Genomic DNA, 144,179 nt, shown 5'->3' with positions numbered 1-144,179 from the left:
CAAGAGGCCTTTCGCTAAGACAGTTCTTGTGGAATTGGCAAAGTGATATTTGGAAGCCCATAGAGGGCTATGGTGAAAAAGGAAATATCCTCAGATGAAATCTGGAAAGAAACTTTCTGAGAAACTGCTTAGTGTTCTGTTAATTCATTTCACAGAGTTACATCTGTATTTAGTGGATCTCTTTGCTAGCCTTATATCTGTGGAATCTGAGAACAGATATTTCGGATCCCTTTGAAGACTATAGGGCCAAAGGAAATATCCTCCGATAACAAAGAGAAAGAAGCTTTCTGAGAAACTTCTATGTGTTCTGTAAAATCATCTCACAGAGTTACAGCTTTCCCCTCAAGAAGCCTTTCGCCAAGACAGTTCTTGTGGAATTGGCAAAGTGATATTTGGAAGCCCTTAGAGGGCTATGGTGAAAAAAGGAATACCCTCAGATGAAATCTGGAAAGAAGCTTTCTGAGAAACTGCTTAGTGTTCTGTTAATTCATCTCAGAGAAGTACATCTATATTTTGTGGATCTCTTTGCTAGCCTTATTTCTGTGGAATCTGAGAACAGATATTTCGGATCCCTACGAAGACTACAGGGGCAAAGGATATATCCTCCGATAACAAAGAGAAAGAAGGTTTCTGAGAAACTTCTTTGTGTTCTGTGAAATCATCTCACAGAGTTACAGCTTTCCCCTTAAGAAGCCTTTCGCTAAGACAGTTCTTGTGGAATTGGCAAAGTGATATTTGGAAGCCCATAGAGGGCTATGGTGAAAAAGGAAATACCCTCAGATGAAATCTGGAAAGAACCATTCTGAGAAACTGCTTAGTGTTCTGTTTATTCATCTCACAGAGGTCCATCTGTATTTCGTGGATCTCTTTGCTAGACTTATTTCTGTGGAATCTGAGAACAGATATTTCGGATCCCTTTGAAGACTATAGGGCCAAAGGAAATATCCTAAGATAAAAAAGAGAAAGAAGCTTTCTGAGAAACTTCTTTGTGTTCTATGAAATCATCTCACAGAGTTACAGCTTTCCCCTCAAGAAGCCTTTCGCTAAGACAGTTCTTGTGGAATTGGCAAAGTGATATCTGGAAGCCCATTGAGGGCTATGGTGAAAAAGGAAATATCCTCAGATGAAATCTGGAAAGAAGCTTTCTGAGAAACTCCTGAGTGTTCTGTTAGTTCATCGCACACAGTTTCATCTGTATTTCGTGGATCTCTTTGCTAGACTTATTTCTGTGGAATCTGAGAACAGATATTTCGGATCCCTTTGAAGACTATAGGGCCAAAGGAAATATCCTCCGATAACAAAGAGAAAGAAGCTTTCTGAGAAACTTCTTTGTGTTCTGTCAAATCATCTCACAGAGTTACAGCTTTCCCCTCAAGAAGCCTTTCGCTAAGACAGTTCTTGTGGAATTGGCAAAGTGATATTTGGAAGCCCATAGAGGGCTACGATGAAAAAGGAAATATCCTTAGATGAAATCTGGAAAGAAGCTTTCTGAGAAACTGCTTAGTGATCTGTTACTTCATCTCACAGAATTACATCTATATTTCGTGGATCTATTTGCTAGCCTTATTTCTGTGGAATCTGAGAACAGATATTTCGGATCCCGTTGAAGACTATAGGGCCAAAGGAAATATCCTCCGATAACAAAGAGAAAGAAGCTTTCTGAGAAACTTCTTTGTGTTCTGTGAAATCATCTCACAGAATTACAGCTTTCCCCTCAAGAAGCCTTTCGCTAAGACAGTTCTTCTGGAATTGGCAAAGTGATATTTGGAAGCCCATAGAGGGCTATGGTGAAAAAGGAAATATCCTCAGATGAAATCTGGAAAGAAGCTTTCTGAGAAACTCCTGAGTGTTCTGTTAGTTCATCTCACACAGTTTCATCTGTATTTCGTGGATCTCTTTGCTAGCCTTATTTCTGTGGAATCTGAGAACAGATATTTCCGATCCCTTTGAAGACTATAGGGCCAAAGGAAATATCCTCCGATAAAAAAGATTAAGAAGCTTTCTGAGAAACTACTTTGTGTTCTGTGAAATCATCTCACAGAGTTACAGATTTCCCCTCAGGAAGCCTTTCGCTAAAACAGTTCTTGTGAAATTGGCAAAGTGATATTTGGAAGACCATAGAGGGCTATGGTGAAAAAGGTAATATCCTCAGATGAAATCTGGAAAGAAGCTTTCTGAGAAACTGCTTAGAGTTCTGTTAATTCATCTCACAAAGTTACATCTGTATTTCGTGGATCTCTTTGCTAGCATTTTTTCAGTGGATTCTGAGAGCAGATATTTCGGATCCCTTTGAAGACTATAGGGCCAAAGGAAATATCCTCCGATAACAAAGAGAGAGAAGCTTTCTGAGAAACTTCTTTGTGTTCTGTGAAATTATCTCACAGAGTTACAGCTTTCCCCTCAAGAAGCCTTTCGCTAAGACAGTTCTTGTGGAATTGGGAAAGTGACATTTGGAAGCCCATAGAGGGCTATGGTGAAAAAGGAAATATCCTCAGATGAAATCTGGAAAGAAGGTTTCTGAGAAACTGCTTAGCGTTCTGTTAATTCATCTCACAGAGGTCCATCTGTATTTCGTGGATCTCTTTGCTAGACTTATATCTGTGGAATCTGAGAACAGATATTTCGGATCCCTTTGAAGACTATAGGGCCAAAGGAAATATCCTAAGATAAAAAAGAGAAAGAAGCTTTCTGAGAAACTTCTTTGTGTTCTATGAAATCATCTCACACAGTTACAGCTTTCCCCTCAAGAAGCCTTTCGCTAAGACAGTTCTTGTGGAATTGGCAAAGTGATATTTGGAAGCCCATAGAGGGCTGTGGTGAAAAAGGAAATACCCTCAGATGAAATCTGGAAAGAACCTTTCTGAGAAACTGCTTAGTGTTCTGTTAATTCATCTCACAGAGTTACATCTGTATTTCGTGGATCTCTTTGCTAGACTTATTTCTGTGGAATCTGAGAACAGATATTTCGGATCCCTTTGAAGACTAGAGGGCCAAAGGAAATACCCTAAGATAAAAAAGAGAAAGAAGCTTTCTGAGAAACTTCTTTGTGTTCTATGAAATCATCTCACACAGTTACAGCTTTCCCCTCAAGAAGCCTTTCGCTAAGACAGTTCTTGTGGAATTGGCAAAGTGATATTTGGAAGCCCTTAGAGGGCTATGGTGAAAAAGGAAATATCCTCAGATGAAATCTGGAAAGAAGCTTTCTGAGAAACTCCTGAGTGTTCTGTTAGTTCATCTCACACAGTTTCATCTGTATTTCGTGGATCTCTTTGCTAGCCTTATTTCTGTGGAATCTGAGAACAGATATTTCCGATCCCTTTGAAGACTATAGGGCCAAAGGAAATATCCTCCGATAAAAAAGATTAAGAAGCTTTCTGAGAAACTACTTTGTGTTCTGTGAAATCATCTCACAGAGTTACAGATTTCCCCTCAGGAAGCCTTTCGCTAAGACAGTTCTTGTGGAATTGGCAAAGTGATATTTGGAAGCCCATAGAGGGCTATGGTGAAAAAGGAAATATCCTCAGATGAAATCTGGAAAGAAGCTTTCTGAGAAACTGCTTAGTGTTCTGTTAATTCATCTCACAAAGTTACATCTGTATTTCGTGGATCTCTTTGCTAGCCTTATTTCAGTGGATTCTGAGAGCAGATATTTCGGATCCCTTTGAAGACTATAGGGCCAAAGGAAATATCCTCCGATAACAAAGAGAGAGAAGCTTTCTGAGAAACTTCTTTGTGTTCTGTGAAATTATCTCACAAAGTTACAGCTTTCTCCTCAAGAAGCCTTTCGCTAAGACAGTTCTTGTGGAATTGGCAAAGTGATATCTGTAAGCCCATAGAGGGCTATGGTGAAAAAGGAAATATCCTCAGATGAAATCTGGAAAGAAGCTTTCTGAGAAACTCCTGAGTGTTCTGTTAGTTCATCGCACACAGTTTCATCTGTATTTCGTGGATCTCTTTGCTAGCCTTATTTCTGTGGAATCTGAGAACAGATATTTCGGATCCCTTTGAAGACTATAGGGCCAAAGGAAATATCCTCTGATAACAAAGAGAAAGAAGCTTTTTGAGAAACTTCTTTGTGTTCTCTGAAATCATCTCACAGAGTTACAGCTTTCCCCTCAAGAAGCCTTTCGCTAAGACAGTTCTTGTGGAATTGGCAAAGTGATATTTGGAAGCCCATAGAGGGCTACGATGAAAAAGGAAATATCCTCAGATGAAATCTGGAAAGAAGCTTTCTGAGAAACTGCTTAGTGTTCTGTTAATTCATCTCACAGAATTACATCTATATTTCGTGGATCTCTTTGCTAGCCTTATTTCTGTGGAATCTGAGAACAGATATTTCGGATCCCTTTGAAGACTATAGGGCCAAAGGAAATATCCTCCGATAACAAAGAGAAAGAAGCTTTCTGAGAAACTTCTTTGTGTTCTGTGAAATCATCTCACAGAGTTACAGCTTTCCCCTCAAGAAGCCTTTCGCTAAGACAGTTCTTCTGCAATTGGCAAAGTGATATTTGGAAGCCCATAGAGGGCTATGGTGAAAAAGGAAATATCCTCAGATGAAATCTGGAAAGAAGCTTTCTGAGAAACTCCTGAGTGTTCTGTTAGTTCATCTCACACAGTTTCATCTGTATTTCGTGGATCTCTTTGGTAGCCTTATTTCTGTGGAATCTGAGAACAGATATTTCCGATCCCTTTGAAGACTATAGGGCCAAAGGAAATATCCTCCGATAAAAAAGATTCAGAAGCTTTCTGAGAAACTACTTTGTGTTCTGTGAAATCATCTCACAGAGTTACAGATTTCCCCTCAGGAAGCCTTTCGCTAAGACAGTTCTTGTGGAATTGGCAAAGTGATATTTGGAAGCCCATAGAGGGCTATGGTGAAAAAGGAAATATCCTCAGATGAAATCTGGAAAGAAGCTTTCTGAGAAACTGCTTAGTGTTCTGTTAATTCATCTCACAAAGTTACATCTGTATTTCGTGGAACTCTTTGCTACCCTTATTTCAGTGGATTCTGAGAGCAGATATTTCGGATCCCTTTGAAGACTATAGGGCCAAAGGAAATATCCTCCGATAACAAAGAGAGAGAAGATTTCTGAGAAACTTCTTTGTGTTCTGTGATATTATCTCACAGAGTTACAGCTTTCCCCTCAAGAAGCCTTTCGCTAAGACAGTTCTTGTGGAATTGGGAAAGTGACATTTGGAAGCCCATAGAGGGCTATGGTGAAAAAGGAAATATCCTCAGATGAAATCTGGAAAGAAGCTTTCTGATTAACTGCTTAGCGTTCTGTTAATTCATCTCACAGAGGTCCATCTGTATTTCGTGGATCTCTTTGCTAGACTTATTTCTGTGAAATCTGAGAACAGATATTTCGGATCCCTTTGAAGACTATAGGGCCAAAGGAAATATCCTAAGATAAAAAAGAGAAAGAAGCTTTCTGAGAAACTTCTTTGTGTTCTATGAAATCATCTCACACAGTTACAGCTTTCCCCTCAAGAAGCCTTTCGCTAAGACAGTTCTTGTGGAATTGGCAAAGTGATATTTGGAAGCCCATAGAGGGCTATGGTGAAAAAGGAAATATCCTCAGATGAAATATGGAAAGAAGCTTTCTGAGAAACTGCTTAGTGTTCTGTTAATTCATCTCACAGAGTTACATCTGTATTTCGTGGATCTCTTTGCTAGCCTTATTTCTGTGGAATCTGAGAACAGATATTTCGGATCCCTTTGAAGACTATAGGGCCAAAGGAAATATCCTCCGATAACAAAGAGATAAAAGCTTTCTGAGAAACTTCTTTGTGTTCTGTGAAATCATCTCACAGAATTACAGCTTTCCCCTCAAGAAGCCTTTCGCTAAGACAGTTCTTGTGGAATAGGCAAAGTGATATCTGGAAGCCCATTGAGGGCTATGGTGAAAAAGGAAATATCCTCAGATGAAATCTGGAAAGAAGCTTTCTGAGAAACTCCTGAGTGTTCTGTTAGTTCATCGCACACAGTTTCATCTGTATTTCGTGGATCTCTTTGCTAGCCTTATTTCTATGGAATCTGAGAACAGATATTTCGGATCCCTTTGAAGACTATAGGGTCAAAGGAAATATCCTCCGATAACAAAGAGAAAGAAGCTTTCTGAGAAACTTCTTTGTGTTCTCTGAAATCATCTCACAGAGTTACAGCTTTCACCTCAAGAAGCCTTTCGCTAAGACAGTTCTTGTGGAATTGGAAAAGTGATATTTGGAAGCCCATAGCGGGCTACGATGAAAAAGGAAATATCCTCAGATGAAATCTGGAAAGAAGCTTTCTGAGAAACTGCTTAGTGTTCTGTTAATTCATCTCACAGAATTACATCTCTATTTCGTGGATCTCTTTGCTAGCCTTATTTCTCGGGAATCTGAGAACAGATATTTCGGATCCCTATGAAGACTATAGGGGCAAAGGAAATATCCTAAGATAAAAAAGAGAAAGAAGCTTTCTGAGAAAATTCTTGGTGTTCTGTGAAATCATCTCACAGAGTTACAGCTTTCCCCTCAAGAAGCCTTTCGCTAAGACAGTTCTTGTGGAATTGGGAAAGTGATATTTGGAAGCCCTTAGAGGGCTATGATGAAAAAGGAAATATCCTCAGATGAAATCTGGAAAGAAGCTTTCTGAGAAACTGCTTAGTGTTCTGTTAATTCATCTCACAGTGTTACATCTGTATTTCGTGGATCTCTTTGCTAGGCTTATTTCTGTGGAATCTGAGAACAGATATTTCGGATCCCTTTGAAGAAAATAGGGCCAAAGGAAATATCCTCCGATAACAAAGAGAAATAAGCTTTCTGAGAAACTTCTTTGTGTTCTGTGAAATCATCTCACAGAGTTACAGCTTTCCCCTCAAGAAGCCTTATGCTAAGACAGTTCTTGTGGAATTGGAAAAGTGATATTTGGAAGCCCATAGAGGGCTACGGTGAAAAAGGAAATACCCTCAGATGAAATCTGGAAAGAAGCTTTCTGAGAAACTGCTTAGTGTTCTGTTAATTCATCTCACAAAGTTACATCTGTATTTCGTGGATCTCTTTGCTAGCCTTATTTCAGTGGATTCTGAGAGCAGATATTTCGGAACCCTTTGAAGACTATAGGGCCAAAGGAAATATCCTCCGATAACAAAGAGAGAGAAGCTTTCTGAGAAACTTCTTTGTGTTCTGTGAAATTATCTCACAGAGTTACAGCTTTCCCCTCAAGAAGCCTTTCGCTAAGACAGTTCTTGTGGAATTGGGAAAGTGATATTTGGAAGCCCATAGAGGGCTATGGTGAAAAAGGAAATATCCTCAGATGAAATCTGGAAAGAAGCTTTCTGAGAAACTGCTTAGTGTTCTGTTATTTCATCTCACAGAGGTCCATCTGTATTTCGTGGATCTCTTTGCTAGACTAATTTCTGTGGAATCTGAGAACAGATGTTTCGGATCCCTTTGAGGACTATAGGGCCAAAGGAAATATCCTAAGATAAAAAAGAGAAAATAGCTTTCTGAGAAACTTCTCTGTGTTCTATGAAATCATCTCACACAGTTACAGCTTTCCCCTCAAGAAGCCTTTCGCTAAGACAGTTCTTGTGGAATTGGCAAAGTGATATTTGGAAACCCTTAGAGGGCTATGGTGAAAAAGGAATTATCCTCAGATGAAATCTGGAAAGAAGCTTTCTGAGAAACTGCTTAGTGTTCTGTTAATCTATCTCACAGAGTTACATCTGTATTTCGTGGATCTCTTTGCTAGCCTTATTTCTGTGGAATCTGAGAACAGATATTTCCGATCCCTTTGAAGACTATAGGGCCAAAGGAAATATCCTCCGATAAGAAAGAGAAAAAAGCTTTCTGAGAAACATCTTTGTGTTCTGTGAAATCATCTCACAGAGTTACAGCTTTCCCCTCAAGAAGCCTTTTGCTAAGACAGTTCTTGTGGAATTGGCAAAGTGATATGTGGAAGCCCATTGAGGGCTATGGTGAAAAAGGAAATATCCTCAGATGAAATCTGGAAAGAAGCTTTCTGAGAAACTCCTGAGTGTTCTGTTAGTTCATCTCATACAGTTTCATCTGTATTTCGTGGATCTCTTTGCTAGCCTTATTTCTGTGGAATCTGAGAACAGATATTTCGGATCCCTATGAAGACTATAGGGGCAAAGGAAATATCCTCCGATAACAAAGAGAAAGAAGCTTTCTGAGAAACTTCTTTGTGTTCTGTGAAATCATCTCACAGAGTTACAGGTTTCCCCTCAAGAGGCCTTTCGCTAAGACAGTTCTTGTGGAATTGGCAAAGTGATATTTGGAAGCCCATAGAGGGCTATGGTGAAAAAGGAAATATCCTCAGATGAAATCTGGAAAGAAACTTTCTGAGAAACTGCTTGGTGTTCTGTTAATTCATTTCACAGGGTTACATCTGTATTTAGTGGATCTCTTTGCTAGCCTTATATCTGTGGAATCTGAGAACAGATATTTCGGATCCCTTTGAAGACTATAGGGCCAAAGGAAATATCCTCTGATAACAAAGAGAAAGAAGCTTTCTGAGAAACTTCTATGTGTTCTGTAAAATCATCTCACAGAGTTACAGCTTTCCCCTCAAGAAGCCTTTCGCCAAGACAGTTCTTGTGGAATTGGCAAAGTGATATTTGGAAGCCCTTAGAGGGCTATGGTGAAAAAAGGAATACCCTCAGATGAAATCTGGAAAGAAGCTTTCTGAGAAACTGCTTAGTGTTCTGTTAATTCATCTCAGAGAAGTACATCTATATTTTGTGGATCTCTTTGCTAGCCTTATTTCTGTGGAATCTGAGAACAGATATTTCGGATCCCTACGAAGACTATAGGGGCAAAGGAAATATCCTCCGATAACAAAGAGAAAGAAGCTTTCTGAGAAACTTCTTTGATTTCTGTGAAATCATCTCACAGAGTTACAGCTTTCCCCTCAAGAAGCCTTTCGCTAAGATAGTTCTTGTGGAATTGGCAAAGTGATATTTGGAAGCCCATAGAGTGCTATGGTGAAAAAAGAAATATCTTCAGATGAAATCTGGAAAGAAGCTTTCTGAGAAACTGCTTAGTGTTCTGTTAATTCTTCTCACAGAGTTACATCTCTATTTCGTGGATCTCTTTGCTAGGCTTATTTCTGTGGAATCTGAGAACAGATATTTCGGATCACTTTGAAGACTATAGGGCCAAAGGAAATATCCTCCGATAACAAAGAGAAAGAAGGTTTCTGAGAAACTTCTTTGTGTTCTGTGAAATCATCTCACAGAGTTACAGCTTTCCCCTCAAGAAGCCTTTCGCTATGACAGTTCTTGTGGAATTGGCAAAGTGATATTTGGAAGCCCATAGAGGGCTATGGTGAAAAAGGAAATACCCTCAGATGAAATTTGGAAAGAACCTTTCTGAGAAACTGCTTAGTGTTCTGTTAATTCATCTCACAGAGTTACATCTGTATTTCGTGGATCTCTATGCTAGACTTATTTCTGTGGAATCTGAGAACAGATATTTCGGATCCCTTTGAAGACTATAGGGCCAAAGGAAATATCCTAAGATAAAAAAGAGAAAGAAGCTTTCTGAGAAACTTCTTTGTGTTCTATGAAATCATCTCACACAGTTACAGCTTTCCCCTCAAGAAGCCTTTCGCTAAGACAGTTCTTGTGGAATTGGCAAAGTGATATTTGGAAGCCCATAGAGGGCTATGGTGAAAAAGGAAATATCCTCAGATGAAATATGGAAAGAAGCTTTCTGAGAAACTTCGTAGTGTTCTGTTTATTCATCTCACAGAATTACAACTATATTTTGTGGATCTCTTTGCTAACCTTATTTCTGTGGAATCTGAGAAGTGATATTTCGGATCCCTATGAAGACTATAGGGCCAAAGGAAATATCCTCCGATAACAAAGAGAAAGAAGCTTTCTGAGAAACTTCTTTGTGTTCTGTGAAATCATCTCACAGAGTTACAGCTTTCCCTTCAAGAAGCCTTTCGCTAAGACAGTTCTTGTGGAATTGGCAAAGTGATATCTGGAAGCCCATTGAGGGCTATGGTGAAAAAGGAAATATCCTCAGATGAAATCTGGAAAGAAGATTTCTGAGAAACTCCTTAGTGTTCTGTTAGTTCATCGCACACAGTTTCATCTATATTTCGTGGATCTCTTTGCTAGCCTTATTTCTGTGGAATCTGAGAACAGATATTTCCGATCCCTTTGAAGACTATAGGGACAAAGGAAATATCCTCCGATAACAAATAGAAAGAAGCTTTCTGAGAAACTTCTTTGTGTTCTGTGAAAACATCTCACAGAGTTACAGCTTTCTCCTCAAGAAGCCTTTCGCTAAGACAGATCTTGTGGAATTGGCAAAGTGATAATTGGAAGCCCATAGAGGGCTATGGTGAAAAAGGAAATACCCTCAGATAAAATCTGGAAAGAACCTTTCTGAGAAACTGCTTAGTGTTCTGTTAATTCATCTCACAGAGTTACATCTGTATTTCGTGGATCTCTTTGCTAGACTTATTTCTGTGGAATCTGAGAACAGATATTGCGGATCCCTTTGAAGACTAAAGGGCCAAAGGAAGTACCCTAAGATAAAAAAGAGAAAGAAGCTTTCTGAGAAACTTCTTTGTGTTCTATGAAATCATCTCCCACAGTTACAGCTTTCCCCTCAAGAAGCCTTTCGCTAAGACAGTTCTTGTGGAATTGGCAAAGTGATATTTGGAAGCCCTTAGAGGGCTATGGTGAAAAAGGAAATATCCTCAGATGAAATCTGGAAAGAAGCTTTCTGAGAAACTGCTGAGTGTTCTGTTAGTTCATCTCACACAGTTTCATCTGTGTTTCGTGGATCTCTTTGCTAGACTTATTTCTGTGGAATCTGAGAACAGATATTTCCGATCCCTTTGAAGACTATAGGGCCAAAGGAAATATCCTCCGATAACAAAGAGAGAGAAGCTTTCTGAGAAACTTCTTTGTGTTCTGTGAAATTATCTCACAGAGTTACAGCTTTCCCCTCAAGAAGCCTTTCGCTAAGACAGTTCTTGTGGAATTGGGAAAGTGATATTTGGAAGCCCATAGAGGGCTATGGTGAAAAAGGAAATATCCTCAGATGAAATCTGGAAAGAAGCTTTCTGAGAAACTGCTTAGTGTTCTGTTAATTCATCTCACAGAGGTCCATCTGTATTTCGTGGATCTCTTTGCTAGACTTATCTCTGTGGAATCTGAGAACAGATATTTCGGATCCCTTTGAAGACTATAGGGAAAAAGGAAATATCCTAAGATAAAAAAGAGAAGGAAGCTTTCTGAGAAACTTCTTTGTGTTCTATGAAATCATGTCACACAGTTACAGCTTTCCCCTCAAGAAGCCTTTCGCTAAGACAGTTCTTGTGGAATTGGCAAAGTGATATTTGGAAGCCCATAGAGGGCTATGGTGAAAAAGGAAATATCCTCAGATGAAATCTGGAAAGAAGCTTTCTGAGAAACTGCTTAGTGTTCTGTTAATTCATCTCACAGAGTTACATCTGTATTTCGTGGATCCCTTTGCTAGCCTTATTTCTGTGGAATCTGAGAACAGATATTTCGGATCCCTTTGAAGACTATAGGGCCAAAGGAAATATCCTCCGATAACAAAGAGATCAAAGCTTTCTGAGAAACTTCTTTGTGTTCTGTGAAATCATCTCACAGAGTTACAGCTTTCTCCTCAAGAAGCCTTTCGCTAAGACAGTTCTTGTGGAATTGGCAAAGTGATATCTGGAAGCCCATTGAGGGCTATGGTGAAAAAGGAAATATCCTCAGATGAAATCTGGAAAGAAGCTTTCTGAGAAACTCCTGAGTGTTCTGTTAGTTCATCGCACACAGTTTCATCTGTATTTCGTGGATCTCTTTGCTAGCCTTATTTCTGTGGAATCTGATAACAGATATTTCGGATCCCTTTGAAGACTATAGGGCCAAAGGAAATATCCTCCGATAACAAAGAGAAAGAAGCTTTCTGAGAAACTTCTTTGTGTTCTGTCAAATCATCTCACAGAGTTACAGCTTTCCCCTCAAGAAGCCTTTCGCTAAGACAGTTCTTGTGGAATTGGCAAAGTGATATTTGGAAGCCCATAGAGGGCTACGATGAAAAAGGAAATATCCTCAGATGAAATCTGGAAAGAAGCTTTCTGAGAAACTGCTTAGTGTTCTGTTAATTCATCTCACAGAATTACATCTATATTTCGTGGATCTCTTTGCTAGCCTTATTTATGTGGAATCTGAGAACAGATATTTCGGATCCCTTTGAAGACTATAGGACCAAAGGAAATATCCTCCGATAACAAAGAGAAAGAAGCTTTCTGAGAAACTTCTTTGTGTTCTGTGAAATCATCTCACAGAGTTACAGCTTTCCCCTCAAGAAGCCTTTCGCTAAGACAGTTCTTCTGGAATTGGCAAAGTGATATTTGGAAGCCCATAGAGGGCTATGGTGAAAAAGGAAATATCCTCAGATGAAATCTGGAAAGAAGCTTTCTGAGAAACTCCTGAGTCTTCTGTTAGTTCACCTCACACAGTTTCATCTGTATTTCGTGTATCTCTTTGCTAGCCTTATTTCTGTGGAATCTGAGAACAGATATTTCCGATCCCTTTGAAGACTATAGGGCCAAAGGAAATATCCTCCGATAAAAAAGATTAAGAAGCTTTCTGAGAAACTACTTTGTGTTCTGTGAAATCATCTCACAGAGTTACAGATTTCCCCTCAGGAAGCCTTTCGCTAAGACAGTTCTTGTGAAATTGGCAAAGTGATATTTGGAAGCCCATGGAGGGCTATGGTGAAAAAGGAAATATCTTCAGATGAAATCTGGATAGAAGCTTTCTGAGAAACTGCTTAGTGTTCTGTTAATTCATCTCACAGAATTACATCTGTATTTTGTGGATCTCTTTGCTAGCCTTATTTCTATGGAATCTGAGAATAGATATTTCGTACCCAAAGAAGACTATAGGGGCAAAGGAAACATGCTCCGATAACAAAGAAGAGAAGGATTCTGAGAAACTTCTTTGTGTTCTGTGAAATCATCTCACAGAGTTACAGCTTTCCCCTCAAGAAGCCTTTCGCTAAGACAGTTCTTGTGGAATTGGCAGAGTGATATTTGGAAGCCCATAGAGGGCTATGGTGAAAGATGGATATCCTCAGATGAAATCTGGAAAGAAGCTTTCTGAGAAACTGCTTAGTGTTCTGTTAATTAATCTCACAGAGGTCCATCTGTATTTCGTGGATCTCTTTGCTAGCCTTATTTCTGTGGAATCTGAGAACAGATATTTCGGATCCCTTTGAAGTCTATAGGGCCAAAGGAAATATCCTCCGATAACAAAGAGAAAGAAGCTTTCTGAGAAACTTCTTTGTGTTCTGTGAAATCATCTCACAGAGTTACAGCTTTCCCCTCAAGAAGCCTTTCGCTAAGACAGTTCTTGTGGAATTGGCAAAGTTATATATGGAAGCCCATAGAGGTCTATGGTGAAAAAGGAAATATCCTCAGTTGAAATCTGGAAAGAAGCTTTCTGAGAAACTGCTTAGTGTTCTGTTAATTCATCTCACAGAATTACATGTATATTTTGTGTATCTCTTTGCTAGCCTTATTTCTGTGGAATCTGAGAACAGATATTTCGGATACCTATGAAGACTATAGGGTCAAAGGAAATATCCTCCGATAACAAAGAGAAAGAAGCTTTCCGAGAAACTTCTTTGTGTTCTGTGAAATCATCTCACAGAGTTACAGCTTTCCCCTCAAGAAGCCTTTCGCTAAGACAGTTCTTGTGGAATTGGCAAAGTGATATTTGAAGCCCATAGAGGGCTATGGTGAAAAAGGAAATATCCTCAGATGAAATCTGGAAAGAAGCTTTCTGAGAAACTGCTTAGTGTTCTGTTAATTCATCTCACAGAGTTACATCTGTATTTCGTGGATCTCTTTGCTAGACTTATTTCTGTGGAATCTGAGAACAGATATTTCGGATCCCTTTGAAGACTATAGGGCCAAAGGAAATATCCTCCGATAACAAAGAGAAAGAAGCTTTCTGAGAAACTTCTTTGTGTTCTGTGAAATCATCTCACAGAGTTACAGCTTTCCCCTCAAGAAGCCTTTCGCTGAGACAGTTCTTGTGGAATTGGCAAAGTGATATTTGGAAGCCCATAGAGGGCTATGGTGAAAAAGAAAATATCCTCAGATGAAATCTGGAATGAAGCTTTCTGAGAAACTGCTTAGTGTTCTATTAATTCATCTCACAGAGTTACATCTGTATTTCGTGGATCTCTTTGCTAGCATTATTTCTGTGGAATCTGAGAACAGATATTTCGGATCCCTTTGAAGACTATAGGACCAAAGGAAATATCCTCCGATAACAAAGAGAGAGAAGCTTTCTGAGAAACTTCTTTGTGTTCTGTGAAATCATCTCACAGAGTTACAGCTTTCCCCTCAAGAAGCCTTTCGCTAAGACAGTTCTTGTGGAATTGGCAAAGTGATATTTGGAAGCCCATAGAGGGCTAGGGTGAAAAAGGAAATATCCTCAGATGAAATCTGGAAAGAAGCTTTCTGAGAAACTGCTTAGCGTTCTGTTAATTCATCTCACAGAGGTCCATCTGTATTTCGTCGATCTCTTTGCTAGACTTATATCTGTGGAATCTGAGAACAGATATTTCGGATCCCTTTGAAGACTATAGGGCCAAAGGAAATATCCTAAGATAAAAAAGAGAAAGAAGCTTTCTGAGAAACTTCTTTGTGTTCTATGAAATCATCTCACACAGTTACAGCTTTCCCCTCAAGAAGCCTTTCGCTAAGACAGTTCTTGTGGAATTGGCAAAGTGATATTTGGAAGCCCATAGAGGGCTATGGTGAAAAAGGAAATATCCTCAGATGAAATCTGGAAAGAAGCTTTCTGAGAATCTTCGTAGTGTTCTGTTTATTCATCTCACAGAATTACAACTATATTTTGTGGATCTCTTTGCTAGCCTTATTTCTGTGGAATCTGAGAAGAGATATTTCGGATCCCTATGAAGATTATAGGGGCAAAGGAAATATCCTCCGATAACAAAGAGAAAGAAGCTTTCTGAGAAACTTCTTTGTGTTCTGTGAAATCATCTCACAGAGTTACAGCTTTCCCCTTAAGAAGCCTTTCGCTAAGACAGTTCTTGTGGAATTGGCAAAGTGATAATTGGAAGCCCATAGAGGGCTATGGTGAAAAAGGAAATACCCTCAGATGAAATCTGGAAAGAACCTTTCTGAGAAACTGCTTAGTGTTCTGTTAATTCATCTCACAGAATTACATGTATATTTTGTGTATCTCTTTGCTAGCCTAATTTCTTTGGAATCTGAGAACAGATATTTCGGATACCTATGAAGACTATAGGGTCTAAGGAAATATCCTCCGACAACAAAGAGAAAGAAGCATTCCGAGAAACTTCTTTGTGTTCTGTGAAATCATCTCACAGAGTTACAGCTTTCCCCTCAAGAAGCCTTTCGCTAAGACAGTTCTTGTGGAATTGGCAAAGTGATATTTGGAAGCCCATAGAGGTCTATGGTGAAAAAGGAATATCCTCAGATGAAATCTGGAAGGAAGCTTTCTGAGAAACTCCTGATTGTATTGTTAGTTCATCTCACAGAGTTTCCTCTGTATTTCGTGGATCTCTTTGCTAGCCTTATTTCTGTGGAATCTGAGAACAGATATTTCGGATCGCTTTGAAGACTATAGGGCCAAAGGAAATATTCTCTGATAACAAAGAGATAGAAGCTTTCTGAGAAACTTCTTTGTGTTCTGTGAAATCATCTCACAGAGTTACAGCTTTCCCCTCAAGAAGCCTTTCGCTAAGACAGTTCTTGTGGAATTGGCAAAGTGATATTTGGAAGCCCATAGAGGGCTATGGTGAAAAAGGCAATATCCTCAGATGAAATCTGGAAAGAAGCTTTCTGAGAAACTGCTGAGTGTTCTGTTAATTCAACTCACAGAGTTACATCTGTATTTCCTGGATCTCTTTGCTAGCCTTATTTCTGTGTAATCTGAGAACAGATATTTCGGATCCCATTGAAGACTATAGGGCCAAAGGAAATATCCTCCGATAACAAAGAGAAAGAAGCTTTGTGAGAAACTTCTTTGTGTTTTGTGAAATCCTCTCAGAGTTATAGCTTTCCCCTCAAGAAGCCTTTCGCTAAGACAGTTCTTGTGGAATTGGCAAAGTGATATTCGGAAGCCCTTAGAGGGCTATGGTGAAAAAGGAAATATCCTCAGATGAAATCTGGAAAGAAGCTTTCTGAGAAACTGCTTAGTGTTCTGTTAATTCATCTCACAGAGTTACATCTGTATTTCGTGGATCTCTTTGCTAGCCTTATTTCTGTGTAATCTGAGAACAGATATTTCGGATCCCTTTGAAGACTATAGGGCCAAAGGAAATATCCTCTGATAACAATGAGAAAGAAGCTTTCTGAGAAACTTCTTTGTGTTCTGTGAAATCATCTCACAGAGTTACAGCTTTCCCCTCAAGAAGCCTTTCGCTAAGACAGGTTTGTGGAATAGGCAAAGTGATATTTGGAAGCCCATAGAGGGCTATGGTGAAAAAGGAAATATCCTCAGATGAAATCTGGAAAGAAGCTTTCTGAGAAACTGCTTAGTGTTCTGTTAATTCATCTCATAGAATTACATCTATATTTTGTTGATCTCGTGGCTAGCCTTATTTCTGTGGAATCTGAGAACAGGTATTTCGGATACCTATGAAGCCTATAGGGGCAAAGGAAATATCCTCCGATAACAAAGAGAAAGAAGCTTTCTGAGAAAATTTTTTGTGTTCTGTGAAATCATCTCACAGAGTTACAGCTTTCTACTTAAGAAGCATTTCGCTAAGACAGTTCTTGTGGAATTGGCAAAGTGATATTTGGAAGCCCTTAGAGGGCTATGGTGAAAAAGGAAATATCCTCAGATGAAATCTGGAAAGAAGCTTTCTGAGAAACTGCTTATTGTTCTGTTAATTCATCTCACAGAGTTACATCTGTATTTCGTGGATCTCTTTGCTAGACTTATTTCTTTGGAATCTGAGAACAGATATTTCGGATTCCTATGAAGAATATTGGGGCAAAGGAAATATCCTCCGATAACAAAGAGAAAGAAGCTTTCAGAGAAACTATTTTGTGTTCTGTGAAATCATCTCACAGAGTTACAGCTTTCCCCTCAAGAAGCCTTTCGCTAAGACAGTTCTTGTGGAATTGGCAAAGTGATATTTGGAAGCCCATAGAGGGCTATGGTGAAAAAGGAAATATCCTCAGATGGAATCTGGAAAGAAGCTTTCTGAAAAACTGCTGAGTGTTCTGTTAATTCATCTCACAGAGTTACATCTGTATTTCGTGGATCTCTTTGCTAGACTTATTTCTTTGGAATCTGAGAATAGATATTTCGGATTCCTATGAAGACTATAGGGCCAAAGGAAATATCCTCCGATAACAAAGAGAAAGAAGATTTCTGAGAAACTTCTTTGTGTTCTGTGAAATCATCTCACAGAGTTACACCTTTCCCCTCAAGAAGCCTTTCGCTAAGACAGTTCTTGTGGAATTGGCAAAGTGATATTTGGAAGCCCATAGAGGGCTATGGTGAAAAAGGAAATATCCTCACATGCAATCTGGAAAGAAGCTTTCTGAGAAACTGCTGAGTGTTCTGTTAATTCATCTCACAGAGTTACATCTGTATTTCGTGGATCTCTTTGCTAGCCTTATTTCTGTGGAATCTGAGAAGAGATATTTCGGATCCCATTGAAGACCATAGGGCCAAAGGAAATATCCTCCGATAACAAAGAGAAAGAAGCTTTCTTAGAAACTTCGTTGTGTTCTGTGAAATCATCTCACAGAGTTACAGCTTTCCCCTCATGAAGCCTTTCGCTAAGACAGTTCTTGTGGAATTGGCAATGTGATATTTGGAAGCCCATAGAGGGCTATGGTGAAAAAGGAAATATCCTCAGATGAAATCTGGAAAGAAGCTTTCTGAGAAACTGCTTAGTGTTCTGTTAATTCATCTCACAGAGTTACATCTGTATTTCGTGGAGCTCTTTGCTAAACTTATTTCTGTGGAATCTGAGAACAGATATTTCGGATCCCTTTGAAGACTATTGGGCCAAAGGAAATATCCTCCGATAACAAAGAGAAAGAAGCTTTCCTAGAAACTTCTTTGTGTTCTGTGAAATCATCTCACAGAGTTACAGCTTTCCCCTCAAGAAGCCTTTCGCTAAGACAGTTCTTGTGGAATTGGCAAAGTGATATTTGGAAGCCCATAGAGGGCTATGGTGAAAAAGGAAATATCCTCAGATGAAATCTGGAAAGAAGGTTTCTGAGAACCTGCTGAGTGTTCTGTTAATTCAACTCACAGAGTTACATCTGTATTTCGTGGATCTCTTTGCTAGCCTTATTTCTGTGTAATCTGAGAACAGATATTTCGGATCCCATTGAAGACTATAGGGCCAAAGGAAATATCCTCCGATAACAAAGAGAAAGAAGCTTTCTGAGAAACTTCTTTGTGTTTTGTGAAATCCTCTCAGAGTTACAGCTTTCCCCTCAAGAAGCCTTTCGCTAAGACAGTTCTTGTGGAATTGGCAAAGTGATATTCGGAAGCCCTTAGAGGGCTATGGTGAAAAAGGAAATATCCTCAGATGAAATCTGGAAAGAAGCTTTCTGAGAAACTGCTTAGTGTTCTGTTAATTCATCTCACAGAATTACATGTATATTTTGTGTATCTCTTTGCTAGCCTTATTTCTGTGGAATCTGAGAACAGATATTTCGGATACCTATGAAGACTATAGGGTCAAAGGAAATATCCTCCGATAACAAAGAGAAAGAAGCTTTCCGAGAAACTTCTTTGTGTTCTGTGAAATCATCTCACAGAGTTACAGCTTTCCCCTCAAGAAGCCTTTCGCTAAGACAGTTCTTGTGGAATTGGCAATGTGATATTTGGAAGCCCATAGAGGGCTATGGTGAAAAAGGAAATATCCTCAGATGAAATCTGGAAAGAAGCTTTCTGAGAAACTGCTTAGTGTTCTGTTAATTCATCTCACAGAGTTACATCTGTATTTCGTGGATCTCTTTGCTAGACTTATTTCTGTGGAATCTGAGAACAGATATTTCGGATCCCTTTGAAGACTATAGGGCCAAAGGAAATATCCTCCGATAACAAAGAGAAAGAAGCTTTCTGAGAAACTTCTTTGTGTTCTGTGAAATCATCTCACAGAGTTACAGCTTTCCCCTCAAGAAGCCTTTCGCTGAGACAGTTCTTGTGGAATTGGCAAAGTGATATTTGGAAGCCCATAGAGGGCTATGGTGAAAAAGGAAATATCCTCAGATGAAATCTGGAATGAAGCTTTCTGAGAAACTGCTTAGTGTTCTATTAATTCATCTCACAGAGTTACATCTGTATTTCGTGGATCTCTTTGCTAGCCTTATTTCTGTGGAATCTGAGAACAGATATTTCGGATCCCTTTGAAGACTAAAGGGCCAAAGGAAACATCCTCCGATAACAAAGAGAAAGAAGCTTTCTGAGAAACTTCTTTGTGTTCTGTGAAATCATCTCACAGAGTTACAGCTTTCCCCTCAAGAAGCCTTTCGCTAAGACAGTTCTTGTGGAATTGGAAAAGTGATATTTGGAAGCCCATAGAGGGCTATGGTGAAAAAGGAAATATCCTCCGATGAAATCTGGAAAGAAGCTTTCTGAGAATCTTCTTAGAGTTCTGTTAATTCATCTCACAGAGTTACATATGTATTTCGTGGATCTCTTTGCTAGACTTATTTCTGTGGAATCTGAGAACAGATAATTCGGATACCTTTGAAGACTATAGGGCCAAAGGAAATATCCTCCGATAACAAAGAGAAAGAAGCTTTCTGAGAAACTTCTTTGTGTTCTGTGAAATCATCTCACAGAGTTACAGCTTTCCCCTCAAGAAGCCTTTCGCTTAGACAGTTCTTGTGGAATTGGCAAAGTGATATTTGGAAGCCCATAGAGGGCTATGGTGAAAAAGGAAATATCCTCAGATGAAATCTGGAATGAAGCTTTCTGAGAAACTGCTTAGTGTTCTGTTAATTCATCTCACAGAGTTACTTCTGTATTTCGTGGATCTCTTTGCTAGCCTTATTTCTGTGGAATCTGAGAACAGATATTTCGGATCCCTTTGAAGACTAAAGTGCCAAAGGAAACATCCTCCGATAACAAAGAGAAAGAAGCTTTCTGAGGAACTTCTTTGTGTTCTGTGAAATCATCTCACAGAGTTACAGCTTTCCCCTCAAGAAGCCTTTCGCTAATACAGTTCTTGTGGAATTTTCAATGTGATATTTGCAAGCCCATAGAGGGCTATGGTGAAAAAGGAAATATCCTCAGATGAAATCTGGAAAGAAGCTTTCTGAGAAACTTCTTAGAGTTCTGTTAATTCATCTCACAGAGTTGCATCTGTATTCCGTGGATCTCTTTGCTAGCCTTATTTCTGTGGAATCTGAGAACAGATATTTCGGATCCCTTTGAAGACTATAGGGCCAAAGGAAATATTCTCTGATAACAAAGAGAAAGAAGCTTTCTGAGAAACTTCTTTGTGTTCTGTGAAATCATCTCACAGAGTTACAGCTTTCCCCTCAAGAAGCCTTTCGCTAAGACAGTTCTTTTGGAATTCGCAAAGTGATATTTGGAAGCCCATGGAGGGCTATGTTGAAAAACAAAATATCCTCAGATGAAATCTGGAAAGAAGCTTTCTGAGAAACTGCTTAGTGTTCTGTTAATTCATCTCACAGAATTACATCTATATTTTGTCGATCTCTTTGCTCGCCTTACTTCTGTGGAATCTGAGAACAGATATTTCGGATCCCTATGAAAACTATAGGGGCAACGATAATATCCTCCGATAACAAAGAGAAAGAAGCTTTCTGAGAAACTTCTTTGTGTTCTGTGAAATCATCTCACAGAGTTACAGCTTTCCCCTCAAGAAGCCTTTCGCTAAGACAGTTCTTGTGGAATTGGCAAAGTGATATTTGGAAGCCCATAGAGGGCTATGGTGAAAAAGGAAATATCCTCAGATGAAATCTGGAAAGAAGCTTTCTGAGAAACTGCTGAGTGTCTGTTAATTCATCTCAAAGTGGTCCATCTGTATGTCGTGTATCTCTTTGCTAGACTTATTTCTGTGGAATCTGAGAACAGATATTTCAGATCCCTTTGAAGACTATAGGGCCAAAGGAAATATCCTAAGATAACAAAGAGAAAGAAGCTTTCTGAGAAACTTCTTTGTGTTTTGTGAAATCATCTCACAGAGTTACAGCTTTCCCCTCAAGAAGCCTTTCGCTAGACTGTTCTTGTGGAATTGGCAAAGTGATATTTGGAAGCCCATAGAGGGCTATGGTGAAAAAGGAAATATCCTCAGTTGAAATCTGGAGAGAAGCTTTCTGAGAAACTGCTTAGTCTTCTGTTAATTCATCTCACAGAATTACATCTATATTTTGTGGATCTCTTTGCTAGCTTTATTTCTGTGGAATCTGAGAACAGATATTTCGGTTCCCTTTGAAGACTACAGGGCCAAAGGAGATATTTCCTTTTTCACCATAGCCCTCTATGGGCTTCCAAATATCACTTTGCCATTTCCACAAGAACTGTCTTAGCGAGAGGCTTCTTGAGGGGAAAGCTGTAACTCTGTTAGATGATTTCACAGAACACAAAGAAGTTTCTCAGAAAACTTCTTTCTCTTTGTTATCGGAGGATAATTCCTTTGGCCCTATAGTCTTCAATGGGATCCGAAATATCTGTTCTCAGATTCCACAGAAATAAGGCTAGCAAAGAGATCCACGAAATACAGATGTAACTCTGTGAGATGAATTAACAGAACACTCAGCAGTTTCTCAGAAAGCTTCTTTGCAGATTTCATCTGAGGATATTTCCTTTTTCACCATAGCCCTCTATGGGCTTCCAAATATCACTTTGCCAATTCCACAAGAACTGTCTTAGCGAAAGGCTTCTTGAGGGGAAAGCTGTAACTCTGTGAGATGATTTCACAGAACCGAAAGAAGTTTCTCAGAAAGCTTCTTTCTCTTTGTTATCGGAGGATATTTCCTTTGGCCCTATAGTCTTCAATGGGAACCGAAATATCTGTTCTCAGATTCCACAGAAAAAAGGCTAGCAAAGAGATCCACGAAATACAGATGTAACTCTGTGAGATGAATTAACAGAACACTCAGCAGTTTCTCAGAAAGCTTCTTTCCAGATTTCATCTGAGGATATTTCCTTTTTCACCATAGCCCTCTATGGGCTTCCAAATATCACTTTGCCAATTCCACAAGAACTGTCTTAGCGAAAGGCTTCTTGAGGGGAAAGCTGGAACTCTGTGAGATGATTTCACAGAACACAAAGAAGTTTCTCAGAAAGCTTCTTTCTCTTTGTTATCGGAGGATATTTCCTTTGGCCCTATAGTCTTCAATGGGATCCGAAATATCTGTTCTCAGATTCCACAGAAATAAGGCTAGCAAAGAGATCCACGAAATACAGATGTAACTCTGTGAGATGAATTAACAGAACACTCAGCAATTTCTCAGAAAGCTTCATTCCAGATTTCATCTGAGGATATTTCCTTTTTCACCATAGCCCTCTATGGGCTTCCAAATATCACTTTGCCAATTCCACAAGAACTGTCTCAGCGAAAGGCTTCTTGAGGGGAAAGCTGTAACTCTGTGAGATGATTTCACAGAACACAAAGAACTTTCTCAGAAAGCTTCTTTCTCTTTGTTATCGGAGGATATTTCCTTTGGCCCTATAGTCTTCAATAGGATCCGAAATATCTGTTCTATGATTCCACAGAAATAAGTCTAGCAAAGAGATCCACAAAATACAGATGTAACTCTGTGAGATGAATTAGCAGAACACTAAGCAGTTTCTCAGAAGGCTTCTTTCCAGATTTCATCTGAACATATTTCCTTTTTCACCATAGCCCTCTAAGGGCTTCCAAATATCACTTTGCAAAATCCACAAGAACTGTCTCAGCGAAAGGCTTCTTGAGGAGAAAGCTGTAACTCTGTGAGATGATTTCACAGAACACAAAGAAGTTTCTCAGAAAGCTTCTTTCTATTTGTTATCGGAGGATATTTCCTTTGGCCCTATAGTCTTCAATGGGATCCGAATTATCTGTTCTCAGATTCCACAGAAATAAGTCTAGGAAAGAGATTTACGAAATAGAGATGTAACTCTGTGAGATGAATTAACAGAACACTGAGCAGTTTCTCAGAAAGCTTCTTTCCAGATTTCATCTTAGGATATTTCCTTTTTCACCATAGCCGTCTACGAGCTTCCAAGTATCACTTTGCCAATTCCACAAGAACTGTCTTAGCGAAAGGCTTCTTGAGGGGAAAGCTGTAACTCTGAGAGATGATTTCACAGAACACAAAGAAGTTTCTCAGAAAGCTTCTTTCTCTTTGTTATCGGAGGATATTTCCTTTGGCCCTGTAGTCTTCAATGGGATCCGAAATATCTGTTCTCAGATTCCACAGAAATAAGGCTAGCAAAGAGACCCACGAAATACAGATGTAACTCTATGAGATGAATTAACAGAACACTCAGCAGTTTCTCAGAAAGCTTCTTTCCAGATTTCATCTGAGGATATTTCCTTTTTCACCATAGCCCTCTATGGGCTTCCAAATATCACTTTGCCAATTCCACAAGAACTGTCTTAGCGAAAGGCTTCTTGAGGGGAAAGCTGTAACTCTGTGAGATGATTTCACAGAACACAAAGAAGTTTCTCAGAAAGCTTCTTTCTCTTTGTTATCGGAGGTTATTTCCTTTGGCCCTATAGTCTTCAATGGGATCCGAAATATCTGTTCTCAGATTCCACAGAAATAAGGCTAGCAAAGAGATCCACAAAATACAGATGTAACTCTGTGAGTGGAAGTCACACATCACAGAGCAGTTTCTCAGAAAGCTTCTTTCCAGATTTCATCTGAGGATATTTCCTTTTTCACCATAGCCCTCTATGGGCTTCCAAATATCACTTTGCCAATTCCACAAGAACTGTCTTAGCGAAAGGCTTCTTGAGGGGAAAGCTGTAACTCTGTGAGATGATTTCACAGAACCGAAAGAAGTTTCTCAGAAAGCTTCTTTCTCTTTGTTATCGGAGGATATTTCCTTTGGCCCTATAGTCTTCAATGGGATCCGAAATATCTGTTCTCAGATTCCACAGAAAAAAGGCTAGCAAAGAGATCCACGAAATACAGATGTAACTCTGTGAGATGAATTAACAGAACAGTCAGCAGTTTCTCAGAAAGCTTCTTTCCAGATTTCATCTGAGGATATTTCCTTTTTCACCATAGCCCTCTATGGGCTTCCAAATATCACTTTGCCAATTCCACAAGAACTGTCTTAGCGAAAGGCTTCTTGAGGGGAAAGCTGGAACTCTGTGAGATGATTTCACAGAACACAAAGAAGTTTCTCAGAAAGCTTCTTTCTCTTTGTTATCGGAGGATATTTCCTTTGGCCCTATAGTCTTCAATGGGATCCGAAATATCTCTTCTCAGATTCCACAGAAATAAGGCTAGCAAAGAGATCCACGAAATACAGATGTAACTCTGTGAGATGAATTAACAGAACACTCAGCAATTTCTCAGAAAGCTTCATTCCAGATTTCATCTGAGGATATTTCCTTTTTCACCATAGCCCTCTATGGGCTTCCAAATATCACTTTGCCAATTCCACAAGAACTGTCTCAGCGAAAGGCTTCTTGAGGGGAAAGCTGTAACTCTGTGAGATGATTTCACAGAACACAAAGAACTTTCTCAGAAAGCTTCTTTCTCTTTGTTATCGGAGGATATTTCCTTTGGCCCTATAGTCTTCAATAGGATCCGAAATATCTGTTCTATGATTCCACAGAAATAAGTCTAGCAAAGAGATCCACAAAATACAGATGTAACTCTGTGAGATGAATTAGCAGAACACTAAGCAGTTTCTCAGAAGGCTTCTTTCCAGATTTCATCTGAACATATTTCCTTTTTCACCATAGCCCTCTAAGGGCTTCCAAATATCACTTTGCAAAATCCACAAGAACTGTCTCAGCGAAAGGCTTCTTGAGGAGAAAGCTGTAACTCTGTGAGATGATTTCACAGAACACAAAGAAGTTTCTCAGAAAGCTTCTTTCTATTTGTTATCGGAGGATATTTCCTTTGGCCCTATAGTCTTCAATGGGATCCGAATTATCTGTTCTCAGATTCCACAGAAATAAGTCTAGGAAAGAGATTTACGAAATAGAGATGTAACTCTGTGAGATGAATTAACAGAACACTGAGCAGTTTCTCAGAAAGCTTCTTTCCAGATTTCATCTTAGGATATTTCCTTTTTCACCATAGCCGTCTACGAGCTTCCAAGTATCACTTTGCCAATTCCACAAGAACTGTCTTAGCGAAAGGCTTCTTGAGGGGAAAGCTGTAACTCTGAGAGATGATTTCACAGAACACAAAGAAGTTTCTCAGAAAGCTTCTTTCTCTTTGTTATCGGAGGATATTTCCTTTGGCCCTGTAGTCTTCAATGGGATCCGAAATATCTGTTCTCAGATTCCACAGAAATAAGGCTAGCAAAGAGACCCACGAAATACAGATGTAACTCTATGAGATGAATTAACAGAACACTCAGCAGTTTCTCAGAAAGCTTCTTTCCAGATTTCATCTGAGGATATTTCCTTTTTCACCATAGCCCTCTATGGGCTTCCAAATATCACTTTGCCAATTCCACAAGAACTGTCTTAGCGAAAGGCTTCTTGAGGGGAAAGCTGTAACTCTGTGAGATGATTTCACAGAACACAAAGAAGTTTCTCAGAAAGCTTCTTTCTCTTTGTTATCGGAGGTTATTTCCTTTGGCCCTATAGTCTTCAATGGGATCCGAAATATCTGTTCTCAGATTCCACAGAAATAAGGCTAGCAAAGAGATCCACAAAATTCAGATGTAACTCTGTGAGTGGAAGTCACACATCACAGAGCAGTTTCTCAGAAAGCTTCTTTCCAGATTTCATCTGAGGATATTTCCTTTTTCACCATAGCCCTCTATGGGCTTCCAAATATCACTTTGCCAATTCCACAAGAACTGTCTTAGCGAAAGGCTTCTTGAGGGGAAAGCTGTAACTCTGTGAGATGATTTCACAGAACCCAAAGAAGTTTCTCAGAAAGCTTCTTTCTCTTTGTTATCGGAGGATATTTCCTTTGGCCCTATAGTCTTCAATGGGATCCGAAATATCTGTTCTCAGATTCCACAGAAAAAAGGCTAGCAAAGAGATCCACGAAATACAGATGTAACTCTGTGAGATGAATTAACAGAACACTCAGCAGTTTCTCAGAAAGCTTCTTTCCAGATTTCATCTGAGGATATTTCCTTTTTCACCATAGCCCTCTATGGGCTTCCAAATATCACTTTGCCAATTCCACAAGAACTGTCTTAGCGAAAGGCTTCTTGAGGGGAAAGCTGGAACTCTGTGAGATGATTTCACAGAACACAAAGAAGTTTCTCAGAAAGCTTCTTTCTCTTTGTTATCGGAGGATATTTCCTTTGGCCCTATAGTCTTCAATGGGATCCGAAATATCTGTTCTCAGATTCCACAGAAATAAGGCTAGCAAAGAGATCCACGAAATACAGATGTAACTCTGTGAGATGAATTAACAGAACACTCAGCAATTTCTCAGAAAGCTTCATTCCAGATTTCATCTGAGGATATTTCCTTTTTCACCATAGCCCTCTATGGGCTTCCAAATATCACTTTGCCAATTCCACAAGAACTGTCTCAGCGAAAGGCTTCTTGAGGGGAAAGCTGTAACTCTGTGAGATGATTTCACAGAACACAAAGAACTTTCTCAGAAAGCTTCTTTCTCTTTGTTATCGGAGGATATTTCCTTTGGCCCTATAGTCTTCAATAGGATCCGAAATATCTGTTCTATGATTCCACAGAAATAAGTCTAGCAAAGAGATCCACAAAATACAGATGTAACTCTGTGAGATGAATTAGCAGAACACTAAGCAGTTTCTCAGAAGGCTTCTTTCCAGATTTCATCTGAACATATTTCCTTTTTCACCATAGCCCTCTAAGGGCTTCCAAATATCACTTTGCAAAATCCACAAGAACTGTCTCAGCGAAAGGCTTCTTGAGGAGAAAGCTGTAACTCTGTGAGATGATTTCACAGAACACAAAGAAGTTTCTCAGAAAGCTTCTTTCTATTTGTTATCGGAGGATATTTCCTTTGGCCCTATAGTCTTCAATGGGATCCGAATTATCTGTTCTCAGATTCCACAGAAATAAGTCTAGGAAAGAGATTTACGAAATAGAGATGTAACTCTGTGAGATGAATTAACAGAACACTGAGCAGTTTCTCAGAAAGCTTCTTTCCAGATTTCATCTTAGGATATTTCCTTTTTCACCATAGCCGTCTACGAGCTTCCAAGTATCACTTTGCCAATTCCACAAGAACTGTCTTAGCGAAAGGCTTCTTGAGGGGAAAGCTGTAACTCTGAGAGATGATTTCACAGAACACAAAGAAGTTTCTCAGAAAGCTTCTTTCTCTTTGTTATCGGAGGATATTTCCTTTGGCCCTGTAGTCTTCAATGGGATCCGAAATATCTGTTCTCAGATTCCACAGAAATAAGGCTAGCAAAGAGACCCACGAAATACAGATGTAACTCTATGAGATGAATTAACAGAACACTCAGCAGATTCTCAGAAAGCTTCTTTCCAGATTTCATCTGAGGATATTTCCTTTTTCACCATAGCCCTCTATGGGCTTCCAAATATCACTTTGCCAATTCCACAAGAACTGTCTTAGCGAAAGGCTTCTTGAGGGGAAAGCTGTAACTCTGTGAGATGATTTCACAGAACACAAAGAAGTTTCTCAGAAAGCTTCTTTCTCTTTGTTATCGGAGGTTATTTCCTTTGGCCCTATAGTCTTCAATGGGATCCGAAATATCTGTTCTCAGATTCCACAGAAATAAGGCTAGCAAAGAGATCCACAAAATACAGATGTAACTCTGTGAGTGGAAGTCACACATCACAGAGCAGTTTCTCAGAAAGCTTCTTTCCAGATTTCATCTGAGGATATTTCCTTTTTCACCATAGCCCTCTATGGGCTTCCAAATATCACTTTGCCAATTCCACAAGAACTGTCTTAGCGAAAGGCTTCTTGAGGGGAAAGCTGTAACTCTGTGAGATGATTTCACAGAACCCAAAGAAGTTTCTCAGAAAGCTTCTTTCTCTTTGTTATCGGAGGATATTTCCTTTGGCCCTATAGTCTTCAATGGGATCCGAAATATCTGTTCTCAGATTCCACAGAAAAAAGGCTAGCAAAGAGATCCACGAAATACAGATGTAACTCTGTGAGATGAATTAACAGAACACTCAGCAGTTTCTCAGAAAGCTTCTTTCCAGATTTCATCTGAACATATTTCCTTTTTCACCATAGCCCTCTAAGGGCTTCCAAATATCACTTTGCCAAATCCACAAGAACTGTCTCAGTGAAAGGCTTCTTGAGGGGAAAGCTGTAACTCTGTGAGATGATTTCACAGAACACAAAGAAGTTTCTCAGAAAGCTTCTTTATCTTTGTTATCGGAGGATATTTCCTTTGGCCCTATAGTCTTCAATGGGATCCGAAATATCTGTTCTCAGATTCCACAGAAATAAGGCTAGCGAAGAGATCCACGAAATACAGATGTAACTCTGTGAGATGAATTAACAGAACACTCAGCAGTTTCTCAGAAAGCTTCTTTCCAGATTTCATCTGAGGATATTTCCTTTTTCACCATAGCCCTCTATGGGCTTCCAAATAACACTTTGCCAATTGCACAAGAACTGTCTTAGCGAAAGGCTTCTTGAGGGGAAAGCTGTAACTCTGTGAGATGATTTCACAGAACACAAAGAAGTTTCTCAGAAAGCTTCTTTCTCTTTGTTATCGGAGGATATTTCCTTTGGCCCTATAGTCTTCAATGGGATCCGAAATATCTGTTCTCAGATTCCACAGAAATAAGGCTAGCAAAGAGAACCACGAAATACGGATGTAACTCTGTGAGATGAATTAACAGAACACTAAGCAGTTTCTCAGAAAGCTTCTTTCCAGATTTCATCTTAGGATACTTCCTTTTTCACCATAGCCGTCTACGATCTTCCAAATATCACTTTGCCAATTCCACAAGAACTGTCTTAGCGAAAGGCTTCTTGAGGGGAAAGCTGTAACACTGTGAGATGATTTCACAGAACACAAAGAAGTTTCTCAGAAAGTTTCTTTCTCTTTGTTATCGGAGGATATTTCCTTTGGCCCTATAGTCTTCAATGGGATCCGAAATATCTGTTCTCAGATTCCACAGAAATAAGGCTAGCAAAGAGATCCACGAAATACAGATGTAACTCTGTGAGTGGAAGTCACACATCACAGAGCAGTTTCTCAGAAAGCTTCTTTCCAGATTTCATCTGAGGATATTTCCTTTTTCACCATAGCCCTCTAAGGGCTTCCAAATATCACTTTGCCAATTCCACAAGAACTGCCTTAGGGAAATGCTTCTTTAGGGGAAAGCTGTAACTCTGTGAGATGATTTCACAGAACACAAAGAAGTTTCTCAGAAAGCTTTTTTCTCTTTGTTATCGGAGGATATTTCCTTTGGCCCTATAGTCTTCAAAGGGATCCGAAATATCTGTTCTCAGATGCCACAGAAATAAGGCTAGCAAAGAGATCCACGAAATACAGATGTAACTCTGTGAGTGGAAGTCACACATCACAGAGCAGTTACTCAGAAAGCTTCTTTCCAGATTTCATCTGAGGATATTTCCTTTTTCACCATAGCCGTCTATGGGCTTCCAAATATCACTTTGCCAATTCCACAAGAACTGTCTTACCGAAAGGCTTCTTGAGGAGGAAGCTGTAACTCTGGGAGATGATGTCACAGAACACAAAGAAGTTTCTCAGAAAGCTTCTTTCTCTTTGTTATCGGAGGATATTTCCTTTGCCCCTATAGTCTTCATAGGGATCCGAAATACCTGTTCTCAGATTCCACCGAAATAAGGCTAGTAATGAGATCCACAAAGTATGGATGTAATTCTGTGAGATGAATTAACAGAACACTAAGCAGTTTCTCAGAAAGCTTCTTTCCAGATTTCATCTGAGGATATTTCCTTTTTCACCATAGCCCTCTAGGGGCTTCCAAATATCACTTTGCCAATTCCACAAGAACTGTCTTAGCGAAAGGCTTCTTGAGGGGAAAGCTGTAACTCTGTGAGATGATTTCACAGAACACAAAGAAGTTTCTCAAGAAGCTTCTTTCTCTTTGTTATCGGAGGTTATTTCTTTGTCCCTATAGTCTTTAGAGGGAACCGAAATATCTGTTCTCATATTCCAGAGAAATAAGGCTCACAAAGAGATCCACGAAATACAGATGTAACTCTGTGAGAAGAACTAACAGAACACTCAGCAGTTTCTCAGAAAGCTTCTTTCCAGATTTCATCTGAGGATATTTCCTTTTTCACCATAGCCCTCCCTGGGCTTCCAAATATCACTTTGCCAATGCCACAAGAACTGTCTCAGCGAAAGGCTTCTTGAGGGGAAAGCTGTAACTCTGTGAGATGATTTCACAGAACACAAAGAAGTTTCTCAGAAAGCTTCTTTCTCTTTCTTATCGGAGGATATTTCCTTTGGCCCTACAGTCTTCAATGAGATCCGAAATATCTGTTCTCAGATTCCACAGAAATAAGGCTAGCAAAGTGATCCACGAAATACAGATGTAACACTGTGAGATGAATTAACAGAACACTAAGCAGTTTCTCAGAAAGCTTCTTTCCAGATTTCATCTGAGGATATTTCCTTTTTCACCATAGCCCTCTAAGGGCTTCCAAATATAACTTTGCCAATTCCACAAGAACTGTCTTAGCGAAAGGCTTCTTGAGGGAAAAGCTGTAACTCTGTGAGATGATTTCACAGAACACAAAGAAGTCTCTCAGAAAGCTTCTTTCTCTTTGTTATCGGAGGATATTTCCTTTGGCCCTATAGTCTTCAATGGGATCCGAAATATCTGTTCTCAGATTCCACAGAAATAAGGCTAGCAAAGAGATCCACGAAATACAGATGTAACTCTGTGAGATGAATTACCAGAACACTAAGCAGTTTCTCAGTAAGCTTGTTTCCAGATTTCATCTGAGGATATTTCCTTTTTCACCAAAGTCCTCTAGGGGCTTCCAAATATCATTTTGCCAATTCCACAAGAACTGTCATAGCGAAAGGCTTCTTGAGGGGAAAGCTGTAACTCTGTGAGATGATTTTACAGAACACAAAGAAGTTTCTCAGAAAGCTTCTTTCTCTTTGTTATCGGAGGATATTTCCTTTTGCCCTATAGTCTTCAAAGGGATCCGAAATATCTGTTCTCAGATTCCACAGAAATAAGGCTAGCAAAGGGATCCACAAAATACAGATGTAACTCTGTGAGTGGAAGTCACACATCACAGAGCAGTTTCTCAGAAAGCTTCTTTCCAGATTTCATCTGAGGATATTTCCTTTTTCACCATAGCCCCCTATGGGCTTCCAAATATCACTTTGCCAATTCCACAAGAACTGTCTCAGCGAAAGGCTTCTTGAGGGGAAAGCTGTAACTCTGTGAGATGATTTCACAGAACACTAAGAAGTTTCTCCGAAAACTTCTTTCTCTTTGGTATCGGAGGATATTTCCTTTGGCCCTATAGTCTTCAGTGGGATCCGAAATATCTGTTCTCAGATTCCACAGAAATAAGGCTAGCAAAGAGATCCACGAAATACGGATGTAACTCTGTGAGATGAATTAACAGAACACTAAGCAGTTTCTCAGAAAGCTTCTTTCCAGATTTCATCTTAGGATATTTCCTTTTTCACCATAGCCCTCTATGGGCTTCCAAATATCACTATGCCAATTCCACAAGAACTGTCTCAGCGAAAGGCTTCTTGAGGGGAAAGCTGTAACTCTGTGAGATGATTTCACAGAACACAAAGAAGTTTCTCAGATAGCTTCTTTCTCTTTGTTATCGGAGAATATTTCCTTTGGCCCTATAGTCTTCAATGGGATCCTAAATATCTGTTCTCAGATTCCACAGAAATAAGGCTAGCAAAGAGATCCACGAGATACAGATGTAACTCTGGGAGACGAATTAACAGAACACTAAGCAGTTTCTCAGAAAGCTTCTTTCAAGATTTCATCTGAGGATATTTCCTTTTTCACCATAGCCCTCTATGGGCTTCCAAATATCACTTTGCCAATTCCACAAGAACTGTCTTAGCGAAAGGCTTCTTGAGGGGAAAGCTGTAACTCGGTGAGATGATTTCACAGAACACAAAGACGTTTCTCAGAAAGCTTCTTTCTCTTTGTTATCGGAGGATATTTCCTTTAGCCCTATAGTCTTCAATAGGATCCGAAATATCTGTTCTCAGATTCCACAGAAATAAGGCTAGCAAAGAGATCCACGAAATACAGATGTAACTCTGTGAGATGAATTAACAGAACACTAAGCAGTTTCTCAGAAAGCTTCTTTCCAGATTTCATCTGAGGATATTTCCTTTTTCACCATAGCCCTCTATGGGCTTCCAAATATCACTTTGCCAATTCCACAAGAACTGTCTTAGCGAAAGGCTTCTGGAGGGGAAAGCCGTAACTCTGTGAGATGATTTCACAGAACACAAAGAAGTTTCTCAGAAATCTTCTTTCTCTTTGTTATCGGAGGATATTTCCTTTGTCCCTATAGTCTTCAATTGGATCCGAATTATCTGTTCTCAGATCCAACAGAAATAAGGCTAGCAAAGAGATACACGAAATACGGATGTAACTCTGTGAGATGAATTAACAGAACACTAAGCAGTTTCTCAGAAAGCTTCTTTCCAGATTTCATCTGAGGATATCACCTTTTTCACGATAGCCCTCTATGGGCTTCCAAATATCACTTTGCCAATTCCACAAGAACTGTCTTAGCGAAAGGCTTCTTTAGGGGAAAGCTGTAACTCTGTGAGATGATTTCACAGAACACAAAGAAGTTTCTCAGAAAGCTTCTTTCTCTTTGTTATCGGAGGATATTTCCTTTGGCCCTATAGTCTTCAATGGGATCCGAAATATCTGTTCTCAGATTCCACAGAAATAAGGCTAGCAAAGAGATCCACGAAATACAGATGTAACTCTGGGAGACGAATTAACAGAACACTAAGCAGTTTCTCAGAAAGCTTCTTTCCAGGTTTCATCTGAGGATATTTCCTTTTTCACCATAGCCCTCTATGGGCTTCCAAATATCACTTTGCCAATTCCACAAGAACTGTCTTAGCGAAAGGCTTCTTGAGGGGAAAGCTGTAACTCTGTGAGATGATTTCACAGAACACAAAGAAGTTTCTCAGAAAGCTTCTTTCTCTTTGTTATCGGAGGATATTTCCTTTGGCCCTATAGTCTTTAAAGGGATCCGAAATATCTGTTCTCAGATTCCACAGAAATAAGGCTAGCAAAGAGATCCACGAAATACAGATGTAACTCTGTGAGATGAATTAACAGAACACTAAGCAGTTTCTCAGAAAGCTTCTTTCCAGATTTCATCTGAGGATATTTCCTTTTTCACCATAGCCCTCTATGGGCTTCCAAATATCACTTTGCCAATTCCACAAGAACTGTCTTAGCGAAAGGCTTCTTGAGGGGAAAGCTGTAACTCGGTGAGATGATTTCACAGAACACAAAGACGTTTCTCAGAAAGCTTCTTTCTCTTTGTTATCGGAGGATATTTCCTTTGGCCCTATAGTATTCAATAGGATCCGAAATATCTGTTCTCAGATTCCACAGAAATAAGGCTAGCAAAGAGATCCACGAAATACAGATATAACTCTGTGAGATGAATTAACAGAACACTAAGCAGTTTCTCAGAAAGCTTCTTTCCAGATTTCATCTGAGGATATTTCCTTTTTCACCATAGCTCTCTATGGGCTTCCAAATATCACTTTGCCAATTCCACAAGAACTGTCTTAGCGAAAGGCTTCTTGAGGGGAAAGCCGTAACTCTGTGAGATGATTTCACAGAACACAAAGAAGTTTCTCAGAAAGCTTCTTTCTCTTTGTTATCGGAGGATATTTCCTTTGGCCCTATAGTCTTCAATTGGATCCGAAATATCTGTTCTCAGATTCCACAGAAATAAGGCTAGCAAAGAGATCCACGAAATACAGATGTAACTCTGTGAGATGAATTAACAGAATACTAAGCAGTTTCTCAGAAAGCTTCTTTCCAGATTTCATCTAAGGATATTTCCTTTTTCACCATAGCCCTCTATGGGCTTCCAAATATCACTTTGCCAATTCCACAAGAACTGTCTTAGCGAAAGGCTTCTTGAGGGGAAAGCTGTAACTCGGTGAGATGATTTCACAGAACACAAAGACGTTTCTCAGAAAGCTTCTTTCTCTTTGTTATCGGAGGATATTTCCTTTGGCCCTATAGTCTTCAATAGGATCCGAAATATCTGCTCTTAGATTCCACAGAAATAAGGCTAGCAAAGAGATCCACGAAATACAGATGTAACTCTGTGAGATGAATTAACAGAACACTAAGCAGTTTCTCAGAAAGCTTCTTTCCAGATTTCATCTGAGGATATTTCCTTTTTCACCATAGCCCTCTATGGGCTTCCAAATATCACTTTGCCAATTCCACAAGAACTGTCTTAGCGAAAGGCTTCTTGAGGGGAAAGCCGTAACTCTGTGAGATGATTTCACAGAACACAAAGAAGTTTCTCAGAAAGCTTCTTTCTCTTTGTTATCGGAGGATATTTCCTTTGGCCCTATAGTCTTCAATTGGATCCGAAATATCTGTTCTCAGATTCCACAGAAATAAGGCTAGCAAAGAGATACACGAAATACGGATGTAACTCTGTGAGATGAATTAACAGAACACTAAGCAGTTTCTCAGAAAGCTTCTTTCCAGATTTCATCTGAGGATATCTCCTTTTTCACCATAGCCCTCTATGGGCTTCCAAATATCACTTTGCCAATTCCACAAGAACTGTCTTAGCGAAAGGCTTCTTGAGGGGAAAGCTGTAACTCTGTGAGATGATTTCACAGAACACAAAGAAGTTTCTCAGAAAGCTTCTTTCTCTTTGTTATCGGAGGATATTTCCTTTGCCCCTATAGCCTTCATAGGGATCCGAAATACCTGTTCTCAGATTCCACAGAAATAAGGCTAGCAATGAGATCAACAAAATATAGATGTAATTCGGTGAGATGAATTAACAGAACACTAAGCAGTTTCTCAGAAAGCTTCTTTCCAGATTTCACCTGAGGATATTTCCTTTTTCACAATAGCCCTCTAGGGGCTTCAAAATATCACTTTGCCAATTCCACAAGAACTGTCTTAGCGAAAGGCTTCTTGAGAGGAAAGCTGTAACTCTGTGAGATCATTTCACAGAACACAAAGTAGGTTCTCAAGAAGCTTCTTTCTCTTTGTTATCGGAGGTTATTTCCTTTGGCCCTATAGTCTTTAGAGGGAACCGAAATATCTGTTCTCATATTCCAGAGAAATAAGGCTAACAAAGAGATCCACGAAACACAGATGTAACTCTGTGAGAAGAACTAACAGAACACTCAGCAGTTTCTCAGAAAGCTTCTTTCCAGATTTCATCTGAGGATATTTCCTTTTTCACCATAGCCCTCGATGGGCTTCCAAATATCACTTTGCCTATTCCACAAGAACTGTCTTAGCGAAAGGCTTCTTGAGGGGAAAGCTGTAACTCTGTGAGATGATTTCACAGAACACAAAGAACTTTCTCAGAAAGCTTCTTTCTCTTTGTTATCGGAGGATATTTCCTTTGGACCTATGGTCTTCAATGGGATCCGAAATATCTGTTCTCAGATTCCACAGAAATAAGGCTAGCAAAGAGATCCACGAAATACGGATGTAACTCTGTGAGATGAATTAACAGAACACTAAGCAGTTTCTCAGAAAGCTTCTTTCCAGATTTCATCTGAGGATATTTCCTTTTTCACCATAGCCCTCTATGGGCTTCCAAATATCACTTTGCCAATTCCACAAGAACTGTCTTAGCGAAAGTCTTCTTGAGGGGAAAGCTGTAACTCTGTGAGATGATTTCACAGAACACAAAGAAGTTTCTCAGAAAGCTTCTTTCTCTTTGTTATCGGAGGATAATTCCTTTGGCCCTATAGTCTTCAATGGGATCCGAAATATCTGTTCTCAGATTCCACAGAAATAAGGCTAGCGAAGAGATCCACGAAATACAGATGTAACTCTGTGAGATGAATTAACAGAACACTAAGCAGTTTCTCAGAAAGCTTCTTTCCAGATTTCATCTGAGGATATTTCCTTTTTCACCATAGCCCTCTATGGGCTTCCAAATATCACTTTGCCAATTCCACAAGAACTGTCTTAGCGAAAGGCTTCTTGAGGGGAAAGCTGTAACTCGGTGAGATGATTTCACAGAACACAAAGACGTTTCTCAGAAAGTTTCTTTCTCTTTGTTATCGGAGGATATTTCCTTTGGCCCTATAGTCTTCAATAGGATCCGAAATATCTGCTCTTAGATTCCACAGAAATAAGGCTAGCAAAGAGATCCACGAAATACAGATGTAACTCTGTGAGATGAATTAACAGAACACTAAGCAGTTTCTCAGAAAGCTTCTTTCCAGATTTCATCTGAGGATATTTCCTTTTTCACCATAGCCCTCTATGGGCTTCCAAATATCACTTTGCCAATTCCACAAGAACTGTCTTAGCGAAAGGCTTCTGGAGGGGAAAGCCGTAACTCTGTGAGATGATTTCACAGAACACAAAGAAGTTTCTCAGAAAGCTTCTTTCTCTTTGTTATCGGAGGATATTTCCTTTGGCCCTATAGTCTTCAATTGGATCCGAAATATCTGTTCTCAGATTCCACAGAAATAAGGCTAGCAAAGAGATACACGAAATACGGATGTAACTCTGTGAGATGAATTAACAGAACACTAAGCAGTTTCTCAGAAAGCTTCTTTCCAGATTTCATCTGAGGATATCTCCTTTTTCACCATAGCCCTCTATGGGCTTCCAAATATCACTTTGCCAATTCCACAAGAACTGTCTTAGCGAAAGGCTTCTTGAGGGGAAAGCTGTAACTCTGTGAGATGATTTCACAGAACACAAAGAAGTTTCTCAGAAACCTTCTTTCTCTTTGTTATCGGAGGATATTTCCTTTGCCCCTATAGTCTTCATAGGGATCCGAAATACCTGTTCTCAGATTCCACAGAAATAAGGCTAGCAATGAGATCAACAAAATATAGATGTAATTCTGTGAGATGAATTAACAGAACACTAAGCAGTTTCTCAGAAAGCTTCTTTCCAGATTTCACCTGAGGATATTTCCTTTTTCACCATAGCCCTCTAGGGGCTTCCAAATATCACTTTGCCAATTCCACAAGAACTGTCTTAGCGAAAGGCTTCTTGAGAGGAAAGCTGTAACTCTGTGAGATGATTTCACAGAACACAAAGAAGATTCTCAAGAAGCTTCTTTCTCTTTGTTATCGGAGGTTATTTCCTTTGGCCCTATAGTCTTTAGAGGGAACCGAAATATCTGTTCTCATGTTCCAGAGAAATAAGGCTAACAAAGAGATCCACGAAATACAGATGTAACTCTGTGAGAAGAACTAACAGAACACTCAGCAGTTTCTCAGAAAGCTTCTTTCCAGATTTCATCTGAGGATATTTCCTTTTTCACCGTAGCCCTCTATGGGCTTCCAAATATCACTTTGCCTATTCCACAAGAACTGTCTTAGCGAAAGGCTTCTTGAGGGGAAAGCTGTAACTCTGTGAGATGATTTCACAGAACACAAAGAACTTTCTCAGAAAGCTTCTTTCTCTTTGTTATCAGAGGATATTTCCTTTGGACCTATGGTCTTCAATGGGATCCGAAATATCTGTTCTCAGATTCCACAGAAATAAGGCTAGCAAAGAGATCCACGAAATACGGATGTAACTCTGTGAGATGAATTAACAGAACACTAAGCAGTTTCTCAGAAAGCTTCTTTCCAGATTTCATCTGAGGATATCCCCTTTTTCACCATAGCCCTCTACGGGCTTCCAAATATCACTTTGCCAATTCCACAAGAACTGTCTTAGCGAAAGTCTTCTTGAGGGGAAAGCTGTAACTCTGTGAGATGATTTCACAGAACACAAAGAAGTTTCTCAGAAAGCTTCTTTCTCTTTGTTATCGGAGGATAATTCCTTTGGCCCTATAGTCTTCAATGGGATCCGAAATATCTGTTCTCAGATTCCACAGAAATAAGGCTAGCGAAGAGATCCACGAAATACAGATGTAACTCTGTGAGATGAATTAACAGAAGACTAAGCAGTTTCTCAGAAAGCTTCTTTCCAGATTTCATCTGAGGATATTTCCTTTTTCACCATAGCCGTCTATGGGCTTCCAAATATCGCTTTGCCAATGCCACAAGAACTGTCTTAGCGAAAGGCTTCTTGAGGAGAAAGCTGTAACTCAGTGAGATGATTTCACAGAACACAAAGAAGTCTCAGAAAGCTTCTTTCTCTTTGTTATCGGAGGATATTTCCTTTGCCCCTATAGTCTTCATAGGGATCCGAAATACCTGTTCTCAGATTCCACAGAAATAAGGCTAGCAATGAGATCAACAAAATATAGATGTAATTCTGTGAGATGAATTAACAGAACACTAAGCAGTTTCTCAGAAAGCTTCTTTCCAGATTTCACCTGAGGATATTTCCTTTTTCACCATAGCCCTCTAGGGGCCTCAAAATATCACTTTGCCAATTCCACAAGAACTGTCTTAGCGAAAGGCTTCTTGAGGGGAAAGCTGTAACTCTGTGAGATGATTTCACAGAACACAAAGAAGATTCTCAAGAAGCTTCTTTCTCTTTGTTATCGGAGGTTATTTCCTTTGGCCCTATAGTCTTTAGAGGGAACCGAAATATCTGTTCTCATATTCCAGAGAAATAAGGCTAACAAAGAGATCCACGAAATACAGATGTAACTCTGTGAGAAGAACTAACAGAACACTCAGCCGTTTCTCAGAAAGCTTCTTTCCAGATTTCATCTGAGGATATTTTCTTTTTCACCATAGCCCTCTATGGGCTTCCAAATATCACTTTGCCAATTCCGCAAGAACTGTCTTAGCGAAAGGCTTCTTGAGGGGAAAGCTGTAACTCGGTGAGATGATTTCACAGAACACAAAGACGTTTCTCAGAAAGCTTCTTTCTCTTTGTTATCGGAGGATATTTCCTTTGGCCCTATAGTCTTCAATAGGATCCGAAATATCTGCTCTTAGATTCCACAGAAATAAGGCTAGCAAAGAGATCCACGAAATACAGATGTAACTCTGTGAGATGAATTAACAGAACACTAAGCAGTTTCTCAGAAAGCTTCTTTCCAGATTTCATCTGAGGATATCCCCTTTTTCACCAGAGCCCTCTATGGGCTTCCAAATATCACTTTGCCAATTCCACAAGAACTGTCTTAGCGAAAGTCTTCTTGAGGGGAAAGCTGTAACTCTGTGAGATGATTTCACAGAACACAAAGAAGTTTCTCAGAAAGCTTCTTTCTCTTTGTTATCGGAGGATAATTCCTTTGGCCCTATAGTCTTCAATGGGATCCGAAATATCTGTTCTCAGATTCCACAGAAATAAGGCTAGCGAAGAGATCCACGAAATACAGATGTAACTCTGTGAGATGAATTAACAGAAGACTAAGCAGTTTCTCAGAAAGCTTCTTTCCAGATTTCATCTGAGGATATTTCCTTTTTCACCATAGCCGTCTATGGGCTTCCAAATATCGCTTTGCCAATGCCACAAGAACTGTCTTAGCGAAAGGCTTCTTGAGGAGAAAGCTGTAACTCAGTGAGATGATTTCACAGAACACAAAGAAGTCTCAGAAAGCTTCTTTCTCTTTGTTATCGGAGGATATTTCCTTTGCCCCTATAGTCTTCATAGGGATCCGAAATACCTGTTCTCAGATTCCACAGAAATAAGGCTAGCAATGAGATCAACAAAATATAGATGTAATTCTGTGAGATGAATTAACAGAACACTAAGCAGTTTCTCAGAAAGCTTCTTTCCAGATTTCACCTGAGGATATTTCCTTTTTCACCATAGCCCTCTAGGGGCTTCCAAATATCACTTTGCCAATTCCACAAGAACTGTCTTAGCGAAAGGCTTCTTGAGAGGAAAGCTGTAACTCGGTGAGATGATTTCACAGAACACAAAGAAGATTCTCAAGAAGCATCTTTCTCTTTGTTATCGGAGGTTATTTCCTTTGGCCCTATAGTCTTTAGAGGGAACCGAAATATCTGTTCTCATATCCCAGAGAAATAAGGCTAACAAAGAGATCCACGAAATACAGATGTAACTCTGTGAGAAGAACTAACAGAACACTCAGCAGTTTCTCAGAAAGCTTCTTTCCAGATTTCATCTGAGGATATTTCCTTTTTCACCATAGCCCTCTATGGGCTTCCAAATATCACTTTGCCTATTCCACAAGAACTGTCTTAGCGAAAGGCTCCTTGAGGGGAAAGCTGTAACTCTGTGAGATGATTTCACAGAACACAAAGAACTTTCTCAGAAAGCTTCTTTCTCTTTGTTATCAGAGGATATTTCCTTTGGACCTATGGTCTTCAATGGGATCCGAAATATCTGTTCTCAGATTCCACAGAAATAAGGCTAGCAAAGAGATCCACGAAATACGGATGTAACTCTGTGAGATGAATTAACAGAACACTAAGCAGTTTCTCAGAAAGCTTCTTTCCAGATTTCATCTGAGGATATCCCCTTTTTCACCATAGCCCTCTATGGGCTTCCAAATATCACTTTGCCAATTCCACAAGAACTGTCTTAGCGAAAGTCTTCTTGAGGGGAAAGCTGTAACTCTGTGAGATGATTTCACAGAACACAAAGAAGTTTCTCAGAAAGCTTCTTTCTCTTTGTTATCGGAGGATAATTCCTTTGGCCCTATAGTCTTCAATGGGATCCGAAATATCTGTTCTCAGATTCCACAGAAATAAGGCTAGCGAAGAGATCCACGAAATACAGATGTAACTCTGTGAGATGAATTAACAGAAGACTAAGCAGTTTCTCAGAAAGCTTCTTTCCAGATTTCATCTGAGGATATTTCCTTTTTCACCATAGCCGTCTATGGGCTTCCAAATATCGCTTTGCCAATGCCACAAGAACTGTCTTAGCGAAAGGCTTCTTGAGGGGAAAGCCGTAACTCTGTGAGATGATTTCACAGAACACAAAGAAGTTTCTCAGAAAGCTTCTTTCTCTTTGTTATCGGAGGATATTTCCTTTGGCCCTATAGTCTTCAATTGGATCCGAAATATCTGTTCTCAGATTCCACAGAAATAAGGCTAGCAAAGAGATCCACGAAATACGGATGTAACTCTGTGATGTGAATTAACAGAACACTAAGCAGTTCCTCAGAAAGCTTCTTTCCAGATTTCATCTGAGGATATCTCCTTTTTCACCATAGCCCTCTATGGGCTTCCAAATATCACTTTGCCAATTCCACAAGAACTGTCTTAGCGAAAGGCTTCTTGAGGGGAAAGCTGTATCTCTGTGAGATGATTTCACAGAACACAAAGAAGTTTCTCAGAAACCTTCTTTCTCTTTGTTATCGGAGGATATTTCCTTTGCCCCTATAGTCTTCATAGGGATCCGAAATACCTGTTCTCAGATTCCACAGAAATAAGGCTAGCAATGAGATCAACAAAATATAGATGTAATTCTGTGAGATGAATTAACAGAACACTAAGCAGTTTCTCAGAAAGCTTCTTTCCAGATTTCACCTGAGGATATTTCCTTTTTCACCATAGCCCTCTAGGGGCTTCCAAATATCACTTTGCCAATTCCACAAGAACTGTCTTAGCGAAAGGCTTCTTGAGAGGAAAGCTGTAACTCGGTGAGATGATTTCACAGAACACAAAGAAGATTCTCAAGAAGCTTCTTTCTCTTTGTTATCGGAGGTTATTTCCTTTGGCCCTATAGTCTTTAGAGGGAACCGAAATATCTGTTCTCATATTCCAGAGAAATAAGGCTAACAAAGAGATCCACGAAATACAGATGTAACTCTGTGAGAAGAACTAACAGAACACACAGCAGTTTCTCAGAAAGCTTCCTTCCAGATTTCATCTGAGGATATTTCCTTTTTCACCATAGCCCTCTATGGGCTTCCAAATATCACTTTGCCTATTCCACAAGAACTGTCTTAGCGAAAGGCTTCTTGAAGGGAAAGCTGTAACTCTGTGAGATGATTTCACAGAACACAAAGAACTTTCTCAGAAAGCTTCTTTCTCTTTGTTATCGGAGGATATTTCCTTTGGACCTATGGTCTTCAATGGGATCCGAAATATCTGTTCTCAGATTCCACAGAAATAAGGCTAGCAAAGAGATCCACGAAATACGGATGTAACTCTGTGAGATGAATTAACAGAACACTAAGCAGTTTCTCAGAAAGCTTCTTTCCAGATTTCATCTGAGGATATCCCCTTTTTCACCATAGCCCTCTATGGGCTTCCAAATATCACTTTGCCAATTCCACAAGAACTGTCTTAGCGAAAGTCTTCTTGAGGGGAAAGCTGTAACTCTGTGAGATGATTTCACAGAACACAAAGAAGTTTCTCAGAAAGCTTCTTTCTCTTTGTTATCGGAGGATAATTCCTTTGGCCCTATAGTCTTCAATGGGATCCGAAATATCTGTTCTCAGATTCCACAGAAATAAGGCTAGCGAAGAGATCCACGAAATACAGATGTAACTCTGTGAGATGAATTAACAGAAGACTAAGCAGTTTCTCAGAAAGCTTCTTTCCAGATTTCATCTGAGGATATTTCCTTTTTCACCATAGCCGTCTATGGGCTTCCAAATATCGCTTTGCCAATGCCACAAGAACTGTCTTAGCGAAAGGCTTCTTGAGGAGAAAGCTGTAACTCTGTGAGATGATTTCACAGAACATAAAGAAGTCTCAGAAAGCTTCTTTCTCTTTGTATCGGAGGATATTTCCTTTGCCCCTATAGTCTTCATAGGGATCCGAAATACCTGTTCTCAGATTCCACAGAAATAAGGCTAGCAATGAGATCAACAAAATATAGATGTAATTCTGTGAGATGAATTAACAGAACACTAAGCAGTTTCTCAGAAAGCTTCTTTCCAGATTTCACCTGAGGATATTTCCTTTTTCACCATAGCCCTCTTGGGGCTTCAAAATATCACTAAGCCAATTCCACAAGAACTGTCTTAGCGAAAGGCTTCTTGAGGGGAAAGCTGTAACTCTGTGAGATGATTTCACAGAACACAAAGAAGATTCTCAAGAAGCTTCTTTCTCTTTGTTATCGGAGGTTATTTCCTTTGGCCCTATAGTCTTTAGAGGGAACCGAAATATCTGTTCTCATATTCCAGAGAAATAAGGCTAACAAAGAGATCCACGAAATACAGATGTAACTCTGTGAGAAGAACTAACAGAACACTCAGCCGTTTCTCAGAAAGCTTCTTTCCAGATTTCATCTGAGGATATTTTCTTTTTCACCATAGCCCTCTATGGGCTTCCAAATATCACTTTGCCAATGCCACAAGAACTGTCTCAGCGAAAGGCTTCTTGAGGGGAAAGCTGTAACTCTGTGAGACGATTTCACAGAACACAAAGAAGTTTCTCAGAAAGCTTCTTTCTCTTTGTTATCGGAGGATATTTCCTTTGGCCCTATAGTCTTCAATGGGATCCGAAATATCTGTTCTCAGATTCCACAGAAATAAGGCTAGCAAAGAGATCCACGAAATACAGATGTAACTCTGTGAGATGAATTAACAGAACACTAAGCAGTTTCTCTGAAAGCTTCTTTCCAGATTTCATCTGAGGATATTTCCTTTTTCACCATAGCCCTCTATGGGCTTCCAAATATCACTTTGCCTATTCCACAAGAACTGTCTCAGCGAAAGGCTTCTTGAGGGGAAAGCTGTAACTCTGTGAGATGATTTCACAGAACACAAAGAAGTTTCTCAGAAAGCTTCTTTCTCTTTGTTATCGGAGGATATTTCCTTTGGCCCTATAGTCTTCAATTGGATCCGAAATATCTGTTCTCAGATTCCACAGAAATAAGGGTAGCAAACAGATCCACGAAATACAGATGTAACTCTGTGAGATGAATTAACAGAACACTAAGCAGTTTCTCTGAAAGCTTCTATCCAGATTTCATCTGAGGATATTTCCTTTTTCACCATAGCCCTCTATGGGCTTCCAAATATCACTTTGCCTATTCCACAAGAACTGTCTCAGCGAAAGGCTTCTTGAGGGGAAAGCTGTAACTCTGTGAGATGATTTCACAGAACACAAAGAAGTTTCTCAGAAAGCTTCTTTCTCTTTGTTATCGGAGGATAATTCCTTTGGCCCTATAGTCTTCAATGGGATCCGAAATATCTGTTCTCAGATTCCACAGAAATAAGGCTAGCGAAGAGATCCACGAAATACAGATGTAACTCTGTGAGATGAATTAACAGAAGACTAAGCAGTTTCTCAGAAAGCTTCTTTCCAGATTTCATTTGAGGATATCTCCTTTTTCACCATAGCCCTATATGGGCTTCCAAATATCACTTTGCCAATTCCACAAGAACTGTCTTAGCGAAAGGCTTCTTGAGGGGAAAGCTGTAACTCTGTGAGATGATTTCACAGAACACAAAGAAGTTTCTCAGAAACCTTCTTTCTCTTTGTTATCGGAGGATATTTCCTTTGCCCCTATAGTCTTCATAGGGATCCGAAATACCTGTTCTCAGATTCCACAGAAATAAGGCTAGCAATGAGATCAACAAAATATAGATGTAATTCTGTGAGATGAATTAACAGAACACTAAGCAGTTTCTCAGAAAGCTTCTTTCCAGATTTCACCTGAGGATATTTCCTTTTTCACCATAGCCCTCTAGGGGCTTCCAAATATCACTTTGCCAATTCCACAAGAACTGTCTTAGCGAAAGGCTTCTTGAGAGGAAAGCTGTAACTCGGTGAGATGATTTCACAGAACACAAAGAAGATTCTCAAGAAGCTTCTTTCTCTTTGTTATCGGAGGTTATTTCCTTTGGCCCTATAGTCTTTAGAGGGAACCGAAATATCTGTTCTCATATTCCAGAGAAATAAGGCTAACAAAGAGATCCACGAAATACAGATGTAACTCTGTGAGAAGAACTAACAGAACACACAGCAGTTTCTCAGAAAGCTTCCTTCCAGATTTCATCTGAGGATATTTCCTTTTTCACCATAGCCCTCTATGGGCTTCCAAATATCACTTTGCCTATTCCACAAGAACTGTCTTAGCGAAAGGCTTCTTGAGGGGAAAGCTGTAACTCTGTGAGATGATTTCACAGAACACAAAGAACTTTCTCAGAAAGCTTCTTTCTCTTTGTTATCGGAGGATATTTCCTTTGGACCTATGGTCTTCAATGGGATCCGAAATATCTGTTCTCAGATTCCACAGAAATAAGGCTAGCAAAGAGATCCACGAAATACGGATGTAACTCTGTGAGATGAATTAACAGAACACTAAGCAGTTTCTCAGAAAGCTTCTTTCCAGATTTCATCTGAGGATATCCCCTTTTTCACCATAGCCCTCTATGGGCTTCCAAATATCACTTTGCCAATTCCACAAGAACTGTCTTAGCGAAAGTCTTCTTGAGGGGAAAGCTGTAACTCTGTGAGATGATTTCACAGAACACAAAGAAGTTTCTCAGAAAGCTTCTTTCTCTTTGTTATTGGAGGATAATTCCTTTGGCCCTATAGTCTTCATAGGGATCCGAAATACCTGTTCTCAGATTCCACAGAAATAAGGCTAGCAATGAGATCAACAAAATATAGATGTAATTCTGTGAGATGAATTAACAGAACACTAAGCAGTTTCTCAGAAAGCTTCTTTCCAGATTTCACCTGAGGATATTTCCTTTTTCACCATAGCCCTCTTGGGGCTTCAAAATATCACTAAGCCAATTCCACAAGAACTGTCTTAGCGAAAGGCTTCTTGAGGGGAAAGCTGTAACTCTGTGAGATGATTTCACAGAACACAAAGAAGATTCTCAAGAAGCTTCTTTCTCTTTGTTATCGGAGGTTATTTCCTTTGGCCCTATAGTCTTTAGAGGGAACCGAAATATCTGTTCTCATATTCCAGAGAAATAAGGCTAACAAAGAGATCCACGAAATACAGATGTAACTCTGTGAGAAGAACTAACAGAACACTCAGCCGTTTCTCAGAAAGCTTCTTTCCAGATTTCATCTGAGGATATTTTCTTTTTCACCATAGCCCTCTATGGGCTTCCAAATATCACTTTGCCAATGCCACAAGAACTGTCTCAGCGAAAGGCTTCTTGAGGGGAAAGCTGTAACTCTGTGAGACGATTTCACAGAACACAAAGAAGTTTCTCAGAAAGCTTCTTTCTCTTTGTTATCGGAGGATATTTCCTTTGGCCCTATAGTCTTCAATGGGATCCGAAATATCTGTTCTCAGATTCCACAGAAATAAGGCTAGCAAAGAGATCCACGAAATACAGATGTAACTCTGTGAGATGAATTAACAGAACACTAAGCAGTTTCTCTGAAAGCTTCTTTCCAGATTTCATCTGAGGATATTTCCTTTTTCACCATAGCCCTCTATGGGCTTCCAAATATCACTTTGCCTATTCCACAAGAACTGTCTCAGCGAAAGGCTTCTTGAGGGAAAAGCTGTAACTCTGTGAGATGATTTCACAGAACACAAAGAAGTTTCTCAGAAAGCTTCTTTCTCTTTGTTATCGGAGGATATTTCCTTTGGCCCTATAGTCTTCAATAGGATCCGAAATATCTGTTCTCAGATTCCACAGAAATAAGGGTAGCAAAGAGATCCACGAAATACAGATGTAACTCTGTGAGATGAATTAACAGAACACTAAGCAGTTTCTCTGAAAGCTTCTTTCCAGATTTCATCTGAGGATATTTCCTTTTTCACCATAGCCCTCTATGGGCTTCCAAATATCACTTTGCCTATTCCACAAGAACTGTCTCAGCGAAAGGCTTCTTGAGGGGAAAGCTGTAACTCTGTGGGATGATTTCACAGAACACAAAGAAGTTTCTCAGAAAGCTTCTTTCTCTTTGTTATCGGAGGATAATTCCTTTGGCCCTATAGTCTTCAATGGGATCCGAAATATCTGTTCTCAGATTCCACAGAAATAAGGCTAGCGAAGAGATCCACGAAATACAGATGTAACTCTGTGAGATGAATTAACAGAAGACTAAGCAGTTTCTCAGAAAGCTTCTTTCCAGATTTCATCTGAGGATATTTCCTTTTTCACCATAGCCGTCTATGGGCTTCCAAATATCGCTTTGCCAATGCCACAAGAACTGTCTTAGCGAAAGGCTTCTTGAGGAGAAAGCTGTAACTCTGTGAGATGATTTCACAGAACACAAAGAAGTCTCAGAAAGCTTCTTTCTCTTTGTTATCGGAGGATATTTCCTTTGGCCCTATAGTCTTCATAGGGATCCGAAATACCTGTTCTCAGATTCCACAGAAATAAGGCTAGCAATGAGATCAACAAAATATAGATGTAATTCTGTGAGATGAATTAACAGAACACTAAGCAGTTTCTCAGAAAGCTTCTTTCCAGATTTCACCTGAGGATATTTCCTTTTTCAACATAGCCCTCTATGGGCTTCCAAATATCACTTTGCCAATTCCACAAGAACTGTCTTAGCGAAAGGCTTCTTGAGGGGAAAGCTGTAACTCTGTGAGATGATTTCACAGAACACAAAGAAGATTCTCAAGAAGCTTCTTTCTCTTTGTTATCGGAGGTTATTTCCTTTGGCCCTATAGTCTTTAGAGGGAACCGAAATATCTGTTCTCATATTCCAGAGAAATAAGGCTAACAAAGAGATCCACGAAATACAGATGTAACTCTGTGAGAAGAACTAACAGAACACTCAGCAGTTTCTCAGAAAGCTTCTTTCCAGATTTCATCTGAGGATATTTTCTTTTTCACCATAGCCCTCTATGGGCTTCCAAATATCACTTTGCCAATGCCACAAGAACTGTCTCAGCGAAAGGCTTCTTGAGGGGAAAGCTGTAACTCTGTGAGATGATTTCACAGAACACAAAGAAGTTTCTCAGAAAGCTTCTTTCTCTTTGTTATCGGAGGATATTTCCTTTGGCACTATAGTCTTCAATGGGATCCGAAATATCTGTTCTCAGATTCCACGGAAATAAGGCTAGCAAAGAGATCCACGAAATACAGATGTAACTCTGTGAGATGAATTAACAGAACACTAAGCAGTTTCTCTGAAAGCTTCTTTCCAGATTTCATCTGAGGATATTTCCTTTTTCACCATAGCCCTCTATGGGCTTCCAAATATCACTTTGCCTATTCCACAAGAACTGTCTCAGCGAAAGGCTTCTTGAGGGGAAAGCTGTAACTCTGTGAGATGATTTCACAGAACACAAAGAAGTTTCTCAGAAAGCTTCTTTCTCTTTGTTATCGGAGGATATTTCCTTTCGCCCTATAGTCTTCAATGGGATCCAAAATATCTGTTCTCAGATTCCACAGAAATAAGGCTAGCAAAGAGATCCACGAAATACAGATGTAACTCTGTGAGATGAATTAACAGAACACTAAGCAGTTTCTCAGAAAGCTTCTTTCCAGATTTCATCTGAGGATATTTCCTTTTTCACCATAGCGCTCTATGGGCTTCCAAATATCACTTTGCCAATTCCACAAGAACTGTCTTAGCGAAAGGCTTCTTGAGGGGAAAGCTGTAACTCGGTGAGATGATTTCACAGAACACAAAGACGTTTCTCAGAAAGCTTCTTTCTCTTTGTTATCGGAGGATATTTCCTTTGGCCCTAGAGTCTTCAATAGGATCCGAAATATCTGCTCTTAGATTCCACAGAAATAAGGCTAGCAAAGAGATCCACGAAATACAGATGTAACTCTGTGAGATGAATTAACAGAACACTAAGCGGTTTCTCAGAAAGCTTCTTTCCAGATTTCATCTGAGGATATTTCCTTTTTCACCATAGCCCTCTATGGGCTTCCAAATATCACTTTGCCAATTCCACAAGAACTGTCTTAGCGAAAGGCTTCTTGAGGGGAAAGCCGTAACTCTGTGAGATGATTTCACAGAACACAAAGAAGTTTCTCAGAAAGCTTCTTTCTCTTTGTTATCGGAGGATATTTCCTTTGGCCCTATAGTCTTCAATTGGATCCGAAATATCTGTTCTCAGATTCCACAGAAATAAGGCTAGCAAAGAGATCCACGAAATACGGATGTAACTCTGTGAGATGAATTAACAGAACACTAAGCAGTTTCTCAGAAAGCTTCTTTCCAGATTTCGTCTGAGGATATCTCCTTTTTCACCATAGCCCTCTATGGGCTTCCAAATATCACTTTGCCAATTCCACAAGAAATGTCTTAGCGAAAGGCTTCTTGAGGGGAAAGCTGTAACTCTGTGAGATGATTTCACAGAACACAAAGAAGTTTCTCAGAAACCTTTTTTCTCTTGTTATCGGAGGATATTTCCTTTGCCCCTATAGTCTTCATAGGGATCCGAAATACCTGTTCTCAGATTCCACAGAAATAAGGCTAGCAATGAGATCAACAAAATATAGATGTAATTCTGTGAGATGAATTAACAGAACACTAAGCAGTTTCTCAGAAAGCTTCTTTCCAGATTTCACCTGAGGATATTTCCTTTTTCACCATAGCCCTCTAGGGGCTTCCAAATATCACTTTGCCAATTCCACAAGAACTGTCTTAGCGAAAGGCTTCTTGAGAGGAAAGCTGTAACTCTGTGAGATCATTTCACAGAACACAAAGAAGGTTCTCAAGAAGCTTCTTTCTCTTTGTTATCGGAGGTTATTTCCTTTGGCCCGATAGTCTTTAGAGGGAACCGAAATATCTGTTCTCATATTCCAGAGAAATAAGGCTAACAAAGAGATCCACGAAATACAGATGTAACTCTGTGAGAAGAACTAACAGAACACTCAGCAGTTTCTCAGAAAGCTTCTTTCCAGATTTCATCTGAGGATATTTCCTTTTTCACCATAGCCCTCTATGGGCTTCCAAATATCACTTTGCCTATTCCACAAGAACTGTCTTAGCGAAAGGCTTCTTGAGGGGAAAGCTGTAACTCTGTGAGATGATTTCACAGAACACAAAGAACTTTCTCAGAAAGCTTCTTTCTCTTTGTTATCGGAGGATATTTCCTTTGGACCTATGGTCTTCAATGGGATCCGAAATATCTGTTCTCAGATTCCACAGAAATAAGGCTAGCAAAGAGATCCACGAAATACAGATGTAACTCTGTGAGATGAATTAACAGAACACTAAGCAGTTTCTCTGAAAGCTTCTTTCCAGATTTCATCTGAGGATATTTCCTTTTTCACCATAGCCCTCTATGGGCTTCCAAATATCACTTTGCCTATTCCACAAGAACTGTCTCAGCGAAAGGCTTCTTGAGGGGAAAGCTGTAACTCTGTGAGATGATTTCACAGAACACAAAGAAGTTTCTCAGAAAGCTTCTTTCTCTTTGTTATCGGAGGATAATTCCTTTGGCCCTATAGTCTTCAATGGGATCCGAAATATCTGTTCTCAGATTCCACAGAAATAAGGCTAGCGAAGAGATCCACGAAATACAGATGTAACTCTGTGAGATGAATTAACAGAAGACTAAGCATTGTCTCAGAAAGCTTCTTTCCAGATTTCATCTGAGGATATTTCCTTTTTCACCATAGCCCTCTATGGGCTTCCAAATATCACTTTGCCAATTCCAAAAGAACTGTCTTAGCGAAAGGCTTCTTGAGGGGAAAGCTGTAACTCGGTGAGATGATTTCACAGAACACAAAGACGTTTCTCGGAAAGCTTCTTTCTCTTTGTTATCGGAGGATATTTCCTTTGGCCCTATTGTCTTCAATAGGATCCGAAATATCTGTTCTCAGATTCCACAGAAATAAGGCTAGCAAAGAGATCCACGAAATACAGATGTAACTCTGTGAGAAGAACTAACAGAACACTCAGCAGTTTCTCAGAAAGCTTCTTTCCAGATTTCATCTGAGGATATTTTCTTTTTCACCATAGCCCTCTATGGGCTTCCAAATATCACTTTGCCAATGCCACAAGAACTGTCTCAGCGAAAGGCTTCTTGAGGGGAAAGCTGTAACTCTGTGAGATGATTTCACAGAACACAAAGAAGTTTCTCAGAAAGCTTCTTTCTCTTTGTTATCAGAGGATATTTCCTTTGGCACTATAGTCTTCAATGGGATCTGAAATATCTGTTCTCAGATTCCACAGAAATAAGGCTAGCAAAGAGATCCACGAAATACAGATGTAACTCTGTGAGATGAATTAACAGAACACTAAGCAGTTTCTCTGAAAGCTTCTTTCCAGATTTCATCTGAGGATATTTCCTTTTTCACCATAGCCCTCTATGGGCTTCCAAATATCACTTTGCCTATTCCACAAGAACTGTCTCAGCGAAAGGCTTTTTGAGGGGAAAGCTGTAACTCTGTGAGATGATTTCACAGAACACAAAGAAGTTTCTCAGAAAGCTTCTTTCTCTTTGTTATCGGAGGATATTTCCTTTCGCCCTATAGTCTTCAATGGGATCCGAAATATCTGTTCTCAGATTCCACAGAAATAAGGCTAGCAAAGAGATCCACGAAATACAGATGTAACTCTGTGAGATGAATTAACAGAACACTAAGCAGTTTCTCTGAAAGCTTCTTTCCAGATTTCATCTGAGGATATTTCCTTTTTCACCATAGCCCTCTATGGGCTTCCAAATATCACTTTGCCTATTCCACAAGAACTGTCTCAGCGAAAGACTTTTTGAGGGGAAAGCTGTAACTCTGTGAGATGATTTCACAGAACACAAAGAAGTTTCTCAGAAAGCTTCTTTCTCTTTGTTATCGGAGGATATTTCCTTTCGCCCTATAGTCTTCAATGGGATCCGAAATATCTGTTCTCAGATTCCACAGAAATAAGGCTAGCAAACAGATCCACGAAATACAGATGTAACTCTGTGAGATGAATTAACAGAACACTAAGCAATTTCTCAGAAAGCTTCTTTCCAGATTTCATCTGAGGATATTTCCTTTTTCACCTAGCCCTCTATGGGCTTCCAAATATCACTTTGCCAATTCCACAAGAACTGTCTCAGCGAAAGGCTTCTTGAGGGGAAAGCCGTAACTCTGTGAGATGATTTCACAGAACACAAAGAAGTTTCTTAGAAAGCTTCTTTCTCTTTTTTATCGGAGGATATTTCCTTTGGCCCTATAGTCTTCAATTGGATCCGAAATATCTGTTCTCAGATTCAACAGAAATAAGGCTAGCAAAGAGATCCACGAAATACAGATGTAACTCTGTGAGATGAATTAACAGAACACTAAGCAGTTTCTCAGAAAGCTTCTTTCCAGATTTCATCTGAGGATATCTCCTTTTTCACCATAGCCATCTGTGGGATTCCAAATATCGCTTTGCCAATGCCACAAGAACTGTCTTAGCGAAAGGCTTCTTGAGGAGAAAGCTGTAACTCTGTGAGATGATTTCACAGAACACAAAGAAGTTTCTCAGAAAGCTTCTTTCTCTTTGTTATCGGAGGATATTTCCTTTGGCACTATAGTCTTCAATGGGATCCGAAATATCTGTTCTCAGATTCCACAGAAATAAGGCTAGCAAAGAGATCCACGAAATACAGATGTAACTCTGTGAGATGAATTAACAGAACACTAAGCAGTTTCTCTGAAAGCTTCTTTCCAGATTTCATCTGAGGATATTTCCTTTTTCACCATAGCCCTCTATGGGCTTCCAAATATCACTTTGCCTATTCCACAAGAACTGTCTCAGCGAAAGGCTTTTTGAGGGGAAAGCTGTAACTCTGTGAGATGATTTCACAGAACACAAAGAAGTTTCTCAGAAAGCTTCTTTCTCTTTGTTATCGGAGGATATTTCCTTTCGCCCTATAGTCTTCAATGGGATCCGAAATATCTGTTCTCAGATTCCACAGAAATAAGGCTAGCAAAGAGATCCACGAAATACAGATGTAACTCTGTGAGATGAATTAACAGAACACTAAGCAGTTTCTCAGAAAGCTTCTTTCCAGATTTCATCTGAGGATATTTCCTTTTTCACCATAGCCCTCTATGGGCTTCCAAATATCACTTTGACAATTCCACAAGAACTGTCTTAGCGAAAGGCTTCTTGAGGGGAAAGCTGTAACTCGGTGAGATGATTTCACAGAACACAAAGAGGTTTCTCAGAAAGCTTCTTTCTCTTTGTTATCGGAGGATATTTCCTTTGGCCCTATAGTCTTCAATAGGATCCGAAATATCTGTTCTCAGATTTCACAGAAATAAGGCTAGCAAAGAGATCCACGAAATACAGATGTAACTCTGTGAGATGAATTAACAGAACACTAAGCAATTTCTCAGAAAGCTTCTTTCCAGATTTCATCTGAGGATATTTCCTTTTTCACCTAGCCCTCTATGGGCTTCCAAATATCACTTTGCCAATTCCACAAGAACTGTCTCAGCGAAAGGCTTCTTGAGGGGAAAGCCGTAACTCTGTGAGATGATTTCACAGAACACAAAGAAGTTTCTCAGAAAGCTTCTTTCTCTTTTTTATCGGAGGATATTTCCTTTGGCACTATAGTCTTCAATGGGATCCGAAATATCTGTTCTCAGATTCCACAGAAATAAGGCTAGCAAAGAGATCCACGAAATACAGATGTAACTCTGTGAGATGAATTAACAGAACACTAAGCAGTTTCTCTGAAAGCTTCTTTCCAGATTTCATCTGAGGATATTTCCTTTTTCACCATAGCCCTCTATGGGCTTCCAAATATCACTTTGCCTATTCCACAAGAACTGTCTCAGCGAAAGGCTTTTTGAGGGGAAAGCTGTAACTCTGTGAGATGATTTCACAGAACACAAAGAAGTTTCTCAGAAAGCTTCTTTCTCTTTGTTATCGGAGGATATTTCCTTTCGCCCTATAGTCTTCAATGGGATCCGAAATATCTGTTCTCAGATTCCACAGAAATAAGGCTAGCAAAGAGATCCACGAAATACAGATGTAACTCTGTGAGATGAATTAACAGAACACTAAGCAGTTTCTCAGAAAGCTTCTTTCCAGATTTCATCTGAGGATATTTCCTTTTTCACCATAGCCCTCTATGGGCTTCCAAATATCACTTTGACAGTTCCACAAGAACTGTCTTAGCGAAAGGCTTCTTGAGGGGAAAGCTGTAACTCGGTGAGATGATTTCACAGAACACAAAGAGGTTTCTCAGAAAGCTTCTTTCTCTTTGTTATCGGAGGATATTTCCTTTGGCCCTATAGTCTTCAATAGGATCCGAAATATCTGTTCTCAGATTTCACAGAAATAAGGCTAGCAAAGAGATCCACGAAATACAGATGTAACTCTGTGAGATGAATTAACAGAACACTAAGCAATTTCTCAGAAAGCTTCTTTCCAGATTTCATCTGAGGATATTTCCTTTTTCACCTAGCCCTCTATGGGCTTCCAAATATCACTTTGCCAATTCCACAAGAACTGTCTCAGCGAAAGGCTTCTTGAGGGGAAAGCCGTAACTCTGTGAGATGATTTCACAGAACACAAAGAAGTTTCTCAGAAAGCTTCTTTCTCTTTTTTATCGGAGGATATTTCCTTTGGCCCTATAGTCTTCAATTGGATCCGAAATATCTGTTCTCAGATTCCACAGAAATAAGGCTAGCAAAGAGATCCACGAAATACGGATGTAACTCTGTGAGATGAATTAACAGAACACTAAGCAGTTTCTCAGAAAGCTTCTTTCCAGATTTCATCTGAGGATATCTCCTTTTTCACCATAGCCATCTATGGGATTCCAAATATCACTTTGCCAATTCCACAAGAACTGTCTTAGCGAAAGGCTTCTTGAGGGGAAAGCTGTAACTCTGTGAGATGATTTCACAGAACACAAAGAAGTTTCTCAGAAAGCTTCTTTCTCTTTGTTATCGGAGGATAATTCCTTTGGCCCTATAGTCTTCAATGGGATCCGAAATATCTTTTCTCAGATTCCACAGAAATAAGGCTAGCAAAGAGATCCACGAAATACAGATGTAACTCTGTTAGATGAATTAACAGAACACTAAGCAGTTTCTCAGAAAACTTCTTTCCAGATTTCATCTGAGGATATTTCCTTTTTCACCATAGCCGTCTATGGGCTTCCAAATATCGCTTTGCCAATGCCACAAGAACTGTCTTATCGAAAGGCTTCTTGAGGAGAAAGCTGTAACTCTGTGAGATGATTTCACAGAACACAAAGAAGTTTCTCAGAAAGCTTCTTTCTCTTTGTTATCGGAGGATATTTCCTTTGCCCCTATAGTCTTCATAGGGATCCGAAATACCTGTTCTCAGATTCCACAGAAATAAGGCTAGCAATGAGATCAACAAAATATAGATGTAATTCTGTGAGATGAATTAACAGAACACTAAGCAGTTTCTCAGAAAGCTTCTTTCCAGATTTCACCTGAGGATATTTCCTTTTTCACCATAGCCCTCTAGGGGCTTCAAAATATCACTTTGCCAATTCCACAAGAACTGTCTTAGCGAAAGGCTTCTTGAGGGGAAAGCTGTAACTCTGTGAGATGATTTCACAGAACACAAAGAAGATTCTCAAGAAGCTTCTTTCTCTTTGTTATCGGAGGTTATTTCCTTTGGCCCTATAGTCTTTAGAGGGAACCGAAATATCTGTTCTCATATTCCAGAGAAATAAGGCTAACAAAGAGATCCACGAAATAGAGATGTAACTCTGTGAGAAGAACTAACAGAACACTCAGCAGTTTCTCAGAAAGCTTCTTTCCAGATTTCATCTGAGGATATTTCCTTTTTCACCTGAGCCCTCTATGGGCTTCCAATTATCACTTTGCCAATGCCACAAGAACTGTCTCAGCGAAAGGCTTCTTGAGGGGAAAGCTGTAACTCTGTGAGATGATTTCACAGAACACAAAGAAGTTTCTCAGAAAGCTTCTTTCTCTTTGTTATCGGAGGATAATTCCTTTGGCCCTGTAGTCTTCAAAGGGATCCGAAGTATCTGTTCTCAGATTCCACAGAAATAAGGCTAGCAAAGAGATCCACGAAATACAGGTGTAACTCTGTGAGATGAATTAACAGAACACTAAGCAGTTTCTCAGAAAGCTTCTTTCCAGATTTCATCTGAGGATATTTCCTTTTTCACCATAGCCGTCTATGGGCTTCCAAATATCGCTTTGCCAATGCCACAAGAACTGTTTTAGCGAAAGGCTTCTTGAGGAGAAAGCTGTAACTCTGTGAGATGATTTCACAGAACACAAAGAAGTTTCTCAGAAAGCTTCTTTCTCTTTGTTATCGGAGGATATTTCCTTTGCCCCTATAGTCTTCATAGGGATCCGAAATACCTGTTCTCAGATTCCACAGAAATAAGGCTAGCAATGAGATCAACAAAATATAGATGTAATTCTGTGAGATGAATTAACAGAACAATAAGCACTTTCTCAGAAAGCTTCTTTCCAGATTTCACCTGAGGATATTTCCTTTTTCACCATATCCATCTAGGGGCTTCCAAATATCACTTTAACAATTCCACAAGAACTGTCTTAGCAACAGGCTTCTTGAGGGGAAAGCTGTAACTCTGTGAGATGATTTCACAGAACACAAAGAAGATTCTCAAGAAGCTTCTTTCTCTTTGTTATCGGAGGTTATTTCCTTTGGCCCTATAGTCTTTAGAGGGAACCGAAATATCTGTTCGCATATTCCAGAGAAATAAGGCTAACAAAGAGATCCACGAAATACAGATGTAACTCTGTGTGAAGAACTAACAGAACACTCAGCAGTTTCTCAGAAAGCTTCTTTCCAGTTTTCATCTGAGGATATTTCCTTTTTCACCATAGCCCTCTATGGGCTTCCAAATATCACTTTGCCAATGCCACAAGAACTGTCTCAGCGAAAGGCTTCTTGAGGGGAAAGCTGTAACTCTGTGAGATGATTTCACAGAACACAAAGAAGTTTCTCAGAAAGCTTCTTTCTCTTTGTTATCGGAGGATAATTCCTTTGGCCCTGTAGTCTTCAAAGGGATCCGAAGTATCTGTTCTCAGATTCCACAGAAATAAGGCTAGCAAAGAGATCCACGAAATACAGGTGTAACTCTGTGAGATGAATTAACAGAACACTAAGCAGTTTCTCAGAAAGCTTCTTTCCAGATTTCATCTGAGGAAATTTCCTTTTTCAACATAGCCGTCTATGGGCTTCCAAATATCGCTTTGCCAATGCCACAAGAACTGTTTTAGCGAAAGGCTTCTTGAGGAGAAAGCTGTAACTCTGTGAGATGATTTCACAGAACACAAAGAAGTTTCTCAGAAAGCTTCTTTCTCTTTGTTATCGGAGGATATTTCCTTTGCCCCTATAGTCTTCATAGGGATCCGAAATACCTGTTCTCAGATTCCACAGAAATAAGGCTAGCAATGAGATCAACAAAATATAGATTTAATTCTGTGAGATGAATTAACAGAACAATAAGCAGTTTCTCAGAAAGCTTCTTTCCAGATTTCACCTGAGGATATTTCCTTTTTCACCATATCCATCTAGGGTCTTCCAAATATCACTTTAACAATTCCACAAGAACTGTCTTAGCAACAGGCTTCTTGAGGGGAAAGCTGTAACTCTGTGAGATGATTTCACAGAACACAAAGAAGATTCTCAAGAAGCTTCTTTCTCTTTGTTATCGGAGGTTATTTCCTTTGGCCCTATAGTCTTTAGAGGGAACCGAAATATCTGTTCGCATATTCCAGAGAAATAAGGCTAACAAAGAGATCCACGAAATACAGATGTAACTCTGTGTGAAGAACTAACAGAACACTCAGCAGTTTCTCAGAAAGCTTCTTTCCAGTTTTCATCTGAGGATATTTCCTTTTTCACCATAGCCCTCTATGGGCTTCCAAATATCACTTTGCCAATTCCACAAGAACTGTGTTAGCGAAGGGCTTCTTGAGGGGAAAGCTGTAACTCTGTGAGATGATTTTTCAGAACACAAAGAAGTTTCTCAGAAAGCTTCTTTCTCTTTGTTATCGGAGGATATCTCCTTTGGCCCTATAGTCTTCAATGGGATCCGAAATATCTGTTCTCAGATTCCACAGAAATAAGGCTAGCAAAGAGATCCACGAAATACAGATGTAACTCTGTGAGATGAATTAACAGAACACTAAGCAGTTTCTCAGAAAGCTTCTTTCCAGATTTCATCTGAGGATATTTCCTTTTTCACCATAGCCCTCTATGGGCTTCCAAATATCACTTTGCCAATTCCACAAGAACTGTCTTAGCGAAAGGCTTCTTGAGGGGAAAGCTGTAACTCGGTGAGATGATTTCACAGAACACAAAGACGTTTCTCAGAAAGCTTCTTTCTCTTTGTTATCGGAGGATATTTCCTTGGGCCCTATAGTCTTCAATAGGATCCGAAATATCTGTTCTCAGATTCCACAGAAATAAGGCTAGCAAAGAGATCCACGAAATACAGATGTAACTCTGTGAGATGAATTAACAGAACACTAAGCAATTTCTCAGAAAGCTTCTTTCCAGATTTCATCTGAGGATATTTCCTTTTTCACCATAGCCCTCTATGGGCTTCCAAATATCACTTTGCCAATTCCACAAGAACTGTCTCAGCGAAAGGCTTCTTGAGGGGAAAGCCGTAACTCTGTGAGATGATTTCACAGAACACAAAGAAGTTTCTCAGAAAGCTTCTTTCTCTTTGTTATCGGAGGATATTTCCTTTGGCCCTATAGTCTTCAATGGGATCCGAAATATCTGTTCTCAGATTCCACAGAAATAAGGCTAGCAAAGAGATCCACGAAATACAGATGTAACTCTGTGAGATGAATTAACAGAACACTAAGCAGTTTCTCAAAAAGCTTCTTTCCAGATTTCATCTGAGGATATTTCCTTTTTCACCATAGCCCTCTATGGGCTTCCAAATATCACTTTGCCAATTCCACAAGAACTGTCTTAGCGAAAGGCTTCTTGAGGGGAAAGCTGTAACTCTGTGAGATGATTTCACAGAACACAAAGAAGATTCTCAAGAAGCTTCTTTCTCTTTGTAATCGGAGGTTATTTCCTTTGGCCCTATAGTCTTTAGAGGGAACCGAAATATCTGTTCTCATATTCCAGAGAAATAAGGCTAACAAAGAGATCCACGAAATACAGATGTAACTCTGTGAGAGGAACTAACAGAACACTCAGCAGTTTCTCAGAAAGCTTCTTTCCAGATTTCATCTGAGGATATTTCCTTTTTCACCATAGCCCTCTATGGGCTTCCAACTATCACTTTGCCAATGCCACAAGAACTGTCTCAGCGAAAGGCTTCTTGAGGGGAATGCTGTAACTCTGTGAGATGATTTCACAGAACACAAAGAAGTTTCTCAGAAAGCTTCTTTCTCTTTGTTATCGGAGGATATTTCCTTTGGCCCTATAGTCTTCAATTGGATCCGAAATATCTGTTCTCAGATTCCACAGACATAAGGCTAGCAAAGAGATTCACGAAATACAGATGTAACTCTGTGAGATGAATGAACAGAACACTAAGCAGTTTCGCAGAAAGCTTCTTTCCAGATTTCATCTGAGGATATTTCCTTTTTCACCATAGCCCTCTATGGGCTTCCAAATATCACTTTGCCAATTCCACAAGAACTGTCTTAGCGAAAGGCTTCTTGAGGGCAAAGCTGTAACTCGGTGAGATGATTTCACAGAACACAAAGACGTTTCTCAGAAAGCTTCTTTCTCTTTGTTATCGGAGGATATTTCCTTGGGACCTATAGTCTTCAATAGGATCCGAAATATCTGTTCTCAGATTCCACAGAAATAAGGCTAGCAAAGAGATCCACGAAATACAGATGTAACTCTGTGAGATGAATTAACAGAACACTAAGCAATTTCTCAGAAAGCTTCTTTCCAGATTTCATCTGAGGATATTTCCTTTTTCACCATAGCCCTCTATGGGCTTCCAAATATCACTTTGCCAATTCCACAAGAACTGTCTCAGCGAAAGGCTTCTTGAGGGGAAAGCCGTAACTCTGTGAGATGATTTCACAGAACACAAAGAAGTTTCTCAGAAAGCTTCTTTCTCTTTGTTATCGGAGGATATTTCCTTTGGCCCTATAGTCTTTAATGGGATCCGAAATATCTGTTCTCAGATTCCACAGAAATAAGGCTAGCAAAGAGATCCACGAAATACAGATGTAACTCTGTGAGATGAATTAACAGAACACTAAGCAGTTTCTCAGAAAGCTTCTTTCCAGATTTCATCTGAGGATATTTCCTTTTTCACCTAGCCCTCTATGGGCTTCCAAATATCACTTTGCCAATTCCACAAGAACTGTCTTAGCGAAAGGCTTCTTGAGGGGAAAGCTGTAACTCTTTGAGATGATTTCACAGAACACAAAGAAGATTCTCAAGAAGCTTCTTTCTCTTTGTAATCGGAGGTTATTTCCTTTGGCCCTATAGTCTTTAGAGGGAACCGAAATATCTGTTCTCATATTCCAGAGAAATAAGGCTAACAAAGAGATCCACGAAATACAGATGTAACTCTGTGAGAAGAACTAACAGAACACTCAGCAGTTTCTCAGAAAGCTTCTTTCCAGATTTCATCTGAGGATATTTCCTTTTTCACCATAGCCCTCTATGGGCTTCCAATTATCACTTTGCCAATGCCACAAGAACTGTCTCAGCGAAAGGCTTCTTGAGGGGAAAGCTGTAACTCTGTGAGATGATTTCACAGTACACAAAGAAGTTTCTCAGAAAGCTTCTTTCTCTTTGTTATCGGAGGATATTTCCTTTGGCCCTATAGTCTTCAATGGGATCCGAAATATCTGTTCTCAGATTCCACAGAAATAAGGCTAGCAAAGAGATCCACGAAATACAGATGTAACTCTGTGAGATGAATTAACAGAACACTAAGCAGTTTCTCTGAAAGCTTCTTTCTAGATTTCATCTGAGGATATTTCCTTTTTCACCATAGCCCTCTATGGGCTTCCAAATATCACTTTGCCTATTCCACAAGAACTGTCTCAGCGAAAGGCTTCTTAAGGGGAAAGCTGTAACTCTGTGAGATGATTTCACAGAACACAAAGAAGTTTCTCAGAAAGCTTCTTTCTCTTTGTTATCGGAGGATATTTCCTTTGGCCCTATAGTCTTCAATGGGATCCGAAATATCTGTTCTCAGATTCCACAGAAATAAGGCTAGCAAAGAGATCCACGAAATACAGATGTAACTCTGTGAGATGAATTAACAGAACACTAAGCAGTTTCTCAGAAAGCTTCTTTCCAGTTTTCATCTGCGGATATTTCCTTTTTCACCATAGCCCTCTATGGGCTTCCAAATATCACTTTGCCAATTCCACAAGTACTGTCTTAGCGAAAGGCTCCTTGAGGGGAAAGCTGTAACTCTGTGAGATGATTTCACAGAACACAAAGACGTTTCTCAGAAAGCTTCTTTCTCTTTGTTATCGGAGGATATTCCCTTTGGCCCTATAGTCTTCAATAGGATCCGAAATATCTGTTCTCAGATTCCACAGAAATAAGGCTAGCAAAGAGATTCACGAAATACAGATGTAACTCTGTGAGATGAATTAACAGAACGCTAAGCAATTTCTCATAAAGCTTCTTTCCCGATTTCATCTGAGGATATTTCCTTTTTCACCATAGCCCTCTATGGGCTTCCAAATATCACTTTGCCAATTCCACAAGAACTGTCTTAGCGAAAGGCTTCTTGAGGGGAAAGCCGTAACTCTGTGAGATGATTTCACAGAACACAAAGAAGTTTCTCAGAAAGCTTCTTTCTCTTTTTTATCGGAGGATATTTCCTTTGGCCCTATAGTCTTCAATTGGATCCGAAATATCTGTTCTCAGATTCCACAGAAATAAGGCTAGCAAAGAGATCCACGAAATACGGATGTAACTCTGTGAGATGAATTAACAGAACACTAAGCAGTTTCTCAGAAAGCTTCTTTCCAGATTTCATCTGAGGATATCTCCTTTTTCACCATAGCCCTCTATGGGCTTCCAAATATCACTTTGCCAATTCCACAAGAACTGTCTTAGCGAAAGGCTTCTTGAGGGGAAAGCTGTAACTCTGTGAGATGATTTCACAGAACACAAAGAAGTTTCTCAGAAAGCTTCTTTCTCTTTGTTATCGGAGGATATTTCCTTTGCCCCTATAGTCTTCATAGGGATCCGAAATACCTGTTCTCAGATTCCACAGAAATAAGGCTAGCAATGAGATCAACAAAATAGAGATGTAATTCTGTGAGATGAATTAACAGAACACTAAGCAGTTTCTCAGAAAGCTTCTTTCCAGATTTCACCTGAGGATATTTCCTTTTTCACCATAGCCCTCTAGGGGCTTCCAAATATCACTTTGCCAATTCCACAAGAACTGTCTTAGCGAAAGGCTTCTTGAGGGGAAAGCTGTAACTCTGTGAGATCATTTCACAGAACACAAAGAAGATTCTCAAGAAGCTTCTTTCTCTTTGTTATCGGAGGTTATTTCCTTTGGCCCTATAGTCTTTAGAGGGAACCGAAATATCTGTTCTCATATTCCAGAGAAATAAGGCTAACAAAGAGATCCACGAAATACAGATGTAACTCTGTGTGAAGAACTAACAGAACACTCAGCAGTTTCTCAGAAAGCTTCTTTCCAGTTTTCATCTGAGGATATTTCCTTTTTCACCTGAGCCCTCTATGGGCTTCCAAATATCACTTTGCCAATTCCACAAGAACTGTCTCAGAGAAAGGCTTCTTGAGGGGAAAGCTGTAACTCTGTGAGATGATTTCACAGAACACAAAGAAGTTTCTCAGAAAGCTTCTTTCTCTTTGTTATCGGAGGATAATTCCTTTGGCCCTGTAGTCTTCAAAGGGATCCGAAGTATCTGTTCTCAGATTCCACAGAAATAAGGCTAGCAAAGAGATCCACGAAATACAGGTGTAACTCTGTGAGATGAATTAACAGAACACTAAGCAGTTTCTCAGAAAGTTTCTTTCCAGATTTCATCTGAGGATATTTCCTTTTTCACCGTAGCCGTCTATGGGCTTCCAAATATCGCTTTGCCAATGCCACAAGAACTGTTTTAGCGAAAGGCTTCTTGAGGAGAAAGCTGTAACTCTGTGAGATGATTTCACAGAACACAAAGAAGTTTCTCAGAAAGCTTCTTTCTCTTTGTTATCGGAGGATATTTCCTTTGCCCCTATAGTCTTCATAGGGATCCGAAATACCTGTTCTCAGATTCCACAGAAATAAGGCTAGCAATGAGATCAACAAAATATAGATGTAATTCTGTGAGATGAATTAACAGAACAATAAGCAGTTTCTCAGAAAGCTTCTTTCCAGATTTCACCTGAGGATATTTCCTTTTTCACCATATCCATCTAGGGGCTTCCAAATATCACTTTAACAATTCCACAAGAACTGTCTTAGCAACAGGCTTCTTGAGGGGAAAGCTGTAACTCTGTGAGATGATTTCACAGAACACAAAGAAGATTCTCAAGAAGCTTCTTTCTCTTTGTTATCGGAGGTTATTTCCTTTGGCCCTATAGTCTTTAGAGGGAACCGAAATATCTGTTCGCATATTCCAGAGAAATAAGGCTAACAAAGAGATCCACGAAATACAGATGTAACTCTGTGTGTAGAACTAACAGAACACTCAGCAGTTTCTCAGAAAGCTTCTTTCCAGTTTTCATCTGAGGATATTTCCTTTTTCACCTGAGCCCTCTATGGGCTTCCAAATATCACTTTGCCAATTCCACAAGAACTGTCTCAGAGAAAGGCTTCTTGAGGGGAAAGCTGTAACTCTGTGAGATGATTTCACAGAACACAAAGAAGTTTCTCAGAAAACCTCTTTCTCTTTGTTATCGGAGGATATTTCCTTTGGCCCTATAGTCTTCAATGGGATCCGAAATATCTGTTCTCAGATTCCACAGAAATAAGGCTAGCAAAGAGATCCACGAAATACAGATGTAACTCTGTGAGATGAATTAACAGAACACTAAGCAGTTTCTCAGAAAGCTTCTTTCCAGATTTCATCTGAGGATATTTCCTTTTTCACCATAGCCCTCTATGGGCTTCCAAATATCACTTTGCCAATTCCACAAGAACTGTCTTAGCGAAAGGCTTCTTGAGGGGAAAGCTGTAACTCTGTGAGATGATTTCACAGAACACAAAGAAGTTTCTCAGAAAGCTTCTTTCTCTTTGTTATCGGAGGATATTTCCTTTGGCCCTATAGTCTTCAATGGGATCCGAAATATCTGTTCTCAGATTCCACAGAAATAAGTCTAGCAAAGAGATCCTCGAAATACAGATGTAACTCTGTGAGATGAATTAACAGAACACTAAGCAGTTTCTCAGAAAGCTTCTTTCCAGATTTCATCTGAGGATATTTCCTTTTTCACCATAGCCCTCTATGGGCTTCCAAATATCACTTTGCCAATTCCACAAGAACTGTCTTAGCGAAAGGCTTCTTGAGGGGAAAGCTGTAACTCTGTGAGATGATTTCACAGAACACAAAGACGTTTCTCAGAAAGCTTCTATCTCTTTGTTATCGGAGGATATTTCCTTTGGCCCTATAGTCTTCAATAGGATCCGAAATATCTGTTCTCAGATTCCACAGAAATAAGGCTAGCAAAGAGATCCACGAAATACAGATGTAACTCTGTGAGATGAATTAACAGAACACTAAGCAATTTCTCAGAAAGCTTCTTTCCAGATTTCATCTGAGGATATTTCCTTTTTCAACATAGCCCTCTATGGGCTTCCAAATATCACTTTGCCAATTCCACAAGAACTCTCTTAGCGAAAGGCTTCTTGAGGGGAAAGCTGTAACTCTGTGAGATGATTTCACAGAACACAAAGAAGTTTCTCAGAAAGCTTCTTTCTCTTTGTTATCGGAGGATAATTCCTTTGGCCCTATAGTCTTCAATGGGATCCGAAATATCTGTTCTCAGATTCCACAGAAATAAGGCTAGCAAAGAGATCCACGAAATACAGATGTAACTCTGTGAGATGAATTAACAGAACACTAAGCAGTTTCTCAGAAAGCTTCTTTCCAGATTTCATCTGAGGATATTTCCTTTTTCACCATAGCCGTCTATGGGCTTCCAAATATCGCTTTGCCAATGCCACAAGAACTGTCTTAGCGAAAGGCTTCTTGAGGAGAAAGCTGTAACTCTGTGAGATGATTTCACAGAACACAAAGAAGTTTCTCAGAAAGCTTCTTTCTCTTTGTTATCGGAGGATATTTCCTTTGCCCCTATAGTCTTCATAAGGATCCGAAATACCTGTTCTCAGATTCCACAGAAATAAGGCTAGCAATGAGATCAACAAAATAGAGATGTAATTCTGTGAGATGAATTAACAGAAACACTAAGCAGTTTCTCAGAAAGCTTCTTTCCAGATTTCACCTGAGGATATTTCCTTTTTCACCATAGCCCTCTATGGGCTTCCAAATATCACTTTGCCAATTCCACAAGAACTGTCTTAGCGAAAGGCTTCTTGAGGGGAAAGCTGTAACTCTGTGAGATGATTTCACAGAACACAAAGAAGTTTCTCAGAAAGCTTCTTTCTCTTTGTTATCGGAGGATAATTCCTTTGGCCCTGTAGTCTTCAAAGGGATCCGAAGTGTCTGTTCTCAGATTCCACAGAAATAAGGCTAGCAAAGAGATCCACGAAATACAGGTGTAACTCTGTGAGATGAATTAACAGAACACTAAGCAATTTCTCAGAAAGCTTCTTTCCAGATTTCATCTGAGGATATTTCCTTTTTCACCGTAGCCGTCTATGGGCTTCCAAATATCGCTTTGCCAATGCCACAAGAACTGTTTTAGCGAAAGGCTTCTTGAGGAGAAAGCTGTAACTCTGTGAGATGATTTCACAGAACACAAAGAAGTTTCTCAGAAAGCTTCTTTCTCTTTGTTATCGGAGGATATTTCCTTTGCCCCTATAGTCTTCATAGGGATCCGAAATACCTGTTCTCAGATTCCACAGAAATAAGGCTAGCAAAGAAATCAACAAAATATAGATGTAATTCTGTGAGATGAATTAACAGAACAATAAGCAGTTTCTCAGAAAGCTTCTTTCCAGATTTCACCTGAGGATATTTCCTTTTTCACCATATCCATCTAGGGGCTTCCAAATATCACTTTAACAATTCCACAAGAACTGTCTTAGCAACAGGCTTCTTGAGGGGAAAGCTGTAACTCTGTGAGATGATTTCACAGAACACAAAGAAGATTCTCAAGAAGCTTCTTTCTCTTTGTTATCGGAGGTTATTTCCTTTGGCCCTATAGTCTTTAGAGGGAACCGAAATATCTGTTCGCATATTCCAGAGAAATAAGGCTAACAAAGAGATCCACGAAATACAGATGTAACTCTGTGTGAAGAACTAACAGAACACTCAGCAGTTTCTCAGAAAGCTTCTTTCCAGTTTTCATCTGAGGATATTTCCTTTTTCACCTGAGCCCTCTATGGGCTTCCAAATATCACTTTGCCAATTCCACAAGAACTGTCTTAGCGAAAGGCTTCTTGAGGGGAAAGCTGTAACTCGGTGAGATGATTTCACAGAACACAAAGACGTTTCTCAGAAAGCTTCTTTCTCTTTGTTATCGGAGGATATTTCCTTGGGCCCTATAGTCTTCAATAGGATCCGAAATATCTGTTCTCAGATTCCACAGAAATAAGGCTAGCAAAGAGATCCACGAAATACAGATGTAACTCTGTGAGATGAATTAACAGAACACTAAGCAATTTCTCAGAAAGCTTCTTTCCAGATTTCATCTGAGGATATTTCCTTTTTCACCATAACCCTCTATGGGCTTCCAAATATCACTTTGCCAATTCCACAAGAACTGTCTCAGCGAAAGGCTTCTTGAGGGGAAAGCCGTAACTCTGTGAGATGATTTCACAGAACACAAAGAAGTTTCTCAGAAAGCTTCTTTCTCTTTTTTATCGGAGGATATTTCCTTTGGCCGTATAGTCTTCAATGGGATCCGAAATATCTGTTCTCAGATTCCACAGAAATAAGGCTAGCAAAGAGATCCACGAAATACGGATGTAACTCTGTGAGATGAATTAACAGAACACTAAGCAGTTTCTCAGAAAGCTTCTTTCCAGATTTCATCTGAGGATATCTCCTTTTTCACCATAGCCCTCTATGGGCTTCCAAATATCACTTTGCCAATTCCACAAGAACTGTCTTAGCGAAAGGCTTCTTGAGGGGAAAGCTGTAACTCTGTGAGATGATTTCACAGAACACAAAGAAGTTTCTCAGAAAGCTTCTTTCTCTTTGTTATCGGAGGATATTTCCTTTGGCCCTATAGTCTTCAAAGGGATCCGAAATATCTGTTCTCAGATTCCACAGAAATAAGGCTAGCAAAGAGATCCACGAAATACAGATGTAACTCTGTGAGATGAATTAACAGAACACTAAGCAGTTTCTCAGAAAGCTTCTTTCCAGATTTCATCTGAGGATATTTCCTTTTTCACCATAGCCCTCTATGGGCTTCCAAATATCACTTTGCCAATTCCACAAGAACTGTCTTAGCGAAAGGCTTCTTGAGGGGAAAGCCGTAACTCTGTGAGATGATTTCACAGAACACAAAGAAGTTTCTCAGAAAGCTTCTTTCTCTTTGTTATCGGAGGATATTTCCTTTGGCCCTATAGTCTTCAATTGGATCCGAAATATCTGTTCTCAGATTCCACAGAAATAAGGCTAGCAAAGAGATCCACGAAATACGGATGTAACTCTGTGTGATGAATTAACAGAACACTAAGCAGTTTCTCAGAAAGCTTCTTTCCAGATTTCATCTGAGGATATCTCCTTTTTCACCATAGTCCTCTATGGGCTTCCAAATATCACTTTGCCAATTCCACAAGAACTGTCTTAGCGAAAGGCTTCTTGAGGGGAAAGCTGTAACTCTGTGAGATGATTTCACAGAACACAAAGAAGTTTCTCAGAAAGCTTCTTTCTCTTTGTTATCGGAGGATATTTACTTTGGCCCTATAGTCTTCAAAGGGATCCGAAATATCTGTTCTCAGATTCCACAGAAATAAGGCTAGCAAAGAGATCCACGAAATACAGATGTAACTCTGTGAGATGAATTAACAGAACACTAAGCAGTTTCTCAGAAAGCTTCTTTCCAGATTTCATCTGAGGATATTTCCTTTTTCACCATAGCCGTCTATGGGCTTCCAAATATCGCTTTGCCAATGCCACAAGAACTGTCTTAGCGAAAGGCTTCTTGAGGAGAAAGCTGTAACTCTGTGAGATGATTTCACAGAACACAAAGAAGTTTCTCAGAAAGCTTCTTTCTCTTTGTTATCGGAGGATATTTCCTTTGCCCCTATAGTCTTCATAGGGATCCGAAATACCTGTTCTCAGATTCCACAGAAATAAGGCTAGCAATGAGATCAACAAAATATAGATGTAATTCTGTGAGATGAATTAACAGAACACTAAGCAGTTTCTCAGAAAGCTTCTTTCCAGATTTCACCTGAGGATATTTCCTTTTTCACCATAGCCCTCTAGGGGCTTCCAAATATCACTTTGCCAATTCCACAAGAACTGTCTTAGCGAAAGGCTTCTTGAGGGGAAAGGTGTAACTCTGTGAGATGATTTCACAGAACACAAAGAAGATTCTCAAGAAGCTTCTTTCTCTTTGTTATCGGAGGTTATTTCCTTTGGCCCTATACTCTTTAGAGGGAACCGAAATATCTGTTCTCATATTCCAGAGAAATAAGGCTAACAAAGAGATCCACGAAATACAGATGTAACTCTGTGAGAAGAACTAACAAAACACACAGCAGTTTCTCAGAAAGCTTCTTTCCAGATTTCATCTGAGGATATTTCCTTTTTCACCATAGCCCTCTATGGGCTTCCAATTATCACTTTGCCAATGCCACAAGAACTGTCTCAGCGAAAGGCTTCTTGAGGGGAAAGCTGTAACTCTGTGAGATGATTTCACAGAACACAAAGAAGATTCTCAAGAAGCTTCTTTCTCTTTGTTATCGGAGGATATTTCCTTTGGCCCTATAGTCTTCAATGGGATCCGAAATATCTGTTCTCAGATTCCACAGAAATAAGGCTAGCAAAGAGATCCACGAAATACAGATGTAACTCTGTGAGATGAATTAACAGAACACTAAGCAGTTTCTCTGAAAGCTTCTTTCCAGATTTCATCTGAGGATATTTCCTTTTTCACCATAGCCCTCTATGGGCTTCCAAATATCGCTTTGCCAATGCCACAAGAACTGTTTTAGCGAAAGGCTTCTTGAGGAGAAAGCTGTAACTCTGTGAGATGATTTCACAGAACACAAAGAAGTTTCTCAGAAAGCTTCTTTCTCTTTGTTATCGGAGGATATTTCCTTTGCCCCTATAGTCTTCATAGGGATCCGAAATACCTGTTCTCAGATTCCACAGAAATAAGGCTAGCAATGAGATCAACAAAATATAGATGTAATTCTGTGAGATGAATTAACAGAACAATAAGCAGTTTCTCAGAAAGCTTCTTTCCAGATTTCACCTGAGGATATTTCCTTTTTCACCATATCCATCTAGGGGCTTCCAAATATCACTTTAACAATTCCACAAGAACTGTCTTAGCAACAGGCTTCTTCAGGGGAAAGCTGTAACTCTGTGAGATGATTTCACAGAACACAAAGAAGATTCTCAAGAAGCTTCTTTCTCTTTGTTATCGGAGGTTATTTCCTTTGGCCCTATAGTCTTTAGAGGGAACCGAAATATCTGTTCGCATATTCCAGAGAAATAAGGCTATCAAAGAGATCCACGAAATACAGATGTAACTCTGTGTGAAGAACTAACAGAACACTCAGCAGTTTCTCAGAAAGCTTCTTTCCAGTTTTCATCTGAGGATATTTCCTTTTTCACCTGAGCCCTCTATGGGCTTCCAAATATCACTTTGCCAATTCCACAAGAACTGTCTCAGAGAAAGGCTTCTTGAGGGGAAAGCTGTAACTCTGTGAGATGATTTCACAGAACACAAAGAAGTTTCTCAGAAAATTTCTTTCTCTTTGTTATCGGAGGATATTTCCTTTGGCCCTATAGTCTTCAATGGGATCCGAAATATCTGTTCTCAGATTCCACAGAAATAAGGCTAGCAAAGAGATCCACGAAATACAGATGTAACTCTGTGAGATGAATTAACAGAACACTAAGCAGTTTCTCTGAAAGCTTCTTTCCAGATTTCATCTGAGGATATTTCCTTTTTCACCATAGCCCTCTATGGGCTTCCAAATATCGCTTTGCCAATGCCACAAGAACTGTTTTAGCGAAAGGCTTCTTGAGGAGAAAGCTGTAACTCTGTGAGATGATTTCACAGAACACAAAGAAGTTTCTCAGAAAGCTTCTTTCTCTTTGTTATCGGAGGATATTTCCTTTGCCCCTATAGTCTTCATAGGGATCCGAAATACCTGTTCTCAGATTCCACAGAAATAAGGCTAGCAATGAGATCAACAAAATATAGATGTAATTCTGTGAGATGAATTAACAGAACAATAAGCAGTTTCTCAGAAAGCTTCTTTCCAGATTTCACCTGAGGATATTTCCTTTTTCACCATATCCATCTAGGGGCTTCCAAATATCACTTTAACAATTCCACAAGAACTGTCTTAGCAACAGGCTTCTTCAGGGGAAAGCTGTAACTCTGTGAGATGATTTCACAGAACACAAAGAAGATTCTCAAGAAGCTTCTTTCTCTTTGTTATCGGAGGTTATTTCCTTTGGCCCTATAGTCTTTAGAGGGAACCGAAATATCTGTTCGCATATTCCAGAGAAATAAGGCTAACAAAGAGATCCACGAAATACAGATGTAACTCTGTGTGAAGAACTAACAGAACACTCAGCAGTTTCTCAGAAAGCTTCTTTCCAGTTTTCATCTGAGGATATTTCCTTTTTCACCTGAGCCCTCTATGGGCTTCCAAATATCACTTTGCCAATTCCACAAGAACTGTCTCAGAGAAAGGCTTCTTGAGGGGAAAGCTGTAACTCTGTGAGATGATTTCACAGAACACAAAGAAGTTTCTCAGAAAACTTCTTTCTCTTTGTTATCGGAGGATATTTCCTTTGGCCCTATAGTCTTCAATGGGATCCGAAATATCTGTTCTCAGTTTCCACAGAAATAAGGCTAGCAAAGAGATCCACGAAATACAGATGTAACTCTGTGAGATGAATTAACAGAACACTAAGCAGTTTCTCAGAAAGCTTCTTTCCAGATTTCATCTGAGGATATTTCCTTTTTCACCATAGCCCTCTATGGGCTTCCAAATATCACTTTGCCAATTCCACAAGAACTGTCTTAGCGAAAGGCTTCTTGAGGGGAAAGCTGTAACTCTGTGAGATGATTTCACAGAACACAAAGAAGTTTCTCAGAAAGCTTCTTTCTCTTTGTTATCGGAGGATATTTCCTTTGGCCCTATAGTCTTCAATGGGATCCGAAATATCTGTTCTCAGATTCCACAGAAATAAGTCTAGCAAAGAGATCCTCGAAATACAGATGTAACTCTGTGAGATGAATTAACAGAACACTAAGCAGTTTCTCAGAAAGCTTCTTTCCAGATTTCATCTGAGGATATTTCCTTTTTCACCATAGCCCTCTATGGGCTTCCAAATATCACTTTGCCAATTCCACAAGAACTGTCTTAGCGAAAGGCTTCTTGAGGGGAAAGCTGTAACTCTGTGAGATGATTTCACAGAACACAAAGACGTTTCTCAGAAAGCTTCTATCTCTTTGTTATCGGAGGATATTTCCTTTGGCCCTATAGTCTTCAATAGGATCCGAAATATCTGTTCTCAGATTCCACAGAAATAAGGCTAGCAAAGAGATCCACGAAATACAGATGTAACTCTGTGAGATGAATTAACAGAACACTAAGCAATTTCTCAGAAAGCTTCTTTCCAGATTTCATCTGAGGATATTTCCTTTTTCTACATAGCCCACTATGGGCTTCCAAATATCACTTTGCCAATTCCACAAGAACTGTCTTAGCGAAAGGCTTCTTGAGGGGAAAGCTGTAACTCTGTGAGATGATTTCACAGAACACAAAGAAGTTTCTCAGAAAGCTTCTTTCTCTTTGTTATCGGAGGATAATTCCTTTGGCCCTATAGTCTTCAATGGGATCCGAAATATCTGTTCTCAGATTCCACAGAAATAAGGCTAGCAAAGAGATCCACGAAATACAGATGTAACTCTGTGAGATGAATTAACAGAACACTAAGCAGTTTCTCAGAAAGCTTCTTTCCAGATTTCATCTGAGGATATTTCCTTTTTCACCATAGCCGTCTATGGGCTTCCAAATATCGCTTTGCCAATGCCACAAGAACTGTCTTAGCGAAAGGCTTCTTGAGGAGAAAGCTGTAACTCTGTGAGATGATTTCACAGAACACAAAGAAGTTTCTCAGAAAGCTTCTTTCTCTTTGTTATCGGAGGATATTTCCTTTGCCCCTATAGTCTTCATAGGGATCCGAAATACCTGTTCTCAGATTCCACAGAAATAAGGCTAGCAATGAGATCAACAAAATAGAGATGTAATTCTGTGAGATGAATTAACAGAAACACTAAGCAGTTTCTCAGAAAGCTTCTTTCCAGATTTCACCTGAGGATATTTCCTTTTTCACCATAGCCCTCTATGGGCTTCCAAATATCACTTTGCCAATTCCACAAGAACTGTCTTAGCGAAAGGCTTCTTGAGGGGAAAGCTGTAACTCTGTGAGATGATTTCACAGAACACAAAGAAGATTCTCAAGAAGCTTCTTTCTCTTTGTTATCGGAGGTTATTTCCTTTGGCCCTATAGTCTTTAGAGGGAACCTAAATATCTGTTCTCATATTCCAGAGAAATAAGTCTAACAAAGAGATCCACGAAATACAGATGTAACTGTGTGTGAAGAACTAACAGAACACTCAGCAGTTTCTCAGAAAGCTTCTTTCCAGTTTTCATCTGAGGATATTTCCTTTTTCACCTGAGCCCTCTATGGGCTTCCAAATATCACTTTGCCAATTCCACAAGAACTGTCTCAGAGAAAGGCTTCTTGAGGGGAAAGCTGTAACTCTGTGAGATGATTTCACAGAACACAAAGAAGATTCTCAGAAAGCTTCTTTCTCTTTGTTATCGGCGGATAATTCCTTTGGCCCTGTAGTCTTCAAAGGGATCCGAAGTATCTGTTCTCAGATTCCACAGAAATAAGGCTAGCAAAGAGATCCACGAAATACAGGTGTAACTCTGTGAGATGAATTAACAGAACACTAAGCAGTTTCTCAGAAAGCTTCTTTCCAGATTTCATCTGAGGATATTTCCTTTTTCACCGTAGCCGTCTATGGGCTTCCAAATATCGCTTTGCCAATGCCACAAGAACTGTCTTAGCGAAAGGCTTCTTGAGGAGAAAGCTGTAACTCTGTGAGATGATTTCACAGAACACAAAGAAGTTTCTCAGAAAGCTTCTTTCTCCTTGTTATCGGAGGATATTTCCTTTGCCCCTATAGTCTTCATAGGGATCCGAAATACCTGTTCTCAGATTCCACAGAAATAAGGCTAGGAATGAGATCAAGAAAATATAGATGTAATTCTGTGAGATGAATTAACAGAACAATAAGCAGTTTCTCAGAAAGCTTCTTTCCAGATTTCACCTGAGGATATTTCCTTTTTCAACATAGCCCTCTAGGGGCTTCCAAATATCACTTTAACAATTCCACAAGAACTGTCTTAGCGACAGGCTTCTTGAGGGGAAAGCTGTAACTCTGTGAGATGATTTCACAGAACACAAAGAAGATTCTCAAGAAGCATCTTTCTCTTTGCTATCGGAGGTTATTTCCTTTGGCCCTATAGTCTTTAGAGGGAACCTAAATATCTGTTCGCATATTTCAGAGAAATAAGGCTAACAAAGAGATCCACGAAATACAGATGTAACTCTGTGTGAAGAACTAACAGAACACTCAGCAGTTTCTCAGAAAGCTTCTTTCCAGTTTTCATCTGAGGATATTTCCTTTTTCACCATAGCCCTCTATGGGCTTCCAAATATCACTTTGCCAATTCCACAAGAACTGTCTCAGAGAAAGGCTTCTTGAGGGGAAAGCTGTAACTCTGTGAGATGATTTCACAGAACACAAAGAAGTTTCTCAGAAAACTTCTTTCTCTTTGTTATCGGAGGATATTTCCTTTGGCCCTATAGTCTTCAATGGGATCCGAAATATCTGTTCTCAGATTCCACAGAAATAAGGCTACCAAAGAGATCCACGAAATACCGATGTAACTCTGTGAGATGAATTAACAGAACACTAAGCAGTTTCTCAGAAAGCTTCTTTCCAGATTTCACCTGAGGATATTTCCTTTTTCACCGTAGCCCTCTAGGGGCTTCCAAATATCACTTTGCCAATTCCACAAGAACTGTCTTAACGAAAGGCTTCTTGAGGGGAAAGCTGTAACTCTGTGAGATGATTTCACAGAACACAAAGAAGAATCTCAAAAAGCTTCTTTCTCTTTGTTATCGGAGGTTATTTCCTTTAGCCCTATAGTCTTTAGAGGGAACGGAAATATCTGTTCGCATATTCCAGAGAAATAAGGCTAACAAAGAGATCCAAGAAATACAGATGTAACTCTGTGTGAAGAACTAACAGAACACTCAGCAGTTTCTCAGAAAGCTTCTTTCCAGTTTTCATCTGAGGATATTTTCTTTTTCACCTGAGTCCTCTATGGGCTTCCAAATATCACTTTGCCAATTCCACAAGAACTGTCTCAGAGAAAGGCTTCTTGAGGGGAAAGCTGTAACTCTGTGAGATGATTTCACAGAACACAAAGAAGTTTCTAAGAAAACTTCTTTCTCTTTGTTATCGGAGGATATTTCCTTTGGCCCTATAGTCTTCAATGGGATCCGAAATATCTGTTCTCAGATTCCACAGAAATAAGGCTAGCAAAGAGATCCACGAAATACAGATGTAACTCTGGGAGATGAATTAACAGAACACTAAGAAGTTTCTCAGAAAGCTTCTTTCCAGATTTCATCTGAGGATATTTCCTTTTTCACCATAGCCCTCTATGGGCTTCCAAATATCGCTTTGCCAATTCCACAAGAACTGTCTTAGCGAAAGGTTTCTTGAGGGGAAAGCTGTAACTCTGTGAGATGATTTCACAGAACACAAAGAAGTTTCTCGGAAAGCTTCTTTCTCTTTGTTATCGGAGGATATTTCCTTTCGCCCTATAGTCTTCAATGGGATCCGAAATATCTGTTCTCAGATTCCACAGAAATAAGGCTAGCAAAGAGATCCACGAAATACAGATGTAACTCTGTGAGATGAATTAACAGAACACTAAGCAGTTTCTCAGAAAGCTTCTTTCCTGATTTCAGATGAGGATATTTCCTTTTTCACCATAGCCCTGTATGGGCTTCCAAATATCACTTTGCCAATTCCACAAGAACTGTCTTAGCGAAAGGCTTTTTGAGGGGAAACCTGTAACTCTGTGAGATGATTTCACAGAACACAAAGAAGTTTCTCAGAAAGCTTCTTTCTCTTTGTTATTGGAGGATATTTCCCTTGGCCCTATAGTCTTCAATGGGATCCGAAATATCTGTTCTCAGATTCCACAGAAATAAGGCTAGCAAAGAGATCCACGAAAAACAGATGTAACTCTGTGAGATGAATTAACAGAACACTCAGCAGTTTCTCAGAAAGCTTCTTTCCATATTTCATCTGAGGATATTTCCTTTTTCACCATAGCCCTCTAGGGGCTTCCAAATATCACTTTGCCAATTCCACAAGAACTGTGTTAGCGAAAGGCTTCTTGAGGGGAAAGCTGTAACTCTGTGAGATGATTTCACAGAACACAAAGAAGTTTCTCAGAAAGCTTCTTTCTCTTTGTTATCGGAGGATATTTCCTTTGGCCCTATAGTCTTCAATGGGATCCGAAATATCTGTTCTCAGATTCCACAGAAATAAGGCTAGCAAAGAGAACAACAAAATAGTGGTGTAACTCTGTGAGATGAATTAACAGAACACTAAGCAATTTCTCAGAAATCTTCTTTCCAGATTTCAACTGAGGATAGTTCCTTTTTCACCCTAGCCCTCTATCGGCTTCCAAATATCACTTTGCCAATTCCACAAGAACTGTCTTAGCGAAAGGCTTCTTGAGGAGAAAGCTGTAACTCTGTGAGATGATTTCACAGAACACAAAGAAGTTTCTCAGAAAGCTTCTTTCTCTTTCTTATCGGAGGATATTTCCTTTGCCCCTATAGTCTTCATAGGGATCTGAAATACCTGTACTCAGATACCACAGAAATAAGGCTAGCAATGAGATCAACAAAATATAGATGTAATTCTGTGAGATGAATTAACAGAACACTAAGCAGTTTTTCAGAAAGCTTCTTTCCAGATTTCACCTGAGGATATTTCCTTTTTCACCGTAGCCTCTAGGGGCTTCCAAATATCATTTTGCCAATTCCACAAGAACTGTCTTAGCGAAAGGCTTCTTGAGGGGAAAGCTGTAACTCTGTGAGATGATTTCACAGAACACAAAGAAGTTTCTCAGAAAGCTTCTTTCTCTTTGTTATCGGAGGATATTTCCTTTGGCCCTATAGTCTTCAATGGGATCCGAAATATCTGTTCTCAGATTCCACAGAAATAAGTCTAGCAAAGAGATCCTCGAAATACAGATGTAACTCTGTGAGATGAATTAACAGAACACTAAGCAGTTTCTCAGAAAGCTTCTTTCCAGATTTCATCTGAGGATATCTCCTTTTTCACCATAGCCCTCTATGGGCTTCCAAATATCACTTTGCCAATTCCACAAGAACTGTCTTAGCGAAAGGCTTCTTGAGGGGAAAGCTGTAACTCTGTGAGATGATTTCACAGAACACAAAGACGTTTCTCAGAAAGCTTCTATCTCTTTGTTATCGGAGGATATTTCCTTTGGCCCTATAGTCTTCAATAGGATCCGAAATATCTGTTCTCAGATTCCACAGAAATAAGGCTAGCAAAGAGATCCACGAAATACAGATGTAACTCTGTGAGATGAATTAACAGAACACTAAGCAATTTCTCAGAAAGCTTCTTTCCAGATTTCATCTGAGGATATTTCCTTTTTCACCATAGCCCTCTATGGGCTTCCAAATATCACTTTGCCAATTCCACAAGAACTGTCTTAGCGAAAGGCTTCTTGAGGGGAAAGCTGTAACTCTGTGAGATGATTTCACAGAACACAAAGAAGTTTCTCAGAAAGCTTCTTTCTCTTTGTTATCGGAGGATAATTCCTTTGGCCCTATAGTCTTCAATGGGATCCGAAATATCTGTTCTCAGATTCCACAGAAATAAGGCTAGCAAAGAGATCCACGAAATACAGATGTAACTCTGTGAGATGAATTAACAGAACACTAAGCAGTTTCTCAGAAAGCTTCTTTCCAGATTTCATCTGAGGATATTTCCTTTTTCACCATAGCCGTCTATGGGCTTCCAAATATCGCTTTGCCAATGCCACAAGAACTGTCTTAGCGAAAGGCTTCTTGAGGAGAAAGCTGTAACTCTGTGAGATGATTTCACAGAACACAAAGAAGTTTCTCAGAAAGCTTCTTTCTCTTTGTTATCGGAGGATATTTCCTTTGCCCCTATAGTCTTCATAGGGATCCGAAATACCTGTTCTCAGATTCCACAGAAATAAGGCTAGCAATGAGATCAACAAAATAGAGATGTAATTCTGTGAGATGAATTAACAGAAACACTAAGCAGTTTCTCAGAAAGCTTCTTTCCAGATTTCACCTGAGGATATTTCCTTTTTCACCATAGCCCTCTATGGGCTTCCAAATATCACTTTGCCAATTCCACAAGAACTGTCTTAGCGAAAGGCTTCTTGAGGGGAAAGCTGTAACTCTGTGAGATGATTTCACAGAACACAAAGAAGATTCTCAAGAAGCTTCTTTCTCTTTGTTATCGGAGGTTATTTCCTTTGGCCCTATAGTCTTTAGAGGGAACCGAAATATCTGTTCTCATATTCCAGAGAAATAAGTCTAACAAAGAGATCCACGAAATACAGATGTAACTGTGTGTGAAGAACTAACAGAACACTCAGCAGTTTCTCAGAAAGCTTCTTTCCAGTTTTCATCTGAGGATATTTCCTTTTTCACCTGAGCCCTCTATGGGCTTCCAAATATCACTTTGCCAATTCCACAAGAACTGTCTCAGAGAAAGGCTTCTTGAGGGGAAAGCTGTAACTCTGTGAGATGATTTCACAGAACACAAAGAAGATTCTCAGAAAGCTTCTTTCTCTTTGTTATCGGCGGATAATTCCTTTGGCCCTGTAGTCTTCAAAGGGATCCGAAGTATCTGTTCTCAGATTCCACAGAAATAAGGCTAGCAAAGAGATCCACGAAATACAGGTGTAACTCTGTGAGATGAATTAACAGAACACTAAGCAGTTTCTCAGAAAGCTTCTTTCCAGATTTCATCTGAGGATATTTCCTTTTTCACCGTAGCCGTCTATGGGCTTCCAAATATCGCTTTGCCAATTCCACAAGAACTGTCTTAGCGAAAGGTTTCTTGAGGGGAAAGCTGTAACTCTGTGAGATGATTTCACAGAACACAAAGAAGTTTCTCGGAAAGCTTCTTTCTCTTTGTTATCGGAGGATGTTTCCTTTCGCCCTATAGTCTTCAATGGGATCCGAAATATCTGTTCTCAGATACCACAGAAATAAGGCTAGCAAAGAGATCCACGAAATACAGAGGTAACTCTGTGAGATGAATTAACAGAACACGAAGCAGTTTCTCAGAAAGCTTCTTTCCTGATTTCAGATGAGGATATTTCCTTTTTCACCATAGCCCTGTATGGGCTTCCAAATATCACTTTGCAAATTCCACAAGAACTGTCTTAGCGAAAGGCTTTTTGAGGGGAAACCTGTAACTCTGTGAGATGATTTCACAGAACACAAAGAAGTTTCTCAGAAAGCTTCTTTCTCTTTGTTATTGGAGGATATTTCCCTTGGCCCTATAGTCTTCAATGGGATCCGAAATATCTGTTCTCAGATTCCACAGAAATAAGGCTAGCAAAGAGATCCACGAAATACAGATGTAACTCTGTGAGATGAATTAACAGAACACTCAGCAGTTTCTCAGAAAGCTTCTTTCCATATTTCATCTGAGGATATTTCCTTTTTCACCATAGCCCTCTAGGGGCTTCCAAATATCACTTTGCCAATTCCACAAGAACTGTCATAGCGAAAGGCTTCTTGAGGGGAAAGCTGTAACTCTGTGAGATGATTTCACAGAACACAAAGAAGTTTCTCAGAAAGCTTCTTTCTCTTTGTTATCGGAGGATATTTCCTTTGGCCCTATAGTCTTCAATGGGATCCGAAATATCTGTTCTCAGATTCCACAGAAATAAGTCTAGCAAAGAGATCCACGAAATACAGATGTAACTCTGTGAGATGAATTAACAGTACACTAAGCAGTTTCTCAGAAAGCTTCTTTCCAGATTTCATCTGAGGATATTTCCTTTTTCACCTTAGCCCTCTATGGGCTTCCAAATATCACTTTGCCAATTCCACAAGAACTGTCTTAGCGAAAGGCTTCTTGAGGGGAAAGCTGTAACTCGGTGAGATGATTTCACAGAACACAAAGACGTTTCTCAGAAAGCTTCTATCTCTTTGTTATCGGAGGATATTTCCTTTGGCCCTATAGTCTTCAATTGGATACGAAATATCTGTTCTCAGATTCCACAGAAATAAGGCTAGCAAGGAGATCCACGAAATACGGATGTAACTCTGTGAGATGAATTAACAGAACACTAAGCAGTTTCTCAGAAAGCTTCTTTCCAGATTTCATCTGAGGATATCTCCTTTTTCACCATAGCCCTCTATGGGCTTCCAAATATCACTTTGCCAATTCCACAAGAACTGTCTTAGCGAAAGGCTTCTTGAGGGGAAAGCTGTAACTCTGTGAGATGATTTCACAGAACACAAAGAAGTTTCTCAGAAAGCTTCTTTCTCTTTGTTATCGGAGGATAATTCCTTTGGCCCTATAGTCTTCAATGGGATCCGAAATATCTGTTCTCAGATTCCACAGAAATAAGGCTAGCAAAGAGATCCACGAAATACAGATGTAACTCTGTGAGATGAATTAACAGAACACTAAGCAGTTTCTCAGAAAGCTTCTTTCCAGATTTCATCTGAGGATATTTCCTTTTTCACCATAGCCCTCTACGGGCTTCCAAATATCGCTTTGCCAATTCCACAAGAACTGTCTTAGCGAAAGGCTTCTTGAGGAGAAAGCTGTAACTCTGTGAGATGATTTCACAGAACACAAAGAAGTTTCTCAGAAAGCTTCTTTCTCTTTGTTGTCGGAGGATATTTCCTTTGCCCCTATAGTCTTCATAGGGATCCGAAATACCTGTTCTCAGATTCCACAGAAATAAGGCTAGCAATGAGATCAACAAAATAGATATGTAATTCTGTGAGATGAATTAACAGAAACACTAAGCAGTTTCTCAGAAAGCTTCTTTCCAGATTTCACCTGAGGATATTTCCTTTTTCACCATAGCCCTCTATGGGCTTCCAAATATCACTTTGCCAATTCCACAAGAACTGTCTTAGCGAAAGGCTTCTTGAGGGGAAAGCTGTAACTCTGTGAGATGATTTCACAGAACACAAAGAAGATTCTCAAGAAGCTTCTTTCTCTTTGTTATCGGAGGTTATTTCCTTTGGCCCTATAGTCTTTAGAGGGAACCGAAATATATGTTCTCATATTCCAGAGAAATAAGGCTAACAAAGAGATCCACGCAATACAGATGTAACTCTGTGTGAAGAACTAACAGAACACTCAGCAGTTTCTCAGAAAGCTTCTTTCCAGTTTTCATCTGAGGATATTTCCTTTTCACCTGAGCCCTCTATGGGCTTCCAAATATCACTTTGCCAATTCCACAAGAACTGTCTCAGAGAAAGGCTTCTTGAGGGGAAAGCTGTAACTCTGTGAGGTGATTTCACAGAACACAAAGAAGTTTCTCAGAAAGCTTCTTTCTGTTTGTTATCGGAGGATAATTCCTTTGGCCCTGTAGTCTTCAAAGGGATCCGAAGTATCTGTTCTCAGATTCCACAGAAATAAGGCTAGCAAAGAGATCCACGAAATACAGGTGTAACTCTGTGAGATGAATTAACAGAACACTAAGCAGTTTCTCAGAAAGCTTCTTTCCAGATTTCATCTGAGGATATTTCCTTTTTCACCGTAGCCGTCTATGGGCTTCCAAATATCGCTTTGCCAATGCCACAAGAACTGTCTTAGCGAAAGGCTTCTTGAGGAGAAAGCTGTAACTCTGTGAGATGATTTCACAGAACACAAAGAAGTTTCTCAGAAAGCTTCTTTCTCTTTGTTATCGGAGGATATTCCCTTTGCCCCTATAGTCTTCATAGGGATCCGAAATACCTTTTCTCAGATTCCACAGAAATAAGGCTAGCAATGAGATCAAGAAAATATAGATGTAATTCTGTGAGATGAATTAACAGAACAATAAGCAGTTTCTCAGAAAGCTTCTTTCCAGATTTCACCTGAGGATATTTCCTTTTTCACCATAGCCCTCTAGGGGCTTCCAAATATCACTTTAACATTTCCACAAGAACTGTCTTAGCGACAGGCTTCTTGAGGGGAAAGCTGTAACTCTGTGAGATGATTTCACAGAACACAAAGAAGATTCTCAAGAAGCTTCTTTCTCTTTGTTATCGGAGGTTATTTCCTTTGGCCCTATAGTCTTTAGAGGGAACCTAAATATCTGTTCGCATATTCCAGAGAAATAAGGCTAACAAAGAGATCCACGAAATACAGATGTAACTCTGTGTGAAGAACTAACAGAACACTCAGCAGTTTCTCAGAAAGCTTCTTTCCAGTTTTCATCTGAGGATATTTCCTTTTTCACCTGAGCCCTCTATGGGCTTCCAAATATCACTTTGCCAATTCCACAAGAAATGTCTCAGAGAAAGGCTTCTTGAGGGGAAAGCTGTAACTCTGTGAGATGATTTCACAGAACACAAAGAAGTTTCTCAGAAAACTTCTTTCTCTTTGTTATCGGAGGATATTTCCTTTGACCCTATAGTCTTCAATGGGATCCGAAATATCTGTTCTCAGATTCCACAGAAATAAGGCTACCAAAGAGATCCACGAAATACAGATGTAACTCTGTGAGATGAATTAACAGAACACTAAGCAGTTTCTCAGAAAGCTTCTTTCCAGATTTCATCTGAGGATATTTCCTTTTTCACCATAGCCCTCTATGGGCTTCCAAATATCACTTTGCCAATTCCACAAGAACTGTCTTAGCGAAAGGTTTCTTGAGGGGAAAGCTGTAACTCTGTGAGATGATTTCACAGAACACAAAGAATTTTCTCGGAAAGCTTCTTTCTCTTTATTATCGGAGGATATTTCCTTTGGCCCTATAGTCTTCAATGGGATCCGAAATATCTGTTCTCAGATTCCACAGAAATAAGGTTAGCAAAGAGATCCACGAAATACAGGTGTAACTCTGTGAGATGAATTAACAGAACACTCAGCAGTTTCTCAGAAAGCTTCTTTCCATATTTCATCTGAGGATATTTCCTTTTTCACCGTAGCCCTCTATGGGCTTCGAAATATCACTTTGCCAATTCCACAAGAACTGTCTCAGCGAAAGGCTTCTTGAGGGGAAAGCTGTAACTCTGTGAGATGATTTCACAGAACACAAAGACGTTTCTCAGAAAGTTTCTTTCTCTTTGTTATCGGAGGACATTTCCTTTGGCCCTATAGTCTTCAATAGGATCCGAAATATCTGTTCTCAGATTTCACAGAAATTAGGCTAGCAAAGAAATCCAAGAAATACAGATGTAACTCTGTGAGATGAATTAACAGAACTCTAAGCAGTTTCTCAGAAAGCTTCTTTCCAGATTTCATCTGAGGATATCTCCTTTTTCACCATAGCCCTCTATGGGCTTCCAAATATCACTTTGCCAATTCCACAAGAACTGTGTTAGCGAAAGGCTTCTTGAGGGGAAAGCTGTAACTCTGTGAGATGATTTCACAGAACACAAAGAAGTTTCTCAGAAAGCTTCTTTCTCTTTGTTATCGGAGGATATTTCCTTTGGCCCTATAGTCTTCAATGGGATCCGAAATATCTGTTCTCAGATTCCACAGAAATAAGGCTAGCAAAGAGAACAACAAAATAGTGGTGTAACTCTGTGAGATGAATTAACAGAACACTAAGCAATTTCTCAGAAATCTTCTTTCCAGATTTCAACTGAGGATAGTTCCTTTTTCACCCTAGCCCTCTATCGGCTTCCAAATATCACTTTGCCAATTCCACAAGAACTGTCTTAGCGAAAGGCTTCTTGAGGAGAAAGCTGTAACTCTGTGAGATGATTTCACAGAACACAAAGAAGTTTCTCAGAAAGCTTCTTTCTCTTTCTTATCGGAGGATATTTCCTTTGCCCCTATAGTCTTCATAGGGATCTGAAATACCTGTACTCAGATTCCACAGAAATAAGGCTAGCAATGAGATCAACAAAATATAGATGTAATTCTGTGAGATGAATTAACAGAACACTAAGCAGTTTTTCAGAAAGCTTCTTTCCAGATTTCACCTGAGGATATTTCCTTTTTCACCGTAGCCTCTAGGGGCTTCCAAATATCATTTTGCCAATTCCACAAGAACTGTCTTAGCGAAAGGCTTCTTGAGGGGAAAGCTGTAACTCTGTGAGATGATTTCACAGAACACAAAGAAGATTCTCAAGAACCTTCTTTCTCTTTGTTATCGGAGGTTATTTCCTTTGGCCCTATACTCTTTAGAGGGAACCGAAATATCTGTTCGTATATTCCAGAGAAATAAGGCTAACAAAGAGATCCACGAAATACAGATGTAACTCTGTGAGATGAATTAACAGAACACTAAGCAGATTCTCAGAAAGCTTCTTTCCAGATTTCATCTTAGGATATTTCCTTTTTCACCATAGCCCTCTATGGGCTTCCAAATATCACTTTGCCAATTCCACAAGAACTGTCTCAGCGAAAGGCTTCTTGAGGGGAAAGCCGGAACTCTGTGAGATGATTTCACAGAACACAAAGAAGTTTCTCAGAAAGCTTCTTTCTCTTTGTGATCGGAGGATATTTCCTTTGGCCCTATAGTCTTCAATTGGATCAGAAATATCTGTTCTCAGATTCCAAAGAAATAAGGCTAGCAAAGAGATCCACGAAATATGGATGTAACTCTGTGAGATGAATTATCAGAAAACTAAGCAGTTTCTCAGAAAGCTTCTTTCCAGATTTCAGATGAGGATATCTCCTTTTTCACCATAGCCCTCTATGGGCTTCCAAATATCACTTTGCCAATTCCACAAGAACTGTCTCAGCGAAAGGCTTCTTGAGGGGAAAGCTGTAACTCTGTGAGATGATTTCACAGAACACAAAGAAGTTTCTCAGAAAGCTTCTTTCTCTTTGTTATCGGAGGATATTTCCTTTGGTCCTATAGTCTTCAATGGGATCCGAAATATCTGTTCTCAGATTCCACAGAAATAAGGCTAGCAAAGAGATCCACGAAATACGGATGTAACTCTGTGAGTGGAAGTCACACATCACAGAGAAGTTTCTCAGAAAGCTTCTTTCCAGATTTCATCTGAGGATATTTCCTTTTTCACCTGAGCCCTCTATGGGCTTCCTAATATCACTTTGCCAATTCCACAAGAACTGTCTCAGCGAAAGGCTTCCTGAGGTGAAAGCCGTAACTCTGTGAGATGATTTCACAGAACACAAAGAAGTTTCTCAGAAAGTTTCTTTCTCTTTGTTATCGGAGGATATTTCCTTTGGCCCTATAGTCTTCAATTGGATCCGAAATATCTGTTCTCAGATTCCACAGAAATAAGGCTAGCAAAGAGATCCACGAAATACGGATGTAACTCTGTGAGATGAATGAACAGAACACTAAGCAGTTTCTCAGAAAGCTTCTTTCCAGATTTCATCGGAGGATATTTCCTTTTTCACCATAGCCCTCTATGGGCTTCCAAATATCACTTTGCCAATTTCACAAGAACTGTCTTAGCGAAAGGCTTCTTGTGGGGAAAGCTGTAACTCTATGAGATGATTTCACAGAACACAAAGAAGTTTCTCAGAAAGCTTCTTTCTCTTTGTTATCGGAGGATAATTCCTTTGGCCCTATAGTCTTCAATGGGATCCGAAATATCTGTTCTCAATTTCCACAGAAATAAGGCTAGCAAGGAGATCCACGAAATACAGGTGTAACTCTGTGAGATGAATTAACAGAACACTAAGCAGTTTCTCACAAAGCTTCTTTCCAGATTTCATCTGAGGATATTTCCTTTTTCACCATAGCCCTCTATGGGCTTCCAAATATCGCTTTGCCAATGCCACAAGAACTGTCTTAGCGAAAGGCTTCTACAGGAGAAAGCTGTAACTCTGTGAGATGATTTCACAGAACACAAAGAAGTTTCTCAGAAAGCTTCTTTCTCTTTGTTATCGGAGGATATTTCCTTTGCCCCTATAGTCTTCATAGGGATCCCAAATACCTGTTCTCAGATTCCACAGAAATAAGGCTAGCAATGAGATCAACAAAATATAGATGTAATTCTGTGAGATGAATTAACAGAACACTAAGCAGTTTCTCAGAAAGCTTCTTTCCAGATTTCACCTGAGGATATTTCCTTTTTTCACCGTAGCCCTCTAGGGGCTCCCAAATATCACTTTGCCAATTCCACAAGAACTGTCTTAGCGAAAGGCTTCTTGAGGGGAAAGCTGTAACTCTGTGAGATGATTTCACAGAACACAAAGAAGATTCTCAAGAAGCTTCTTTCTCTTTGTTATCGGAGGTTATTTCCTTTGGCCCTATAGTCTTTAGAGGGAACCGAAATATCTGTTCTCATACTCCAGAGAAATAAGGCTAACAAAGAGATCCACAAATTAAAGATGTAACTCTGTGAGAAGAACTAACAGAACACTCAGCAGTTTCTCAGAAAGCTTCTTTCCAGATTTCATCTGAGGATATCTCCTTTTTCACCATAGCCCTCTATGGGCTTCCAAATATCACTTTGCCAATTCCACAAGAACTGTCTCAGCGAAAGGCTTCTTGAGGGGAAAGCTGTAACTCTGTGAGATGATTTCACAGAACACAAAGAAGTTTCTCAGAAAACTTCTTTCTCTTTGTTATCGGAGGATATTTCCTTTGGCCCTATAGTCTTCAATGGGATCCGAAATATCTGTTCTCAGATTCCACAGAAATAAGGCTACCAAAGAGATCCACGAAATACAGATGTAACTCTGTGAGATGAATTAACAGAACACTAAGCAGTTTCTCAGAAAGCTTCTTTCCAGATTTCATCTGAGGATATTTCCTTTTTCACCATAGCCCTCTATGGGCTTCCAAATATCACTTTGCCAATTCCACAAGAACTGTCTTAGCGAAAGGTTTCTTGAGGGGAAAGCTGTAACTCTGTGAGATGATTTCACAGAACACAAAGAATTTTCTCGGAAAGCTTCTTTCTCTTTATTATCGGAGGATATTTCCTTTGGCCCTATAGTCTTCAATGGGATCCGAAATATCTGTTCTCAGATTCCACAGAAATAAGGCTAGCAAAGAGATCCACGAAATACAGATGTAACTCTGTGAGATGAATTAACAGAACACTCAGCAGTTTCTCAGAAAGCTTCTTTCCATATTTCATCTGAGGATATTTCCCTTTTCACCATAGCCCTCTATGGGCTTCCAAATATCACTTTGCCAATTCCACAAGAACTGTCTTAGCGAAAGGCTTCTTGAGGGGAAAGCTGTAACTCTGTGAGATGATTTCACAGAACACAAAGAAGTTTCTCAGAAAGCTTCTTTCTCTTTGTTATCGGAGGATATTTCCTTTGGCCCTATAGTCTTCAATGGGATCCGAAATATCTGTTCTCAGATTCCACAGAAATGAGTCTAGCAAAGAGATCCACGAAATACAGATGTAACTCTGTGAGATGAATTAACAGAACACTAAGCAGTTTCTCAGAAAGCTTCTTTCCAGATTTCAGATGAGGATATCTCCTTTTTCACCATAGCCCTCTATGGGCTTCCAAATATCACTTTGCCAATTCCACAAGAACTGTCTTAGCGAAAGGCTTCTTGAGGGGAAAGCTGTAACTCTGTGAGATGATTTCACAGAACACAAAGAAGTTTCTCAGAAAGCTTCTTTCTCTTTGTTATCGGAGGATATTTCCTTTGGCCCTATAGTCTTCAATGGGATCCGAAATATCTCTTCTCAGATTCCACAGAAATAAGGCTAGCAAAGAGATCCATGAAATACAGATGTAACTCTGTGAGATGAATTAACAGAACACTAAGCAGTTTCTCAGAAAGCTTCTTTCCAGATTTCATCTGAGGATATTTCCTTTTTCACCATAACCCTCTATGGGCTTCCAAATATCACTTTGCCAATTCCACAAGAACTGTCTCAGCGAAAGGCTTCCTGAGGTGAAAGCCGTAACTCTGTGAGATGATTTCACAGAACACAAAGAAGTTTCTCAGAAAGTTTCTTTCTCTTTGTTATCGGAGGATATTTCCTTTGGCCCTATAGTCTTCAATTGGATGCGAAATATCTGTTCTCAGATTCCACAGAAATAAGGCTAGCAAAGAGATCCACGAAATACGGATGTAACTCTGTGAGATGAATTAACAGAACACTAAGCAGTTTCTCAGAAAGCTTCTTTCCAGATTTCATCGGAGGATATCTCCTTTTTCACCGTAGCCCTCTATGGGCTTCCAAAAATCACTTTGCCAATTCCCCAAGAACGGTCTTAGCGAAAGGCTTCTTGAGGGGAAAGCTGTAACTCTGTGAGATGATTTCACAGAACACAAAGAAGTTTCTCAGAAAGCTTCTTTCTCTTTGTTATCGGAGGATATTTCCTATGGCCCTATAGTCTTCAATGGGATCCGAAATATTTGTTCTCAGATTCCACAGAAATAAGGCTAGCAAAGAGATCCACGAAACACAGATGTAACTCTGTGAGATGAATTAACAGAACACTCAGCAGTTTCTCAGAAAGCTTCTTTCCAGATTTCATCTGAGGATATTTCCCTTTTCACCATAGCCCTCTATCGGCTTCCAAATATCACTTTGCCAATTCCACAAGAACTGTCTTAGCGAAAGGCTTCTTGCGGGGAAAGCTGTAACTCTGTGAGATGATTTCACAGAACACAAAGAAGTTTCTCAGAAAGCTTCTTTCTCTTTGTTATCGGAGGATATTTCCTTTGGCCCTATAGTCTTCAATGGGATCCGAAATATCTGTTCTCAGATTCCACAGAAATAAGGCTAGCGAAGAGATCCAAGAAATACAGATGTAACTCTGTGAGATGAATTAACAGAACACTAAGCAGTTTCTCAGAAAGCTTCTTTCCAGATTTCATTTGAGGATATTTCCTTTTTCACCATAGCCCTCTATGGGCTTCCAAGTATCACTTTGCCAATTCCACAAGAACTGTCTTAGCGAAAGGCTACTTGAGGGGAAAGCTGTAACTCTGTGAGATGATTTCACAGAACACAAAGAAGATTCTCAAGAAGCTTCTTTCTCTTTGTTATCGGAGGTTATTTCCTTTGGCCCTATAGTCTTTAGAGGGAACCGAAATATCTGTTCTCATACTCCAGAGAAATAAGGCTAACAAAGAGATCCACAAATTAAAGATGTAACTCTGTGAGAAGAACTAACAGAACACTCAGCAGTTTCTCAGAAAGCTTCTTTCCAGATTTCATCTGAGGATATCTCCTTTTTCACCATAGCCCTCTATGGGCTTCCAAATATCACTTTGCCAATTCCACAAGAACTGTCTCAGCGAAAGGCTTCTTGAGGGGAAAGCTGTAACTCTGTGAGATGATTTCACAGAACACAAAGAAGTTTCTCAGAAAACTTCTTTCTCTTTGTTATCGGAGGATATTTCCTTTGGCCCTATAGTCTTCAATGGGATCCGAAATATCTGTTCTCAGATTCCACAGAAATAAGGCTACCAAAGAGATCCACGAAATACAGATGTAACTCTGTGAGATGAATTAACAGAACACTAAGCAGTTTCTCAGAAAGCTTCTTTCCAGATTTCATCTGAGGATATTTCCTTTTTCACCATAGCCCTCTATGGGCTTCCAAATATCACTTTGCCAATTCCACAAGAACTGTCTTAGCGAAAGGTTTCTTGAGGGGAAAGCTGTAACTCTGTGAGATGATTTCACAGAACACAAAGAATTTTCTCGGAAAGCTTCTTTCTCTTTATTATCGGAGGATATTTCCTTTGGCCCTATAGTCTTCAATGGGATCCGAAATATCTGTTCTCAGATTCCACAGAAATAAGGCTAGCAAATAGATCCACGAAATACAGATGTAACTCTGTGAGATGAATTAACAGAACACTCAGCAGTTTCTCAGAAAGCTTCTTTCCATATTTCATCTGAGGATATTTCCTTTTTCACCATAGCCCTCTATGGGCTTCGAAATATCACTTTGCCAATTCCACAAGAACTGTCTCAGCGAAAGGCTTCTTGAGGGGAAAGCTGTAACTCTGTGAGATGATTTCACAGAACACAAAGACGTTTCTCAGAAAGCTTCTTTCTCTTTGTTATCGGAGGACATTTAATTTGGCCCTATAGTCTTCAATAGGATCCGAAATATCTGTTCTCAGATTCCACAGAAATAAGGCTAGCAAAGAAATCCAAGAAATACAGATGTAACTCTGTGGGATGAATTAACAGAACACTAAGCAGTTTCTCAGAAAGCTTCTTTCCAGATTTCAGATGAGGATATCTCCTTTTTCACCATAGCCCTCTATGGGCTTCCAAATATCACTTTGCCAATTCCACAAGAACTGTCTTAGCGAAAGGCTTCTTGAGGGGAAAGCTGTAACTCTGTGAGATGATTTCACAGAACACAAAGAAGTTTCTCAGAAAGCTTCTTTCTCTTTGTTGTCGGAGGATATTTCCTTTGCCCCTATAGTCTTCATAGGGATCCGAAATACCTGTTCTCAGATTCCACAGAAATAAGGCTAGCAATGAGATCAACAAAATAGAGATGTAATTCTGTGAGATGAATTAACAGAAACACTAAGCAGTTTCTCAGAAAGCTTCTTTCCAGATTTCACCTGAGGATATTTCCTTTTTCACCATAGCCCTCTATGGGCTTCCAAATATCACTTTCCCAATTCCACAAGAACTGTCTTAGCGAAAGGCTTCTTGAGGGGAAAGCTGTAACTCTGTGAGATGATTTCACAGAACACAAAGAAGATTCTCAAGAAGCTTCTTTCTCTTTGTTATCGGAGGATATTTCCTTTGGCCCTATAGTCTTTAGAGGGAACCGAAATATATGTTCTCATATTCCAGAGAAATAAGGCTAACAAAGAGATCCACGAAATACAGATGTAACTCTGTGTGAAGAACTAACAGAACACTCAGCAGTTTCTCAGAAAGCTTCTTTCCAGTTTTCATCTGAGCATATTTCCTTTTCACCTGAGCCCTCTATGGGCTTCCAAATATCACTTTGCCAATTCCACAAGAACTGTCTCAGAGAAAGACTTCTTGAGGGGAAAGCTGTAACTCTGTGAGATGATTTCACAGAACACAAAGAAGTTTCTCAGAAAGCTTCTTTCTGTTTGTTATCGGAGGATAATTCCTTTGGCCCTGTAGTCTTCAAAGGGATCCGAAGTATCTGTTCTCAGATTCCACAGAAATAAGGCTAGCAAAGAGATCCACGAAATACAGGTGTAACTCTGTGAGATGAATTAACAGAACACTAAGCAGTTTCTCAGAAAGCTTCTTTCCAGATTTCATCTGAGGATATTTCCTTTTTCACCGTAGCCGTCTATGGGCTTCCAAATATCGCTTTGCCAATGCCACAAGAACTGTCTTAGCGAAAGGCTTCTTGAGGAGAAAGCTGTAACTCTGTGAGATGATTTCACAGAACACAAAGAAGTTTCTCAGAAAGCTTCTTTCTCTTTGTTATCGGAGGATATTCCCTTTGCCCCTATAGTCTTCATAGGGATCCGAAATACCTTTTCTCAGATTCCACAGAAATAAGGCTAGCAATGAGATCAAGAAAATATAGATGTAATTCTGTGAGATGAATTAACAGAACAATAAGCAGTTTCTCAGAAAGCTTCTTTCCAGATTTCACCTGAGGATATTTCCTTTTTCACCATAGCCCTCTAGGGGCTTCCAAATATCACTTTAACAATTCCACAAGAACTGTCTTAGCGACAGGCTTCTTGAGGGGAAAGCTGTAACTCTGTGAGATGATTTCACAGAACACAAAGAAGATTCTCAAGAAGCTTCTTTCTCTTTGTTATCGGAGGTTATTTCCTTTGGCCCTATAGTCTTTAGAGGGAACCTAAATATCTGTTCGCATATTCCAGAGAAATAAGGCTAACAAAGAGATCCACGAAATACAGATGTAACTCTGTGAGAAGAACTAACAGAACACTCAGCAGTTTCTCAGAAAGCTTCTTTCCAGTTTTCATCTGAGGATATTTCCTTTTTCACCTGAGCCCTCTATGGGCTTCCAAATATCACTTTGCCAATTCCACAAGAACTGTCTCAGAGAAAGGCTTCTTGAGGGGAAAGCTGTAACTCTGTGAGATGATTTCACAGAACACAAAGAAGTTTCTCAGAAAGCTTCTTTCTCTTTGTTATCGGAGGACATTTCCTTTCGCCCTATAGTCTTCAATAGGATCCGAAATATCTGTTCTCAGATTTCACAGAAATAAGGCTAGCAAAGAAATCCAAGAAATACAGATGTAACTCTGTGAGATGAATTAACAGAACACTAAGCAGTTTCTCAGAAAGCTTCTTTCCAGATTTCATCTGAGGATATCTCCTTTTTCACCATAGCCCTCTATGGGCTTCCAAATATCACTTTGCCAATTCCACAAGAACTGTGTTAGCGAAAGGCTTCTTGAGGGGAAAGCTGTAACTCTGTGAGATGATTTCACAGAACACAAAGAAGTTTCTCAGAAAGCTTCTTTCTCTTTGTTATCGGAGGATATTTCCTTTGGCCCTATAGTCTTCAATGGGATCCGAAATATCTGTTCTCAGATTCCACAGAAATAAGGCTAGCAAAGAGAAAAACAAAATAGTGGTGTAACTCTGTGAGATGAATTAACAGAACACTAAGCAATTTCTCAGAAATCTTCTTTCCAGATTTCAACTGAGGATATTTCCTTTTTCACCCTAGCCCTCTATGGGCTATCAAATATCACTTTGCCAATTCCACAAGAACTGTCTTAGCGAAAGGCTTCTTGAGGAGAAAGCTGTAACTCTGTGAGATGATTTCACAGAACACAAAGAAGTTTCTCAGAAAGCTTCTTTCTCTTTCTTATCGGAGGATATTTCCTTTGCCCCTATAGTCTTCATAGGGATCTGAAATACCTGTTCTCAGATTCCACAGAAATAAGGCTAGCAATGAGATCAACAAAATATAGATGTAATTCTGTGAGATGAATTAACAGAACACTAAGCAGTTTTTCAGAAAGCTTCTTTCCAGATTTCACCTGAGGATATTTCCTTTTTCACCCTAGCCCTCTATGGGCTTCCAAATATCACTTTGCCAATTCCACAAGAACTGTCTTAGCGAAAGGCTTCTTGAGGGGAAAGCCGTAACTCTGTGAGATGATTTCACAGAACACAAAGAAGTTTCTCAGAAAGCTTCTTTCTCTTTGTTATCGGAGGATATTTCCTTTGGCCCTATAGTCTTCAATTGGATCCGAAATATCTGTTCTCAGATTCCAAAGAAATAAGGCTAGCAAAGAGATCCACGAAATATGGATGTAACTCTGTGAGATGAATTAACAGAACACTAAGCAGTTTCTCAGAAAGCTTCTTTCCAGATTTCATCTGAGGATATCTCCTTTTTCACCATAGCCCTCTATGGGCTTCCAAATATCACTTTGCCAATTCCACAAGAACTGTCTCAGCGAAAGGCTTCTTGAGGGGAAAGCTGTAACTCTGTGAGATGATTTCACAGAACACAAAGAAGTTTCTCAGAAAGCTTCTTTCTCTTTGTTATCGGAGGATATTTCCTTTGGTCCTATAGTCTTCAATGGGATCCGAAATATCTGTTCTCAGATTCCACAGAAATAAGGCTAGCAAAGAGATCCACGAAATACGGATGTAACTCTGTGAGTGGAAGTCACACATCACAGAGAAGTTTCTCAGAAAGCTTCTTTCCAGATTTCATCTGAGGATATTTCCTTTTTCACCTGAGCCCTCTATGGGCTTCCTAATATCACTTTGCCAATTCCACAAGAACTGTCTTGGCGAAAGGCTTCCTGAGGTGAAAGCCGTAACTCTGTGAGATGATTTCACAGAACACAAAGAAGTTTCTCAGAAAGTTTCTTTCTCTTTGTTATCGGAGGATATTTCCTTTGGCCCTATAGTCTTCAATTGGATCCGAAATATCTGTTCTCAGATTCCACAGAAATAAGGCTAGCAAAGAGATCCACGAAATACGGATGTAACTCTGTGAGATGAATGAACAGAACACTAAGCAGTTTCTCAGAAAGCTTCTTTCCAGATTTCATCGGAGGATATTTCCTTTTTCACCATAGCCCTCTATGGGCTTCCAAATATCACTTTGCCAATTTCACAAGAACTGTCTTAGCGAAAGGCTTCTTGTGGGGAAAGCTGTAACTCTATGAGATGATTTCACAGAACACAAAGAAGTTTCTCAGAAAGCTTCTTTCTCTTTGTTATCGGAGGATAATTCCTTTGGCCCTATAGTCTTCAATGGGATCCGAAATATCTGTTCTCAATTTCCACAGAAATAAGGCTAGCAAGGAGATCCACGAAATACAGGTGTAACTCTGTGAGATGAATTAACAGAACACTAAGCAGTTTCTCACAAAGCTTCTTTCCAGATTTCATCTGAGGATATTTCCTTTTTCACCATAGCCGTCTATGGGCTTCCAAATATCGCTTTGCCAATGCCACAAGAACTGTCTTAGCGAAAGGCTTCTTGAGGAGAAAGCTGTAACTCTGTGAGATGATTTCACAGAACACAAAGGAGTTTCTCAGAAATCTTCTTTCTCTTTGTTATCGGAGGATATTTCCTTTGGCCCTATAGTCTTCAATGGGATCCGAAATATCTCTTCTCAGATTCCACAGAAATAAGGCTAGCAAAGAGATCCACGAAATACAGATGTAACTCTGTGAGATGAATTAACAGAACACTAAGCAGATTCTCAGAAAGCTTCTTTCCAGATTTCATCTTAGGATATTTCCTTTTTCACCATAGCCCTCTATGGGCTTCCAAATATCACTTTGCCAATTCCACAAGAACTGTCTCAGCGAAAGGCTTCTTGAGGGGAAAGCCGTAACTCTGTGAGATGATTTCACAGAACACAAAGAAGTTTCTCAGAAAGCTTCTTTCTCTTTGTTATCGGAGGATATTTCCTTTGGCCCTATAGTCTTCAATTGGATCCGAAATATCTGTTCTCAGATTCCAAAGAAATAAGGCTAGCAAAGAGATCCACGAAATATGGATGTAACTCTGTGAGATGAATTAACAGAACACTAAGCAGTTTCTCAGAAAGCTTCTTTCCAGATTTCATCTGAGGATATCTCCTTTTTCACCATAGCCCTCTATGGGCTTCCAAATATCACTTTGCCAATTCCACAAGAACTGTCTCAGCGAAAGGCTTCTTGAGGGGAAAGCTGTAACTCTGTGAGATGATTTCACAGAACACAAAGAAGTTTCTCAGAAAGCTTCTTTCTCTTTGTTATCGGAGGATATTTCCTTTGGTCCTATAGTCTTCAATGGGATCCGAAATATCTGTTCTCAGATTCCACAGAAATAAGGCTAGCAAAGAGATCCACGAAATACGGATGTAACTCTGTGAGTGGAAGTCACACATCACAGAGAAGTTTCTCAGAAAGCTTCTTTCCAGATTTCATCTGAGGATATTTCCTTTTTCACCTGAGCCCTCTATGGGCTTCCTAATATCACTTTGCCAATTCCACAAGAACTGACTTGGCGAAAGGCTTCCTGAGGTGAAAGCCGTAACTCTGTGAGATGATTTCACAGAACACAAAGAAGTTTCTCAGAAAGTTTCTTTCTCTTTGTTATCGGAGGATATTTCCTTTGGCCCTATAGTCTTCAATTGGATCCGAAATATCTGTTCTCAGATTCCACAGAAATAAGGCTAGCAAAGAGATCCACGAAATACGGATGTAACTCTGTGAGATGAATGAACAGAACACTAAGCAGTTTCTCAGAAAGCTTCTTTCCAGATTTCATCGGAGGATATTTCCTTTTTCACCATAGCCCTCTATGGGCTTCCAAATATCACTTTGCCAATTTCACAAGAACTGTCTTAGCGAAAGGCTTCTTGTGGGGAAAGCTGTAACTCTATGAGATGATTTCACAGAACACAAAGAAGTTTCTCAGAAAGCTTCTTTCTCTTTGTTATCGGAGGATAATTCCTTTGGCCCTATAGTCTTCAATGGGATCCGAAATATCTGTTCTCAATTTCCACAGAAATAAGGCTAGCAAGGAGATCCACGAAATACAGGTGTAACTCTGTGAGATGAATTAACAGAACACTAAGCAGTTTCTCACAAAGCTTCTTTCCAGATTTCATCTGAGGATATTTCCTTTTTCACCATAGCCGTCTATGGGCTTCCAAATATCGCTTTGCCAATGCCACAAGAACTGTCTTAGCGAAAGGCTTCTACAGGAGAAAGCTGTAACTCTGTGAGATGATTTCACAGAACACAAAGAAGTTTCTCAGAAAGCTTCTTTCTCTTTGTTATCGGAGGATATTTCCTTTGCCCCTATAGTCTTCATAGGGATCCCAAATACCTGTTCTCAGATTCCACAGAAATAAGGCTAGCAATGAGATCAACAAAATATAGATGTAATTCTGTGAGATGAATTAACAGAACACTAAGCAGTTTCTCAGAAAGCTTCTTTCCAGATTTCACCTGAGGATATTTCCTTTTTTCACCGTAGCCCTCTAGGGGCTCCCAAATATCACTTTGCCAATTCCACAAGAACTGTCTTAGCGAAAGGCTTCTTGAGGGGAAAGCTGTAACTCTGTGAGATGATTTCAGAGAACACAAAGAAGATTCTCAAGAAGCTTCTTTCTCTTTGTTATCGGAGGTTATTTCCTTTGGCCCTATAGTCTTTAGAGGGAACCGAAATATCTGTTCTCATACTCCAGAGAAATAAGGCTAACAAAGAGATCCACAAATTAAAGATGTAACTCTGTGAGAAGAACTAACAGAACACTCAGCAGTTTCTCAGAAAGCTTCTTTCCAGATTTCATCTGAGGATATCTCCTTTTTCACCATAGCCCTCTATGGGCTTCCAAATATCACTTTGCCAATTCCACAAGAACTGTCTCAGCGAAAGGCTTCTTGAGGGGAAAGCTGTAACTCTGTGAGATGATTTCACAGAACACAAAGAAGTTTCTCAGAAAAATTCTTTCTCTTTGTTATCGGAGGATATTTCCTTTGGCCCTATAGTCTTCAATGGGATCCGAAATATCTGTTCTCAGATTCCACCGAAATAAGGCTACCAAAGAGATCCACGAAATACAGATGTAACTCTGTGAGATGAATTAACAGAACACTAAGCAGTTTCTCAGAAAGCTTCTTTCCAGATTTCATCTGAGGATATTTCCTTTTTCACCATAGCCCTCTATGGGCTTCCAAATATCACTTTGCCAATTCCACAAGAACTGTCTTAGCGAAAGGTTTCTTGAGGGGAAAGCTGTAACTCTGTGAGATGATTTCACAGAACACAAAGAATTTTCTCGGAAAGCTTCTTTCTCTTTATTATCGGAGGATATTTCCTTTGGCCCTATAGTCTTCAATGGGATCCGAAATATCTGTTCTCAGATTCCACAGAAATAAGGCTAGCAAAGAGATCCACGAAATACAGATGTAACTCTGTGAGATGAATTAACAGAACACTCAGCAGTTTCTCAGAGATCTTCTTTCCATATTTCATCTGAGGATATTTCCTTTTTCACCATAGCCCTCTATGGGCTTCGAAATATCACTTTGCCAATTCCACAAGAACTGTCTCAGCGAAAGGCTTCTTGAGGGGAAAGCTGTAACTCTCTGAGATGATTTCACAGAACACAAAGACGTTTCTCAGAAAGCTTCTTTCTCTTTGTTATCGGAGGACATTTAATTTGGCCCTATAGTCTTCAATAGGATCCGAAATATCTGTTCTCAGATTCCACAGAAATAAGGCTAGCAAAGAAATCCAAGAAATACAGATGTAACTCTGTGAGATGAATTAACAGAACACTAAGCAGTTTCTCAGAAAGCTTCTTTCCAGATTTCAGATGAGGATATCTCCTTTTTCACCATAGCCCTCTATGGGCTTCCAAATATCACTTTGCCAATTCCACAAGAACTGTCTTAACGAAAGGCTTCTTGAGGGGAAAGCTGTAACTCTGTGAGATGATTTCACAGAACACAAAGAAGTTTCTCAGAAAGCTTCTTTCTCTTTGTTATCGGAGGATAATTCCTTTGGCCCTATAGTCTTCAATGGGATCCGAAATATCTGTTCTCAGATTCCACAGAAATAAGGCTAGCAAAGAGATCCACGAAATACAGATGTAACTCTGTGAGATGAATTAACAGAACACTAAGCAGTTTCTCAGAAAGCTTCTTTCCAGATTTCATCTGAGGATATTTCCTTTTTCATCATAGCCCTCTATGGGCTTCCAAATATCGCTTTGCCAATGCCACAAGAACTGTCTTAGCGAAAGGCTTCTTGAGGAGAAAGCTGTAACTCTGTGAGATGATTTCACAGAACACAAAGAAGTTTCTCAGAAAGCTTCTTTCTCTTTGTTGTCGGAGGATATTTCCTTTGCCCCTATAGTCTTCATAGGGATCCGAAATACCTGTTCTCAGATTCCACAGAAATAAGGCTAGCAATGAGATCAACAAAATAGAGATGTAATTCTGTGAGATGAATTAACAGAAACACTAAGCAGATTCTCAGAAAGCTTCTTTCCAGATTTCACCTGAGGATATTTCCTTTTTCACCATAGCCCTCTATGGGCTTCCAAATATCACTTTCCCAATTCCACAAGAACTGTCTTAGCGAAAGGCTTCTTGAGGGGAAAGCTGTAACTCTGTGAGATGATTTCACAGAACACAAAGAAGATTCTCAAGAAGCTTCTTTCTCTTTGTTATCGGAGGATATTTCCTTTGGCCCTATAGTCTTTAGAGGGAACCGAAATATATGTTCTCATATTCCAGAGAAATAAGGCTAACAAAGAGATCCACGAAATACAGATGTAACTCTGTGTGAAGAACTAACAGAACACTCAGCAGTTTCTCAGAAAGCTTCTTTCCAGTTTTCATCTGAGGATATTTCCTTTTCACCTGAGCCCTCTATGGGCTTCCAAATATCACTTTGCCAATTCCACAAGAACTGTCTCAGAGAAAGGCTTCTTGAGGGGAAAGCTGTAACTCTGTGAGATGATTTCACAGAACACAAAGAAGTTTCTCAGAAAGCTTCTTTCTGTTTGTTATCGGAGGATAATTCCTTTGGCCCTGTAGTCTTCAAAGGGATCCGAAGTATCTGTTCTCAGATTCCACAGAAATAAGGCTAGCAAAGAGATCCACGAAATACAGGTGTAACTCTGTGAGATGAATTAACAGAACACTAAGCAGTTTCTCAGAAAGCTTCTTTCCAGATTTCATCTGAGGATATTTCCTTTTTCACCGTAGCCGTCTATGGGCTTCCAAATATCGCTTTGCCAATGCCACAAGAACTGTCTTAGCGAAAGGCTTCTTGAGGAGAAAGCTGTAACTCTGTGAGATGATTTCACAGAACACAAAGAAGTTTCTCAGAAAGCTTCTTTCTCTTTGTTATCGGAGGATATTCCCTTTGCCCCTATAGTCTTCATAGGGATCCGAAATACCTTTTCTCAGATTCCACAGAAATAAGGCTAGCAATGAGATCAAGAAAATATAGATGTAATTCTGTGAGATGAATTAACAGAACAATAAGCAGTTTCTCAGAAAGCTTCTTTCCAGATTTCACCTGAGGATATTTCCTTTTTCACCATAGCCCTCTAGGGGCTTCCAAATATCACTTTAACAATTCCACAAGAACTGTCTTAGCGACAGGCTTCTTGAGGAGAAAGCTGTAACTCTGTGAGATGATTTCACAGAACACAAAGAAGATTCTCAAGAAGCTTCTTTCTCTTTGTTATCGGAGGTTATTTCCTTTGGCCCTATAGTCTTTAGAGGGAACCTAAATATCTGTTCGCGTATTCCAGAGAAATAAGGCTAACAAAGAGATCCACGAAATACAGATGTAACTCTGTGAGAAGAACTAACAGAACACTCAGCAGTTTCTCAGAAAGCTTCTTTCCAGTTTTCATCTGAGGATATTTCCTTTTTCACCTGAGCCCTCTATGGGCTTCCAAATATCACTTTGCCAATTCCACAAGAACTGTCTCAGAGAAAGGCTTCTTGAGGGGAAAGCTGTAACTCTGTGAGATGATTTCACAGAACACAAAGAAGTTTCTCAGAAAACTTCTTTCTCTTTGTTATCGGAGGATATTTACTTTGGCCCTATAGTCTTCAATGGGATCCGAAATATCTGTTCTCAGATTCCACAGAAATAAGGCTACCAAAGAGATCCACGAAATACAGATGTAACTCTGTGAGATGAATTAACAGAACACTAAGCAGTTTCTCAGAAAGCTTCTTTCCAGATTTCATCTGAGGATATTTCCTTTTTCACCATAGCCCTCTATGGGCTTCCAAATATCACTTTGCCAATTCCACAAGAACTGTCTTAGCGAAAGGTTTCTTGAGGGGAAAGCTGTAACTCTGTGAGATGATTTCACAGAACACAAAGAATTTTCTCGGAAAGCTTTTTTCTCTTTATTATCGGAGGATATTTCCTTTGGCCCTATAGTCTTCAATGGGATCCGAAATATCTGTTCTCAGATTCCACAGAAATAAGGCTAGCAAAGAGATCCACGAAATACAGATGTAACTCTGTGAGATGAATTAACAGAACACTCAGCAGTTTCTCAGAAAGCTTCTTTCCATATTTCATCTGAGGATATTTCCTTTTTCACCATAGCCCTCTATGGGCTTCGAAATATCACTTTGCCAATTCCACAAGAACTGTCTCAGCGAAAGGCTTCTTGAGGGGAAAGCTGTAACTCTGTGAGATGATTTCACAGAACACAAAGACGTTTCTCAGAAAGCTTCTTTCTCTTTGTTATCGGAGGACATTTCCTTTGGCCCTATAGTCTTCAATAGGATCCGAAATATCTGTTCTCAGATTTCACAGAAATAAGGCTAGCAAAGAAATCCAAGAAATACAGATGTAACTCTGTGAGATGAATTAACAGAACACTAAGCAGTTTCTCAGAAAGCTTCTTTCCAGATTTCATCTGAGGATATCTCCTTTTTCACCATAGCCCTCTATGGGCTTCCAAATATCACTTTGCCAATTCCACAAGAACTGTGTTAGCGAAAGGCTTCTTGAGGGGAAAGCTGTAACTCTGTGAGATGATTTCACAGAACACAAAGAAGTTTCTCAGAAAGCTTCTTTCTCTTTGTTATCGGAGGATATTTCCTTTGGCCCTATAGTCTTCAATGGGATCCGAAATATCTGTTCTCAGATTCCACAGAAATAAGGCTAGCAAAGAGAACAACAAAATAGTGGTGTAACTCTGTGAGATGAATTAACAGAACACTAAGCAATTTCTCAGAAATCTTCTTTCCAGATTTCAACTGAGGATATTTCCTTTTTCACCCTAGCCCTCTATGGGCTTCCAAATATCAATTTGCCAATTCCACAAGAACTGTCTTAGCGAAAGGCTTCTTGAGGAGAAAGCTGTAACTCTGTGAGATGATTTCACAGAACACAAAGAAGTTTCTCAGAAAGCTTCTTTCTCTTTCTTATCGGAGGATATTTCCTTTGCCCCTATAGTCTTCATAGGGATCTGAAATACCTGTTCTCAGATTCCACAGAAATAAGGCTAGCAATGAGATCAACAAAATATAGATGTAATTCTGTGAGATGAATTAACAGAACACTAAGCAGTTTTTCAGAAAGCTTCTTTCCAGATTTCACCTGAGGATATTTCCTTTTTCACCGTAGCCCTCTAGGGGCTTCCAAATATCATTTTGCCAATTCCACAAGAACTGTCTTAGCGAAAGGCTTCTTGAGGGGAAAGCTGTAACTCTGTGAGATGATTTCACAGAACACAAAGAAGATTCTCAAGAACCTTCTTTCTCTTTGTTATCGGAGGTTATTTCCTTTGGCCCTATACTCTTTAGAGGCAACCGAAATATCTGTTCGCATATTCCAGAGAAATAAGGCTAACAAAGAGATCCAAGAAATACAGATGTACCTCTGTGTGAAGAACTAACAGAACACTCAGCAGTTTCTCAGAAAGCTTCTTTCCAGTTTTCATCTGAGGATATTTCCTTTTTCACCTGAGTCCTCTATGGGCTTCCAAATATCACTTTGCCAATTTCACAAGAACTGTCTCAGAGAAAGGCTTCTTGAGGGGAAAGCTGTAACTCTGTGAGATGATTTCACAGAACACAAAGAAGTTTCTCACAAAGCTTCTTTCTCTTTGTTATCGGAGGATATTTCCTTTGGCCCTATAGTCTTCAAAGGGATCCGAAATATCTGTTCTCAGATTCCACAGAAATAAGGCTAGCAAAGAGATCCACGAAATACAGATGTAACTCTGGGAGATGAATTAACAGAACACTAAGCAGTTTCTCAGAAAGCTTCTTTCCAGATTTCATTTGAGGATATTTCCTTTTTCACCATAGCCCTCTATGGGCTTCCAAATATCACTTTGCCAATTCCACAAGAACTGTCTTAGCGAAATGTTTCTTGAGGGGAAAGCTGTAACTCTGTGAGATGATTTCACAGAACACAAAGAAGTTTCTCGGAAAGCTTCTTTCTCTTTGTTATCGGAGGATATTTCCTTTGGCCCTATAGTCTTCAAAGGGATCCGAAATATCTGTTCTCAGATTCCACAGAAATAAGGCTAGCAAAGAGATCCACGAAATACAGATGTAACTCTGTGAGATTAATTAACAGAACACTCAGCAGTTTCTCAGAAAGCTTCTTTCCATATTTCATCTGAGGATATTTCCTTTTTCACCATAGCCCTCTATGGGCTTCCAAATATCACTTTGCCAATTCCACAAGAACTGTCTCAGCGAAAGGCTTCTTGAGGGGAAAGCTGTAACTCTGTGAGATGATTTCACAGAACACAAAGACGTTTCTCAGAAAGATTCTTTCTCTTTGTTATCGGAGGATATTTCCTTTGGCCCTATAGTCTTCAATAGGATCCGAAATATCTGTTCTCAGATTCCACAGAAATAAGGCTAGCAAAGAAATCCACGAAATACAGATGAAACTCTGTGAGATGAATTAACAGAACACTAAGCAGTTTCTGAGAAAGCTTCTTTCCAGATTTCATCTGAGGATATTTCCTTTTTCACCATAGCCGTCTATGGGCTTCCAAATATCGCTTTGCCAATGCCACAAGAACTGTCTTAGCGAAAGGCTTCTACAGGAGAAAGCTGTAACTCTGTGAGATGATTTCACAGAACACTAAGAAGTTTCTCAGAAAGCTTCTTTCTCTTTGTTATCGGAGGATATTTCCTTTGCCCCTATAGTCTTCATAAGGATCCCAAATACCTGTTCTGAGATTCCACAGAAATAAGGCTAGCAATGAGATGAACAAAATATAGATGTAATTCTGTGAGATGAATTAACAGAACACTAAGCAGTTTCTCAGGAAGCTTCTTTCCAGATTTCACCTGAGGATATTTCCTTTTTTCACCGTAGCCCTCTAGGGGCTTCCAAATATCACTTTGGCAATTCCACAAGAACTGTCTTAGCGAAAGGCTTCTTGAGGGGAAAGCTGTAACTCTGTGAGATGATTTCACAGAACACAAAGAAGATTCTCAAGAAGCTTCTTTCTCTTTGTTATCGGAGGTTATTTCCTTTGGCCCTATAGTCTTTAGAGGGAACCGAAATATCTGTTCTCATACTCCAGAGAAATAAGGCTAACAAAGAGATCCACAAATTAAAGATGTAACTCTGTGAGAAGAACTAACAGAACACTCAGCAGTTTCTCAGAAAGCTTCTTTCCAGATTTCATCTGAGGATATCTCCTTTTTCACCATAGCCCTCTATGGGCTTCCAAATATCACTTTGCCAATTCCACAAGAACTCTCTCAGCGAAAGGCTTCTTGAGGGGAAAGCTGTAACTCTGTGAGATGATTTCACAGAACACAAAGAAGTTTCTCAGAAAACTTCTTTCTCTTTGTTATCGGAGGATATTTCCTTTGGCCCTATAGTCTTCAATGGGATCCGAAATATCTGTTCTCAGATTCCACAGAAATAAGGCTACCAAAGAGATCCACGAAATACAGATGTAACTCTGTGAGATGAATTAACAGAACACTAAGCAGTTTCTCAGAAAGCTTCTTTCCAGATTTCATCTGAGGATATTTCCTTTTTCACCATAGCCCTCTATGGGCTTCCAAATATCACTTTGCCAATTCCACAAGAACTGTCTTAGCGAAAGGTTTCTCGAGGGGAAAGCTGTAACTCTGTGAGATGATTTCACAGAACACAAAGAATTTTCTCGGAAAGCTTCTTTCTCTTTATTATCGGAGGATATTTCCTTTGCCCCTATAGTCTTCATAGGGATCCCAAATACCTGTTCTGAGATTCCACAGAAATAAGGCTAGCAATGAGATCAACAAAATATAGATGTAATTCTGTGAGATGAATTAACAGAACACTAAGCAGTTTCTCAGGAAGCTTCTTTCCAGATTTCACCTGAGGATATTTCCTTTTTTCACCGTAGCCCTCTAGGGGCTTCCAAATATCACTTTGCCAATTCCACAAGAACTGTCTTAGCGAAAGGCTTCTTGAGGGGAAAGCTGTAACTCTGTGAGATGATTTCACAGAACACAAAGAAGATTCTCAAGAAGCTTCTTTCTCTTTGTTATCGGAGGTTATTTCCTTTGGCCCTATAGTCTTTAGAGGGAACCGAAATATCTGTTCTCATACTCCAGAGAAATAAGGCTAACAAAGAGATCCACAAATTAAAGATGTAACTCTGTGAGAAGAACTAACAGAACACTCAGCAGTTTCTCAGAAAGCTTCTTTCCAGATTTCATCTGAGGATATCTCCTTTTTCACCATAGCCCTCTATGGGCTTCCAAATATCACTTTGCCAATTCCACAAGAACTCTCTCAGCGAAAGGCTTCTTGAGGGGAAAGCTGTAACTCTGTGAGATGATTTCACAGAACACAAAGAAGTTTCTCAGAAAACTTCTTTCTCTTTGTTATCGGAGGATATTTCCTTTGGCCCTATAGTCTTCAATGGGATCCGAAATATCTGTTCTCAGATTCCACAGAAATAAGGCTACCAAAGAGATCCACGAAATACAGATGTAACTCTGTGAGATGAATTAACAGAACACTAAGCAGTTTCTCAGAAAGCTTCTTTCCAGATTTCATCTGAGGATATTTCCTTTTTCACCATAGCCCTCTATGGGCTTCCAAATATCACTTTGCCAATTCCACAAGAACTGTCTTAGCGAAAGGTTTCTCGAGGGGAAAGCTGTAACTCTGTGAGATGATTTCACAGAACACAAAGAATTTTCTCGGAAAGCTTCTTTCTCTTTATTATCGGAGGATATTTCCTTTGGCCCTATAGTCTTCAATGGGATCCGAAATATCTGTTCTCAGATTCCACAGAAATAAGGCTAGCAAAGAGATCCACGAAATACAGATGTAACTCTGTGAGATGAATTAACAGAACACTCAGCAGTTTCTCAGAAAGCTTCTTTCCATATTTCATCTGAGGATATTTCCTTTTTCACCATAGCCCTCTATAGGCTTCGAAATATCACTTTGCCAATTCCACAAGAACTGTCTCAGCGAAAGGCTTCTTGAGGGGAAAGCTGTAACTCTGTGAGATGATTTCACAGAACACAAAGAAGTTTCTCAGAAAGCTTCTTTCTCTTTGTTATCGGAGGATATTTCCTTTGGCCCTATAGTCTTCAATGGGATCCGAAATATCTTTTCTCAGATTCCACAGAAATAAGGCTAGCAAAGAGATCCACGAAATACAGATGTAACTCTGTGAGATGAATTAACAGAACACTAAGCAGTTTCTCACAAAGCTTCTTTCCAGATTTCAGATGAGGATATTTCCTTTTTCACCATAGCCCTGTATGGGCTTCCAAATATCACTTTGCCAATTCCACAAGAACTGTCTTAGCGAAAGGCTTTTTGAGGGGAAAGCTGTAACTCTGTGAGATGATTTCACAGAACACAAAGAAGTTTCTCAGAAAGCTTCTTTCTCTTTGTTATCGGGGGATATTTCCTTTGGCCCTATAGTCTTCAATGGGATCCGAAATATCTGTTCTCAGATTCCACAGAAATAAGGGTAGCAAAGAGATCCACGAAATACAGATGTAACTCTGTGAGATTAACTAACAGAACACTCAGCAGTTTCTCAGAAAGCTTCTTTCCATATTTCATCTGAGGATATTTCCTTTTTCACCATAGCCCTCTATGGGCTTCCAAATATCACTTTGACAATTCCACAAGAACTGTCTCAGCGAAAGGCGTCTTGAGGGGAAAGCTGTAACTCTGTGAGATGATTTCACAGAACACAAAGACGTTTCTCAGAAAGATTCCTTCTCTTTGTTATCGGAGGATATTTCCTTTGGCCCTATAGTCTTCAATAGGATCCGAAATATCTGTTCTCAGATTCCACAGAAATAAGGCTAGCAAAGAAATCCACGAAATACAGATGAAACTCTGTGAGATGAATTAACAGAACACTAAGCAGTTTCTGAGAAAGCTTCTTTCCAGATTTCATCTGAGGATATCTCCTTTTTCACCATAGCCCTCTATGGGCTTCCAAATATCACTTTGCCAATTCCACAAGAACTGTCTTAGCGAAAGGCTTCTTGAGGGGAAAGCTGTAACTCTGTGAGATGATTTCACAGAACACAAAGAAGTTTCTCAGAAAGCTTCTTTCTCTTTGTTATCGGAGGATATTTCCTTTGGCCCTATAGTCTTCAAAGGGATCCGAAATATCTCTTCTCAGATTCCACAGAAATAAGGCTAGCAAAGAGATCCATGAAATACAGATGTAACTCTGTGAGATGAATTAACAGAACACTAAGCAGTTTCTCAGAAAGCTTCTTTCCAGATTTCATCTGAGGATATTTCCTTTTTCACCATAGCCCTCTATGGGCTTCCAAATATCACTTTGCCAATTCCACAAGAACTGTCTCAGCGAAAGCCTTCCTGAGGTGAAAGCCGTAACTCTGTGAGATGATTTCACAGAACACAAAGAAGTTTCTCAGAAAGTTTCTTTCTCTTTGCTATCGGAGGATATTTCCTTTGGCCCTATAGTCTTCAATTGGATCCGAAATATCTGTTCTCAGATTCCACAGAAATAAGGCTAGCAAAGAGATCCACGAAATACGGATGTAACTCTGTGAGATGAATGAACAGAACACTAAGCAGTTTCTCAGAAAGCTTCTTTCCAGATTTCATCGGAGGATATCTCCTTTTTCATCATAGCCCTCTATGGGCTTCCAAATATCACTTTGCCAATTCCACAAGAACTGTCTTAGCGAAAGGCTTCTTGTGGGGAAAGCTGTAACTCTATGAGATGATTTCACAGAACACAAAGAAGTTTCTCACAAAGCTTCTTTCTCTTTGTTATCGGAGGATAATTCCTTTGGCCCTATAGTCTTCAATGGGATCCGAAATATCTGTTCTCAGATTCCACAGAAATAAGGCTAGCAAGGAGATCCACGAAATACAGGTGTAACTCTGTGAGATGAATTAACAGAACACTAAGCAGTTTCTCACAAAGCTTCTTTCCAGATTTCATCTGAGGATATTTCCTTTTTCACCATAGCCGTCTATGGGCTTCCAAATATCGCTTTGCCAATGCCACAAGAACTGTCTTAGCGAAAGGCTTCTACAGGAGAAAGCTGTAACTCTGTGAGATGATTTCACAGAACACAAAGAAGTTTCTCAGAAAGCTTCTTCCTCTTTGTTGTCGGAGGATATTTCCTTTGGTCCTATAGTCTTCAATGGGATCCGAAATATCTGTTCTCAGATTCCACAGAAATAAGGCTAGCAAAGAGATCCACGAAATACGGATGTAACTCTGTGAGTGGAAGTCACACATCACAGAGAAGTTTCTCAGAAAGCTTCTTTCCAGATTTCATCTGAGGATATTTCCTTTTTCACCTGAGCCCTCTATGGGCTTCCAAATATCACTTTGCCAATTCCACAAGAACTGTCTCAGAGAAAGGCTTCTTGAGGGAAAGCTGTAACTCTGTGAGATGATTTCACAGAACACAAAGAAGTTTCTCAGAAAACTTCTTTCTCTTTGTTATCGGAGGATATTTCCTTTGGCCCTATAGTCTTCAATGGGATCCGAAATATCTGTTCTCAGATTCCACAGAAATAAGGCTACCAAAGAGATCCACGAAATACAGATGTAACTCTGTGAGATGAATTAACAGAACACTAAGCAGTTTCTCAGAAAGCTTCTTTCCAGATTTAATCTGAGGATATTTCCTTTTTCACCATAGCCCTCTATGGGCTTCCAAATATCACTTTGCCAATTCCACAAGAACTGTCTTAGCGAAAGGTTTCTTGAGGGGAAAGCTGTAACTCTGTGAGACGTTTTCACAGAACACAAAGAATTTTCTCGGAAAGCTTCTTTCTCTTTATTATCGGAGGATATTTCCTTTGGCCCTATAGTCTTCAATGGGATCCGAAATATCTGTTCTCAGATTCCACAGAAATAAGGCTAGCAAAGATATCCACGAAATACAGATGTAACTCTGTGAGATGAATTAACAGAACACTCAGCAGTTTCTCAGAAAGCTTCTTTCCAGATTTCATCTGAGGATATTTCCTTTTTCACCATAGCCCTCTATGGGATTCCAAATATCACTTTGCCAATTCCACAAGAACTGTCTCAGCGAAAGGCTTCTTGAGGAGAAAGCTGTAACTCTGTGAGATGATTTCACAGAACACAAAGACGTTTCTCAGAAAGCTTCTTTCTCTTTGTTATCGGAGGATATTTCCTTTGGCCCTACAGTCTTCAATAGGATCCGAAATATCTGTTCTCAGATTCCACAGAAATAAGGCTAGCAAAGAAATCCAAGAAATACAGATGTAACTCTGTGAGATGAATTAACAGAACACTAAGCAGTTTCTCAGAAAGCTTCTTTCCAGATTTCATCTGACGATATCTCCTTTTTCACCATAACCCTCTATGGGCTTCCAAATATCACTTTCCAATTCCACAAGAACTGTCTTAGCGAAAGGCTTCTTGAGGGGAAAGCTGTAACTCTGTGAGATGATTTCACAGAACACAAAGAAGTTTCTCAGAAAGCTTCTTTCTCTTTGTTATCGGAGGATATTTCCTTTGGCCCTATAGTCTTCAATGGGATCCGAAATATCTGTTCTCAGATTCCACAGAAATAAGGCTAGCAAAGAGACCAACAAAATAGTGGTGTAACTCTGTGAGATGAATTAACAGAACACTAAGCAGTTTCTCAGAAATCTTCTTTCCAGATATCAACTGAGGATATTTCCTTTTTCACCCTAGCCCTCTATGGGCTTCCAAATATCACTTTGCCAATTCCACAAGAACTGTCTTAGCGAAAGGCTGCTTGAGGAGAAAGCTGTAATTCTGTGAGATGATTTCACAGAACACAAAGAAGTTTCTCAGAAAGCTTCTTTCTCTTTGTTATCGGAGGATATTTCCTTTGCCCCTATAGTCTTCATAGGGATCCGATATACCTGTTCTCAGATTCCACAGAAATAAGGCTAGCAATGAGATCAACAAAATATAGATGTAATTCTGTGAGATGAATTAACAGAACACTAAGCAGTTTCTCAGAAAGCTTCTTTCCAGATTTCACCTGAGGATATTTCCTTTTTCACCGTAGCCCTCTAGGGGCTTCCAAATATCACTTTGCCAATTCCACAAGAACTGTCTTAGCGAAAGGCTTCTTGAGGAGAAAGCTGTAACTCTGTGAGATGATTTCACAGAACACAAAGAAGATTCTCAAGAAGCTTCTTTCTCTTTGTTATCGGAGGTTATTTCCTTTGGCCCTATAGTCTTTAGAGGGAACCGAAATATCTGTTCGCATATTCCAGAGAAATAAGGCTAACAAAGAGATCCAAGAAATACAGATGTAACTCTGTGTGAAGAACTAACAGAACATTCAGCAGTTTCTCAGAAAGCTTCTTTCCAGTTTTCATCTGAGGATATTTCCTTTTTCACCTGAGTCCCCTATGGGCTTCTAAATATCACTTTGCCAATTCCACAAGAACTGTCTCAGAGAAAGGCTTCTTGAGGGGAAAGCTGTAACTCTGTGAGATGATTTCACAGAACACAAAGAAGTTTCTCAGAAAACTTCTTTCTCTTTGTTATCGGAGGATATTTCCTTTGGCCCTATAGTCTTCAATGGGATCTGAAATATCTGTTCTCAGATTCCACAGAAATAAGGCTAGCAAAGAGATCCACGAAATACAGATGTAACTCTGGGAGATGAATTAACAGAACACTAAGCAGTTTCTCAGAAACCTTCTTTCCAGATTTCATCTGAGGATATTTCCTTTTTCACCATAGCCCTCTATGGGCTTCCAAATATCACTTTGCCAATTCCACAAGAACTGTCTTAGCGAAAAGTTTCTTGAGGGGAAAGCTGTAACTCTGTGAGGTAATTTCACAGAACACAAAGAAGTTTCTCGGAAAGCTTCTTTCTCTTTGTTATCGGAGGATATTTCCGTTGGCCCTATAGTCTTCAATGGGATCCGAAATATCTGTTCTCAGATTCCACAGAAATAAGGCTAGCAAAGAGATCCACGAAATACACATGTAACTCTGTGAGATGAATTAACAGAACACTCAGCAGTTTCTCAGAAAGCTTCTTTCCATATTTCATCTGAGGATATTTCCTTTTTCACCATAGCCCTCTATGGGCTTCCAAATATCACTTTGCCAATTCCACAAGAACTGTCTCAGCGAAAGGCTTCTTGAGGGGAAAGCTGTAACTCTGTGAGATGATTTCACAGAACACAAAGACGTTTCTCAGAAAGATTCTTTCTCTTTGTTATCGGAGGATATTTCCTTTGGCCCTATAGTCTTCAATAGGATCCGAAATATCTGTTCTCAGATTCCACAGAAATAAGGCTAGCAAAGAAGTCCACGAAATACAGATGAAACTCTGTGAGATGAATTAACAGAACACTAAGCAGTTTCTGAGAAAGCTTCTTTCCAGATTTCATCTGAGGATATCTCCTTTTTCACCATAGCCCTCTATGGGCTTCCAAATATCACTTTGCCAATTCCACAAGAACTGTCTTAGCGAAAGGCTTCTTGAGGGGAAAGCTGTAACTCTGTGAGATGATTTCACAGAACACAAAGAAGTTTCTCAGAAAGCTTCTTTCTCTTTGTTATCGGAGGATATTTCCTTTGGCCCTATAGTCTTCAATGGGATCCGAAATATCTGTTCTCAGATTCCACAGAAATAAGTCTAGCAAAGAGATCCACGAAATACAGATGTAACTCTGTGAGAAGAATTAACAGAACACTAAGCAGTTTCTCAGAAAGCTTCTTTCCAGATTTCAGATGAGGATATTTCCTTTTTCACCCTAGCCTTCTAAGGGCTTCCAAATATCACTTTGCCAATTCCACAAGAACTGTCTTAGCGAACGGCTTCTTGAGGTGAAGGCTGTAACTCTGTGAGATGATTTCACAGAACACAAAGGAGTTTCTCAGAAATCTTCTTTCTCTTTGTTATCGGAAGATATTTCCTTTGGCCCTATAGTCTTCAATGGGATCCGAAATATCTCTTCTCAGATTCCACAGAAATAAGGAAAGCAAAGAGATCCACGAAATACAGATGTAACTCTGTGAGATGAATTAACAGAACACTCAGCATTTTCTCAGAAAGCTTCTTTCCAGATTTCATCTGAGGATATTTCCCTTTTCACCATAGCCCTCTACGGGCTTCCAAATATCACTTTGCCAATTCCACAAGAACTGTCTTAGCGAAAGGCTTCTTGAGGGGAAAGCTGTAACTCTGTGAGATGATTTCACAGAACACAAAGAAGTTTCTCAGAAAGCTTCTTTCTCTTTGTTATCGGAGGATATTTCCTTTGGCCCTATAGTCTTCAATGGGATCCGAAATATCTGTTCTCAGATTCCACAGAAATAAGTCTAGCAAAGAGATCCACGAAATACAGATGTAACTCTATGAGATGAATTAACAGAACACTAAGCAGTTTCTCAGAAAGCTTCTTTCCAGATTTCAGATGAGGATATCTCCTTTTTCACCATAGCCCTCTATGGGCTTCCAAATATCACTTTGCCAATTCCACAAGAACTGTCTTAGCGAAAGGCTTCTTGAGGGGAAAGCTGTAACTCTGTGAGATGATTTCACAGAACACAAAGAAGTTTCTCAGAAAGCTTCTTTCTCTTTGTAATCGGAGGATATTTCCTTTGGCCCTATAATCTTCAATGGGATCCGAAATATCTCTTCTCAGATTCCACAGAAATAAGGCTAGCAAAGAGATCCATGAAATACAGATGTAACTCTGTGAGATGAATTAACAGAACACTAAGCAGTTTCTCAGAAAGCTTCTTTCCAGATTTCATCTGAGGATATTTCCTTTTTCACCATAGCCCTCTATGGGCTTCCAAATATCACTTTGCCAATTCCACAAGAACTGTCTCAGCGAAAGGCTTCCTGAGGTGAAAGCTGTAACTCTGTGAGATGATTTCACAGAACACAAAGAAGTTTCTCAGAAAGTTTCTTTCTCTTTGTTATCGGAGGATATTTCCTTTGGCCCTATAGTCTTCAATTGGATCCGAAATATCTGTTCTCAGATTCCACAGAAATAAGGCTAGCAAAGAGATCCACGAAATACGGATGTAACTCTGTGAGATGAATGAACAGAACACTAAGCAGTTTCTCAGAAAGCTTCTTTCCAGATTTCATCGGAGGATATCTCCTTTTTCACCATAGCCCTCTATGGGCTTCCAAATATCACTTTGCCAATTCCACAAGAACTGTCTTAGCGAAAGGCTTCTTGTGGGGAAAGCTGTAACTCTATGAGATGATTTCACAGAACACAAAGAAGTTTCTCAGAAAGCTTCTTTCTCTTTGTTATCGGAGGATAATTCCTTTGGCCCTATAGTCTTCAATGGGATCCGAAATATCTGTTCTCAGATTCCACAGAAATAAGGCTAGCAAGGAGATCCACGAAATACAGGTGTAACTCTGTGAGATGAATTAACAGAACACTAAGCAGTTTCTCACAAAGCTTCTTTCCAGATTTCATCTGAGGATATTTCCTTTTTCACCATAGCCGTCTATGGGCTTCCAAATATCGTTTGCCAATGCCACAAGAACTGTCTTAGCGAAAGGCTTCTACAGGAGAAAGCTGTAACTCTGTGAGATGATTTCACAGAACACAAAGAAGTTTCTCAGAAAGCTTCTTTCTCTTTGTTATCGGAGGATATTTCCTTTGCCCCTATAGTCTTCATAGGGATCCCAAATACCTGTTCTCAGATTCCACAGAAATAAGGCTAGCAATGAGATCAACAAAATATAGATGTAATTCTGTGAGATGAATTAACAGAACACTAAGCAGTTTCTCAGAAAGCTTCTTTCCAGATTTCACCTGAGGATATTTCCTTTTTCACCGTAGCCCTCTAGGGGCTTCCAAATATCACTTTGCCAATTCCACAAGAACTGTCTTAGCGAAAGGCTTCTTGAGGGGAAAGCTGTAGCTCTGTGAGATGATTTCACAGAACACAAAGAAGTTTCTCAGAAAGCTTCTTTCTCTTTGTTATCGGAGGATATTTCCTTTGGCCCTATAGTCTTCAATGGGATCCGAAATATCTGTTCTCAGATTCCACAGAAATAAGTCTAGCAAAGAGATCCACGAAATACAGATGTAACTCTGTGAGATGAATTAACAGAACACTCAGCAGTTTCTCAGAAAGCTTCTTTCCAGATTTCAGATGAGGATATCTCCTTTTTCACCATAGCCCTCTATGGGCTTCCAAATATCACTTTGCCAATTCCACAAGAACTGTCTTAGCGAAAGGCTTCTTGAGGGGAAAGCTGTAACTCTGTGAGATGATTTCACAGAACACAAAGAAGTTTCTCAGAAAGCTTCTTTCTCTTTGTAATCGGAGGATATTTCCTTTGGCCCTATAATCTTCAATGGGATCCGAAATATCTCTTCTCAGATTCCACAGAAATAAGGCTAGCAAAGAGATCCATGAAATACAGATGTAACTCTGTGAGATGAATTAACAGAACACTAAGCAGTTTCTCAGAAAGCTTCTTTCCAGATTTCATCTGAGGATATTTCCTTTTTCACCATAGCCCTCTATGGGCTTCCAAATATCACTTTGCCAATTCCACAAGAACTGTCTCAGCGAAAGGCTTCCTGAGGTGAAAGCTGTAACTCTGTGAGATGATTTCACAGAACACAAAGAAGTTTCTCAGAAAGTTTCTTTCTCTTTGTTATCGGAGGATATTTCCTTTGGCCCTATAGTCTTCAATTGGATCCGAAATATCTGTTCTCAGATTCCACAGAAATAAGGCTAGCAAAGAGATCCACGAAATACGGATGTAACTCTGTGAGATGAATGAACAGAACACTAAGCAGTTTCTCAGAAAGCTTCTTTCCAGATTTCATCGGAGGATATCTCCTTTTTCACCATAGCCCTCTATGGGCTTCCAAATATCACTTTGCCAATTCCACAAGAACTGTCTTAGCGAAAGGCTTCTTGTGGGGAAAGCTGTAACTCTATGAGATGATTTCACAGAACACAAAGAAGTTTCTCAGAAAGCTTCTTTCTCTTTGTTATCGGAGGATAATTCCTTTGGCCCTATAGTCTTCAATGGGATCCGAAATATCTGTTCTCAGATTCCACAGAAATAAGGCTAGCAAGGAGATCCACGAAATACAGGTGTAACTCTGTGAGATGAATTAACAGAACACTAAGCAGTTTCTCACAAAGCTTCTTTCCAGATTTCATCTGAGGATATTTCCTTTTTCACCATAGCCGTCTATGGGCTTCCAAATATCGTTTGCCAATGCCACAAGAACTGTCTTAGCGAAAGGCTTCTACAGGAGAAAGCTGTAACTCTGTGAGATGATTTCACAGAACACAAAGAAGTTTCTCAGAAAGCTTCTTTCTCTTTGTTATCGGAGGATATTTCCTTTGCCCCTATAGTCTTCATAGGGATCCCAAATACCTGTTCTCAGATTCCACAGAAATAAGGCTAGCAATGAGATCAACAAAATATAGATGTAATTCTGTGAGATGAATTAACAGAACACTAAGCAGTTTCTCAGAAAGCTTCTTTCCAGATTTCACCTGAGGATATTTCCTTTTTCACCGTAGCCCTCTAGGGGCTTCCAAATATCACTTTGCCAATTCCACAAGAACTGTCTTAGCGAAAGGCTTCTTGAGGGGAAAGCTGTAGCTCTGTGAGATGATTTCACAGAACACAAAGAAGTTTCTCAGAAAGCTTCTTTCTCTTTGTTATCGGAGGATATTTCCTTTGGCCCTATAGTCTTCAATGGGATCCGAAATATCTGTTCTCAGATTCCACAGAAATAAGTCTAGCAAAGAGATCCACGAAATACAGATGTAACTCTGTGAGATGAATTAACAGAACACTCAGCAGTTTCTCAGAAAGCTTCTTTCCAGATTTCAGATGAGGATATCTCCTTTTTCACCATAGCCCTCTATGGGCTTCCAAATATCACTTTGCCAATTCCACAAGAACTGTCTTAGCGAAAGGCTTCTTGAGGGGAAAGCTGTAACTCTGTGAGATGATTTCACATAACACAAAGAAGTTTCTCAGAAAGCTTCTTTCTCTTTGTTATCGGAGGATATTTCCTTTGGCCCTATAGTCTTCAATGGGATCCGAAATATCTCTTCTCAGATTCCACAGAAATAAGGCTAGCAAAGAGATCCATGAAATACAGATGTAACTCTGTGAGATGAATTAACAGAACACTAAGCAGTTTCTCAGAAAGCTTCTTTCCAGATTTCATCTGAGGATATTTCCTTTTTCACCATAGCCCTCTATGGGCTTCCTAATATCACTTTGCCAATTCCACAAGAACTGTCTCAGCGAAAGGCTTCCTGAAGTGAAAGCCGTAACTCTGTGAGATGATTTCACAGAACACAAAGAAGTTTCTCAGAAAGTTTCTTTCTCTTTGTTATCGGAGGATATTTCCTTTGGCCCTATAGTCTTCAATTGGATCCGAAATATCTGTTCTCAGATTCCACAGAAATAAGGCTAGCAAAGAGATCCACGAAATACGGATGTAACTCTGTGAGATGAATGAACAGAACACTAAGCAGTTTCTCAGAAAGCTTCTTTCCAGATTTCATAGGAGGATATCTCCTTTTTCACCATAGCCCTCTATGGGCTTCCAAATATCACTTTGCCAATTCCACAAGAATTGTCTTAGCGAAAGGCTTCTTGTGGGGAAAGCTGTAACTCTATGAGATGATTTCACAGAACACAAAGAAGTTTCTCAGAAAGCTTCTTTCTCTTTGTTATCGGAGGATAATTCCTTTGGCCCTATAGTCTTCAATGGGATCCGAAATATCTGTTCTCAGATTCCACAGAAATAAGGCTAGCAAGGAGATCCACGAAATACAGGTGTAACACTGTGAGATGAATTAACAGAACACTAAGCAGTTTCTCACAAAGCTTCTTTCCAGATTTCATCTGAGGATATTTCCTTTTTCACCATAGCCGTCTATGGGCTTCCAAATATCGCTTTGACAATGCCACAAGAACTGTCTTAGCGAAAGGCTTCTACAGGAGAAAGCTGTAACTCTGTGAGATGATTTCACAGAACACAAAGAAGTTTCTCAGAAAGCTTCTTCCTCTTTGTTATCGGAGGATATTTCCCTTGCCCCTATAGTCTTCGTAGGGATCCCAAATACCTGTTCTCAGATTCCACAGAAATAAGGCTAGCAATGAGATCAACAAAATATAGATGTAATTCTGTGAGATGAATTAACAGAACACTAAGCAGTTTCTCAGAAAGCTTCTTTCCAGATTTCACCTGAGGATATTTCCTTTTTCACCATAGCCCTCTATGGGCTTCCAAAAATCACTTTGCCAATTCCACAAGAACTGTCTTAGCGAAAGGCTTCTTGAGGGGAAAGCTGTAACTCTGTGAGATGATTTCACAGAACACAAAGAAGTTTCTCAGAAAGCTTCTTTCTCTTTGTTATCGGACGATATTTCCTTTGGCCCTATAGTCTTCAATGGGATCCGAAATATCTATTCTCAGATTCCACAGAAATAAGGCTAGCAAAGAGATCCACGAAATACAGATGTAACTCTGTGAGATGAATTAACAGAACACTAAGCAGTTTCTCAGAAAGCTTCTTTCCAGATTTCATCTGAGGATATTTTCCTTTTCACCGTAGCCCTCTATGGGCTTCCAAATATCACTTTGCCAATTCCACAAGAACTGTCTTAGCGAAAGGCTTCTTGAGGGGAAAGCTGTAACTCTGTGAGATGATTTCACAGAACACAAAGAAGTTTCTCAGAAAGCTTCTTTCTCTTTGTTATCGGAGGATATTTCCTTTGGCCCTATAGTCTTCAATGGGATCCGAAATATCTGTTCTCAGATTCCACAGAAATAAGTCTAGCAAAGAGATCCACGAAATACAGATGTAACTCTGTGAGAAGAATTAACAGAACACTAAGCAGTTTCTCAGAAAGCTTCTTTCCAGATTTCAGATGAGGATATTTCCTTTTTCACCCTAGCCTTCTAAGGGCTTCCAAATATCACTTTGCCAATTCCACAAGAACTGTCTTAGCGAAAGGCTTCTTGAGGTGAAGGCTGTAACTCTGTGAGATGATTTCACAGAACACAAAGGAGTTTCTCAGAAATCTTCTTTCTCTTTGTTATCGGAAGATATTTCCTTTGGCCCTATAGTCTTCAATGGGATCCGAAATATCTCTTCTCAGATTCCACAGAAATAAGGAAAGCAAAGAGATCCACGAAATACAGATGTAACTCTGTGAGATGAATTAACAGAACACTCAGCATTTTCTCAGAAAGCTTCTTTCCAGATTTCATCTGAGGATATTTCCCTTTTCACCATAGCCCTCTACGGGCTTCCAAATATCACTTTGCCAATTCCACAAGAACTGTCTTAGCGAAAGGCTTCTTGAGGGGAAAGCTGTAACTCTGTGAGATGATTTCACAGAACACAAAGAAGTTTCTCAGAAAGCTTCTTTCTCTTTGTTATCGGAGGATATTTCCTTTGGCCCTATAGTCTTCAATGGGATCCGAAATATCTGTTCTCAGATTCCACAGAAATAAGTCTAGCAAAGAGATCCACGAAATACAGATGTAACTCTATGAGATGAATTAACAGAACACTAAGCAGTTTCTCAGAAAGCTTCTTTCCAGATTTCAGATGAGGATATCTCCTTTTTCACCATAGCCCTCTATGGGCTTCCAAATATCACTTTGCCAATTCCACAAGAACTGTCTTAGCGAAAGGCTTCTTGAGGGGAAAGCTGTAACTCTGTGAGATGATTTCACAGAACACAAAGAAGTTTCTCAGAAAGCTTCTTTCTCTTTGTAATCGGAGGATATTTCCTTTGGCCCTATAATCTTCAATGGGATCCGAAATATCTCTTCTCAGATTCCACAGAAATAAGGCTAGCAAAGAGATCCATGAAATACAGATGTAACTCTGTGAGATGAATTAACAGAACACTAAGCAGTTTCTCAGAAAGCTTCTTTCCAGATTTCATCTGAGGATATTTCCTTTTTCACCATAGCCCTCTATGGGCTTCCAAATATCACTTTGCCAATTCCACAAGAACTGTCTCAGCGAAAGGCTTCCTGAGGTGAAAGCTGTAACTCTGTGAGATGATTTCACAGAACACAAAGAAGTTTCTCAGAAAGTTTCTTTCTCTTTGTTATCGGAGGATATTTCCTTTGGCCCTATAGTCTTCAATTGGATCCGAAATATCTGTTCTCAGATTCCACAGAAATAAGGCTAGCAAAGAGATCCACGAAATACGGATGTAACTCTGTGAGATGAATGAACAGAACACTAAGCAGTTTCTCAGAAAGCTTCTTTCCAGATTTCATCGGAGGATATCTCCTTTTTCACCATAGCCCTCTATGGGCTTCCAAATATCACTTTGCCAATTCCACAAGAACTGTCTTAGCGAAAGGCTTCTTGTGGGGAAAGCTGTAACTCTATGAGATGATTTCACAGAACACAAAGAAGTTTCTCAGAAAGCTTCTTTCTCTTTGTTATCGGAGGATAATTCCTTTGGCCCTATAGTCTTCAATGGGATCCGAAATATCTGTTCTCAGATTCCACAGAAATAAGGCTAGCAAGGAGATCCACGAAATACAGGTGTAACTCTGTGAGATGAATTAACAGAACACTAAGCAGTTTCTCACAAAGCTTCTTTCCAGATTTCATCTGAGGATATTTCCTTTTTCACCATAGCCGTCTATGGGCTTCCAAATATCGTTTGCCAATGCCACAAGAACTGTCTTAGCGAAAGGCTTCTACAGGAGAAAGCTGTAACTCTGTGAGATGATTTCACAGAACACAAAGAAGTTTCTCAGAAAGCTTCTTTCTCTTTGTTATCGGAGGATATTTCCTTTGCCCCTATAGTCTTCATAGGGATCCCAAATACCTGTTCTCAGATTCCACAGAAATAAGGCTAGCAATGAGATCAACAAAATATAGATGTAATTCTGTGAGATGAATTAACAGAACACTAAGCAGTTTCTCAGAAAGCTTCTTTCCAGATTTCACCTGAGGATATTTCCTTTTTCACCGTAGCCCTCTAGGGGCTTCCAAATATCACTTTGCCAATTCCACAAGAACTGTCTTAGCGAAAGGCTTCTTGAGGGGAAAGCTGTAGCTCTGTGAGATGATTTCACAGAACACAAAGAAGTTTCTCAGAAAGCTTCTTTCTCTTTGTTATCGGAGGATATTTCCTTTGGCCCTATAGTCTTCAATGGGATCCGAAATATCTGTTCTCAGATTCCACAGAAATAAGTCTAGCAAAGAGATCCACGAAATACAGATGTAACTCTGTGAGATGAATTAACAGAACACTCAGCAGTTTCTCAGAAAGCTTCTTTCCAGATTTCAGATGAGGATATCTCCTTTTTCACCATAGCCCTCTATGGGCTTCCAAATATCACTTTGCCAATTCCACAAGAACTGTCTTAGCGAAAGGCTTCTTGAGGGGAAAGCTGTAACTCTGTGAGATGATTTCACAGAACACAAAGAAGTTTCTCAGAAAGCTTCTTTCTCTTTGTAATCGGAGGATATTTCCTTTGGCCCTATAATCTTCAATGGGATCCGAAATATCTCTTCTCAGATTCCACAGAAATAAGGCTAGCAAAGAGATCCATGAAATACAGATGTAACTCTGTGAGATGAATTAACAGAACACTAAGCAGTTTCTCAGAAAGCTTCTTTCCAGATTTCATCTGAGGATATTTCCTTTTTCACCATAGCCCTCTATGGGCTTCCAAATATCACTTTGCCAATTCCACAAGAACTGTCTCAGCGAAAGGCTTCCTGAGGTGAAAGCTGTAACTCTGTGAGATGATTTCACAGAACACAAAGAAGTTTCTCAGAAAGTTTCTTTCTCTTTGTTATCGGAGGATATTTCCTTTGGCCCTATAGTCTTCAATTGGATCCGAAATATCTGTTCTCAGATTCCACAGAAATAAGGCTAGCAAAGAGATCCACGAAATACGGATGTAACTCTGTGAGATGAATGAACAGAACACTAAGCAGTTTCTCAGAAAGCTTCTTTCCAGATTTCATCGGAGGATATCTCCTTTTTCACCATAGCCCTCTATGGGCTTCCAAATATCACTTTGCCAATTCCACAAGAACTGTCTTAGCGAAAGGCTTCTTGTGGGGAAAGCTGTAACTCTATGAGATGATTTCACAGAACACAAAGAAGTTTCTCAGAAAGCTTCTTTCTCTTTGTTATCGGAGGATAATTCCTTTGGCCCTATAGTCTTCAATGGGATCCGAAATATCTGTTCTCAGATTCCACAGAAATAAGGCTAGCAAGGAGATCCACGAAATACAGGTGTAACTCTGTGAGATGAATTAACAGAACACTAAGCAGTTTCTCACAAAGCTTCTTTCCAGATTTCATCTGAGGATATTTCCTTTTTCACCATAGCCGTCTATGGGCTTCCAAATATCGTTTGCCAATGCCACAAGAACTGTCTTAGCGAAAGGCTTCTACAGGAGAAAGCTGTAACTCTGTGAGATGATTTCACAGAACACAAAGAAGTTTCTCAGAAAGCTTCTTTCTCTTTGTTATCGGAGGATATTTCCTTTGCCCCTATAGTCTTCATAGGGATCCCAAATACCTGTTCTCAGATTCCACAGAAATAAGGCTAGCAATGAGATCAACAAAATATAGATGTAATTCTGTGAGATGAATTAACAGAACACTAAGCAGTTTCTCAGAAAGCTTCTTTCCAGATTTCACCTGAGGATATTTCCTTTTTCACCGTAGCCCTCTAGGGGCTTCCAAATATCACTTTGCCAATTCCACAAGAACTGTCTTAGCGAAAGGCTTCTTGAGGGGAAAGCTGTAGCTCTGTGAGATGATTTCACAGAACACAAAGAAGTTTCTCAGAAAGCTTCTTTCTCTTTGTTATCGGAGGATATTTCCTTTGGCCCTATAGTCTTCAATGGGATCCGAAATATCTGTTCTCAGATTCCACAGAAATAAGTCTAGCAAAGAGATCCACGAAATACAGATGTAACTCTGTGAGATGAATTAACAGAACACTCAGCAGTTTCTCAGAAAGCTTCTTTCCAGATTTCAGATGAGGATATCTCCTTTTTCACCATAGCCCTCTATGGGCTTCCAAATATCACTTTGCCAATTCCACAAGAACTGTCTTAGCGAAAGGCTTCTTGAGGGGAAAGCTGTAACTCTGTGAGATGATTTCACAGAACACAAAGAAGTTTCTCAGAAAGCTTCTTTCTCTTTGTTATCGGAGGATATTTCCTTTGGCCCTATAGTCTTCAATGGGATCCGAAATATCTCTTCTCAGATTCCACAGAAATAAGGCTAGCAAAGAGATCCATGAAATACAGATGTAACTCTGTGAGATGAATTAACAGAACACTAAGCAGTTTCTCAGAAAGCTTCTTTCCAGATTTCATCTGAGGATATTTCCTTTTTCACCATAGCCCTCTATGGGCTTCCTAATATCACTTTGCCAATTCCACAAGAACTGTCTCAGCGAAAGGCTTCCTGAAGTGAAAGCCGTAACTCTGTGAGATGATTTCACAGAACACAAAGAAGTTTCTCAGAAAGTTTCTTTCTCTTTGTTATCGGAGGATATTTCCTTTGGCCCTATAGTCTTCAATTGGATCCGAAATATCTGTTCTCAGATTCCACAGAAATAAGGCTAGCAAAGAGATCCACGAAATACGGATGTAACTCTGTGAGATGAATGAACAGAACACTAAGCAGTTTCTCAGAAAGCTTCTTTCCAGATTTCATAGGAGGATATCTCCTTTTTCACCATAGCCCTCTATGGGCTTCCAAATATCACTTTGCCAATTCCACAAGAATTGTCTTAGCGAAAGGCTTCTTGTGGGGAAAGCTGTAACTCTATGAGATGATTTCACAGAACACAAAGAAGTTTCTCAGAAAGCTTCTTTCTCTTTGTTATCGGAGGATAATTCCTTTGGCCCTATAGTCTTCAATGGGATCCGAAATATCTGTTCTCAGATTCCACAGAAATAAGGCTAGCAAGGAGATCCACGAAATACAGGTGTAACACTGTGAGATGAATTAACAGAACACTAAGCAGTTTCTCACAAAGCTTCTTTCCAGATTTCATCTGAGGATATTTCCTTTTTCACCATAGCCGTCTATGGGCTTCCAAATATCGCTTTGACAATGCCACAAGAACTGTCTTAGCGAAAGGCTTCTACAGGAGAAAGCTGTAACTCTGTGAGATGATTTCACAGAACACAAAGAAGTTTCTCAGAAAGCTTCTTCCTCTTTGTTATCGGAGGATATTTCCCTTGCCCCTATAGTCTTCGTAGGGATCCCAAATACCTGTTCTCAGATTCCACAGAAATAAGGCTAGCAATGAGATCAACAAAATATAGATGTAATTCTGTGAGATGAATTAACAGAACACTAAGCAGTTTCTCAGAAAGCTTCTTTCCAGATTTCACCTGAGGATATTTCCTTTTTCACCGTAGCCCTCTAGGGGCTTCCAAATATCACTTTGCCAATTCCACAAGAACTGTCTTAACGAAAGGCTTCTTGAGGGGAAAGATGTAACTCTGTGAGATGATTTCACAGAACACAAAGAAGATTCTCAAGAAGCTTCTTTCTCTTTGTTATCGGAGGTTATTTCCTTTGGCCCTATTGTCTTTAGAGGGAACCGAAATATCTGTTCTCATACTCCAGAGAAATAAGGCTAACAAAGAGATCCACAAATTAAAGATGTAACTCTGTGAGAAGAACTAACAGAACACTCAGCAGTTTCTCAGAAAGCTTCTTTCCAGATTTCATCTGAGGATATTTCCTTTTTCACCATAGCCCTCTATGGTCTTCCAAATATCACTTTGCCAATTCCACAAGAACTGTCTCAGCGAAAGGCTTCTTGAGGGGAAAGCTGTAACTCTGTGAGATGATTTCACAGAACACAAAGAAGTTTCTCAGAAAGCTTCTTTCTCTTTGTTATCGGAGGATATTTCCTTTGGTCCTAATGTCTTCAATGGGATCCGAAATATCTGTTCTCAGATTCCACAGAAATAAGGCTAGCAAAGACATCCACGAAATAAGGATGTAACTCTGTGAGTGGAAGTCACACATCACAGAGAAGTTTCTCAGAAAGCTTCTTTCCAGATTTCACCTGAGGATATTTCCTTTTTCACCATAGCCCTCTATGGGCTTCCAAAAATCACTTTGCCAATTCCACAAGAACTGTCTTAGCGAAAGGCTTCTTGAGGGGAAAGCTGTAACTCTGTGAGATGATTTCACAGAACACAAAGAAGTTTCTCAGAAAGCTTCTTTCTCTTTGTTATCGGACGATATTTCCTTTGGCCCTATAGTCTTCAATGGGATCCGAAATATCTATTCTCAGATTCCACAGAAATAAGGCTAGCAAAGAGATCCACGAAATACAGATGTAACTCTGTGAGATGAATTAACAGAACACTAAGCAGTTTCTCAGAAAACTTCTTTCCAGATTTCATCTGAGGATATTTTCCTTTTCACCGTAGCCCTCTATGGGCTTCCAAATATCACTTTGCCAATTCCACCAGAACTGTCTTAGCGAAAGGCTTCTTGAGGGGAAAGCTGTAACTCTGTGAGATGATTTCACAGAACACAAAGAAGTTTCTCAGAAAGCTTCTTTCTCTTTGTTATCGGAGGATATTTCCTTTGGCCCTATAGTCTTCAATGGGATCCGAAATATCTGTTCTCAGATTCCACAGAAATAAGTCTAGCAAAGAGATCCACGAAATACAGATGTAACTCTGTGAGAAGAATTAACAGAACACTAAGCAGTTTCTCAGAAAGCTTCTTTCCAGATTTCAGATGAGGATATTTCCTTTTTCACCCTAGCCCTCTAAGGGCTTCCAAATATCACTTTGCCAATTCCACAAGAACTGTCTTAGCGAAAGGCTTCTTGAGGTGAAGGCTGTAACTCTGTGAGATGATTTCACAGAACACAAAGGAGTTTCTCAGAAATCTTCTTTCTCTTTGTTATCGGAAGATATTTCCTTTGGCCCTATAGTCTTCAATGGGATCCGAAATATCTCTTCTCAGATTCCACAGAAATAAGGAAAGCAAAGAGATCCACGAAATACAGATGTAACTCTGAGAGATGAATTAACAGAACACTCAGCATTTTCTCAGAAAGCTTCTTTCCAGATTTCATCTGAGGATATTTCCCTTTTCACCATAGCCCTCTACGGGCTTCCAAATATCACTTTGCCAATTCCACAAGAACTGTCTTAGCGAAAGGCTTCTTGAGGGGAAAGCTGTAACTCTGTGAGATGATTTCACAGAACACAAAGAAGTTTCTCAGAAAGCTTCTTTCTCTTTGTTATCGGAGGATATTTCCTTTGGCCCTATAGTCTTCAATGGGATCCGAAATATCTGTTCTCAGATTCCACAGAAATAAGTCTAGTAAAGAGATCCACGAAATACAGATGTAACTCTATGAGATGAATTAACAGAACACTAAGCAGTTTCTCAGAAAGCTTCTTTCCAGATTTCAGATGAGGATATTTCCTTTTTCACCATAGCCCTCTATGGGCTTCCAAATATCACTTTGCCAATTCCACAAGAACTGTCTTAGCGAAAGGCTTCTTGAGGGGAAAGCTGTAACTCTGTGAGATGATTTCACAGAACACAAAGAAGTTTCTCAGAAAGCTTCTTTCTCTTTGTTATCGGAGGATATTTCCTTTGGCCCTATAGTCTTCAATGGGATCCGAAATATCTCTTCTCAGATTCCACAGAAATAAGGCTAGCAAAGAGATCCAGGAAATACAGATGTAACACTGTGAGATGAATTAACAGAACACTAAGCAGTTTCTCAGAAAGCTTCTTTCCAGATTTCATCTGAGGACATTTCCTTTTTCACCATAGCCCTCTATGGGCTTCCTAATATCACTTTGCCAATTCCACAAGAACTGTCTCAGTGAAAGGCTTCCTGAGGTGAAAGCCGTAACTCTGTGAGATGATTTCACAGAACACAAAGAAGTTTCTCAGAAAGTTTCTTTCTCTTTGTTATCGGAGGATATTTCCTTTGGCCCTATAGTCTTCAAATGGATCCGAAATATCTGTTCTCAGATTCCGCAGAAATAAGGCTAGCAAAGAGATCCACGAAATATGGATGTAACTCTGTGAGATGAATTAACAGAACACTAAGCAGTTTCTCAGAAAGCTTCTTTCCAGATTTCATCTGAGGATATTTGCTTTTTCACCATAGCCCTCTATGGGCTTCCAAATATCACTTTGCCAATTCCACAAGAACTGTCTTAGCGAAAGGCTTCTTGAGGGGAAAGCTGTAACTCTGTGAGATGATTTCACAGAACACAAAGAAGTTTCTCAGAAAGCTTCTTTCGAGATTTCAGATGAGGATATTTCCTTTTTCACCATAGCCCTCTAGGGGCTTCCAAATATCACTTTGCCAATTCCACCAGAACTGTCTTAGCGAAAGGCTTCTTGAGGGGAAAGCTGTCACTCTCTGAGATGATTTCACAGAACACAAAGAAGTTTCTCAAGAAGCTTCTTTCTCTTTGTTATCGGAGGTTATTTCCTTTGTCCCTATAGTCTTTAGAGGGAACCGAAATATCTGTTATATTCCAGAGAAATAAGGCTAACAAAGAGATCCACTAAATACAGATGTAACTCTGTGAGAAGAACTAACAGAACACTCAGCAGTTTCTCAGAAAGCTTCTTTCCAGATTTCATCTGAGGATACCTCCCTTTTCACCATAGCCCTCTACGGGCTTCGAAATATCACTTTGCCAATTCCACAAGAACTGTCTTAGCGAAAGGCTTCTTGAGGGGAAAGCCGTAACTCTGTGAGATGATTTCACAGAACACAAAGAAGTTTCTCAGAAAGCTTCTTTCTCTTTGTTATCGGAGGATATTTCCTTTGGCCCTATAGTCTTCAATGGGATCCGAAATATCTGTTCTCAGATTCCACAGAAATAAGGTTAGCAAAGAGATCCACGAAATACAGATGTAACTCTGTGAGATGAATTAACAGAACACTAAGCAGTTTCTCAGAAAGCTTCTTTCCAGATTTCAGATGAGGATATCTCCTTTTTCACCATAGCCCTCTATGGGCTTCCAAATATCACTTTGCCAATTCCACAAGAACTGTCTTAGCGAAAGGCTTCTTGAGGGGAAAGCTGTAACTCTGTGAGATGATTTCACAGAACACAAAGAAGTTTCTCAGAAAGCTTCTTTCTCTTTGTTATCGGAGGATATTTCCTTTGGCCCTATAGTCTTCAATGGGATCCGAAATATCTCTTCTCAGATTCCACAGAAATAAGGCTAGCAAAGAGATCCAGGAAATACAGATGTAACACTGTGAGATGAATTAACAGAACACTAAGCAGTTTCTCAGAAAGCTTCTTTCCAGATTTCATCTGAGGACATTTCCTTTTTCACCATAGCCCTCTATGGGCTTCCTAATATCACTTTGCCAATTCCACAAGAACTGTCTCAGCGAAAGGCTTCCTGAGGTGAAAGCCGTAACTCTGTGAGATGATTTCACAGAACACAAAGAAGTTTCTCAGAAAGTTTCTTTCTCTTTGTTATCGGAGGATATTTCCTTTGGCCCTATAGTCTTCAATTGGATCCGAAATATCTGTTCTCAGATTCCGCAGAAATAAGGCTAGCAAAGAGATCCACGAAATATGGATGTAACTCTGTGAGATGAATTAACAGAACACTAAGCAGTTTCTCAGAAAGCTTCTTTCCAGATTTCATCTGAGGATATTTGCTTTTTCACCATAGCCCTCTATGGGCTTCCAAATATCACTTTGCCAATTCCACAAGAACTGTCTTAGCGAAAGGCTTCTTGAGGGGAAAGCTGTAACTCTGTGAGATGATTTCACAGAACACAAAGAAGTTTCTCAGAAAGCTTCTTTCTCTTTGTTATCGGAGGATAATTCCTTTGGCCCTATAGTCTTCAAAGGGATCCGAAATATCTGTTCTCAGATTCCACAGAAATAAGGCTAGCAAAGAGATCCACGAAATACAAGTGTAACTCTGTGAGATGAATTAACAGAACACTAAGCAGTTTCTCAGAAAGCTTCTTTCCAGATTTCATCTGAGGATATCTCCTTTTTCACCATAGCCCTCTATGGGCTTCCAAATATCACTTTGCCAATTCCACAAGAACTGTCTTAGCGAAAGGCTTCTTGAGGGGAAAGCTGTAACTCTGTGAGTTGATTTCAAAGAACACAAAGAAGTTTCTCAGAAAGCTTCTTTCGAGATTTCAGATGAGGATATTTCCTTTTTCACCATAGCCCTCTAGGGGCTTCCAAATATCACTTTGCCAATTCCACCAGAACTGTCTTATCGAAAGGCTTCTTGAGGGGAAAGCTGTAACTCTCTGAGATGATTTCACAGAACACAAAGAAGTTTCTCAAGAAGCTTCTTTCTCTTTGTTATCGGAGGTTATTTCCTTTGTCCCTATAGTCTTTAGAGGGAACCGAAATATCTGTTATATTCCAGAGAAATAAGGCTAACAAAGAGATCCACTAAATACAGATGTAACTCTGTGAGAAGAACTAACAGAACACTCAGCAGTTTCTCAGAAAGCTTCTTTCCAGATTTCATCTGAGGATACCTCCCTTTTCACCATAGCCCTCTACGGGCTTCGAAATATCACTTTGCCAATTCCACAAGAACTGTCTTAGCGAAAGGCTTCTTGAGGGGAAAGCTGTAACTCTGTGAGATGATTTCACAGAACACAAAGAAGTTTCTCAGAAAGCTTCTTTCTCTTTGTTATCGGAGGATATTTCCTTTGGCCCTATAGTCTTCAATGGGATCCGAAATATCTGTTCTCAGATTCCACAGAAATAAGGTTAGCAAAGAGATCCACGAAATACAGATGTAACTCTGTGAGATGAATTAACAGAACACTAAGCAGTTTCACAGAAAGCTTATTTCCAGATTTCAGATGAGGATATTTCCTATTTCACCATAGCCCTCTAGGGGCTTCCAAATATCACTTTGCCAATTCCACCAGAACTGTCTTAGCGAAACGCTTCTTGAGGGGAAAGCTGTAACTCTGTGAGATGATTTCACAGAACACAAAGAAGTTTCTCAAGAAGCTTCTTTCTCTTTCTTATAGGAGGTTATTCCCTTTGTCCCTATAGTCTTTAGAGGGAACCGAAATATCTGTTCTCATATTCCAGAGAAATAAGGCTAACAAAGAGATCCACTAAATACAGATGTAACTCTGTGAGAAGAACTAACAGAACACTCAGCAGTTTCTCAGAAAGCTTCTTTCCAGATTTCATCTGCCGATATTTCCTTTTTCACAATAGCCGTCTATGGGCTTACAAATATCGCTTTGACAATGCCACAAGAACTGTCTTAGCGAAAGGCTTCTTGAGGAGAAAGCTGTAACTCTGTGAGATGATTTCACAGAACACAAAGAAGATTCTCAGAAAGCTTCTTTCTCTTTGTTATCGGAGGATATTTCCTTTGCCCCTATAGTCCTCATAGGGATCCGAAATACCTGTTCTCAGATTCCACAGAAATAAGACTAGCAATGAGATAAACAAAATATAGATGTAATTCTGTGAGATGAATTAACAGAACAATAAACAGTTTCTCAGAAAGATTCTTTCCAGATTTCACCTGAGGATATTTCCTTTTTCACCATAGCCCTCTAAGGGCTTCCAAATATCACTTTGCCAATTCCACAAGAACTATCTCAGTGAAAGGCTTCTTGAGGGGAAAGCTGTAACTCTGTGAGATGATTTCACAGAACACAAAGAAGTTTCTCAGAAAGCTTCTTTCTCTTTGTTATCGGAGGATATTTCCTTTGGCCCTCTAGTATTCAATGGGATCCGAAATATGGGTTCTCAGATTCCACAGAAATAAGGCTAGCAAAGAGATCCACGAAATACAGATGTAACTCTGTGAGTGGAAGTCACACATCACAGAGAAGTTTCTCAGAAAGCTTCTTTCCAGATTTCATCTGAGGATATTTCCTTTTTCACCATAGCCCTCTATGGGCTTCCAAAAATCACTTTGCCAATTCCACAAGAACTGTCTTAGCGAAAGGCTTCTTGAGGGGAAAGCTGTAACTCTGTGAGATAATTTCACAGAACACAAAGAAGTTTCTCAGAAAGCTTCTTTCTCTTTGTTATCGGAGGATATTTCCTTTGGCCCTATAGTCTTCAATGGGATCCGAAATATCTGTTCTCAGATTCCACAGAAATAAAGCTAGCAAAGAGATCCACGAAATACAGATGTAACTCTGTGAGATGAATTAACGGAACACTCAGCAGTTTCTCAGAAATCTTCTTCCCAGATTTCATCTGAGGATATTTCCCTTTTCACCATAGCCCTCTATGGGCTTCCAAATATCACTTTGCCAATTCCACAAGAACTGTCTTAGCGAAAGGCTTCTTGAGGGGAAAGCTGTAACTCTGTGAGATTATTTCACAGAACACAAAGAAGTTTCTCAGAAAGCTTCTTTCTCTTTGTTATCGGAGGATATTTCCTTTGGCCCTATAGTCTTCAATGGGATCCGAAATATCTGTTCTCAGATTCCACAGAAATAAGGCTAGCAAAGAGATCCACGAAATACAGATGTAACTCTGTGAGATGAATTAACAGAACACTAAGCAGTTTCACAGAAAGCTTCTTTCCAGATTTCAGATGAGGATATTTCCTATTTCACCATAGCCCTCTAGGGGCTTCCAAATATCACTTTGCGAATTCCACCAGAACTGTCTTATCGAAACGCTTCTTGAGGGGAAAGCTGTAACTCTGTGAGATGATTTCACAGAACACAAAGAAGATTCTCAAGAAGCTTCTTTCTCTTTCTTATAGGAGGTTATTTCCTTTGTCCCTATAGTCTTTAGAGGGAACTGAAATATCTGTTCTCATATTCCAGAGAAATAAGGCTAACAAAGAGATCCACGAAATACAGATGTAACTCTGTGAGAAGTACTAACAGAACACTCAGCAGTTTCTCAGAAAGCTTCTTTCCAGATTTCATCTGAGGATATTTCCTTTTTCACCATAGCCCTCTATGGCCTTCCAAATATCACTTTGCCAATTCCACAAGAACTGTCTTAGCGAAAGGCTTCTTGAGGGGAAAGCTGTAACTCTGTGAGATGATTTCAGAGAACACAAAGAAGTTTCTCAGAAAGCTTCTTTCTCTTTTTTATCGGAGGATATTTCCTTTGGCCGTATAGTCTTCAAAGGGATCCGAAATATCTGTTCTCAGATTCCACAGAAATAAGGCTAGCAAAGAGATCCACGAAATACAGATGTAACTCTGTGAGTGGAAGTCACACATCACAGAGAAGTTTCTCAGAAAGCTTCTTTCCAGATTTCATCTGAGGATATTTCCTTTTTCACCATAGCCCTCCATGGGCTTCCAAATATCATTTTGCCAATTCCACAAGAACTGTCTTAGCGAAAGGCTTCTTGAGAGGAAAGCTGTAACTCTGTGAGATGATTTCAGAGAACACAAAGAAGTTTCTCAGAAAGTTTCTTTCTCTTTTTTTTCAGAGGATATTTCTTTGGCCCTTTAGTCTTCAATGGGATCCGAAATATCTGTTCTCAGATTCCACAGAAATAAGGCTAGCAAAGAGATCCACTAAATACGGATGTAACTCTGTGAGATGAATTAACAGAACACTAAGCAGTTTCTCAGAAAGCTTCTTTCCAGATTTCATCTGAGGATATTTCCTTTTTCAACATAGCCCTCTACGGGCTTCCAAATATCACTTTGACAATTCCACAAGAACTGTCTTAGCGAAAGGCTTCTTGAGGGGAAAGCTGTAACTCTGTGAGATGATTTCACAGAACACAAAGAAGTTTCTCAGAAAGCTTCTTTCTCTTTGTTATCGGAGGATATTTCCTTTGGCCCTATAGTCTTCAATGGGATCCGAAATATCTGTTCTCAGACTCCACAGAAATAAGGCTAGCAAAGAGATCCACGAAATACAGATGTAACTCTGTGAGATGAATTAACAGAACACTCAGCAGTTTCTCAGAAAGCTTCTTTCCAGATTTCAGATGAGGATATTTCCTTTTTCACCATAGCCCTGTATGGGCTTCAAAATATCACTTTGCCAATTCCACAAGAACTGTCTTAGCGAAAGGCTTTTTGAGGGGAAAGCTGTAACTCTATGAGTTGATTTCATAGAACACAAAGAAGTTTCTCAGAAAGCTTCTTTCTCTTTGTTATCGGAGGATATTTCCTTTGGCCCTATAGTCTTCAATGGGATCCGAAATATCTGTTCTCAGATTCCACAGAAATAAGGCTAGCAAAGAGATCCACGAAACACAGATGTAACTCTGTGAGATGAATTAAAAGAACACTCAGCAGTTTCTCAGAAAGCTTCTTTAGATTTCATCTGAGGATATTTCCTTTTTCACCATAGCCCTCTATGGGCTTCCAAATGTCACTTTGCCTATTCCACAAGAACTGTCTCAGCGAAAGGCTTCTTTAGGGGAAAGCTGTAACTCAGTGAGATGATTTCACTGAACACAAAGACGTTTCTCAGAAAGCTTCTTTCTCTTTGTTATCGGAGGATATTTCCTTTGGCCCTATAGTCTTCAATAGGATCCGAAATATCTGCTCTCAGATTCCACAGAAATAAGTCTAGCAAAGAGATACACGAAATACAGATGTAACCCTGTGAGATGAATTAACAGAACACTAAGCAGTTTCTCAGAAAGCTTCTTTCCAGATTTCATCTGAGGATATTTCCTTTTTCACCATAGCCCTCTATAGGCTTCCAAATATCACTTTCCCAATTCCACAAGAACTGTCTTAGCGAAAGGCTTCTCGAGGGGAAAGCCGTAACTCTGTGAGATGATTTCAGAGAACACAAAGAAGTTTCTCAGAAATCTTCTTTCTCTTTGTTATCGGAGGATATTTCCTTTGGCCCTATAGTCTTCAATGGGATCCGAAATATCTGTCCTCAGATTCCACAGAAATAAGTCTAGCAAAGAGATCCACGAAATACAGATGTAACTCTGTGAGATGAATTAACAGAACACTAAGCAGTTTCTCAGAAAGCTTCTTTCCAGATTTCATCTGAGGATATTTCCTTTTTCACCATAGCCCTCTATGGGCTTCCAAATATCACTTTGCCAATTCCACAAGAACTGTCTTAGCGAAATGCTTCTTGAGGAGAAAGCTGTAACTCTGTGAGATGATTTCACAGAACACAAAGAAGTTTCTCAGAAAGCTTCTTTCTCTTTGTTATCGGAGGATATTTCCTTTGCCCCTATAGGCTTCATAGGTATCCGAAATACCTGTTCTCAGATTCCACAGAAATAAGGCTAGCAACGAGATCAACAACATATAGATGTAATTCTGTGAGATGAATTAACAGAACACTAAGCAGTTTCTCAGAAAGCTTCTTTCCAGATTTCATCTGAGAATATTTCCTTTTTCACCATAGCCCACTAGGGGATTCCAAATATCACTTTGCCAATTCCACAAGAACTGTCTTAGCGAAAGGCTTCCTGAGGGGAAAGCTGTAACTCTGTGAGATGATTTCACAGAACACAAAGAAGTTTCTCAAGAAGCTTCTTTCTCTTTGTTATCGGAGGATATTTCCTTTGGCCGTATAGTCTTCAAAGGGATCCGAAATATCTGTTCTCAGATTCCACAGAAATAAGGCTAGCAAAGAGATACACGAAATACAGATGTAACTCTGTGAGTGGAAGTCACACATCACAGAGAAGTTTCTCAGAAAGCTTCTTTCCAGATTTCATCTGAGGATATTTCCTTTTTCACCATAGACCTCCATGGGCTTCCAAATATCACTTTGCCAATTCCACAAGAACTGTCTTAGCGAAAGGCTTCTTGAGGGGAAAGCTGTAACTCTGTGAGATGATTTCAGAGAACACAAAGAAGTTTCTCAGAAAGCTTCTTTCTCTTTTTTATCAGAGGATATTTCCTTTGGCCCTATAGTCTTCAATGGGATCCGAAATATCTGTTCTCAGATTCCACAGAAATAAGGCTAGCAAAGAGATCCACTAAATACGGATGTAATTCTTTGAGATGAATTAACAGAACACTAAGCAGTTTCTCAGAAAGCTTCTTTCCAGATTTCATCTGAGGATACCTCCCTTTTCACCATAGCCCTCTACGGGCTTCGAAATATCACTTTGCCAATTCCACAAGAACTGTCTTAGCGAAAGGCTTCTTGAGGGGAAAGCCGTAACTCTGTGAGATGATTTCACAGAACACAAAGAAGTTTCTCAGAAAGCTTCTTTCTCTTTGTTATCGGAGGATATTTCCTTTGGCCCTATAGTCTTCAATGGGATCCGAAATATCTCTTCTCAGATTCCACAGAAATAAGGCTAGCAAAGAGATCCAGGAAATACAGATGTAACACTGTGAGATGAATTAACAGAACACTAAGCAGTTTCTCAGAAAGCTTCTTTCCAGATTTCATCTGAGGACATTTCCTTTTTCACCATAGCCCTCTATGGGCTTCCTAATATCACTTTGCCAATTCCACAAGAACTGTCTCAGCGAAAGGCTTCCTGAGGTGAAAGCCGTAACTCTGTGAGATGATTTCACAGAACACAAAGAAGTTTCTCAGAAAGTTTCTTTCTCTTTGTTATCGGAGGATATTTCCTTTGGCCCTATAGTCTTCAATTGGATCCGAAATATCTGTTCTCAGATTCCGCAGAAATAAGGCTAGCAAAGAGATCCACGAAATATGGATGTAACTCTGTGAGACGAATTAACAGAACACTAAGCAGTTTCTCAGAAAGCTTCTTTCCAGATTTCATCTGAGGATATTTGCTTTTTCACCATAGCCCTCTATGGGCTTCCAAATATCACTTTGCCAATTCCACAAGAACTGTCTTAGCGAAAGGCTTCTTGAGGGGAAAGCTGTAACTCTGTGAGATGATTTCACAGAACACAAAGAAGTTTCTCAGAAAGCTTCTTTCTCTTTGTTATCGGAGGATAATTCCTTTGGCCCTATAGTCTCCAAACGGATCCGAAATATCTGTTCTCAGATTCCACAGAAATAAGGCTAGCAAAGAGATCCACGAAATACAGGTGTAACTCTGTGAGATGAATTAACAGAACACTAAGCAGTTTCTCAGAAAGCTTCTTTCCAGATTTCATCTGAGGATATCTCCTTTTTCACCATAGCCCTCTATGGGCTTCCAAATATCACTTTGCCAATTCCACAAGAACTGTCTTAGCGAAAGGCTTCTTGAGGGGAAAGCTGTAACTCTGTGAGTTGATTTCACAGAACACAAAGAAGTTTCTCAGAAAGCTTCTTTCGAGATTTCAGATGAGGATATTTCCTTTTTCACCATAGCCCTCTAGGGGCTTCCAAATATCACTTTGCCAATTCCACCAGAACTGTCTTATCGAAAGGCTTCTTGAGGGGAAAGCTGTAACTCTCTGAGATGATTTCACAGAACACAAAGAAGTTTCTCAAGAAGCTTCTTTCTCTTTGTTATCGGAGGTTATTTCCTTTGTCCCTATAGTCTTTAGAGGGAACCGAAATATCTGTTATATACCAGAGAAATAAGGCTAACAAAGAGATCCACTAAATACAGATGTAATTCTGTGAGAAGAACTAACAGAACACTCAGCAGTTTCTCAGAAAGCTTCTTTCCAGATTTCATCTGAGGATACCTCCCTTTTCACCATAGCCCTCTACGGGCTTCGAAATATCACTTTGCCAATTCCAAAAGAACTGTCTTAGCGAAAGGCTTCTTGAGGGGAAAGCTGTAACTCTGTGAGATGATTTCACAGAACACAAAGAAGTTTCTCAGAAAGCTTCTTTCTCTTTGTTATCGGAGGATATTTCCTTTGGCCCTATAGTCTTCAATGGGATCCGAAATATCTGTTCTCAGATTCCACAGAAATAAGGTTAGCAAAGAGATCCACGAAATACAGATGTAACTCTGTGAGATGAATTAACAGAACACTAAGCAGTTTCACAGAAAGCTTATTTCCAGATTTCAGATGAGGATATTTCCTATTTCACCATAGCCCTCTAGGGGCTTCCAAATATCACTTTGCCAATTCCACCAGAACTGTCTTAGCGAAACGCTTCTTGAGGGGAAAGCTGTAACTCTGTGAGATGATTTCACAGAACACAAAGAAGCTTCTCAAGAAGCTTCTTTCTCTTTCTTATAGGAGGTTATTCCCTTTGTCCCTATAGTCTTTAGAGGGAACCGAAATATCTGTTCTCATATTCCAGAGAAATAAGGCTAACAAAGAGATCCACTAAATACAGATGTAACTCTGTGAGAAGAACTAACAGAACACTCAGCAGTTTCTCAGAAAGCTTCTTTCCAGATTTCATCTGCCGATATTTCCTTTTTCACCATAGCCGTCTATGGGCTTACAAATATCGCTTTGACAATGCCACAAGAACTGTCTTAGCGAAAGGCTTCTTGAGGAGAAAGCTGTAACTCTGTGAGATGATTTCACAGAACACAAAGAAGATTCTCAGAAAGCTTCTTTCTCTTTGTTATCGGAGGATATTTCCTTTGCCCCTATAGTCCTCATAGGGATCCGAAATACCTGTTCTCAGATTCCACAGAAATAAGACTAGCAATGAGATAAACAAAATATAGATGTAATTCTGTGAGATGAATTAACAGAACAATAAACAGTTTCTCAGAAAGATTCTTTCCAGATTTCACCTGAGGATATTTCCTTTTTCACCATAGCCCTCTAAGGGCTTCCAAATATCACTTTGCCAATTCCACAAGAACTATCTCAGTGAAAGGCTTCTTGAGGGGAAAGCTGTAACTCTGTGAGATTATTTCACAGAACACAAAGAAGTTTCTCAGAAAGCTTCTTTCTCTTTGTTATCGGAGGATATTTCCTTTGGCCCTCTAGTATTCAATGGGATCCGAAACATCTGTTCTCAGATTCCACAGAAATAAGGCTAGCAAAGAGATCCACGAAATACAGATGTAACTCTGTGAGTGGAAGTCACACATCACAGAGAAGTTTCTCAGAAAGCTTCTTTCCAGATTTCATCTGAGGATATTTCCTTTTTCACCATAGCCCTCTATGGGCTTCCAAAAATCACTTTGCCAATTCCACAAGAACTGTCTTAGCGAAAGGCTTCTTGAGGGGAAAGCTGTAACTCTGTGAGATAATTTCACTGAACACAAAGAAGTTTCTCAGAAAGCTTCTTTCTCTTTGTTATCGGAGGATATTTCCTTTGGCCCTATAGTCTTCAATGGGATCCGAAATATCTGTTCTCAGATTCCACAGAAAAAAAAGCTAGCAAAGAGATCCACGAAATACAGATGTAACTCTGTGAGATGAATTAACGGAACACTCAGCAGTTTCTCAGAAATCTTCTTCCCAGATTTCATCTGAGGATATTTCCCTTTTCACCATAGCCCTCTATGGGCTTCCAAATATCACTTTGCCAATTCCACAAGAACTGTCTTAGCGAAAGGCTTCTTGAGGGGAAAGCTGTAACTCTGTGAGATTATTTCACAGAACACAAAGAAGTTTCTCAGAAAGCTTCTTTCTCTTTGTTATCGGAGGATATTTCCTTTGGCCCTATAGTCTTCAATGGGATCCGAAATATCTGTTCTCAGATTCCACAGAAATAAGGCTAGCAAAGAGATCCACGAAATACAGATGTAACTCTGTGAGATGAATTAACAGAACACTAAGCAGTTTCACAGAAAGCTTCTTTCCAGATTTCAGATGAGGATATTTCCTATTTCACCTTAGCCCTCTAGGGGCTTCCAAATATCACTTTGCCAATTCCACCAGAACTGTCTTATCGAAACGCTTCTTGAGGGGAAAGCTGTAACTCTGTGAGATGATTTCACAGAACACAAAGAAGATTCTCAAGAAGCTTCTTTCTCTTTCTTATAGGAGGTTATTTCCTTTGTCCCTATAGTCTTTAGAGGGAACTGAAATATCTGTTCTCATATTCCAGAGAAATAAGGCTAACAAAGAGATCCACTAAATACAGATGTAACTCTGTGAGAAGTACTAACAGAACACTCAGCAGTTTCTCAGAAAGCTTCTTTCCAGATTTCATCTGAGGATATTTCCTTTTTCACCATAGCCCTCTATGGCCTTCCAAATATCACTTTGCCAATTCCACAAGAACTGTCTTAGCGAAAGGCTTCTTGAGGGGAAAGCTGTAACTCTGTGAGATGATTTCAGAGAACACAAAGAAGTTTCTCAGAAAGCTTCTTTCTCTTTTTTATCGGAGGATATTTCCTTTGGCCGTATAGTCTTCAAAGGGATCCGAAATATCTGTTCTCAGATTCCGCAGAAATAAGGCTAGCAAAGAGATCCACGAAATACAGATGTAACTCTGTGAGTGGAAGTCACACATCACAGAGAAGTTTCTCAGAAAGCTTCTTTCCAGATATCATCTGAGGATATTTCCTTTTTCACCATAGCCCTCCATGGGCTTCCAAATATCATTTTGCCAATTCCACAAGAACTGTCTTAGCGAAAGGCTTCTTGAGGGGAAAGCTGTAACTCTGTGAGATGATTTCAGAGAACACAAAGAAGTTTCTCAGAAAGTTTCTTTCTCTTTTTTTTCAGAGGATATTTCTTTGGCCCTTTAGTCTTCAATGGGATCCGAAATATCTGTTCTCAGATTCCACAGAAATAAGGCTAGCAAAGAGATCCACTAAATACGGATGTAACTCTGTGAGATGAATTAACAGAACACTAAGCAGTTTCTCAGAAAGCTTCTTTCCAGATTTCATCTGAGGATATTTCCTTTTTCAACATAGCCCTCTACGGGCTTCCAAATATCACTTTGACAATTCCACAAGAACTGTCTTAGCGAAAGGCTTCTTGAGGGGAAAGCTGTAACTCTGTGAGATGATTTCACAGAACACAAAGAAGTTTCTCAGAAAGCTTCTTTCTCTTTGTTATCGGAGGATATTTCCTTTGGCCCTATAGTCTTCAATGGGATCCGAAATATCTGTTCTCAGACTCCACAGAAATAAGGCTAGCAAAGAGATCCACGAAATACAGATGTAACTCTGTGAGATGAATTAACAGAACACTCAGCAGTTTCTCAGAAAGCTTCTTTCCAGATTTCAGATGAGGATATTTCCTTTTTCACCATAGCCCTGTATGGGCTTCAAAATATCACTTTGCCAATTCCACAAGAACTGTCTTAGCGAAAGGCTTTTTGAGGGGAAAGCTGTAACTCTATGAGTTGATTTCATAGAACACAAAGAAGTTTCTCAGAAAGCTTCTTTCTCTTTGTTATCGGAGGATATTTCCTTTGGCCCTATAGTCTTCAATGGGATCCGAAATATCTGTTCTCAGATTCCACAGAAATAAGGCTAGCAAAGAGATCCACGAAATACAGATGTAACTCTGTGAGATGAATTAAAAGAACACTCAGCAGTTTCTCAGAAAGCTTCTTTAGATTTCATCTGAGGATATTTCCTTTTTCACCATAGCCCTCTATGGGCTTCCAAATGTCACTTTGCCTATTCCACAAGAACTGTCTCAGCGAAAGGCTTCTTTAGGGGAAAGCTGTAACTCAGTGAGATGATTTCACTGAACACAAAGACGTTTCTCAGAAAGCTTCTTTCTCTTTGTTATCGGAGGATATTTCCTTTGGCCCTATAGTCTTCAATAGGATCCGAAATATCTGCTCTCAGATTCCACAGAAATAAGTCTAGCAAAGAGATACACGAAATACAGATGTAACTCTGTGAGATGAATTAACAGAACACTAAGCAGTTTCTCAGAAAGCTTCTTTCCAGATTTCATCTGAGGATATTTCCTTTTTCACCATAGCCCTCTATAGGCTTCCAAATATCACTTTCCCAATTCCACAAGAACTGTCTTAGCGAAAGGCTTCTCGAGGGGAAAGCCGTAACTCTGTGAGATGATTTCAGAGAACACAAAGATGTTTCTCAGAAATCTTCTTTCTCTTTGTTATCGGAGGATATTTCCTTTGGCCCTATAGTCTTCAATGGGATCCGAAATATCTGTCCTCAGATTCCACAGAAATAAGGCTAGCAAAGAGATCCACGAAATACAGATGTAACTCTGTGAGATGAATTAACAGAACACTAAGCAGTTTCTCAGAAAGCTTCTTTCCAGATTTCATCTGAGGATATTTCCTTTTTCACCATAGCCCTCTATGGGCTTCCAAATATCACTTTGCCAATTCCACAAGAACTGTCTTAGCGAAATGCTTCTTGAGGAGAAAGCTGTAACTCTGTGAGATGATTTCACAGAACACAAAGAAGTTTCTCAGAAAGCTTCTTTCTCTTTGTTATCGGAGGATATTTCCTTTGCCCCTATAGGCTTCATAGGTATCCGAAATACCTGTTCTCAGATTCCACAGAAATAAGGCTAGCAACGAGATCAACAACATATAGATGTAATTCTGTGAGATGAATTAACAGAACACTAAGCAGTTTCTCAGAAAGCTTCTTTCCAGATTTCATCTGAGAATATTTCCTTTTTCACCATAGCCCACTAGGGGCTTCCAAATATCACTTTGCCAATTCCACAAGAACTGTCTTAGCGAAAGGCTTCCTGAGGGGAAAGCTGTAACTCTGTGAGATGATTTCACAGAACACAAAGAAGTTTCTCAGAAGCTTCTTTCTCTTTGTTATCGGAGGATATTTCCTTTGGCCGTATAGTCTTCAAAGGGATCCGAAATATCTGTTCTCAGATTCCACAGAAATAAGGCTAGCAAAGAGATACACGAAATACAGATGTAACTCTGTGAGTGGAAGTCACACATCACAGAGAAGTTTCTCAGAAAGCTTCTTTCCAGATTTCATCTGAGGATATTTCCTTTTTCACCATAGACCTCCATGGGCTTCCAAATATCACTTTGCCAATTCCACAAGAACTGTCTTAGCGAAAGGCTTCTTGAGGGGAAAGCTGTAACTCTGTGAGATGATTTCAGAGAACACAAAGAAGTTTCTCAGAAAGCTTCTTTCTCTTTTTTATCAGAGGATATTTCCTTTGGCCCTATAGTCTTCAATGGGATCCGAAATATCTGTTCTCAGATTCCACAGAAATAAGGCTAGCAAAGAGATCCACTAAATACGGATGTAATTCTTTGAGATGAATTAACAGAACACTAAGCAGTTTCTCAGAAAGCTTCTTTCCAGATATCATCTGAGGATATTTCCTTTTTCACCATAGCCCTCTATGGGATTCCAAATATCACTTTGCCAATTCCACAAGAACTGTCTTAGCGAAAGGCTTCTTGAGGGGAAAGCTGTAACTCTGTGAGATGATTTCACAGAACACAAAGAAGTTTCTCAGAAAGCTTCTTTCTCTTTGTTATCGGAGGATATTTCCTTTGGCCCTATAGTATTAAAAGGGATCCGAAATATCCGTTCTCAGATTCCACAGAAATAAGGCTAGCAAAGAGATCCACGAAATACAGATGTAACTCTGTGAGATGAATTAACAGAACACTAAGCAGTTTCTCAGAAAGCTTCTTTCCAGATTTCTTCTGAGGATATTTCCTTTTTCACCATTGCCCTCTATGGCTTCCAAATATCACTTTGCCAATTCCACAAGAACTGTCTTAGCGAAAGGCTTCTTGAGAGGAAAGCTGTAACTCTGTGAGATGATTTCACAGAACACAAATTTTCTCAGAAAGCTTCTTTCTCTTTGTTATCGGAGGATATTTCCTTTGGCCCTATAGTCTTCAAAGGGATCCGAAATATCTGTTCTCAGATTCCACAGAAATAAGTCTAGCAAAGAGATCCACGAAATACAGATGTAACTCTGTGAGTGGAGGTCACACATCACAGAGAAGTTTCCCAGAAAGCTTCTTTCCAGATTTCATCTGAGGATATTTCCTTTTTCACCATAGCCCTCTAGGGGTTCCAAATATCACTTTGCCAATTCCACAAGAACTGTCTTAGCGAAAGGCTTCTTGAGGGGAAAGCTGTAACTCTCTGAGATGATTTCACAGAACACAAAGAAGTTTCTCAGAAATCTTCTTTCTCTTTGTTATCGGAGGATATTTCCTTTGGCCCTATAGTCTTCATAGGAATCCGAAATATCTGTTCTCAGATTCCAAAGAAATAAGGCTAGCAAAGAGATCCACGACATACAGATGTAACTCTGTGAGATGAATTAACAGAACACTCAGCAGTTTTTCAGAAAGCTTCTTTCCAGATTCCATCTGAGGATATTTCCTTTTTCACCATAGCCCTCTATGGGCTTCCAAATATCACTTTGCCAATTCCACAAGAACTGTCTTAGCGAAAGGCTTCTTGAGGGGAAAGCTGTAACTCTGTGAGATGATTTCACAGAACACAAAATAGTTTCTCAGAAAGCTTCTTTCTCTTTGTTATCGGAGGATATTTCCTTTGCCCCAATATTCTTCATAGGAATCCGAAATATCTGTTCTCAGATTCCAAAGAAATAAGTCTAGCAAAGAGATCCACGAAATACAGATGTAACTCTGTGAGATGAATTAACAGAACACTAAGCTGTTTCTCAGAAAGCTTCTTTCCAGATTTCATCTGAGGATATTTCCTTTTTCACCATAGCCCTCTAAGGGCTTCCAAATATCACTTTGCCAATTCCACAAGAACTGTCTTAGCGAAAGGCTTCTAGAGGGGAAAGCTGTAACTCTGTGAGATGATTTCACAGAACACAAAGAAGTTTCTCAGAAAGCTTCTTTCTTTTTGTTATCGGAGGATATTTTCTTTGGCCCAATAGTCTTCAATGGGATCCGAAATATCTGTTCTCAGATTCCAAAGAAATAAGGCTAGCAAAGAGATCCACGAAATACAGATGTAACTCTTTGAGATGAATTCACAGAACACTCAGCAGTTTCTCAGAAAACTTCTTTCCAGATTTCATGTGAGGATATTTCCCTTTTCACCATAGCCCTCTATGGGCTTCCAAATATCACTTTGCCAATTCCACAAGAACTGTCTTAGCGAAAGGCTTCTTGAGGGGAAAGCTGTAACTCTCTGAGATGATTTCACAGAACACAAAGAAGTTTCTCAGAAATCTTCTTTCTCTTTGTTATCGGAGGATATTTCCTTTGGCCCTATAGTCTTCATAGGAATCCGAAATATCTGTTCTCAGATTCCAAAGAAATAAGGCTAGCAAAGAAATCCACGAAATACAGATGTAACTCTGTGAGATGAATTAACAGAACACTCAGCAGTTTTTCAGAAAGCTTCTTTCCAGATTCCATCTGAGGATATTTCCTTTTTCACCATAGCCCTCTATGGGCTTCCAAATATCACTTTGCCAATTCCACAAGAACTGTCTTAGCGAAAGGCTTCTTGAGGGGAAAGCTGTAACTCTGTGAGATGATTTCACAGAACACAAAATAGTTTCTCAGAAAGCTTCTTTCTCTTTGTTATCGGAGGATATTTCCTTTGCCCCAATATTCTTCATAGGAATCCGAAATATCTGTTCTCAGATTCCAAAGAAATAAGTCTAGCAAAGAGATCCACGAAATACAGATGTAACTCTGTGAGATGAATTAACAGAACACTAAGCAGTTTCTCAGAAAGCTTCTTTCCAGATTTCATCTGAGGATATTTCCTTTTTCACCATAGCCCTCTAAGGGCTTCCAAATATCACTTTGCCAATTCCACAAGAACTGTCTTAGCGAAAGGCTTCTTGAGGGGAAAGCTGTAACTCTGTGAGATTATTTCACAGAACACAAAGAAGTTTCTCAGAAAGCTTCTTTCTTTTTGTTATCGGAGGATATTTTCTTTGGCCCAATAGTCTTCAATGGGATCCGAAATATCTGTTCTCAGATTCCAAAGAAATAAGGCTAGCAAAGAGATCCACGAAATACAGATGTAACTCTTTGAGATGAATTCACAGAACACTAAGCAGTTTCTCAGAAAGCTTCTTTCCAGATTTCATCTGAGGATATTTCCTTTTTCACCATAGCCCTCTAAGGGCTTCCGAATATCACTTTGCCAATTCCACAAGAACTGTCTTAGCGAAAGGCTTCTTGAGGGGAAAGCTGTAACTCTGTGAGATGATTTCACAGAACACAAAGAAGTTTCTCAGAAAGCTTCTTTCTCTTTGTTATCGGAGGATATTTCCTTTGGCCCTATTGTCTTCAATGGGATCCGAAATATCTGTTCTCAGATTCCACAGAAATAAGGCTACCAAAGAGATCCACGAAATACAGATGTAACTCTGTGAGATGAATTAACAGAACACTAAGCAGTTTCTCAGAAAGCTTCTTTCCAGATTTCATCTGAGGATATTTCCTTTTTCACCATAGCCCTCTAGGGTTTCCAAATATCACTTTGCCAATTCCACAAGAACTGTCTTAGCGAAATGCTTCTTAAGGGGAAAGCTGTAACTCTGTGAGATGATTTCACAGAACACAAAGAATTTTCTCAGAAAGCTTCTTTCTCTTTGTTATCGGAGAATATTTCCTTTGCCCCTATAGGCTTCATAGGTATCCGAAATACCTGCTCTCAGATTCCACAGAAATAAGGCTAGCAACGAGATCAACAAAATATAGATGTAATTCTATGAGATGAATTAACAGAACACTAAGCAGTTTCTCAGAAAGCTTCTTTCCAGATTTCATCTGAGGATATTTCCTTTTTCACCATAGCCCTCTAAGGGCTTCCAAATATCACTTTGCCAATTCCACAAAACTGTCTTAGCGAAAGGCTTCTTGAGGGGAAAGCTGTAACTCTGTGAGATGATTTCACAGAACACAAAGAAGTTTCTCAGAAAGCTTCTTTCTCATTGTTATCAGAGGATATTTCCTTTGGCCCTATAGTCTTCAATGGGATCCGAAATATCTGTTCTCAGATTCCACAGAAATAAGGCTAGCAAAGAGATCCACGAAATACAGATGTAACTCTGTGAGATGAATTAACAGAACTCTCAGCAGTTTTTCAGAAAGCTTCTTTCCAGATTTCATCTGAGGATATTTCCTTTTTCACCGTAGCCCTCTATGGGCTTCCAAATATCACTTTGCCAATTCCACAAGAACTGTCTTAGCGAAAGGCTTCTTGAGGTGAAAGCTGTAACTCTGTGAGATGATTTCACAGAACACAAAGAAGTTTCTCAGAAAGCTTCTTTCTTTTTGTTATCGGAGGATATTTTCTTTGGCCCTATAGTCTTCAATGGGATCCGAAATATCTGTTCTCAGATTCCAAAGAAATAAGGCTAGCAAAGAGATCCACGAAATACAGATGTAACTCTTTGAGATGAATTAACAGAACACTAAGCAGTTTCTCAGAAAGCTTCTTTCCAGATTTCATCTGAGGATATTTCCTTTTTCACCATAGCCCTCTAAGGGCTTCCGAATATCACTTTGCCAATTCCACAAGAACTGTCTTAGCGAAAGGATT

The sequence above is a fragment of the Macaca nemestrina genome, chromosome 20, assembly GCF_043159975.1.
Source record: "Macaca nemestrina isolate mMacNem1 chromosome 20, mMacNem.hap1, whole genome shotgun sequence".
In the NCBI taxonomy this organism is placed as follows: domain Eukaryota; kingdom Metazoa; phylum Chordata; class Mammalia; order Primates; family Cercopithecidae; genus Macaca; species Macaca nemestrina.
The sequence above is the reverse complement of the archived record's forward strand: the minus strand, read 5'-3'. Positions refer to the sequence as shown.